Source organism: Rhinoderma darwinii, chromosome 2 (assembly GCF_050947455.1).
Source record: "Rhinoderma darwinii isolate aRhiDar2 chromosome 2, aRhiDar2.hap1, whole genome shotgun sequence".
NCBI lineage: Eukaryota > Metazoa > Chordata > Amphibia > Anura > Rhinodermatidae > Rhinoderma > Rhinoderma darwinii.
This window is the reverse complement of record NC_134688.1, coordinates 458748252-458892430: the sequence shown is the minus strand read 5'-3', so window position 1 is coordinate 458892430 and position 144179 is coordinate 458748252. Positions and strand designations below refer to the sequence as shown.

The 144179-nt window shown below is 44.8% G+C and overlaps 4 protein-coding genes and 1 pseudogene across 4 annotated transcripts; 2 read left to right on the top strand and 3 right to left on the bottom strand.

Annotated features, from left to right (window-relative positions):
* Positions 1 to 7856: 7856 nt before the first annotated feature.
* LOC142741594 (uncharacterized) lies at positions 7857 to 10547 on the bottom strand. Its single transcript, XM_075850958.1, has 6 exons — positions 10383 to 10547; positions 9971 to 10113; positions 9574 to 9736; positions 8941 to 8996; positions 8422 to 8508; positions 7857 to 8203 (listed from the first exon to the last, which is right to left on the bottom strand). The coding sequence occupies exons 1-6, from the start codon at positions 10411 to 10413 to the stop codon at positions 8081 to 8083; spliced, it is 603 nt and encodes a 200-aa protein (XP_075707073.1). The 5' UTR covers positions 10414 to 10547; the 3' UTR covers positions 7857 to 8080.
* A 31680-nt stretch (positions 10548 to 42227) lies between these two features.
* CCT8 (chaperonin containing TCP1 subunit 8) lies at positions 42228 to 56135 on the top strand. The gene is made up of 15 exons (XM_075854557.1): positions 42228 to 42408; positions 45004 to 45094; positions 45182 to 45261; positions 46789 to 46938; positions 47667 to 47847; positions 47949 to 48010; positions 48118 to 48255; positions 48635 to 48813; positions 48905 to 48971; positions 49765 to 49852; positions 49948 to 50063; positions 50391 to 50462; positions 50540 to 50704; positions 51062 to 51181; positions 55934 to 56135. Exons 1-15 carry the CDS (start codon positions 42349 to 42351, stop codon positions 56006 to 56008), a joined length of 1644 nt encoding a protein of 547 aa, XP_075710672.1. The 5' UTR covers positions 42228 to 42348; the 3' UTR covers positions 56009 to 56135.
* Positions 56136 to 65773: 9638 nt separating this feature from the next.
* USP16 (ubiquitin specific peptidase 16) lies at positions 65774 to 94423 on the bottom strand. Its single transcript, XM_075854556.1, has 18 exons — positions 94051 to 94423; positions 90190 to 90260; positions 89536 to 89708; positions 87777 to 87880; positions 84472 to 84581; positions 83557 to 83747; positions 83077 to 83169; positions 82030 to 82163; positions 81656 to 81743; positions 81180 to 81261; positions 78874 to 78965; positions 76077 to 76133; positions 75555 to 75716; positions 73281 to 74037; positions 72650 to 72744; positions 71891 to 71977; positions 69963 to 70119; positions 65774 to 66954 (listed from the first exon to the last, which is right to left on the bottom strand). The coding sequence occupies exons 2-18, from the start codon at positions 90239 to 90241 to the stop codon at positions 66830 to 66832; spliced, it is 2559 nt and encodes an 852-aa protein (XP_075710671.1). The 5' UTR covers positions 90242 to 90260; positions 94051 to 94423; the 3' UTR covers positions 65774 to 66829.
* A 492-nt stretch (positions 94424 to 94915) lies between these two features.
* Positions 94916 to 118314, top strand: RWDD2B (RWD domain containing 2B). Its single transcript, XM_075850957.1, has 5 exons — positions 94916 to 95072; positions 95748 to 95967; positions 106454 to 106521; positions 116336 to 116695; positions 117974 to 118314. The coding sequence occupies exons 2-5, from the start codon at positions 95761 to 95763 to the stop codon at positions 118215 to 118217; spliced, it is 879 nt and encodes a 292-aa protein (XP_075707072.1). The 5' UTR covers positions 94916 to 95072; positions 95748 to 95760; the 3' UTR covers positions 118218 to 118314.
* A 15488-nt stretch (positions 118315 to 133802) lies between these two features.
* On the bottom strand, positions 133803 to 133872 carry LOC142747572 (U2 spliceosomal RNA; annotated as a pseudogene).
* Positions 133873 to 144179: the final 10307 nt, after the last annotated feature.

Here is a 144179-nt window from a genome sequence, read left to right as displayed (position 1 = left end):
TGCAAAAACAGTGGAAACCCCTAAAAAGTGACCCTATTTTGGAATCTAGACACATTGAGGAATTCATTGTAGTTTTCATGGGGTGCATGCGGCTTTTTGATCAGTTTTTATTCTATTTTTAAGTGGCGTGGTGACTAAAAAACAGCAATTCTACTATTGTTTTTTTATTCTATTTTTTTTACAGCGTTCACCGTGCGCTATAAATGACATATTCACTTTATTCTGCGGGGCGATACGATTACGGCGATACCAGATGTTTATAATTTTTTTTATGTCTTATGGCCGTTTGCACAATAAAATAAGTTTTGTAAAAAATCATTTACGGTACTTTTTGTGTTATTTTATTCTAAGAGCCATAACTTTTTTATTTTTCCATCAATAAAGCCGTGCGAGGGATTGTTTTTTGCGTAACAAACTTTAGTTTCGATCAGGACCATTTTTAGGTATATTCGACATCTCTTTTTATTCCATTTTTTGGGAGGTGAAGAGACCAAACAATTGTGATTCTGCTACGGTTTACTATTATTTTCTTTTACGGCGTTCACCGCGCGGTATAAATAACGAAATAATTTTGTAGTTCAGGCCGTTAGGCACGCGGCGATACCAATTATGTATAGTTTACTTATTTGTTTATATATTTTTATTAATAATAAAGGACTGATAAGGGAAAAAGGGGGATTTTTACTTTTATCACTTTTAAAACTTTTATTTTCTTATTTTTACACATCTTTTTTTTTTACTTTATTACTTTGTCCCACTAGGGGACTTGAGGGCAGAAGGCCCTGATCGCAATTCTAACACACTGCACTACATGCGTAGTGCAGTGTATTAGAACTGTCAGCTACTCACTGACAGCAGGCACAGTGGGTCCTGACTTTGTACGACACAGGATTGATCTGCAGAAGAGTCTCGAAGGGTCCAAGGAACCTGGGAGCAAATTTGCAAGATGGCACCCTCAGCCGGATATTCCTGGAAGACAGACAGATCTTAATGCCTGGAAGAAACTGGGGAGGTTCTCGTCTTCTAGTGTCTGCCTTTCTCTTCATGCGGTCCACCGCCAGCAGAATAGAAGATCGTGTCTGCTGCCATATCTGCAGAAAGTCCCTGAAGGTAGAGTCGGCTGCAGGCACCTGGGACATAGTAGAGCCGGGCAGGGGTATTTGAGGATGTTGGCCGAAGACTATGAAGAATGGACTGGAGGTGGTGGACTCACTGGTATGGTTATGTTAGAGAACTCCGTCCACGGGAGCAGCTGCACCCAGTCATCATGTCGCCTGGAGACAAAGTGCCGATGGACAGAGTGTACCTATTGCAGATTGGGCCGAGAGGGTACGGGCAGCCGCCCGTTTGTTCCAGGTGCCATTAGCCCACCAAGCCGATTGAGCACTCAATTCCCTAGAGGGGGACGCAAGGAGAGCTGTACTGGTCCTACCAGCTGACCAGCGTGACACGCTAGAAGCTATTATCAATAGACTGGACTCATTATTCGGGGATGTCACTTCAGTCGCTGATCTACATGCGGGTGCAAAGGAATGGGGAGTCCCTCCAACAATTTGCAGTGGGGCTTCAAGGTATGTGGAGTCGGTTGGTGAAGAAAGACCCAGAGGGATGTGCGGCGCTACCCGAGCCCGACCAGATTGTGAGGGACCAGTTTATCTGCGGAATGGATAGCCGCACCTTGAGGAGGGAGCTGCGAGAGTTCATCAGAGCCACACCAACAGTGACGATGGGCGATGTGCTAAGAGAAGTCCTGGAACTCCATCGAGAGGAAGCTGGAGAAGCCAATGTAGCCTCACAATGTACCGGCCCTACAGAAGCGACGCCAGGTGGAGGGGAGCGACGGGGATCCGGGTTTCAAGATTTCACCCAGGATATCCGGGAAGCAATCCGGGAGTTGAAAACGGAGGTCGCGCAGTTGAGAGTGATGGCCGATAGACCGCCGCCGCGATCATCCAGAGGGCCGCCAGGTGGCCCTCGTCATTGTTGGCGCTGTGATCAACCAGGACATTTTGCCCGAGAGTACAAAGCGGAGCGGTTGCCCAGAAGGCAACAGCAGCCGTTAAATTAGGAACTACCGCCGCTGAGGGTCAAGCCGCGGGCAATTCACTGTTAAGCCCATGAGGGAACGGGGAACTGTTGACGGGCCGATGTCCAGTTGTGACGGCCGTCATTGGGGGAGTGGAGGTCCCCTGCCTTATTCATATGGGATCCGAGGTGACGACCATGACGTACCAGCTATTCCACGACAAGTTCCAGAGCCATCAGAGGTTAGAGGCACCCTGGATAGAGCTAACGGCAGCCAATAGCCTTCCAATTCCGATGGCGGGGGTGACCTGGCTACCGGTGGAGGTGTTTGGATGAGAGTTCCAGCGGGCCGGCATTGTGGTGGTCCATAACTGTGCTCAACCAGGTGTGCCCGTAATCATCGGCATGAATGTTCTGCAAGAGATACATGGGCTAATGTTCAACGAAGTCGGTGACAGTTATTTGGAGCGTCTGGCGTCTGATCAGAAGGTACAACGGACCCTATTTCATGTTCATCAGGTGTGTCAACGGCAAGGAAGCTGGAAGACTCTCGTGGGGCAAGTTGGAATGGTCCGCGCTCCAAGCAGAACGGGAATCCGGGTGCAACCCCGTCAAGAGGTCGCTGTTCCTTTGATGGTCGGGACATACCACCGGCTGAAGGGCACCCTGGTCGTAGTGGAACCCGTAAAGACTATGGAGAATCCTAGTGCGTGGGTGGTAGGAAGGACGATGTGTCGAATCGCAAGAGGCATGGTCACAGTCCGGTTGATGAATCCCACACAGAACGCCATTGTCATCTCAGCGGGCACACTACTGACGGGCATCGAGTCCAGCCGGAAGACGTGTCCTACTCCAGAACAGGATTCAAGCAATCGGCTGTGGCAACAGTTAGAGCTGGACGGAGTGGCCCAGACGACAGAGCCCGAGGAGCAGTTGAAGCTTTTGGTGCGATGGTTTGACTGGGTGTTCGCCCAACATGAAGAGGACTACGGGTGTACCCCCACTATCGAGCACGAAATCCACACCGGAATTAACCCACCTATCAGGGAACGGTATCGAAATATGCGACCGGCGTTTCATCGAGAGGTGAAGGACCTATTACAGAAGATGTTGGAAGGCCAAGTGATCAGGGAGAGTCAAAGTCCGTCGGCGGCTCCAATCGTTCTGGTACGTAAGAAGGATGGCACTCTCAAATTTTGCGTGGACTAACGGAACCTAAACGCATGCACTCATCGGGATGCCTATCCGCTACCACGGGTGGAGGAGTCGTTAACTGCCATGCAAGAAGAACGATTTTATAGGAAGGAGTTAAAATTAAAAAAATAACTTATACTTACCTCTCTCCTCCCAGCCAGTGGGTACTGGCAGGTGCCCGTGAAGGAAGAAGACAAGGAGAAGACGGCATTCATCACTCCCTCTGGACTATTTGAATTTAACTGAATGCCGTTTGGGCTCACCAACGCGCCCAGTACATTCCAGAGGTTAATGGAACATTGCTTAGGGGACTTGAATTACGAGTCGGTGCTGATCTACCTGGACGGCATCGTAATTTTCTCCAAGACCTTCACCGAACATCTCCGGCACCTACATGTGGTGTTGGAGCGGCTGGGCAAGTATGGTCTCAAATTAAAGCCTAGTAAGTGTAAGTTGGCCCGTCAACAGATCAAGTACCTCGGTCATCTCATGGATGGGGAGGGAATCGCCCCAGACCCTGGGAAGGTGAAGGCGGTACAAGAGTGGCCCGTGCCGAAAAACACAACGGAAGTAAGGGTCTACTTGGGATTAGTCGGATACTATCGACAATTTATTCAGGACTTCGCCAAGATAGCAGCCCCCCTGAATCAACTCCTGTGCTGACAACCCATGCAGAAGAAGGGAAGTCACAGTCAGAGTGTCGCCGAACAGTGGCAGGAACCTCAACAAAGGGCGTTCGAGGAGTTGAAGACCAGACTAGTGTCAGCCCCTATCTTAGCGTTCACTGACTTTAATCGAACATTCCGGTTATACACCGATGGTAGCTTAAAAGGACTGGGAGCCGTGCTGGCACAACAGCAAGGGGGAAAAGAACGGGTCATTGCGTATGGGAGCCGCAGCCTCCGACCAACGGAACGCAACCCCGCTAACAACAGCTCCTTCAGACTAGAGCTTCTAGCTACAGTGTGGGCCGTGACGGAACGCTTTGCCGAATATTTAGCCGGCAGCAAGGTGGACATTTACACTGATAACAACCCCCTGGCCTACCTAAATACTGCAAAATTGGGAGCGATGGAACAGAGGTGGGTGGCCCGGTTGGCTCGGTTCGACTACATTATCCATTACAAACCAGGCAAGGATCACACCAATGCGGATGCGCTGTCCCGACAGCCCTGTGAAGTCCCTTACGGAGAGGTGGATGAAGAACAAGAGGAAATCGAGATTCCCCCACTGCGAGTGGTCCCGACAGAGTTAAGGACCAAGAGGGTCACTACAGTGGTCCAAGCAACTGCCGCGATGGCTGAACTGTATGACCAAACCGAATGGGCGCGACGCCAACAGCTGGATGAGGACATCAGGGTAGCCGCAGCCTGGGAAATTCAAGGGAAAAGACCAACACCGGCGGAGAGGAGCAGACTGACGTTGTGAGCACGGATCCTGGGCCGCCAATTAGAGCGGTTGGAGCTGCGGAATGGAATCCTGTACCGCAGAGTGTGGGCTCCGCTAGAGTACCAAGAACTATGGCAGCTGGTGTTACCAAAGGCAGACGTGAAGTCAGTATGCAGGTGGATGCATGAGAAGGGAGGCCACTTTGCAGCGAACAAAACGGTTCAATTGATCCGTAATCACTTCTACTCTCCAGGATTAGAGGAAGTAACCAGGCACGTATGCGAAGAATGTGCGACCTGTGTGGTGCACAAGGCTACTGAACAGTGCGTAGAGCCGATGGTCATCAAGACGGGAGAACCGCTGGAGCTGTTGTCGGTCGACTTCCTGACCATACAGGAAGTCGCGTTGGGTCACAAGTATGCCTTAGTCTGTGTCGACCACTTCTCCAAATTTGCGGTAGTGATTCCAACCCGGGACAACAGCCACTGCATTGTGGAAACACGTTCTTCATCCTTACCGGTGTCTGAGACGACTATTATCCGACCAAGGGCCGAATTTCGAATCCAAACTTATCCAGGAGCTGTGTGCCCTAGATGGAATAAGAAAATCGAGGACGACGCCTTACCACCCGCAAGGCAATGCGGCCTGTGAAAGATTTAACTGCACATTACTTGGTCTGCTGAGAACCCTGGGGGAGGAGAAACAGGAACGATGGCCCGATTACATAGTCGAACTGGTGTGGGCTTACAACCACACGGTGCACCGCACAACGGGTTACACCGAATATCAGCTGATGTTCGGCCGTCCCAGTCGGTTGCCACTAGCGCTCCTTTGGGAGACCACAGAATCTCACGTGGACAAGTCTCCCGCTGAATGGGTAAAGGAACACCAGAGGCGTTTGAACATCGCGAAAGGCAGGGTGGAGAGAGTTGGAGTAAGAGAGAATACTCAGAACCGAGCTAAATGTCACGCAATCTTTCATCCTGGAGATCGAGTATTGGTCCTGAACCGCCGAGTGACACGCAGGGGTAAGCTAGAACCCCGATGGGAAAGAAGACCATATGTGGTAATTAAGCATGATCCTGAGCTCCCGGTGTATGAAGTACGGCCAGAAGGGGATCGGGGCCAGAGTAGAAACCTACACCGGAACCTGTTGCAGCCCTGCACCTTTCCCATGCCAGACGTGGTATACTCGCCAGGACCAGAAGAGCAGTGGGGTTCGTTGCCGACTGCTGCAGGAGAGGACTTGTGGCTGGTGATCCCGTCAGATAACCCCTCGGCGTCCCGGGAATGAGTGCCAAGGGAAGCAGCAGAGTTGACCGGGGCCTTGGAGTCATCAACACCCGAAGAGAATCGCGGATTATGGTATCCTCAGAGAAGTAGCCGTAACAGACGACCGGCTTATCTACAGGACTACGAAGTACAAGTGCAGAGGACTGCACTTCAGAACGAGGGGGGAAGTGTAAGAGTGGTCAACACCACAGAGGACTTACCTGTCCGGAGCGGAGCGGGATGGCGTCGGCTGCTGTCTTGCGCGCGTGCATGTGCCGGAAGTGAGGTAACGCGCTACCAGAAGTAGTCAGAAGGGCGCGAAGAGAAGGGAGGAGGTGAGAGGTGACGCGCGACCGGAAGTGGTGAGAAGGGTGCGGAGAGAGGAGGGGAGGTGACGCGCGACCGGAGGAGAGGAAGGAGGGCGGTAAGGAGAGAAGGAAGTGGGTGAGGTGAAGCTGCGGAGTGTGGCAGAAGGGAGAGAAGCGGCGGAAGAGAGAGAAGCGGCAGGGAGACCAGTGGAGCAGGAAACCAAGGCAGGCAGCCTTGGAGTGAGGGAAAAGCGAAAAAGAGCAGGACCAGAGAGAGACAGGCCGGACGAGTGTGAAGGAAAGGGCCGCAGTGAGTACCAAAGAACCCCCCAGCCCAGCAGCACTAGCCGCCCAGCAGAACGCAGCACTAGCCGCCCAGCAGCACTAGCCGCCCAGTAGCACTAGCCGCCCAGCAGCCAGCAGCACTAGCCGCCCAGCAGCACTAGCAGCACTAGCCGCCCAGCAGCACTAGCCGCCCAGCAGCCAGCAGCACTAGCCGCCCAGCAGCCAGCAGCACCAGCCGTCCAGAGGTCCAGCCGTCCAGAGGTCCAGCCTTCCAGAGGCCCAGCCGTCCAGAGGCCCAGCCGTCCACAGGTCCAGCCGTGCAGAGGTCCAGCCGTGCAGAGGTCCAGCCGTGCAGTGGTCCAGCCGTGCAGAGGTCTAGACGTGCAGAGGTTCAGCCGTGCAGTGGTCCAGCCGTGCAGAGGTGCTGCAGCCAGACCCTGGGACGCCACCCCAAAGCCGAGGGAGAAGACGCAGAGGAGCACAGGTACTGGACTTGTTTCTCCCTAAGCGAGGACGAGGAAGCATGACTCCCGTAGTCGCGACAGTGCACCAGAGACTTTCCCATACGGAGGAGGCTGAACAGCCATTGAGCCACGTCCTTCAACGCCCCAACCTTTTTCCCGTGGCTACCTCCTGGCTGTGTTCCGGCGTTCATTTCAGAGGACAATTGTTACCCGAAGTTAAATGTTTTAACCATGAAGAGGAGATCCGTTTCTGAATTTCTACAGTAAACAACCGTTAAACCAACCGCAGTGTCGTATCTATTGCCCACCACAGCAGCACCCACCTCCACATGGATGTCTCCAGTCTGCCAGAGTTGCTGTGTGTTAGCGGCTCTCTAGCCTGGCTCTTAGAGATGGGTGCTGAGAGGGGTCACCCCCTCTATGACGTCTATATGCCCTAATAAGACATATAAAAAGGGGTTATCTTCATGAGACAAACCCTTTAATCCTTTCTTTCTCCTCATTTTTTCAAACCCTTTTTAAGTAGTCAAATCTCAATACCCATATCCCTGCTCCACCCCTTGTCATCCCACTTTACCTCCCAACATTTTAATCTCCATTTGTGGAACATTTAGACCCTACCTCCGGTTCACCCAGCAGTGCCCATAAAACATACCAAATACGCCCATTTTGGATGCATAATGAATGTATAAGCTCCACCCCTTTGCGTTCCATTTCATGGTACAACCCTGTGTAATACGGGACTGTCGGGCGATATTCTTACACTACATGGTCGTCTTTCTATGTGCAGCGCAGCAGAATATATTGTTGTTTGGTAAAAAGGACAAAACAAGTAAAAAAGTAAATCTTTATATATAAAATTTTTATGAAAATAAAGTTTAATGTATAAAATATTATATACAAATATAATAAATCTTCAGCAGCGTAACTATAATGGATGCAGAGGTTGTGGTCGCACCAGGGCCCTGGAGCTTGAGGGGCCCAAATGTTCTCTGCCCCATATGAGGAGACCAGTGCTATAAATGCCACATGATAGTTTGGGGCCATGTTACTGGTTTTACATTGGGGTCCAGGAACCTCAGGTTACGTCTCTGTAAAGCTGCGCTGGAGTTCAGACGAAGGGTCCTAACACTGTAATACAGCCTAGGGCCCCATTTTCTCAGGGTCTGGCTCCTTTTCTTCATTGCTGGGTGATGTTTCCTCCAGGCCGTCCCTCAGGATTATCCAGTCCTCCTTTAGGCTCTTCCTGAATTTTATTGTTAGAACCTGAGAAGAGAAAGAAGAACAGGACACGTTATATCCATTCCTATTCCCTGAGATTCCACGACATATAACAGTCTCTGGAGAGGGGAGGACTGAGCGGACAACAGAAGAGAGAGGGTCCGACAGCTGAGAGCGCCACAGTCCCCTCCTCCGCCAAATGTGTAAGAAATAAGGAGGGAGAAGTGTGAATATGTAGAATAGATCTGATCACATATACTGACCTGGAAATCCCGATACAGCAGGATTTGACTTATACAGGAGCTGAATAACACCAGCCATTCCAGGATTGTTAGGGATGTTTTTGCAGACTGAAAAAAAGGGAAAGAAAATACATTTGACATTGTCTTTTCTGTTCTTCTTACCCTTCCACGTAGTGATAAATTATTACTGGGACCGGGGGCCCGGGATTGTATATATTACATTCTATACAGCCGCTTCTTAGTTGTATCTGTGTCTGGAAAAGCAGAGTAACAACCTATATGTCCGCCATCACAGCGCTAATAGTTGTCATCCAGGTTCTACATCCTCATGAATAGCAGTGATACGTCCTCCGCTTCCATATTACTGCAGAACTCAGCAGATCACCCAAAACTTCAAGAAAACTGGCGTCACCCCCCTGTTAAGGGCGTTTTCATGGCAGTCGTATTGTTGACACCCGGCTTTCCCAGAATAAGATATATATAAGAAATGGCTGTATAGAACTATGAAGAACTAGATCCTGAATGGTAAAACACACATACCTGTATACAGTGATCGCTGGTACAGAGGGCATACATAGCCATTTTACATGCCAACTCTGCAAGGAGGATGTATATAGGAAAATAACCGCACACCTGTAAGATGGACTTTATATGTGTCACATGTAAGTGGATAATCTAAGCTGTAAGGAGCGCGGCAGACGATGATGTAATGACATAGAGGAGGGGTCCTGCCACTAAACAGCCACTGAGGCATGAGCCACAAAGCCCCTCATTATACCTCAGTGCTGTTTATAGTCCCTTCTGTGATGCATAAGCTGAAATATAATAACTATTTCTTCCACATAATGGCGGCTCCATTAGAAGTTAGCAGGAGAGGTAGGGGTTAATATTATGGGTCACTTTATGGAGACAGAACTTCCCCAATGCCCACTTGTAATGTGCCCAGAAAAAGAATATTCAATATGTCCCTTTATTTGCTTCAGCTGTGGGTGCTGGTGGTCATGTCCCCAGGAGAAGCCCAGGGTTGGCAGCGCTGGTGACGTCATCTCTACTCATCACCCACATTGCTGTTATCTGTAGTGATGATGACGGGGCACAGGAATAAGGAGATCTATCATTACAATAAAGATGCTGCTCGCTATAAATGATAACGTGGTGACTTGGAAAGGATACTGCTCAGGAAGGCCAGAAACATCAGTACAGACAGGGCAGCTTTCGTACAGCGTACACAGCGGACGTTCCTGGATGCCGTGTACAGAGGTCCTGCCAGGCAGATACTGTAGAGTCCGGTACATAACATTGCTGCAAAGCCAATATAATTTCTCACACAGGATTCCTAGAAGGAAACACACAGAATATATTACACGTCCCATCATGGATTACATGTCATCATACAGCGCACATGTCCCCCATATTATTAGATTATCCTGGACACCTTCCATTGTCAGGTTATACACAGTCCCTGCAGTGCTCCTTGGTCAGGGGTCATAGATGAGCAGCTGAGGGTCCGGCACCCTGAGGGGCCCTTACTCCACAGTGTAGGATCCTGGTTAACACTATATACACCAACCTGTAAATATATGGCTATCAAGTTCCCCACACAGGCCGTCCATCCGAGCGCCAGCAGCAGTTTCCGGAAGATGACGCCACAGATTTGTCTCTCAGCCGCTCTGATCTCTATTAGTCTGTACATTACGTACATGATGGCGACTTCTGAAATACAGAACAAGACATCAGCCCATAGATGTTACATGTACTACACACAATAATGATATGTTATATAAATGTGAAGGTAATAACATGTACAGGGGTCGTATCACCCAATAACTAGGCAGATTCACCATTCAGGAGTCTGGGAAAGTTGGGTAACAACCTCTGTTGGAGCTGTCATAGCGGCCATGTTGGTTGTTACTCATCTTTCCCAGAGACGGATATAGGTCTTATATTGAGCTCTATCCCAGATATAAATATAAGGCACTTACTTAGTAGGTTAGAGACGGTGGTCACTATCATCAGCACTATGGACTCTGGGATCTTCGCTCCAGTGTCGCTGAGAAGAGATAAAATCCATATGTAACATTAGTAGAGCTCCGTGCAGGTGACTAGAGCTCTCAGTAACACAAGTGACTTCACTGCCGGAGTTCTAGCAATTCCTCCATGTTACTAAGTGACCAAGAAATGAATCTTAATTTGGCCACTGCTGGAATAAGTGCTGGATACATTATAGCGAAGCTCTGGTTATTCCATCATGATTCCGTAATATCAGGTTATTATCAGAATTGACCCTTTATGAGCTGGAATCACTTTCTACATCACTTTCCCCAGGACGATATCCCAGTCAGTGCTGTCAAATCATAAAAAGTGACGACTCAAGTCATGGAGAAGCTGGTACTGGACGGCAGCAGTGGTTATGTAGCCGGGGTCTCACTTTACCTCCCATATGGCACAGCTCCTCTCTGATTTGGCTGCCAACCAAATGCAAACAGAACGACCACCCTCTTTACACTGGGCAGATATCACCTACTATTATCCGGCTACAGAGACATGATCGGGATACACTTCTTTCACCAATCATGCCCCAGTAATGCCCACAGAACAACACACCCCCTTACATCAAATACACTGCAGCACATCCCTCCTCCTTGTCACATACACACATACAGTAAGTATACAGTATATACCTCCTTACACCTGAGTTGTTACTTAAAGAGTTTTTTCCACTAAAGTAAGAGATTCCATATTGCTGGGATATGTAATCACTTACTGACTCATGGGGGGGGGGGGGGGGCAACTGCCAGAACCCCTAACAATCCTTAGAATAAAGGGCCACATTACTAGATAAGCTTTTCCCTGCACAGCCGCGCTCCTCACCACCCGCTGTGCAGGGAACGCTAACACAGCCCCATTGTAATTCCCTGCACAGCGGGTGGCCGGGAGTGTCACTGTACAGGGGCAAGACCAAAGGGACCTTGGTTCCCTTCATTCTCTGGATTGACAGGGGTCCCAAAAGTCAGACCCCCACCAATCAGAATGTGATGGCATATCCTAGTTATATACTATAACCTTCTATGATGGGAATATCCCTTTAACATGAAATAATTTTTTTTATCCTAAGTTCCTTACATTAAACCCATTCCCATGAATTCTGTACAGTTATATACAAAAGGGTCTAAAATAAAGTTTTTCTAATCTAGAACCTCATGACCCAGAATTCTTGTTACTATTAACATTCCGTCTTTATTAAGTGTCTCTACATTGTCTATAAAGAGTCTCTTACCTGATGCTCATCAATGGTGTCTCATAATGACCTTCAGCCATAGTCATGGTGTAAGTGGTAATAATACCGATGAAGGTCCACGCTGCCCAGAGACATGGCAGAACAGCCAAGCCTGGGCTCAACATATTGGTGATATATATGTCGTTCAGAAAAGCAGTATATAAATATATTTCGCTAACAAAAGCAGTAGCCTTCTCCTCCTTCTATCCGAAATCAGAGAAAGTGATCAGTTTTCATTTTACCTGACCTTTGACAGGCATCCAGCTGATGATGTCACAACCCAGCTGATGATGTCACAATGACACAACCCAGCTGATGATGTCACAATGGGGCCTTGACATTGACCAGAGCTGGAAAAACTGTTAGATCAGAAAAAAGTTATCTCGTAGAAGTAAATTATAAATATCAGATAAATTGTTATTGATGTATTACGGCCAATAACGTTTCTCCATTTTGGTATTTCATGAGCCGCTGTAGATGACAGTTACAGTTGCAGCGTTGCTTCATCGTCACATCATAGGCGTTATATTATAATATAATGTATTAATTTTACCACTTACTATTATTCAGGAGGGAGATAACTCTATAGAACAATGCAAATTTATATATCAATGGGGCAGGATTTCTGCAAATTTGAATAAAAAGTGGCGTTTTGGGGGGTTTTCCAGGTGGAATACTTTTATATTTGAAAATATTCGGTGTAGATTGGGCATGGCGGCGTACAGAGGCGTAGCTAGGTTCTCCAGCACCTGGGCAAAGATTCAGTTTGGCGCCCCCCCCAACCTCTTTCCCGACATCTCCTTCCCCCTCGCCGTGTTTGTTTTCTCTACCAATCGACGTGTCATTTCTTTTCCACATTTCTTTTTATGTAACTCGAGCATAAAAACATTTGCACATTTTTCAAGCAATATAGTTCTATACACAACACCAGAATAGTGGTCAGTACATAAATACAGCCCCAAAACCAAGCTCAGTACATAAATACAGCCCCAGAACCAAGCTCAGTACATAAATACAGTCCCAGAACCAAGCTCAGTACATAAATACAGCCCCTGAACCAAGCTCAGTACATAAATACAGCCCCAGAACCAAGCTCAGTACATAAATACAGCCCCAGAACCAAGCTCAGTACATAAATACAGCCCCAGAACCAAGCTCAGTACATAAATACAGCCCCAGAACCAAGCTCAGTACATAAATACAGCCCCAGAACCAAGCTCAGTACATAAATACAGCCCCAGAACCAAGCTCAGTACATAAATACAGCCCCAGAACCAAGCTTAGTACATAAATACAGCACCAGCACAAACACAGCTCAATTTAGTGCAACCCCTGACGTATAGGTTCACACTAAATTGTTTCCAGCTCCCAGCATGGCCCGAACAATGGTGAGGAGGCTGGGTGTTGCTGTTTCACAAAAATAAATCATATCATAATCATACCACCCATTATCTCGCTGCAGATCATACAGTGACTACAGTGCTGATTAGAGGCAGAATGGTCATTTACATTAAGTGACTCACCGGTGACGTCAGATTCTAGTTCTTTTTCTCCATCCGGTCCAGACCTCTATGATGACTTCTCCCGGTCACAGCCCATTTCTGCAGTTTGTCTTCGTCTTCTCACTTTTACAACATTTCTACACCTATAAACAAAGATAAAGTTCTCATTATACCACACACTACGTCCCTAAATATAATAGCGCCATACACTGCACCTGTAATGCCCGGGGGGTAGGGAAACGGACAAGTGAGCCCTAATCTACCCGCCACTCTGTCCCTGCCTACTTGCAACGACCCGCCCTAGGCGACGGGGTACAACTGGGCGGCGGTCCCTGCACTCAGTAAGTGCACGACAAACACGACAAACATACAAGGGAATACAAGCAAGGGAAAGGGGCAGTTGCCCACAGCAACACCGTGAGCAACCAGAGTGGTGAACGAGCCGAGTCAAGCCAGGAGTGTGCGAGGTACCAAACGAAGAGCAGAAGAGTAGTCAGTAAGCCAGGGTCTGTATGGAGCAGGAACAAAATAGAAGGAGCTGTAGCTGGGCCAGGAAACCACACGAAAAAGAATAACAAGCAAGGAGGAACAGGAAATGCAGGTATAAATAGACAGAGGGCGGGAGCTAGCTGAGTCTGGCCAGGCTGCGATAGGCTCTCCCACTCCTAAGCCTGCCAGCCTGAGTGGTGGAAGCTGGAGTGAGTCTCAGGGATGTAGATTCAGGTGCTGACTGATTAATTAAGGGAGTTAACCCCGAAGCTGTGCCTGGCAGATCCTTTACAGTACCCCCCCTTTTATGAGGGGCCACCGGACCCTTTCTAAGTGGACCTGGCTTACTGGGGAAACGCAGGTGGAACCTCCTGACCAATACCCCAGCGTGAACATCCCGGGCGGCTACCCAAGTCCTCTCCTCGGGCCCGTAACCTCTCCAATGGACCAGGTACTGGAGGGAGCCTTGGACCATCTTGCTGTCCACAATCCTGGCCACCTCGAATTCCACCCCCTCAGGGGTGAGGACGGGAACAGGAGGTCTCCTCGAGGGAGCCAAGGACGGGGAGCAGCGTTTAAGGAGGGAGGCATGAAACACGTCGTGTATACGAAAAGACGGGGGTAACTCCAGCCGGAAGGAGACAGGATTGAGGACCTCAATGACCTTATACGGCCCAATAAACCGGGGAGCAAACTTCTTGGACGGAACCTTGAGACGCAAGTTCCTAGACGACAACCACACCAGATCCCCGACCATAAACAGGGGGTTAGCAGAACGTTTTCTATCAGCCTGAGTTTTTTGTACGCTCTGGGACGCCTCTAGGTTCTTCTGAACCTGGGCCCAGACAGTGCACAGTTCCCGATGAACGACCTCTACCTCGGGATTGTTGGAACTACCAGGTGAAACGGAGGAGAACCGTGGATTAAACCCAAAATTACAGAAAAAGGGAGAGACCCCTGACGAGTTACTGACCCGGTTATTAAGGGAAAATTCGGCGAGGGGAATGAATGAGACCCAATCATATTGACAGTCAGAGACAAAACACCTTAAGTATTGTTCTAGAGATTGATTAGTCCTCTCCGTTTGACCATTGGTTTCAGGATGGAAGGCAGAGGAGAAGGACCGATCAATCCCCAACTTCATACAGAAGGCTCTCCAAAACAATGAAACAAATTGTACCACTCTGTCCGAAACAATATTGACAGGGACCCCATGGAGACGCAGGATGTGTTTGACAAACAAGGTAGGCAACGTCTTGGCGTTGGGTAGTTTCTTGAGGGGCACAAAGTGGCACATCTTACTGAAGCGGTCTACCACCACCCACACCACCGACTTGCCTTGGGATGGAGGCAAATCGGTGATAAAATCCATGGAGATATGTGTCCAAGGTCTCTGGGGAATGGGCAACGAACGCAGTAAGCCCGCTGGTCGGGACCTGGGAGTCTTGGACCTAGCACAAACCTCACAAGCGGCGACGTAGGCCTTAACGTCTTTAGGCAACCCAGGCCACCAATAATTTCTGGTAATGAGGTGTTTGGTACCCAGGATGCCTGGATGACCAGATAGTGCGGAGTCATGATTTTCCCTAAGTACCCTTAGTCGGAATTGCAGGGGAACAAACAGCTTGTTCTCAGGAAGGTTCCCGGGAGCTGAACCTTGAGCAGCAGCAATTTCAGAGACTAAATCAGAATCGATCGAGGAAATGATTATACCTGGAGGCAAAATACAAGCAGGATCTTCCTCCGAAGGAGGGCTGGCCATGAAGCTACGCGACAGTGCATCAGCCTTAATATTTTTAGACCCAGCCCTATAGGTAACCAAAAAATTGAATCTGGTAAAAAATAATGCCCATCGAGCTTGTCTCGGGTTTAGCCTCCGGGCAGATTCTAGGAAAACCAGATTCTTGTGGTCGGTAAGGACCGTTACCTGGTGTCTAGCCCCCTCCAGGAAGTAGGCACAGGGGCGGAGATGGGTGAGGGACCTGGTACCCTGGGACAAGACAGCCCCCACTCCCACCTCAGATGCGTCAACTTCCACGATAAATGGCTCCATTTGGTTGGGCTGAACCAGCACCGGGGCCGAGATAAAGCACTTCTTAAGGACCTCAAAAGCCTGGACAGCCTCAGGAGGCCAGTGGAGGAGATCAGCACCTTTGCGAGTGAGGTCCGTAAGAGGCTTAGCGATGACCGAGAAGTTAGCAATAAATCTCCTGTAATAATTAGCGAACCCCAAAAAACACTGTAACGCCTTCAGGGAGGCAGGTTGGACCCATTCCGCCACAGCCTGAACCTTGGCGGAGTCCATGCGGAATTCATGAGGAGTGAGGATTTGACCCAAAAATGGTATCTCCTGTACCCCAAACACACATTTTTCAGTTTTGGCAAACAGTTTGTTTTCCCGAAGGACCTGGAGCACCTTCCTGACATGCTCAATGTGGGAGGACCAGTCCTTGGAAAACACCAGTATGTCATCAAGGTACACTACAAGAAATATCCCCAGGTAATTTCTCAAAATCTCATTTATGAAATTCTGGAAGACCGCAGGGGCATTACACAACCCAAAGGGCATGACGAGGTATTCGAAATGGCCTTCGGGCGTGTTAAACGCAGTCTTCCACTCATCCCCCTCTTTGATGCGAATAAGGTTATACGCCCCCCGTAGATCCAATTTAGAGAACCATTGGGCCCCCTGAACCTGATTAAAGAGATCAGGAATCAAAGGAAGGGGATACTGGTTCCTTACCGTGACCTTATTCAGGCTACGGTAGTCAATGCATGGCCTAAGACCACCATCCTTCTTCCCCACGAAGAAGAAGCCAGCACCTACCGGAGAAGAAGAGGGACGAATGTAACCCTTGGCCAGGGATTCCTGGATATACTCTCTCATGGCTTCACGTTCGGGACAAGAAAGATTAAATATTCTACCCTTAGGAAGCTTAGCTCCTGGTACCAATTCGATAGCGCAATCGTATTCTCTATGAGGAGGTAACACTTCGGAGGCCTCCCTAGAGAAAACATCAGCGAAGACCTGAACAAACTCGGGTAGCGTATTCGCCTCCTCAGGGGGAGAAATAGAATTAACAGAAAAACATGACGTACAACATTCATTACCCCATTTGGTTAGCTCCCCAGTATTCCAGTCAAACGTGGGATTATGCAACTGCAACCAGGGAAGGCCTAGAACCAAATCGTACGATAATCCCTGCATCAACAGTACAGAACATTGCTCCAAATGCATGGGGCCAACAAGGAGTTCAAAAAAAGGGGTATGCTGTGTAAAATAACCATTAGCAAGAGGAGTGGAGTCGATACCCACTACCGGGACAAGTTTAGGCAAATCAATCAGAGGCATAGCAAGAGACATAGCAAATTCCACAGACATAATATTAGTAGAGGACCCTGAATCCACGAAGGCACTGCCGGTAGCAGACCTACCACCAAAAGAGACCTATTTCCTATTTACTGGAAATACCTGTGCGCCCAAGTGACCTCCCCGATGATCACTTAGGCACGGAAGTTCTCCGGCTGCATTCTTACGCTTAGGACAGTTGTTCACTTGATGCTTGTCATCCCCACAGTAGAAGCAGAGACCATTCTTCCTGCGGAATTCTCTACGTTGTTGGGGGGACACTGAGGCCCCGAGTTGCATAGGTATCTCTGAGTCTTTCCTGGAGGAACGAAGCAACGGAACTTCGGGAGGCATCATGGGGGAGTCGGAGGAGAAAACACATAAACGTTCATGTTGTCGTTCCCTGAGACGTCGGTCAAGTCGTACCGATAAAGCCATAGCCTGGTCTAGGGAGTCAGAAGAGGGATAGCTAACTAGCAGGTCTTTCAGGGCATTCGACAGACCCAACCTAAACTGGCACCTTAAGGCAGGGTCATTCCACCGAGAAGCTACGCACCACTTCCTAAAGTCAGAGCAATACTCCTCAACAGGTCTCTTACCCTGACGTAAGGTCACCAGCTGACTCTCGGCAAAGGCAGTCCTGTCAGTCTCGTCATAAATAAGTCCGAGAGCAGAAAAGAAACAATCAACGGAGGAAAGTTCAGGGGCGTCAGGAGCCAAGGAGAAGGCCCACTCTTGGGGCCCTTCCTGGAGCCGGGACATAATTATACCCACCCGCTGGCTCTCAGAACCTGAGGAATGAGGCTTTAAAGGAAAGTAAAGCCTACAACTCTCCCGAAAGGAGAGAAAAGCCCTCCGGTCCCCTGAGAACCGGTCGGGCAACTTGAGGTGGGGTTCAAGAGGTGCGGTGAGGGGAACTACCAAGGTAGCATCAGGCTGGTTGACCCTCTGAGCCAGGGCCTGGACCTTTAGGGAGAGACCCTGCATTTGCTGAGCCAGGGTCTCACGGGGGTCCATAGTGGTGTCAGGGACCAGGGTAGACTAGGTATGGGCTTGTTATTATGTAGTGACCAGGGGGTAGGGAAACGGAGAAGTGAGCCCTAATCTACCCGCCACTCTGTCCCTGCCTACTTGCAACGACCCGCCCTAGGCGACAGGGTACAACTGGGCGGCGGTCCCTGCACTCAGTAAGTGCACGACAAACACGACAAACATACAAGGGAATACAAGCAAGGGAAAGGGGCAGTTGCCCACAGCAACACCGTGAGTGGTGAACGAGCCGAGTCAAGCCAGGAGTGTGCGAGGTACCAAACGAAGAGCAGAAGAGTAGTCAGTAAGCCAGGGTCTGTATGGAGCAGGAACAAAATAGAAGGAGCTGTAGCTGGGCCAGGAAACCACACGAAAAAGAATAACAAGCAAGGAGGAACAGGAAATGCAGGTATAAATAGACAGAGAGCGGGAGCTAGCTGAGTCTGGCCAGGCTGCGATAGGCTCTCCCACTCCTAAGCCTGCCAGCTTGAGTGGTGGAAGCTGGAGTCAGTCTCAGGGATCTAGATTCAGGTGCTGACTGATTAATTAAGGGAGTTAACCCCGAAGCTGTGCCTGGCAGATCCTTTACAGCACCTCTAATTATAATAGCACCATACACCATGTCCCACACACACACACACACACACACACACACACCGTGCCCCCTGTAGATAGTGCCTGCCATAGAGCCCCCTGTAGATAGTGCCTGCCATAGAGCCCCCTGTAGATAGTGCCCCCATATAGCCCACCCTGTATAGTGTCCCACATATAGCTCCCCCTATAGTGCTCTACAGATAGCCCACCCCTGTATATAGCCCCCCTGTAGATATAGCCGACCCCTGTATATAGTGCTCCACGTATAGCCCAACCCTGTATATAGCCCCCTGCAGATATAGCCCACCCCTGTATATAGTGCTCCACAGATAGCCCACCCCTGTATATAGCTCCCCTGTAGATATAGTTCACGCCTGTATATAGTGCTCCACATATAGCCCACCCCAGTATATAGCCCCCCCTGTAGATAGAGCCCCACCATAGAAAAAGCCCCCCTGGTAGATAAAGCCCCCCCCTGTAGATAATGCCACACACTTTTTTATTACGATAAAATAACAAACTATTCAAACTCCCCTTAATCCCGTTCCCACGCCGTCCAGCAGCAAAGGAGACCCGCTCTTTTCTGCGCAGGTCTCCTGGGGTTGAACGCTACCCTGTCAATCAGCGCCTTTCAACGACGCAAGCGGCACAAAGTATCGCGCCGCTTCACTCGTAGAAAGGAGCTGAATGGCTTGCAGTGGCGGATTAAGTAGACATAGGCCCAGGGCTGTTCCACAAACTTGGGCCTCCCTTCCCCACTGCCGCTCTGCCGTGTCTATAGTGAACACCACCTTTTTGTGTGAGCATTGACAATTGGGTGTTACGATTCCCCTTGTCAAAGGGTTGTGTCCCTACCATCGCTGACAGTATCACACTGTGTAAGGACACATCCTCCTCACAATGGGAATGGTAACACGCATTTGTCTATTAGATCTGGGTACACAGAGATATGTAGAATACAAGGATTACCTGCAACAGACATGTCAGGAGAGGAGATCCCCTATAGATCCAGTGACGTCTTCTCTGATGGGAGCCGTTTTCTTTTCTTCTCCATCTGACGCAGACCTTTATGGCGACTTCTCCTGATGAGACATCTTTGCCCATCGCTTCTGCAGCCATTTCCAGCCCTTATAGAAACACACAAATTTAGACACCAAGGCCCAGGACCATGCATTAAAGGGGTTGTCCGGGCACAGACCGTTTTTTATACTGATGACCTATCGATGTGCCCGGACAACCCCTTTTACTCAGGCTAATAAATTTGTACCCGAGACTAGATTATACAATACCTACAGACCCCAGACATTCTAAATTATTGCAGTCCCCAGACCAGACCCCCCTAAACAAATACAGACGCCCAGAACAATCACGCTGAATAAATACAGACCTCAGACCGGACCCCTAAATACAGACACCAGACCTGACCCCCTACACTAATAATGACCCCAGACCTGACTCCCTTAATACAGACCTCAGACCAGACCCCCTAAACTAATACAGACCCCTAAATAAAGACCCCAAAACTAATTCAGACCCCTAAATACAGACTCCAGAAACTAATACAGACCTCAGACCACACCCCCAAATACAGACCCCTAAATACAGACACCAGACCTCAAACTAATACAGACCCCCTAAATACAGACTCCAGACCAGACCCCCTATTCTAATAGAGACCCCAGACCAGACCCCTAAATACAGACCCCTAACCTAATACAGACCCTAGATCAGGCCCCCTAAATAGACCCTATAAACTAATACAGACCAAAGCAACCCCAGACCATCACATTACCTCCACCATGCTTGACAGATGGTGTCAGGCACTCTTCCAGCATCTTTTCAGTTGTTCTGCGTCTCACAAATATTCTTCTGTGTGATCCAAACACCTCAAACTTCGATTCGTCTGTCCATAACACTTTTTTTCCAATCTTCCTCTGTCCAATGTCTGTGTGCTTTTGCCCATATTAATCTTTTCCTTCTATTAGCCAGTCGCAGATATGGCTTTTTCTATGCCACTCTGCCCTGAAGGCCAGCATCCCGGAGTCGCCTCTTCACTGTAGACGTTGACACTGGTGTTTTGCGGGTACTATTTAATGAAGCTGCCAGTTGAGGACCTGTGAGGCGTCTATTTCTCAAACTAGAGACTCTAATGTACTTGTCTTGTTGCTCAGTTGTGCAGCGGGGCCTCCCACTTCTCTTTCTACTCTGGTTAGAGCCTGTTTGTGCTGTCCTCTGAAGGGAGTAGTATACACCATTGTAGGAAATCTTCAGTTTCTTGGCAATTTCTCTCACGGAATAGCCTTCATTTCTAAGAACAAGAATAGACTGTCGAGTTTCACATGAAAGTTCTCTTTTTCTAGCCACTTTGAGAGTTTAATCGAACCCACAAATGTAATGCTCCAGATTCTCAACTAGCTCAAAGGAAGGTCAGTTTTATAGCTTCTCTAAACAGCAAAACTGTTTACAGCGGTGCTAACATTATTGCACAAGAGTTTTCAAGTGTTTTCTAATCATCCATTAGCCTTCTAACACAGTTAGCAAACACAATGTACCATTAGAACACTGGAGTGATGGTTGCTGGAAATGGGCCGCTATACACCTATGTAGATATTGCATTAAAAACCAGACGTTTGCAGCTAGAATAGTCATTTAGCACATTAACAATGTATAGAGTGTATTTCTGATTAATTTAATGTTATCTTCATTGAAAAAAACTGTGCTTTTCTTTCAAAAATAAGGACATTTCTAAGTGACCCTAAACTTTTGAACGGTAGTGTATATATATATATATATATGCACACATATATATAGCTGAAATCTGCTTACCGAAATTTTCATTTCCTGGAGTCCGGAGGCAGCACACAAATGAGAGGTTATCTCCCTAGGTGGAATTATAAGAGAACAGGTTAACAAGAAATAACCAATTAACTAGTAATGCAAGGACCTCCTTTATAAGGCCCAGAGAAACCCCACCTCCTTGTATGGTATTTAGCAGTTAAAATAATTAATCAGTCCTCCGGACTCCAGGAAATTAAAATTTTGGTAGGCAAATTTCCGCTTTCCTGATCGTCCGTCGGCAGCACACAAAGGAGATTTGTAAAGCAATGTTTATAGGGTGGGAGATCCAGTCGCTTTATTTAACCCCTAAAGGGCGCAGCCTTGTTTTAGCCTTAAAGGGAATGTGTCGCATTTTTTTTTGTTACAGTTAGTATATACATGATTAGACATTGTTAGAATTTTTTAAATTTTTTCACAAGTCAGGAAATATTATAAATTAGATTCTAATTTATAACATTTCCCTGTGCTGGTCACTAGAGGGAGCAATTCCCAAAATTGCAGCAGTGGCATGTGGTAAAGCATTGCTTTGTGCTGCAAATTTGATGTAAACACACACGCTCTAGTGAGCTCACAGAATCCCCCCTCCCTTATCCTGGCTAGTGCCAGGAGAAAGGAGGGGATTGAATGTTCAAACCTCCTACACTGTGTGCCGCCATTTTTGAGCGAATACACAGTGTAGTAGGCTTACATACAGTGGTAATCACACACTAAAACACGAACATACACAGACATAACTTACCTGCTCCTGCCGCCGCCGCTCCCTCCGGTCCGTCCGCTCCGTCTGCTCCTTCTGCTCCTAGTGCTTGCTTCAGAACACATGTCCGGAAGCCGCGACCGGAAGTAGTCATCTTACTGTCCGGCCGCGGCTTCCGGTCCACAAGAAAATGGCGCCGGATGCCGAAGACCTTCCATTTGGACTGTGTGGGAGCGGCGCATGCAGTCTCTATGGGGATGTATGTGCCGTATTCCATCTCTGTATGTGTCGTTAATCGACACATACTGTAAAGGATCTGCCAGACACAGCTTCTGTGTCGACGCCCGTGGGTAAACAGTCTGCACCTGCTCCTAAGTCTGAGAGAGTGACACGATCTTCTACCAGTCAGGCTGGGAGGCTGAGGAGTGGGAGAGCCTATCACAGCCTGGCCAGACGGAGCTAGCTCCCGCCCTCTGTCTATTTATACCTGCATTTCCTGCTCCTCCTTTGCCTGTGATTCTTTTCCGTTTCCTGGCTCTGCTGCTCCTGCTATGATTATTGACCTTGCTTCATTTTTGACCCTGGCGTTACTGACTACGCTCCTGCTCTGTGATTTGTACCTCGTGCACTCCTGGTTTAACTCGGCTCGTTCACTACTCTTGTTGCTCACTGTGTTGCCGTGGGCAACTGCCCCATTTCCCTTAGCTTCTGTGTACCCTTGTCTGTTTGTCTGTCGTTCACTTATTGAGCGTAGGGACCGTCGCCCAGTTGTACGCCGTCGCCTAGGACGGGCCGTTGCAAGTAGGCAGGGACTGAGTGGCGGGTAGATTAGGGCTCACCTGTCTGTCCCTACCCCGTCATTACACATACAGAGATGGAAAAAAAATGGCAGCCCCCATAGTGAAGAAAAAGTTAGAAAAAAAAAAAGTAAAAGACAAACACACAAATAAATAATTTTTTTTTAATAAAACACTAAAAGCAAATTGATCTAAAAAGTATTTTTTTTCGCGACGCCCTTCCTTTAAGGCTCAGAGCCAATTTTTTCAATCTGACATATTTCACTACTTTATGTGGTAATAACGTCGGAATGCTTAAACCTATCCAAGCGATTCTGAGATTGTTTTCTCGTGACACTTTGAGCTTTATATTAGTGGTAAAATTTGTTCAATATAGTCAGTGTATATTTGTGAAAAATGTCAACATTTTGAGAAAATTTTGAAAAAATACCATTTTTCAGAATTTTAATGTATCGGCTTGTAAAACAGATGGTTATACCCCCCAAAATAGTTACTAGTTCACATTTCCCATATGTCTACTTTTAGATTGGCATCGTGTTTTGAATATTTTTTTTATTTTTCTTGGATGTTACAAGGCTTAGAACATAAACAGCAATTTCTCATATTTTTAAGAAAATTTCCAAAGCCTTTTTTTTAAGGTACCGGTTCAGTTCTGAAGTGGCTTTGAGGGGCCTATGTATTAGACACCCCCATAAAACACCACAACTAGACCTCTCAAAGTATTCAAAACAGCATTTAGAAAGTTTTTAAACCCTTTAGGAATTTCACAGGAATTAAAGCAAAGTGGAGGTGAAATTTTCAAATTTCATTTTTCTTGCTGAATTTCAATTTTATTCCATTTTTTCTGTAACACAGAAGGTTTTCCAAGAGAAACACTACTAAATATGTATTGTTCAGATTCTGCAGTTTTTAGAAATGTCCCACATGTGTCTCTAGTGCGCTCGTGGACTAAAACACAAGCCCTAGAAGCAAAGAAGCACCTAGTGCATTTTGGGGCCTCTTTTTTATTAGAATATATTTTAGGCAGCATGCCAGCTTTGAAGAGGTGTTGAGGTGCCAAAACAGTAGGAATCCCCAAAAAGTGACCCCATTTTGGAAACTACACCCCTCAAGGAATTAATGTATGGTTGTTGTTAACATTTTGACCCCACAGTTTTTTCACAGCACGTATTTGAATTGGGCTGTGAAATATAAAAAAAAAAAAAATTTCCAATAAGAAGACATTTTGGATAAAATTTCTTATTTTCACAAGAAATAAAATACCCAATTTTGTTGCCCAATTTGCCGTTTGGGCCCATGGGAGGGCTCAGAAGGAAAGGAGCGCTATGTGTTTGTTGGAGTCCAGATTTTGCTGGATTGGTTTTCGGGTGCCATGTCGCATTTGCAGAGCCCCAGAGATATCAAAGCAATGGAAACCCACCAGAAGTGACCCCATTTTGGAAACTACACCCCTCAAGGAGTTGATTTATGGCTGTTGTTACCATTTTGACAGCATAGTTTTTTCCCAGCACGTATTTGGATTGGGCTGTGAAATGTAAAAAATTTAATTTTTTCCAATAAGATGGCAAGGTATGGCATGAAGATGTCTAAGCTGTGCGAGAGTACATCAGGGTATACCTACAAATTTAGGATATAAGAAGGAAAGGCCACCCCCAAACCAGACTGCATCCTGGACTACAATAGGTACATGGGAGGGGTGGACTTGTCAGATCAAATCCTGAAGCCCTACAGCGCCATGCGGTGTGGTATAAGAAGCTGGCCGGGCATATCATACAGATGGCTTTGTACAATGCGTACGTGCTACGTCGATGTGCAGGCCAGACGGGAACTTTCCTGGAATTTCAAGAGGTGATTATCAAGAACCTAATCTTTAGGGACCAAGAAGGGGGGGCACCCAGTACTTCTGGAAGCGAGGCCACACGCATCGTACCAGGGTGGCAACACTTTCCAGGAGAAGTTCCCCAAACTGGCAAGAAGGGAAAAAGTCAAAAGAGGTGCAAAGTCTGCTATAGGGGATGACACAATATATCAATGTGACACGTGTCCCGAATAACCAGAGCTCTGTATGAAAGAGTGTTTTAAAATTTATCATACATCCCTTGGTTTATAATTTACCCCAATTTTACTTACCCTGATGCACTCTGCACAGCTTATCCCCCCTCGTCTTTCCCCTCTGAGCCCTGCTGTGTGCCCGGGCAGCTGATAACAGCCACATGTAGGGTATTGCCATACCCGGGAGAACCAACATTACAGTTTATGGGGTGTATGTCTCCGGTCAAAATGCTCACTACACCTCTAGATGAATGCCTTAAGGGTGTAGTTTTTAAAACGGGGTCACTTCTTGGCGGTTTCACCTGTTCTGGTACCTCAGGGACTTCTGCATACATGACTTCGCACTAGAAAATCCCCAGTAGGCCAAATGGTGGTCTTTTCCTTCTGAGCCCTCCCATGGGCCCAAACGGCAGTTTATCACCACAAATGGGGTATTGCCGCACTCAGGACAAATTGGGCAATAAAATGGAGTGTTTTATTTCTTGTGAAAATAAGAATTTTTGCGCTAAAATGACATATTATTGGAAAAAATAAATATTTTTTTCATTCCCAGCCCAATTCAAATAAGTTCTGTGAAGAAACTATGGGGTCTAAATGGTCACATTAAATGAATTCCTTGAGGGGTGTAGTTTCCAAAATGGGGTCACTTCTGGTGGGTTTCCATTGCTTTGATACCTCTGGGGCTCTGCAAATGCGACATGGCACCCGAAAACCAAACCAGCAAAATCTGCACTCCAAAGAACACACAGCGCTCCTTCCCTTCTGAGGCCTGCCATGAGCCCAAACGGCAGTTTATCACCACATATGGGGTATTGCTGCACTCAGGAGAAATTGGGCAACAAAATTGAGTATTTTGTTCCCTGTGAAAATAAGAAATTTCGATTAAAAATTACATCTTATTGGAAAAAATTTCATTTTTTTAAATGTCACAGCCCAATTGAAATAGGTGCTGTGAAAAAAGTGTGTGGTCAAAATGCCAACAACAACCATAAATTAATTCCTTGATGGGTGTAGTTTCCAAAATGGGGTCACTTCTGGCGGGTTTTCATTGCTTTGATACCTCTGAGGCTCTGCAAATGCGACATGGCACCCGAAAACCAATCCAGCAAAATCTGGACTCCAACAAACACATAGCGCTCCTTTCCTTCTGAGCCCTCCCATGAGCCCAAACGGCAGTTTACCACCACAAATGGGGTATTGCCGCACTAAGGGCAAATTGGGCAACAAAATGGGGTTTTTTGTTCCCTGTGAAAATAAGACATTTTGATCACAAATTACATTTAATTGGAAAAAATTTCATTTTTTTCATTTCACAGCCCAATTCAAATACGTGATGTGAAAAAACTGTGCGGTCAAAATGGTAACCACAACCATAAATGAATTCCTTGAGGGGTGTAGTTTCCAAAATGGGGTCACTTTTGGGGGATTCCCACTGTTTTGGCACCTCAACACCTTTTCAAACCTGGCATGCTGCCTAAAATATATTCTAATAAAAAAGAGGCCTCAAAATGCACTAGGTGCTTCTTTGCTTCTGGGGCTTGTGCTTTATTCCACGAGCGCAGTAGAGCCACATGTGGGACATTTCTAAAAACTGTAGAATCTGGACAATACATATTTAGTAGTGTTTCTCTGATAAAATCTTCTGTGTTACAGAAAAAAAAATGAATAAAATTGAAATTCAGCAAGAAAAATTAAATTTGCAAATTTCACCTCCACTTTGCTTTAATTCCTGTGAAATGCCTGAATGGTTAAAAAACTTTCTAAATGCTGTTTTGAATACTTTGAGGGGTCTAGTTTTTAAAATGGGGTGTTTTATCGGGGTTTCTTATACATAGGCCCCTCAAAGCCACTTCAGAACTCAAGAGGTACCATAAAAAAAAGACTTTTGAAATTTTCTTAAGAATATGAGAAATTGCTGTTTATGTTCTAAACCTTGTAACGTCCAAGAAAAATAAAAGAATGTTCAAAAAATGATGCCAATCCAAAGAAGACATATGGGAAATGTGAACTAGTAACTATTTTGGGTGGTATAACTGTCTGTTTTACAAGCAGATGCATTTCAATTCTGAAAAATGCTATTTTTTCAAAATTTTCTATAAATGTTGCAATTTTTCACCAATAAACACTGAATATATCGACCAAATTTTACCGCGAACATGAAGCCCAATGTGTCACAAGAAAACAATCTCAGAATCACTTGGGTAGGTTTAAGCATTCCAACGTTATTACCACATAAAGTGAAATATGTCAGATTTGAAAAATGGGCTCTGAGCCTTAAAGAGGCTCTGTCACCAGATTTTGCAACCCCTATCTGCTATTGCAGCAGATCGGTGCTGCAATGTAGATTACAGTAACGTTATTATTTTTAAAAAACGAGCATTTTTGGCCAAGTTATGACCATTTTTGTATTTATGCAAATGAGGCTTGCAAAAGTACAACTGGGCGTGTTGAAAAGTAAAAGTACAACTGGGCGTGTATTATGTGCGTACATCGGGGCGTGTTTACTACTTTTACTAGCTGGGCGTTCTGACGAGAAGTATCATCCACTTCTCTTCAGAACGCCCAGCTTCTGGCAGATCACACTGTGACGTCACTTCCCCAGGTCCTGCATCGTGTCAGACGAGCGAGGACACATCGGCACCAGAGGCTACAGATGATTCTGCAGCAGCATCGGCGTTTGCAGGTAAATCGATGTAGCTACTTACCTGCAAACGCTGATGCTGCTGCAGAATCAACTGTAGCCTCTGGTGCCGATGTGTCCTCGCTCGTCTGACACGATGCAGGACCTGTGAGTGACGTTACAGCGTGATCTCTCGAGAACACGCTGTCTGCACTGCCAGAAGCTGGGCGTTCTGAAGAGAAGTGGATGATACTTCTCGTCAGAACGCCCAGCTAGTAAAAGTAGTAAAAACGGGGGGGGCGTGGCTTGGCGCGCAACGGGAGCAGTCGCATGACTTGAGAGCTCCGCTGTGGTTCCGTGCTATATTGATCCTGTGAATATCCTGATCGTTCCTTACCTTCATCATTACGTCCCGGAGATCCAGGCAGCAGTCGGGTGGTAAGAGTGGAGTTATGGGACCCACGAGAGGTCAAACGGCCACGGAAAAGCTACAGAGCTATGCCCGGGAAGATATCAAAGATGGCGGCCGTGCTTCCCTACAGCAGCGCTCAAAGGGCAGTGAGACGCCTGGCGGGACGACATCTTCCTCAGCGGTGGTGGAGGAGACAGAGCCGGAACCTACCCCGACAGAGGTGATGAACAAACTCCTGGCAGCCATATCAGCATGCAAGACCTCGCTGACCGGTAAGATGGAGGAGGTGAAAATTGATATAGGCCTCATCAGGCAGGATATGCAGGCCTTGAGAGAACGAGTGACACATGTGGAGGATAGAGTGTCTCTGGTGTGGAAGACAGGATGGCGGCCATGCCACGTGCGATTACGGATCTGGAATCCATGACGGAGTTATTAAAACAAAAAAATGATGATCTGGAAAATAGGCTGCGCCGGAATAATATCCGGATAATAGGAATGCCTGAGAAATCGGAGGGCCAAGATCCGGGCGAATTCATATCTAAGTGGTTGAAAGAGATACTGCCAGATGCACCTTATTCACAGGCCTTTGCAGTAGAAAGGGCGCACAGAGTGCCGGCAAGACCACCTCCACCTGGGGCCCCTCCGAGGCCGATGCTGGCCCGGTTGCTTAATTGTAACGACAGGGACATGATCCTATGTCAAGCCCGCCGACTGCAAGGAATTAAGTATAATGGCGTTGCTATATCCATATTCCCGGATTTCTCGGCTGATCTACAAAAGCGCAGAGCTACGTTTATGGCGGTGAAAAGACGGCTGAGGGATCTCAATATCCCATATTCTATGGCGTATCCTGCAAGGCTGCGGGTAGTGGATAACGACCGGTCTATCTTTTTTAACTCTCCGCTGGAGGCCGACCATTGGGTGAGAGGGAGGAGATCGCCCCGCCGCGTGTGATCCCTTTGGAGGGTGAGGATGGAAAGTGCTGGAATTTAAAGATGATGCTGGAGTTTCTCATGCGCCTGATGCAGGCTAAAAGGTTTCTTTTTGCTGGTTGATCTCCTGTGTTTAAGGAGGGATTCCAATGTTATGGTACACCCAATTTGAAGTCTTATCCGGCGGGTGGATAGATCCGGAGGCCCTGAAAAGGGTCATTCTTATCCTCCCCATTTCATTTGAATGGACTGTCGGGACTATCAATCTGTTACCATTCTGTTCATGGAGCTTGGCCTATAGTGGGAAGGAGTGATCCGGCCGAAGTGAAGAAGGGGTCCCAGTTGAGAGACTGCAGGAGAGATCCGGGTATATGCGCAGGAAGCATATTACGGTTAAATATTACTGATATATTGTGTACACTGCTGATTGATTTATAGTCCTCCTGTACGAATTTATGGAAAGGGCTTAAGATGTAATATGGTGTTTGAAGATGTAGATAGGGAAGGATACGTTAACACTGCCTAATAGCACGGGGCCTTCCCCGTTACTCTTTGGTGCCACGAGGAGGGCATGATTCGGCAATGGCCTATGTGTCATCTCGCATTGCCGATACAATTTACTGTTTATATGTTAGTTCTGTCGTTTATGTTTTTAACGCCGTATTTAGGCGAAATTATACTCATTTATGAATGCAAATGTCTAAAAAGTCATACAGTGCAAAGAAGGTGGGGAAAGGTCACTAGGGAAAGTATATTGATATTATGCAGGAGTCGGGAGCCATCTTCCCTCCGAGGCAGACATAGTTTCCGGCCCCACTAATGGCGTCTATACCGATCGTGTCTTGGAATGTACGGGGGCTGGGTACCCCGAGGAAAAGGGCAGGCATTTTTGCATGTATCCGTAAATTTAATCCCTCTATAATATGTCTGCAAGAGACGCATTTAATCCCAGACAAAGCGAGATTATTGCGTAGACCTTGGATCCAATGGTCTTCACACTCTTTCCATACGTACTACTCCCGGGGGGGTATCGGTATTAATCCACAAATCTCTGAGGTGGGAAGCGATCAAACTTAAAGTGGATAAGGAAGGTAGATATGTGTTTATACATGCTTACATCAACACTATACCATTTGTATTACTGGGCCTATATGTTCCTCCTCCGGCGAATATACAGATTTTACATGAGGCTGCCGCATTTGCTGCCGCTTACCCACAAGCTACGGTACTGGGCATGGGGGACCTTAACATGGTCATGGATCCCAAATGTGATAGATTTAGAGGGGAAGTGGATTGTGGGGTTGCATCGGTGGCTCCAACAGAGTTGAATTTGCTATTTCAAGAAATGGGTTGGATAGATATATTTAGGTGCAAACATCCGAATGTAAAGGTATACTCATGTCATTCTATCGGTAGGAATTCCCTGTCCCGTATAGATTATATCTTTGGGAACGCTCTAAGGCTGGGTTCACACGTGGCAGAATTTCACTTGAATTCCGCTGCGGACACTCCGCAGCGTTAATCCGCAGCGGAGCCGTTTCTCCATTGACTTCCACTTAAATTTAGAAGTGTTCGTTTAGACGATGCGTAAAATTCCGCTGCAGAGCATAGGCTGCGGAGCGGAATTTGGTGTCCACAGCATGCTCTGTCTGTTGCGGAGCAGTGGCGGACTAGTTGCGGACTCATGGCGGAATTTCTCCATTGACTTCAATGGAGATTCTAAATTCCGCAATGAAGTCCGCAGCTGTCATGCACATGTTATGTGTGCTGCGGATGCGTCTTGCTTTTTTAACATGACATTTCTTCATTCTGGCTGGACCTATGTATTTCTAGGTCTACAGCCAGACTGAGGAAGTCAATGGGGCTCCCGGAATTACGGGAGCGTTGCTAGGAGACGTCAGTAAATAGTCACTGTCCAGGGTGCTGAAAGAGTTAAGCGATCGGCAGTAACTGTTTCTGCACCCTGGACAGTGACTACCGATCCCAATATACAGCAACCTGTAAAAAAATAGAAGTTCATACTTACCGAGAACTCCCTGCTTCTGTCTCCAGTCCAGCTTCCCAGGATGACGTTTCAGTTTAAGTGACGGCTGCAGCCAATCACAGGCTGCAGCGGTCACATGGACTGCCGCGTCATCCAGGGAGGTCGGGCTGGATGCCGAAAGAGGGACGCGTCACCAAGACAACGGCCGGTAAGTATGAAATTCGTTTACTTTCACTAGGGAAAGTGCTGTCCCTTCTCTCTATCCTGCACTGATAGAGAGAAGGGAAGCACTTTTTCCGCAGTCCGCAGCAGCTAGTCCGCATCAATTTACTGCACATTTTGGGCAGATCCGCAGCCGTAATCCGCAACCCGGATTAGGTGCGGCATTGATGCGGACAGTTGCGGAGGAAATCCGCCACGTGGGGGCATGCCCTAATGGTTCCGATGGTAACGGATGTTTCTTATGAAGTAAGGGGAGTGTCAGATCACTCTCCGATGGTAGCGCGTTTCAATCACCCAGGGCCTGTGAGGATTGGTAGCTGGAAAATTGATCCATTCTGGCTCACCCTGATAGGGCCGCAAGATCGCATACCAGATCAACTGGAGGTTTTTCAAGATACCAATAACTCGTGTGATAATCTTAATATTTTATGGGATACCCTGAAGGCCTACCTTAGAGGCTGCTTGCGATCTACAATCTCCTACATAAAAAGGGAAGCGGCAAAGGAAGAGGGTCAGTTGGCACAGCAATGTAAAACATTGGAGGGCGAGTATATAGAAAACCCATCTGAAGCAAATAAACATGCATGGCTGACGATGGGCCGTAAATACTTATTATTACTACAAGAAAAAGCTGATAGGAAACAGTTTTTTGCTCGGCAGACCTATTTTGAATTGGGAAACCAATCAAGTAAATTGCTGGCTCATCTAATTCACCACAGCTCTCAGAGCTCAGCAATACTAAAGATTAAAGGGGTTGTCCCAAGTTGACTCAATTTTTTTTTTTTATACATTCTAAGCAGGAAATGAATTTTAAAACATTTGGTGTTAAAAAAAAATTAAAATTAATTTCCTAAGTGCCTTTTTTTTACACTTGATAACTCAGCAAGTGCTGGTTATGTTTTCTAAAAAGGGGCGTGAGCGGCTCGATGTCAATCAAGCCGCTCCGCTCTGCAGTGTGCGCGCTCCCGACGTTGCTAGATACTGTAGTTCTAGCAACATCGGGAGAATGTTCGTCTCAAGCGGGCATGGTAAGCCCGATTGAGACGAACTTACCGTGAATGTCATCAACACTACACTACACTACATTCACCCCGTTTCGGCAAGCCACTTTTCCCTCCCCCACCCTGTCACTACATTTTTGTATCCGCCGCATCGGTGCTGCATCAGCACCCGGCGAACAACTAAAAATATATAAAATAAAATAAACTCACCTAAGACGTTCTAACGGCGCTCTGAACGGTCCCGTCACTTGCCATCATCCTTCTTCTTGGCGCCGCTCGCATTCATAGTAACAATGCGTTGTGGCGCAGATGACGTAATCATATCAGGCACACGTGATTACTTCATCTGCGCCCACCGCTCTGTTATTGTGAATGGGAGAAGAAAAGTGACGGGACCGTTCAGCTCTTCGTGGGAACGTCTTAGGTGAGTTTATTTTTGTATGTATGTTGTCATGTATGTGTGTGAATGTATGTATGTGTGTGTATGTATGTATGTATGTATGTATGTATGTATGTATGTATGTATGTATATGTTTTCTTGTATGTATGTTGTCATGTTTGTATGTGTATATGTGCATGTATGTGTATATGTGCATGTATGTTTGCATGTATGTATGTTTTCATGTATGTATGTTTGCATGTATGTATGTTTGCATGTATGTATGTTTGCATGTATGTATGTATGTTGTCATGTTTGTATGTGTGTATGTTTGCATGTATGTGTTTTCATGTAGGTATGTTTGCATGTATGTGTGTTTGTATGTATGTTTTCATGTATGTTGTCATGTTTGTATGTGTATACGTGCATGTATGTTTGCATGTATGTATGTATGTTTGTTTGTATATATGTCTGTATGGCCATGTATGATACTGTCTGCTGGCGTCCTCTATCTAAGGCAACTTTGCCGCAGGCTTCTATACATGGTATAACAGTCAGTATCACACATGAAAGTGAAAGTAAGCCTACGACATGTTTTATTTCATTTTGTTTTTATATTTTTGATTTTTTACAGGTTTGGTGTTTGGACTACGTCGGTTTCGAGGACTACTTAGATGACGCTTTTTTTTTCATCAATAAAATGGTTAATGAGGGTTGTGTTGGGGGTGCTTTATTTCAATAAAATATTTTATCTATATCTTTGTCTTTTCTTTTCAAGTTTTATTACTATCACTTTAGTAATGGCCGCTGTCTGAGTGACAAGGTCCATTACTAAGGGGAGGCTTAGTGTTAGCCGGTACAGAGGCTAACACTAACCACCATTATTACCCCGGTACCCACCACCACCAGGGGTGCCGGGAAGAGCTGGGTATGATCCAGTACCCGACCATCTGTTGTGATGGTCGGGCCCTGGGGCGGCCGCAGGCTGGTATTATGAGGCTGGGAAGGGCCAAAAACAGTGGACCTTCCCACCCTTGTAATGCTAGGCTGCTGCTGCTGTGTTGTATCTGGCTGGTTATAAAAATGGGGGGGACCACGCGTCATTTTTTTTAATTATTTATTTATTATTTTTATTAAAAAGACATGGGGTTCCACCCAATTTATCATAACCAGCCACAAACAACACAGTGTTATTAGCCTGGGAATGTACTAAACCAGTGGCCCCTCCCACCCGTGTAATGCCAGGCTGCTGCGGCCTTGTATATGGCTGGTTATTAAAAATGTGGGGGACCCAACGTCTATTGTTAAATTTTACAAAAAAACGACATGGGGGTCCCCCCCATTTTTATAACCAGCCCGATACAACACAGCAGCAGCAGCCTAGCATTACAAGGGTGGGAAGGTCCACTGTTTTTGGCCCTTCCCAGCCTCATAATACCAGCCTACGGCCGCCCCAGTACCCGACCATCACAACAGATGGTCGGGTACTGGATCGTACCAAGCTCTTCCCGGCACCCCTGGTGGTGGTGGGTACCGGGGTAATAATGGGTGGTTAGTGCTAGCCTCTGCACCGGCTAACACTAAGTACCGCCTTAATAATGGACGCTGTCAATCAGCCAACTACCATTATCTAGGCACTAATAAAGTTTGAAAAAAAACCACAAAGACAATTTTTTTTTATTGAAATAAGAAATCCCCAACAAAACCCTCGTTAACCATTTTATTAAAATTTTCAAAAAACGTAGATCTACGCAGTAGTCCAACGAATCGAAGACGTAGTCCAATTGGTACATCAAAATCTGCAACAACATAAAAAAAGAGTTATCAATGTGAACAATACCGATACTTATACTCACCTACACACACACAAACAACCACACAGAAACATATACACAAACACATATAAACACACACCCATATATTACACAAACACACACATAAACACACAAACACATACACACATATACACACAAACACATGTACACAAACACACCCATATATACACAAACATATACACAAACATATATACACAAACACACACACACACACATATATACACAAACACACACACATATACACAAACACACACGTATACAAAAACACACACAAACATATACACACAAACCTATACACATGCACAAACACACCCATATATACACAAACACACACACACACACACACACACACATATACACACACACATATACATATACAAAAACACACAAACATATGCACAAACACACCCATATATACACAAACACACACATATACACACACACACACACACACACACACACATATACAAAAACACACAAACATATACACACAAACATATACACACAAACACACACACAAACACACACACACATAAACACACAAACACACACACAAACATATACACAAACACACATATACACACAAACATATACACAAACACATGTACACAAACAAACCCACATATACACAAACGTATACATATATACACAAACACACCCATATATACACACACACACACATATACACAAACACACCCATATATACACAAACACACACACATAAACACACCAAAAAAGCACACACACATATACACACAAACATATACACACAAACATATGTACACAAACACACCCATATATACACAAACACATACACAAACCCACACATATACAAAACACACACACACACAAACATATACACACAAACATATACACAAACACACCCATATATACACACACACACAAACACACACACATATACACAAACACAAAAATATACACAAACATATACACACAAATACACCCATATATACACTCACACATAAACACACACACATATACACAGACTAACACACACACACACACACACTTACCTTTAGCGGAGCGCAGACTTCTCGCGACAGGTGCCTTCCACTTCATCTCCTTGCATCTCCTGTGCATGCGCCGAGATGCGCGTTCATGAGTAAATGACATCCTCTGCTCCGGACGCAGAGGATGTCATTACGCATGCGCGGCCACCGCTAAAGGTAAATAGCGGTGGCCGGGAACCTAGGCAACGAGCAGGATACAAAGAGGGACCGACCGCAACTTCAATCAACGATATCAAGAAAACGACATCGCTGGACGACGGACAGGTAATTAGAATTCTTCTTATTTTTACATGGGGGAGCTTTATAGCTCCATTTATCAACTTGGGACAACCCCTTTAAGGACAGCCAGGGCCGTGAGTTGACTGATACCCCTAGTATAGCGGCCCGATTCACCCAATTCTATAGGGACTTATACTCCTCGCAGTCTACGTATGATTGGTCCGAGTGTGTATCATACTTGGAGGACTTGAAATTTCCACAGTTAGATGTGGCAGGCAGGGATATGTTAGAATTCGATATCACGGAAGACGAGGTTACGCAGGCATTGAGGGATATGTCGAAGGGTAAGGCATCGGGCCCAGACGGGGTTCCATTGGAGGTATATCTTCGTTACTCTGACCAGCTCATTCCCCCATTATGCTCTATGTATTCTTATGCCCGGAGGGAGGGGAAACTACCGGACAGTTTCTATGATGCCACAATTGTAGTGTTACTAAAACCTGACAAAGACCCTAGGGACTGTAGTTCTTACCGCCCTATTTCATTACTGAATCTAGACTACAAGATACTTGCAAAGGTACTGGCAAATAGACTGAATAAGGTGATATTACAACTCATTCATCCGGATCAGGCAGGCTTTATGCCGGGGAGGTCCACATCTGACAATATACGCAAGGTTCAAATTTTGGCTCAAATAGGAGAGGCACTGAAGGAGGACTGGGCAATGGCATCTCTTGATGCGGCCAAGGCCTTCGATTCCGTTGAGTGGGCATATTTGTTTGAAGCATTACAGAGGTTTGGTTTTGGCCCGATTTTCATTAAATGGATAAAAATCTTGTATAAGGACCCGAGGGCACAAATTTTGATTAATGGTATAATGTACCCTTATTTTCAACTCCTTAGAGGTACCAGGCAGGGGTGCCCTCTCTCCCCGCTATTGTTTGCAATAGCTATTGAGCCTTTGGCGATACGTGTAAGAACGCACCCAGAATATAGGGGAATAGTAGTGGGAGGACGAGAGGAGAGGATTAGTTTGTACGCCGATGATGTGATATTGTATATGTCATACCCGAAAGACAACTTGGGGCTAGCTATTGAAATCCTGAACCAATTCGGTAGATTTTCTGGCCTACATGTTAATTGGAACAAATCATTTTTCATGCCTTTGAAGGAAGTGGGGTGGGCGGAAGCTGAGCACGGCCTGCAGGTAGTGTCGTCCTTTAAATATCTGGGTATTATCATAAACAGAGACCATAGGCAAGATCAAATCACCAACATACTGCCTCTGTTAGACTATATCAAGCTCAAATTCAAGGTGTGGGGGGCACTCCCACTGGCAGTGACGGGTCGTGTAAATTTAATTAAAATGGTTATTCTGCCAAAATGTCTGTATGTTCTGGAGCACGCAGCCATACCAGTATATAAGGCCTTTTTTAAATCCCTACATGCATTATTCCCGGCTTTTATATGGGGATCCAACAGATCCAAACTTAGCTTGGCTACTCTGCAGAGACCTAAACAGGAGGGGGGAATGGCACTACCGGATTTGTTTATGTACTATCTAGCTGGGCAGTTGAGATATCTACAGCTATGGACAGGGTCGGACCCGTTACCAATGAGGGAACAGCACCTCACTGCATATTTGCATCTAACGCACCTTTGGCCAGTGCTAGAAAGCTCCCCGGGAACTTATAAAAGAATGCTCCCAATCCACAAGGTGGCAGTGCAGGCATGGACGGCGGCCAAACAAATTTATGCATATGCAGATATACAGGTGGACATGCCACTATGGGATAATCCCCTTCTTTCACATCTAATGGAGGGGCAGGCCCCCTCTTTCTGGGATGGATTTGAGGTACGTAGAGTCGGGGATGTGTATACGGATAATGCCATTAAATCCTTTGCGCAAATGCAAGAGGACTTCCAAATTCCTAGGAAAAGCTTTTATAGATATCTGCAGCTGCGACATGCTCTCGCAAGTCAATACCCTAGGTCAGACCACGAATTCTCACGATTCCCTTTGATTGGAGTTTTTAAATCACAGGGCCCCCGGGGGCTGATCTCTGCGGTCTACACGGCCCTTATACATGCTAAATTGGCTAATGTCAAATTACCGGTAAAAGATAAATGGGAGAGCCTGATACCAGATCTGACAGGGGAGGAATGGGAGGATGTACTTTCATCTCCTATGTCTGTATCGCCGGCGGCAAATAACAAAATGATTCAATTAGCTATAGTTCATCAGAGTTACCTCACGCCGGTGAGACTGCATAGAATGGGCAGATATCCTAGCACTGAATGCCACAGGTGCCGTTTTCCCAGATCTGATTTCTGGCATATGATCTGGGATTGTCCAGGGGTGGCTGCCTTTTGGGGGGAGGTGTTGAAAGTGGTTGAGGAAGTGGTGAAGCAGCCGATCCTCTTTTCACCCAAGATTTGTCTATTTGGGGTGCTGCTTGAAGATCAGTGGCCATTCCACATGCGTATTTTATTGCAAGAAGTATTGTTCATGGCAAGGAAAACCATCGCACTTCGGTGGATGGATCAGAGACCTCCTAGGGTGACGAAATGAAAATCGTTGATCAATTCCATTATTCCATATGAGCGAGTATTATATAAGAAAAGAGGGTGTATTGGTAAATTTTATAAAATATGGCAGATTTGATGTGATTCATCGTGTACCCTGTATACTCCGCATAGATTTACAGACCTGAGGGACCAGTTGCTGCAACCTTGAGGAGGACGGATGTTGCATGATTGGTTACTTATAGGATTTCTATATTTTGTATGGAATAACTCAAATTGGCCTGGGAAAGTATTTTGCCCGCTGGGATGTTATTACTGAGGGTTAACTATGTGATCTATTAGGTTATGACATGTTAGATACCACCATAGCCAATATGCATCTGTGTTCAAAATGTGTATGACTACATAAATGTGTTTATTTTCTGTTATGTACTATGGACATTTGTATTCTACAATTCTTTCAATAAAACGAGTTTAAAAAAAAAAGTAGTAAAAACGCCCCGATGTACGCACATAATACACGCCCAGTTGTACTTTTACTTTTCAACACGCCCAGTTGTACTTTTGCAAGCCTCATTTGCATAAATACAAAAATGGTCATAACTTGGCCAAAAATGCTCGTTTTTTAAAAATAAAAACGTTACTGTAATCTACATTGCAGCGCCGATCTGCTGCAATAGCAGATAGGGGTTGCAAAATCTGGTGACAGAGCCTCTTTAAGGCCAAAACTAGGCTGCGTCCTTAAGGGGTTAAACAGTTGAGACATCAGAAAATATATGTGAAGAGTTCTACTCGCAGGTAGACACAAATTGTTAAAGTCTCAAATAATAATTAAATAGTTAATTCCTATGAGTTTTAACATCTTTAGAGAATGGGATTCAAAATAATATGGATAATAAAAGAAAGATGAATACAATAAATGTTGTGGAGTCAGAGGCTGAAACCCAGTGTGAAAGAACATAACGCTTATTTTTCCGGCTAGAAGCCACCGCAGAAAAAAGGCTTCCTTTCAGATGTTTTTTGACGCTGATTCCGACGCAGTTTCCACATGAAAATCAGCGTAATATAACTCATAAATAAAATAAGTGTGAACTGGGCCTAAAGGTGCACACTGCTCTTTGAAAAAAGGCAGGTCTGGCTCCGACTCCCAGTATCCTCTTCCCTCTCTATACACTCGGTTCCATAGTGTATATAGAGGGGGAGGAGGGTGAAGGGAATTGGCGCTGCACGAAGGCTTATTCTATAGTGCCTCTGTGCACATTATGGAAACGGCAGTAGCAGAGCGCAAACATCTGCCCATTGAATTCAATGGGTCTTACAGCGTTCTGTGCAGACGGGCTTTTTTTTACGCGCCGCTGTCAAAAGACGGCGCGTAAAAAGACGGCCGCCTCAAAGAAGTGCATGTCACTTCTTGGGACGTAATTGGAGCCGTTTTTCATTGACTCCATTGAAAAGCAGCGCACATTACGTCCGTAATGGACGCCGCGAAAAACGCCTGCACTTGCAAAAACTTCTGAAATTCAGGAGCTGTTTTCGCCTGAAAACAGCGCCGTAATTTCAGACGTATTTTACGTTTGCGTGTGAACATACCCTTATTGTAACCATATAATGTAGCGGGAAACTGGCAAAGAAATTCTTTGCGGGGTGGAAGAGAAAAAAAACTATGATTCCTCCATCTTTTGGGGGTTTCGTTTCTACGGTGTTCACCGTGCGTTAAAAACGGAATGTTTACTTTATTCTACGGGTCAATATGATTACGGAGATACCAAATTTCTATGTTTTTTTTTATGTTTTACCACTTTTACAAGGAAGAAACTAATTGTTAAAAATAAAATTTGTGTTTTGCCGCCATTTTCTGAGAGCCAGAACTTTTTATTTTTTGCGGGGTGAGCTGTAGTTACTATTGGTATAATTTTGGGCTACATGAGACTTTTTGATCACTTTTTATTAATTTTTTTGTGGAAGAAGTGACTAAAAAACAGTGATTCTGGCGGTTTCATTTGTTACGGCGTTCACCACGGGTGAAATAATATTATAATGTAATAGGACTTTTACGGATGTGGAGATACCAGTTATGTTCATTTTTTCTTTTTAATTGTGCTTGGGGCAATATATTCTATATTTTTTTACTGTAACTTTTTTTACTATCCCCCTAGGGGACTTGAATCAGTGATTGTTGGATCGTACGCATGATATACTGACCGTCTCCTGTGAAATCCTGAGGCAGGGCTTTATAGGAGTACATAAATGGCAGACTTGCCTCCAGGCTGCCATGCCAACCAATGGCATCCCGTTGCAATGTTACCTGTGGGGCCGACCCCATTTCTAACCACTCATTACACTGAGGTCTCGGCTGTAAGATTCGCCCTCACGGGCTCGGCCTGTGAGCTTGTTCCATACTCCCCCATCAGACCTGCGCCGTATAGGTGAAATATCGGCAATTCTCAAAAATGATTCGCAGCGTTGAGACAACTCCAAACCATGGAGAGCTGTGAACACAAGACGTGCAGCTACTCTTCATCCAGAGGAGTTATACACCAGCTTTACTACCCTGCCCGATTACCCGCCATCAATAACATCTCCAGCAATGATAACGTCTTTCAATATGTGATTGTTCCATATACAAGGACCTCTGTGTGTGACCTGTTTAAAGGGACATCCCCTTCTTATAATAAAACCGCCCCAGTAATCCGATGATCACGCAAGTCCAGTTTTCTAACCCCGGCGATCATCTGTAACCACAAGGGGGAGCTCTGTATCACAGCGTTGGCATCAGTTCAACTTAACAGACGACCATGGAATATATAGTCTCACCGAGGCCACAAGAGTGAGAGCTCCTTCCTGGCAGATCAGCTCATATGGAAGGGGGTTATCTATCTGGGACAACCTATTTGGTGAAGTTTTATGTTTTATGGTTTCAGTGAATAAAGAATATTCTTTGTATTATAGAAAGTTATGTAGAGAAAATTATAATGAAAATGTAGACAATCTTCCAAAATACTTTTTGCACCAGTTCCTCAAGGTTTTCTAGATCTCTGCTTGCAGTCATTCAATAGGAACCTTCATTGGTTTCTTTCAACGCATAAAAATCTGTTCTGGTCATGTGACGGACACACAGCTGCCGGGTTCGTTACAAGACCGAGCTCTGATGTATTGTAGACCTGAAGGCCAAAAATGGGCTGTACCATTGAGGGGTTCATTTATTTTTTTCTAATGCTTTTCTTTGTATAGTTTTTGTATTATTTTGGGGTTAGATTGGCCCAACAGAGGAACCTCCGGAGGGCCCAGGCTCGGACACAATAAGGTCCAGCAGAAGACGACCCCAATTAGAGGTGACTTTGAAGCAATGACTTGTTTCTGGGGGTGATTTCTTATTCATGTATTATTTATGGGCTCGAATCCGGACAAGGTGCAACTTTCTAATATACAGTCTATGCCAAGTGCTGAATGCGGGGTTGGGATAGTCACTTTCGTCCCAATGATTGTTGTCTTTCGGCCAACCTCTCGGGTATAGTCAGCTTATTGGTAAATTGCGTTCGTCACGGGTACAGGCCGGGCGCATGTTGTTGGCGTATGTTGCCTCGGTGACACACCGCATTCGTACACGCGTAAGGTGACATGTGATGGAGCAGACCACCCTATTACACGTGGACATGCTTCCATATAAAATTGGTATAAGCCACCAGCAGAATACGGGTGCCGTGTAATATGGCGTAGAATTTTAAGAAATATAATTTATTGCACATATCTTATGGAAAGTGACACATTGATACAAGTGGCCCACAAGCCGAGCAGAAAACTATTCTTGGAAATTATTAGAAAATGTTGCTAATGATATTCCTATTGTCGCAGCGACACCGCCAGCGCCTCCGTCTTTGTGGCGAGCTCACGCCCTGACCACGCCGCCGGTCTGCACCAGTAACTAGGACACGTAGTGGAACCCCGATCACATCGATCAGCGCGCTGACTGTAACGCGTCCATTCCCTCCATTCCTCCCGCCGCCTGCTCTGATCCATCGCTCGGCGCATCAGCTGCTCAGGTCTGATTCGCAGGGCGTTGTGGGTAGCCGTCTCCTCCTTCTTCTTCTCCTCCTCCTCCTGTCTTCTTGCCGGTTGTGTGCGCATCGTTTGTCTCTGTATCCCCGGACACCGGAGTCGCGCACATGGCGCTACACGTTCCCAAGGCCCCGGGCTTTGCCCAAATGCTCAAAGAAGGCGCTAAGGTAACGAGAGCTCGGGTGGAGGGGAGTGAGCACTGACATGTGCGGCGCATGGAAACTTCCAGAACAGGCCGGGGGATGACAGGCACAATACCGGGGGCCTCCTGTATCGCTCACATACGCCTGTCACAATATATTACATCAGCCCCACCCTATTATATCCTATCTGCTATATCCAGTGGACATAATCTAAATGTTTATTGGGCCTATCCCTTTAAGAGACTGGGGCACTCGGTTTAGTGTAGCGGACCTTTAATGATTCCTTTTATCCTGACGGCCTATTGGTTAGTTCTGACTACGGAGGCTGCCACCGACCAATCAATATGTCGTCAGTGCTGGCGATGGGGAGACCCATTTATAACCCCCCCCCCCCCCCCCCCAAAGAACAAAAACCAATAAACACTTTTTTTTTTAAATGTTCCATTAGGGAATATCGAGTTTATAAAGAAACCTCATTCGATGAACACTGTGATACTTCATTTCACCTGTGGTGGCGCTGCAGGGAGCCCTTGCACATTATAGTTGATCTCTGGGGGGGGGGGGGCTTTTAGTTAGTGGATACTTTTAACAATCTGGAATAGTCCAAATCGGGTCACCCCTTTTAGGTGTCAGTATACTGTAATGTGGGAGCAATGATATTGACAGGAAGAGCTGCAGAGTGCAGTTATATAGGAGGACTTTGGGCTGCACAGTGGGGTGACGTTATGCCTCTGTGTGTAAATGAGGGATTACAATAAATGATAGGGTGGTGATGCCCAGTCTGTCCTGTGCCCACATTAACCGTCTTATATAAGGGGAAGACCATATTCCCCGCTCCAGCATCCATCGTCCCATGATAAATGTTCCCTACGAAGTGGACCATATACACGGGGTCGTTTTGGCCCATTTCACTGATTGGTCTATGTCTGGTACTTTGTCTAGGTGACCACCTCTTCTCGGTTGTTACCTGCGGAGCTCGAAATCCTAATGAAAAACGCTAAATATTTGTTTTTATTGGGGCAGCTTCCCAACAAACCCCCCGGATGGCTAGGGTGTCGGGCGCTCTGGTTGGTTGTTTTACCATAAAAACCCCAGATCCACAACTTGTATAGATCTATCGGCTCTGGCTGCAATAATGTCATCAATAATAGAATTGATCAAAAATATTAAATGATCTTTGCAGCAGTGTAGATCTATACAATTATTTTTATTTTATTGTAGTTTTCATTTAATGACATATATTTTATGTTGGGTCGGTGTCAGGCTCCGCGTCACAACATTTCCATTGTTTTCTATGGCGACTATCTGCGTAACGTGTGGTTGGTCCCCCGTGGTCCCCTGTGGTTGGTCCCCCGTGGTCCCCTGTGGTAGGTCCCCCGTGGTCACCTGTGGTAGGTCCCCCGTGGTCCCCTGTAGTAGATCTGCCTTGTGGGTGCTGCGGTCATCTGCATTTTGTTCAGAAGAACCACATGGGGGTACTGGGTGTTGCGGCTCTTTTATATAGACTAAAATGTCGCATTAATGCGGTTGTCTGAAATTAATGCGGCTTCCGAATTGCAAGAAAATGGATGGGGTGTCTGCACCCGAATAGAGTGCGTTTCAGAACCTTGCCCAGCCCTGTGATTTGTGTCCTGATGTATTATTTGTTTATATATTGCTCTGAAACGATTAGATATCCCCTGTAATACTCAGTCCCACTGTATTGACGACGGTGGTCATGTGATAATGGACGCCGCAGCCGGGTACAGTCGCCTGCACATACGTTTCTCTGAATTTATTATTCTCCTGAATGCTCCTTTATAACACATAATGTTCCACGCCGGCAGCAGGTAATGTGAGTGATTTTATTTCCCTGCAGCGGTGACCACTACTTCCCTTCTGCCTTTTCTCTTTTGGTTGTATGTCTAAGGTTTTTCTGGCTTATTTTTTGCTTTTTACGGACCGTGCTCCCATAATTTATATGTGAGCACAGCCCGTATATGTAAGTGGCTGTCCGCGGCCGGCCGTGCCCGTAATGACGGACCTTTATTATGGCCACGGTTGTGTGCAAGGGGCCTTAGGGCATGTTAAAGTAGCCCCACACCCCACTTGGGATCCCCTTCTGTTATTTGCGGGGGGGGGGGGGGGGGCTTCTGGTGTCCATAGAAAACAATGAACACCCTATTTATATTTTTGGGGTACCCAGGATTGTTTATTACTTTTTCATTGGTGCTTCTGTGGTAAACTGTGATCTAATGATCTAGTTCTGTCGTGATGCGCCGTGTCTTACCGGGATAGGCACCTTTGGGATGGGGCATTTATAACCAAAGGGGCATTACCAGCCCAAAGTTTTGTGGCAAAGCCATGTGATATGCCCCAAGTACTTTTATATGTGCATGACCTGCCTCTGAGACCCTCATCTATTGGAGGAACGGGGATCCCATGACCTTCTGTTTGATGATCTAGTCCAGCTGCTCTTCCCATAGGAGTAAATGGAGCTGTAGTGGTGGTGGTATTTACACCCCCATCGATACGCATACTCCTCTGGGTGGACTTGAGTTCAGTTCCTGTAGTCACCCTGTATTTGAGACGGTAAATAAATATTTTCTCTGATTTTCCGGATTGTGGTGTTATTTGCAGCACTATTCTGGCTTAGAAGAAGCCGTGTACCGGAATATCCAGGCCTGTAAAGAACTCGCCCAGACGACCCGCACCGCATACGGACCAAATGGTACGTGGTCCCCGCAGCCGCCTCCTCATTGTCCATACTGTTCACTGTTTGATTATTAATCTCTATCTTGGCCTTTACTTCTCGCAGGGATGAACAAAATGGTTATTAATCACTTGGAAAAGCTGTTTGTCACGAACGACGCGGCCACCATCATCCGAGAGCTGGAGGTGTGTAATGGTATACGGGGATAGTGGTTCTGTGGTGTAAATAATGAGGGGGAGTATCAGTAACTCACATATGGCTGGTTTTTATCCGGGAGAAACTTGTGTTCTTACAATTATTTATAGGGGTCGTCTCGAGTGCATAAGGGGCATCATAGAAAGAGGGTCCATGTTCAGGCCCGGCATCTAGTAGCCAGAGAGTACAATCACTAAGAGAGCGTCTCCTGCTCTGGCCAACACAGCTCGGCCATTTCATTTAAATGGCCGCCATGTAATACTATCTTTCCCCTGCAGTGGTCGGCCGCAGCTTCCTCCAGAATATCAGCCGAATAATTTGGCGGCTTCTTTTTTAAGAAGGGGTTGTCGTGTTGAGAAGCCGCCTTTTTAAGAATGTTGTATCAACATTGGGTTCATCACCGGTTCATTAATTTTCTGTAATCGTCTGCTCTGGCTTTGTAGTTTATAGAGCAGTTACATTTGGGGCTACTGATACCAGCTGCATGTTACCCCAAAAGTACGTCCTGGGAAGCGTGAGTCTGCCCGAACATCCAAGACCTGGGGCTACAATTTGATTTCTGAGGACTACCCCCAGGTTCTATTTGTACTGTTTATTGCTTGTTTGTTTTTTTGAAAACCTTCAATACAAATTATTGAAACACAAGACCTGGGGGCTACGAAGGGACAATCCCTTAGGCCCTGTTCACACTGAGTTTTTTTTGGCGCGGAAACCGCTCCGCAAAACTCGTCAAAACGCCCGAAAATGGCTCCCATTAATTCCAATGGGAGTTGGACAAGTTTTTTTTTTTTTTGTTTTTTTTACCGCGAGTAAAAAAAACACATCGTGGTAATAAGAAGCGACATGACCCATCTTGAGGCGGTTTCCGTCTCCAAAACCCCATTTCAATCAGTCAGATAGAGGAAAAAAACGCCTCGACGAGTTTTTGTCAAACCGCTGTGCAAAAAACGTCTGGAGCAGTTTTTGCAGGAGGAATTTTCCTCTTGCGAAAAACTCTGTGTGAACACAGCCTTATGTGTCACCAATTGCCACCCATAGGTGTATTTAGTCGTCCCCTCCACCACCCAAGAGCTCTGCTTTCCCACAGACGTGCAGCCCCTCCCAATCTGTGGTTTCCCAGTCGTCTAGGTTTATTTTTAGAGGGAAAACTATAGGTTTTTCTGTACAGTGTATGGAAAATACACCAACGCAGCACCTGCCTGGTCCCCCCCCCCCCTCTATGTAACAATGTAGCGATTCAGTCCCTGATCAAAACATTTCTGATCGGCTTTCCTAGGAGCGGTGCACGGGCTCAATAGAAAGTCTATCAGCCCATACTCTGAGCAAAGCCCATCAGAAACGAAGCGGCATCTCTCACCCGAGTGCTTCCGCCGCTTCGTTTTAGTGATCGGTGGGGGGGGGGGGCCCACAGTGCTCGGGTCCACAACGATCAAAACTTCTGACGTCACTTTTTTTTTTCTATTATGTTTAGTTGCACTTTAATAAAGTGCATTTTTTTGTTCTTTATATGTAATTAGGTCCAGCACCCGGCTGCGAGGATGGTTGTAATGGCGTCACACATGCAGGAGCAGGAAATCGGAGACGGGACTAACTTTGTGCTGGTGTTTGCCGGGGCTCTCATGGAGCTCGCTGAGGAACTGCTGAGGATGGGGCTCTCTGTGTCTGAGGTAACGCTGTCCTGCTTGAAATTGTAAAGGTGATGAAAGACGTTAGTCGTATCCATAATATGTTATTAATGTCTGATATGCGGTGCCCCGACTGCCGTTACGCTCGCCAATTATAATAATGGGGATCTGTGCCACGAGGTTATAAAGCCATAGGAGACTAAAAGCTCTTTTACACTGGGCGATTATTGGGAAAATGCTCGTTCATCTGCTGATCGTATCGTTTTAAAAAAAGTCAAATATTATCGTTGCCGGCAGTTAGACGCTCTGCCGACATGATGATCACTTATGGGGACGAGCGATCCGAGTAACGACCGCTCGTCCCCATACGTAGCTCCGTGTGACAGGAGCAAACGAGCGCCGATCAATGATGTCTTGTTGATCGGCGCTCGCTGCACCGGCCGAATATCGACAGATGTAAAAGGCCCTTTAGTCTGCTGTTCCCTTTCCATTGTAGTCAATGGGGGATACAACACAGCCGAGCGCATCAGACTCTCCTGTCTGTATACTCGTTGTCCGCCAAACAATGGGAGTTGTCGTTTCATAACGGCCGGAGAGCCACATATGGCAGAGCACTGATCTCCGATGCCTGACGGATTGTGCAGCCTGCGGGTATACAGACTCCTTTCACCAGCTCATGTTAGCGGTCTGTTTTGGCTTGTGCTTGTACATGGACTAGATCTAAATGGATACACCAGTGGTTTTATTCGGGTTACCTTCTGTATTTCTAGGTTATTGAAGGCTATGAAAAGGCCTGTAAGAAAGCTCTGGAGATCCTCCCTGACCTGGTGTGCAGCTCCGCCAAGAACCTCCGTGATATTGATGAAGCTTCCTCCCTCCTACAGACCGCCATCATGAGCAAGCAATATGGCAACGAGGTCTTCCTGTCCAATCTTATAGCCCAGGCCTGTGGTAAGACATGGGGGGGGGGGGCAATGCCAACATCATGACGGCATAATCTCTTTTTAAAATTCTCTTGCAAGTTTATTTGATTTTTTTTTTTTTTCTTCTAGTCTCTATCCTGCCTGAATCTGGACATTTCAATGTGGATAACATCAGAGTCTGCAAAATCCTGGTAAGTCCGTCTCATGGTTTTCCGCATTATCCTTTAATTTCTTTAAGATGAGCGGCAAGTGGCTATTTTATGTATCGTGTGCATTAAGCTGGTAACGTTCTTCCCAGGGATCTGGTATCTGCGCGTCGTCGGTCTTGCATGGTATGGTGTTCAAGAAGGAAACTGAAGGGGATGTCACATCAGTGAAAGATGCCAAAATTGCAGTCTATTCCTGTCCTTTTGATGGCACGATCACCGAAACAAAGGTATGTTAGTGGTTGTAGTTCTAGACTGTCCGTAGAAAGTTATTAGTCGGCATCTTGCGTGACACATAATTTGGGGTCCAAGAAGGACTATGCTCCGAAACAAAGTTCTTACTTGGCACAGAAGTCCAGTTCCGAGTTGGCCTCTACCAGTCTCACTTCCGGTTGTCCTCTTGAGAAAATAAGTATTATGGGCCAATCTGGTCAGACCTCGCCCCAGGGTGGACTCGTGTCATGCGTCAACGCTCCACATGCTCCGTATGGTGTGTAATACCGAGCAGGCCCTGTGGATGACCCAAAGTACCTATGTAAAAAGTGCAGCTTATATAAAGGGCGCGCTTCTACGTGGCAGGGAGATCGCTGTGTAATCCTATATTTACAGGGCACAGTACTTATAAACAACGCACAGGAACTGATGAACTTCAGCAAAGGAGAAGAGGACCTCATGGAAGTGCAAGTCAAGGCGATTTCTGACACCGGGGCCAACATCGTGGTGACTGGTGGGAAAATAGCAGACATGGCTCTGCACTATGCGAACAAATACAACCTCATGGTGGTCAGGTGAGCCCCGCAATCATCAAATCTGATACTGTGTAAGTCGTCATCCCACTTCATGTGCCCTAATGCTCTTGTTTTTCTGGTGTCTTTTTAGGTTAAATTCTAAGTGGGATCTGAGGAGACTGTGTAAAACGGTCTGTGCTACAGCTCTGCCGAGGCTGGTAAGAGGTTTTCCTTCACTATATTAAGTCCCTAAAGGAACACTCCGAGGAAAGTCATGTCTTGTCCTGAGTGCATAATACAGACGTAATCTCTCCAAAGGTCTTTTAATCCCGTGTCATACTACACCCCCCCCCCCCCCCTAGACTCTGCACTTGGCAAAGCAGTGTGTCGATTTTGCTCACTTTTTGTTTTTACTCTTCTAATACTGGGACTGATTTTCTATACAAAAGGCACAAAAAATTGGGGTTTAAATTGCGACATGTTTACGGTTTCAGACCCTTTTTGAGCTTTGCTCAACAAAGGGGTTTGGCTTAAAATGTGCCATGTTGCACCTTCATTTTGGTGAAATTTTTTTTTTTCTAAAGTCAGCCAACCAAGAGGTGGCATAAAATTGGACCAGTGTCTAATGATGAGCCAAATTCTCATGCAGCCTGAGCCACTGTGATGAAGTTCAATCCACAGATAAAATATAGGCCGCGGGTAGAAATCTATTCATATCACACTGCGGATTGTCAACCAGGCAACATATATCTTTATCCTACACTACTAGTAAAAGATCCCTCCAAGCACAAATCTGACACCATGACCGCAGCCAGGACATAGTTAGAGAATGTATACTTGCCTCAACGGTCCACTACGCCTCCTTCCTCCGGGTCCCCTCGGCATGCTGCGGCTCACACAAGGTCCCGACGCCAATACTCAGTGCTGCGTCACATACACCGTCCTAACGCAGACCGGCGGAAATGTCTTTCAGTGTGATGGGACCTTATGTGTCTTATGTGTCTTCTATAGACTTCACCCACACCAGAAGAAATGGGACATTGCGACAGCGTTTACCTGTCTGAAGTCGGAGACACACAAGTGGTTGTATTTAAACATGGTATGTATAACAGGCAGGCGTCCCTCTGATTCCACGTTCTCTGTAGTAGACCTGTAAAAAAAGGATTTTCGGTAATTGGATTGTCTATTTCTTAGAAAAAGAAGATGGTGCTATTGCCACCATAGTCATACGAGGCTCCACGGACAACCTGATGGATGACGTGGAGCGTGCAGTGGACGATGGAGTCAACACCTTCAAAGTCCTCACGAGGGTGAGTAAAAGCAACGTAGACAAATAGCAACTAACCGACTTAGAACCTGTGTTTTGCAATAAATTGTTTCAAATATGTTAGTTTATTGTGCACATAGCAATATATTTAGGTGAATTGCCCCCTTCACATGCCGAAGTGTTCACCACCATTGCCCTAAATTCGGCCTGACTAAGTAGAGGTGGGCGGGTTGCTGCTGGGCGTTTGAATCCCTTTTTATACTGGGGCATTGATGGGACTGATCATTTATACAACGCTCCAAGGCTACGCAGTGGTTGAGCACAGACGTCACGCCCTTAACATTAATGTTCCTATTTCTTCTTCATAAAGGATAAGCGTCTTGTCCCAGGTGGTGGCGCCACTGAAATTGAATTGGCGAAGCAAATCACATCCTATGGAGAGGTAAAGTTCTGCTCTTCCTGAATTGTGATCTCTGATCTGTGCGTGTAATATCTATTCACTATGTTGTTCGGTTCTAGACGTGTCCAGGACTTGACCAGTACGCAATAAAGAAGTTTGCAGAAGCTTTTGAATCTGTTCCAAGAGCCCTGGCAGAAAATTCGGGAGTGAAGGCAAATGAAGTGATCTCGAAGTTGTACGCGATGCATCAAGAGGGAAACAAGAACGTGGGCTTTGACATAGAGGTAAGTGCGGACATCTTTAATGCTATGACTAGAGTTGTATCCGTTATACTGAGGACGGCGCTGGCTTTAGGGTGTCGACACACATTTGATGAAAGTCGGCCGAACCCAATGATTTTGTTGCAACATCTGCAATTGGGAGGTAAGCCGCTGCTAGAGGTGCCTGACGGCGGTTTATTCCCCTCACCTAAAACACATGCACGCTGAGGCCAAACGTGCACGTGTATTGGAGAAGCGGGTGTAATGGTTGGCCAAACGGGTGTTCTGCCGACACTTATTGGAAGTGTATGGGCAGCTTATCCCCTATATTACTATGTATTTACGGATTAGCATCTGATCGTTCCTTCCATCTCCCTCCAGGCTGAGAGCGCTGCAGTAAAAGACATGCTGGAGAGTAAAGTTTTGGATACCTACCTTGTGAAACACTGGGGTATCAAGCTGGCTACGAATGCTGCGGTCACTGTCCTGCGAGTAGATCAGGTGAGTGGTACCAGGGTGGCATGCAGGAATAGAACCATTGGGCCAGCCCCGTTATGTCGTTGCTTGAGCTGTAGACAAGCATTGGTCGTCATGGTCACTGATGTCATTACAACTACAGCCACTGATAATGATTATGGAAAAACCCCTTTAATGATGTTTGACTATCCACAGGAGGTGATAAATATCTGATTTGGTGGGGGTCCGTCTACTGGCAACCCCGCAAATCACGAACGGGCTTATCGTTCCGATCCTAGGAGCCCTATAGGAATGGAGCGGTAGTGCTCACGCTCTTCGGCAGCCCCATTGAAATTAATGGTGCGGTGGCCAAGCATGCGCACTACCGCTTCATTCATATGTGACTCCAAGGAATGGCAAGGTAAGGCTATGTTTACATCTGCGTCGGAGGCTATGTTAGAGGCCTCCGTCGCAGGTCCGGCAGGGTTTACCGGAGACTATAGCGCAGCATGCTGTGCTATTCTGTACGGTAAAATCACTGATCCCCCGACGGAACACATTAAAGTCATCGGGTTCCGTCGGCAACAGACTGTCCGTTGTGCAATGGAAATGTTGGTTCCGTTATTCCCTTGTTCTGCTCCTCTGAGCACAACAACGGAATTGCACAACTCTGATCTGAACCTAGTCCAATGGTTGGACCCCCAGCAGTCAGATATTTATCACCTATCCTGTGGTTAGGTGACCAATAAGGATTATGGGAAAAACTCCTTTTAAAGGGGCTCTGTCACCAGATTATAAATGCCCCATCTCCTACAAAGTCTGATCGGTGCTGTAATGTGGATAAGTGGTTTTTATTTTGACAAACCTTTTTTAGCAAGTTATGAGAATTTTTTTTTTTTTTTTTACTTTTTACCAACTGTGTGTTGTACAGAGGAGTGTATGACGCTGACCAATCAGTGACCAATCGGCGTCATACACTTCTCATTGTTCCAGCCCAGTGTGATTGTGCAGTGAAAGAAGCTGGGCTGGAACAATGAAAAGTGTATGACGCTGATTGGTCACTGATTGGTCAGCGTCATACACTTCTCTGTACAACGCCCAGTTGGTAAAAAGTAAAAAAAAAAATTCTCATAACTTGCTAAAGAATGATAGTTTGTCAAAATAAAAACCACTTATCCATATTACAGCGCCGATCAGATTATGTAGGAGATGGGGCATTTATAATCTGGTGACAGAGCCTCTTTTGTCACTGGTTACCCAACTAATAACTTGTCTGGTCAGGAAGCCGGTGTGTAGTATTCCATTAAAGAGGAACCCACTCCATATCCATAAACCTTAAAGGGGCTGTCCAGGATTACACAAAATGATCGGGATCTGCTGCAATACTATTCACAGCAATGAACAGGCTGTTAAGCAGACTTATTTTATTTATTTATTTTTCCCCTAAACTTGGTGAAAAAATAAAACTAGGGCTACTTCCGCTCAAACATCGCCACTTTTGTCTTGTGGCAGTGTCTGGTATTGCAATTTAGCTCTATTCGCTTGTATACAGTTTTTTTTTTTGTTTTTTTTTCCTCTTGGTTACATTTATTCCTGTACTGGGGTAAGACCTAATTTTGTAAATTATTTATTTCATTGTGGTATTAAGAATGATCTGTATTAGGTCTCGTACCTGTGTTGTAAGACGCTGACACTTCATAGAAGCCTGTTCAGACTGAAGAGTAGTGTGGTTATAATGTTTTTCCTACTGAACTGTGTGAAACCTTATAGATTATTATGGCAAAAGCAGCAGGTGGACCAAGAGCCCCAAAGCAGCAAGGACACTGGGATAAAGATGACTGGCAGGATGAGCCGGAAAAATTCTAGGTCTCTTTGTAAAAGAGCAGGTGCCTTATTGTGTGATTGCACGGACTAGACACTGCATGACGTCACTCACATTTACTAACAGCCTGGCTTGTCCTTTAATGTGTGATAACCAAAATGTTAAGAACTTAAGGCTGGTAAAGGGGTTGTATGAGATAAAAATGGAAATGGCGCCACTCTTGTCCATTGGTAGTGTCTGGTAGTGCAGCTCAGCCCTGTTCACTTGAAAGGGGTTGAGCTGTAATGCCACACGTGGCCTGTGGAGAAGAGTGCCGTGGTTTCTGGAAGATAGCAGCCTTATTTATTTTTAATCTCCATAAACCCTTCTATAGTTTATCTCCTTTCTCTCCACTTCAAGTCCTCTGCTGGGAGTTGTAGTGCATCTGCAGCTGGACACTTACACCTTGTACACTGCATGAAGGATAGATTCTTCTGTACGTTAGACTTTTTATATTTCAATAATCTATGAGAATATTAGTGTTTGACAACCTCTTGAAGAAAAGATCAACCATTAACCCCTTCCCATATCCTGACGTACATGTTGGTGAAAATGTGGTAAGGGGTTAAGGATTGATCTTTCATTGATCATGGTGATCGCTGTGACGGACTACCAGATTCCCACTGCAACAGCTACGATTGGGGAAAGCTCTAATTCCAGCTGTTTCAGCCCTAAAATTGTGCAGTTAATAGCGACACTTTGTTAATTCTCTATCTCCTCACTAATCTAATAGGCGCTTTGTTGCTGATAACTGCAGTGTAATTGGTTTTCAAAAACGTTTCTTATTTGCAAAGTTATGAGCATTTTCCTAAATATGGTAATGAGGCTCTAATAGCCAAATGGGAGGTGACTCTTTCTTTTCACTCTGGGCGGTGTAATGTCTTCATTGTCCAATCAGCATACAGCTTCTCCCCCTTCTCTGCCAGCAACACAGCGTGATCATATAGTATACAGATCCATTCCTGACTGTATTCAACTGGTGATATCTCTGGTTGTTTTACAGCTAGAACTGCGATTAGAACAATCATCAACCACCGCTGTTCTAGGTGGTCCACAGCCGGAGATATGGCTGTTTGAAGTGATCCCCCCTTCCCTCCAGCCTCAGTCTCTCACACTGTGTGAAGCAGCTTCATGCTGATTGGACAGCGTCAGAGGCTGTGAGGAGGCTCCACCTCTGGAGAATCTCTGCTGTTACCTCCCACTTGTGTAGTATAAGCTCATTTGCATATTTAACATCTAAAATAATAAACGTTTTGGGACACAATTTTTACTATCAGTGTGACCGCCTATTAGATTAGCCAGGAGATGGGGCATTACTAAACTAGTGACAGATTCTTTAAGTGGTTTGGCAGAGGTCCTGAAGACCAAAGCATTATATAAGCGATCAAAAGATCGCATTGTGAAGTCTCCTAGTGGGATTAAAATTGACTACAGTTATTTTATTAAAAAATTAAGTGCACAGTAATGAGAGAAAAAAAAAATTCCAAGTTATTTCATAGAAGCGTAAAAAAAAAAAAATTAGATATGTAATGGTAATGCCGTGATCGTAAGGACCCGAACAATAAAGTTAAAGGGGGTCTCCTCACTTTTTCGCCTCCCTAACTGCTAATACCGCTGTATAGGACGGGATGATAGTTGTTGATGATAGCTATTCAAATATACCCATGTTACCCAAGTCAGCCCATCATGAACCATAGAAGCGGATTGTAGGACACTAAAGGGCTTTTTTTGCATATGGCACCCGGAGTTTTTTTTTTTATGGTCTACGATGTGCTGTGTGAATGAGGCTATAAAAAGTAACTAAACTTTAAAAAAAAAAAAAACTTCTGACATGTCAGACGTTTTGATCGGTCAGGGTCTGAGCACAGAGACCCCACCGATCGTTAACCTGAAGTGGCAGAAGCGCTGTGCCACTTAGTTTCTGATCGGCTTTTATCAGAACGGTGTACAAACGCTAAGTCTGAGTCCGTTCACCGCTCGCTCAGCTTCTCAAGGAAAGTCAATCGGAAACAAAGCGGCACGGCGCTCACCTGAGCTCTTCTGCTGCTTCGATTTAACTATTGGGGGTCTCACATTATTTACCCCACATGGTAAGCGGCATAAATGAGATGCAAAAAACAAATGGCGGAATATTTTTTTTCCCCCCAATTCCCCACCCGTCCTTTCGTCCAAAAAAGTTAATAAATAAATATAGATTTACCCAAACAGGGTGCCGATGAAAAATACTATTCGTTCTGTAAAAAACATGCGGCTGTGTTGACAGGAAAAAAAAATGTTGACTCTTGTAATGTGACAAGAGTTCTTGGTAATTAAGGGGTTAAGGACGCTATAGCGCTAAAATAAGTCGCCAATGCCTGATCCATGGGGGTCCGGCAGCTGTGACCCCTGCAGACCACTAAAACAAAGTATTTTCCCTGTCATTTACCTTTTTTGAAGGCCATTGATTATCAGCTGGGCATGTGGCACCTGAGGAGAGCTGAGGGGGTACAATGTTTTCCTGGTGCCACTGCCATTTTAGTTCTAGCGCTCCGTGGTGGTCATAGCGGTCTTATCATATCCACGTACGTCCTAGAAAATCTCCTGTCTGTTAACGCGCACACTCTGGTACAGCAGGTTGGCATCTTATGGAGCCCTCGGGGTCATGTTGTCAGGCCTGGTCCAGCCTGTTCCCTTTTACCAGCCTTGTAAAGAATGTAAAACTTTCCTGGGATCTGTTCCTGGTAGAACAAGGGACATCTGCAGCAGTGATTGCTTGATGTTCCACCATAAATACGGCCGCGGGCCCTCACCTTGTATATTCCCAGGGTTCCGTAGGTTCTCCTGGAGTTACAGGTCAGGGTGGTGTTATGTACAGGAGGATAGGTAAGCTTTGTGTAGTGTTGCATAGAGGGAACAACCGAACATTATTAACCTAATTTAAATTTTTTTCCCCTCAGATAATCATGGCAAAACCAGCAGGCGGCCCCAAGGCACCGACAGGCAAAAAGGACTGGGATGAAGACCAAGACTGAACCCCGCGTTATTTATCTATACTTTTCCACTATGGACTGTCTTATGTCGTATACAGCATGAGCTGCCCCTTGAGATTTTTGTTCACCTAAATTAAGAATACTGTACAATAAAGTCCCAAGTTCATAAGTCTTTTTTTTCATGTATATAATTTTCCAGGGGGGGTCAAAGTTGTTATTTCCAGTAAAAGATGCCGCTGCCCCTCCAGCCAGAAAGCCAAGTACATCCGCGCTTCATTCACGCCTAGAATGTGTACACATCGCTATTTAAAGGGTAACTAGTCTTTAGAAAATTGTGACATGTCCGAAGTTTTGATCAGTGGGGGTCCGAGCGCTGATGTGTCATTGCTCAGACCCCCCCACCACCACCAATCCAAACATCTAACATGTCACTATGACTTGTCAATTGCTTTTTAAAAGTTTAGTTGCACTTTAAAGGTTATTTCCTCCACCAAAACTCCTTTACAAATTTAACCAAACCCCTGGCCCTGTCTGTGCCCATTATCATCCTTTTTATTTCTCTCAACTTAGCCCAGAACTCGGTGCCATCATCCATAACTATTTCCGGTTTCTTGGGTGGAGCCTTTGCCCAGTTTTCTCCCAGGTCCCCATGTCCATTCTGGTCTGTGATCGCTACGTTTCGGCTAGAGCTACATGGCGACTCCGGTCACGTGACATCAGGTCACATAGCAAAAAACTTTTGCACCTCTTCTGCGACCTTGAATTAAGGCATTGCGAGACTCAAGACACCCATAGAGAGAAGTTGTGTTACACATTAGTCGCTTGCGACTTACATTAAAGTCTCTGCAGGCACAATTGCGTGTGATCTGTGACCAAACAGATTTAGATATTTTTTTTGCAATTGCCGTGTGTCGTAACGTGACCATGTTCACTATCATTACTTGCGATGTTGCACGACCGGCCGCCGTGTAGCCATGGGTCTGGTTGAAGACACGGCTGTCATTGACAAAGTGATGTCATTTGAGTGATGCAGGCAGGATGATTTGGAGCAGAAGCAGCATTGCACAGGAAAATGACGGCAAACATGTTCGATGGCGTGTCGTATCTGTCACATCAATCACGTGTTTTCTTATTGAACTTGAAGGGGTTGTTCGGTGACCTGAGATTGATGGTCTAAGCCTCAGCGTAAGCATCAATATCTGATCCGTGGGGGTGGAGAGCTGTTGGAAGGAGTTGCAGGGCTCCGGCGAGCGCGGCTTCCCCTTCATTCTTTCTACTGCTCTGAAAAAAAAAAAAGTTGTAGTTTGTGTGCCATATTACCGTTACCTCCCATTCAAGTGAAAAAGAGGAAGGTGTAATACGAATGTGATGGCGCTGCATACACGATGAAGGGGAAGCGGCGCTCATTGGGGCACTGCGACCCATTTAGCTGATTGGCAGGGGTGTCCTGAGTTGGACCCCAACACTCATAGATTAGACATTGGTGGCCTAGCCTGAGGATAAGGCATCAATTTTAAATTGCTGAATAACCCCTTTAAAAGGTATGGCGGTTGTAAAAAGTAATAACCAGTTTTCACATGTCCACTGGATGTGATCACTGCTAGATCGGTGAGGGGCTCTGACTCTTGGGAACCCCATTGATCACCAGAATGGGGGTACAGTTTAGATAGAGTGCTGTATCCAGCTGCGTCAGTCAGTCCTATAGATTTTTAATGGAGTGGCAGCACGCATGCACGACATTTAACCCCTTAATGACCGCCAATACGTCTTTTTACGGCGGTCATTAGTGGGCTTTATTCTAGAGCGCCACCAAACTACGTCGGCGCTTTAGAATGAGATCGCGCTGCAATCAGCGCGTATATCTCCAAGCCTCCGCTGTTAGCTGACAGCGGAGGCTTGCAGACAATGTTAGGGGAACCTCTGATAGGCTGTTCACAGCGGTCACCTCCTCCTATCACAGCGATCACCACCCGCTGTTAGTGTAAACAGCGGGCTCTCTCCTCTGCTCTCCGTCTCTCCTCTCAGTTGTGGTTTTGTGACAGGAGAGACAGAGACCTGTGAAATCGAAACGAACAAATCGTTAGTCAAGAAACATCACATTATATTGTAACAACTCCCCCCCTGTTTTTTTAGTTACTTTTATTTAAATTTTTATAGTAAAACTCCTAAAAAGCAAAAAAAAATAAATTTCTAATTATAGAAACAAAAAAAATATTTTGTTACAAAAAAACTGTTACTATTAGAAAGGAAACCTATTAGAATGGCGCGCAAACTTTATAGCGCAGAGCAAGCTTATGCTATTTTGTGCCCTGATTCAGGCAGTGACACAGGAACCGCATCAGAAGGGGAAATATGCTATGATGAAACTACAAGTACTGCTTCGGACGCTTCCGCAACAACTCCCCCTATGGAAGATGCCGCTGTTGCCGAATCCACAGGTGCAACTGCGGGAACTAGTAATCCAATAGTACCGCAAATTTTTTGGGATCCTGCAGCAAACTTTATCCCTCAGGTGCCCCAATTTATGTCAACTCCGGGCATAAACCTTGACACCACGAATTTTGCCCCACACAATTTTTTTCATATTTTTTTTATGGATGAGCTGTTACAATTAATTGTGGACCAGACTAACCTTTTTGCAAGGCAGTTTTTGACGGAAAAGCCTGTATGTGGTTATGCAAGGGTCTGGGTTCCTACCAATGTCCGCGAGATAAAAAAAATTTTAGGGCTCATTCTGAATATGGGCATTGTAAAAAAACCGTCCACCTGTTCTTACTGGGCAGCAAGTCCTATTCATGTAACCCCAGTTTTTTCATCAATAATGTCCCGGAGCAGGTATGAGGTATTAATGCGTTTCCTGCATTTTAGTAACAATTTAGAAAGCCTCCCAAGAAGTGATCCCGGGCACGATCACCTTCACAAGCTGAGGCCCTTTATTACTGCGCTAAAAGACTCATTCCTAAAATCCTACACTCCTGACATGAACTTGAGTGTGGATGAATCCCTAGTAAATTTTAAGGGGAGATTGTGTTTCAGGCAATACATACCATCAAAGAGAGCGAGATATGGCGTAAAGCTATATAAAATATGTGAGAGTATGACCGGTTACACATGCGGCTTCAATATATATGAGGGCAGAGACCGTGAAATAAATCCCCCAGGATGCCCACAAAACCTTGGTGTCAGTGGAAAAATCGTCTATGACCTTATGCAGCCGTTCCTTCAAAAAGGCTACAGAGTATACACGGACAATTTTTATTCTAGTGTGCCACTTTTCAAAAGTCTTCACGCTGACAAAACACGGGCCTGTGGGACGGATCGCAGAAACCGCAAAGGATTGCCACCACAACTTCTCTCAATGCGCCTGGCAAAGGGGGAATCCATTGCTTTCGCAAGTGATGAACTTCTTGCACTTAAGTGCAATGATCGGAGAGGTTTTTATGCTGAGCACTATACACACTGACACCAAGGTCACTATCAGAGAGAGAGGCGCTACTGCGAACAGACAGAAACCGCTCTGTATTACAGAGTACAACAGGTTCAAGGGTGGCGTCGACCTTTCAGACCAGGCTCTCCAACCTTATTTGATCAAAAGGAAAACTAGAGCCTGGTACAAGAAAGTGGCAATTTATCTGATGCAGGTTTCTACGTTCAATTCCTATATAATATTCAAAAAGGCCCAGGGAACCATGACCTATCTGGAATTCCAAGAAAAAATTATTGAACATCTTTTATTTGAAGGAGGGGAAGTAGGACGCCATGAATCAGAAGATGTCAAGAGACTCACGGAGCGTCACTTCTTACATCCTATCCCTGCCACTGAGACGCAAAAGTATCGGCAGAAGAGATGCAAAGTTTGCCGAAAACATGGCCGAAGAAGAGATTCACGTTTTTATTGCCCCTTTTGCCCTTCAAAACCAGGACTGTGTAATTACCCATGCTTTGAGACCTACCATACAGTAGCACATTACTGAATTACCAAAAGCCAAAATAGGGAGGGATTCCTTATGCGAAAGTGAAACTGTCAATGATAATTCTGGGTGGGGGGGGGTCTTTATATCTGTGGGGTCTTCTTTCCCAGATTGGGTAATTTTTAAGTGTATTTTTATTTTCCGACACCACAGGGCCTCTGCAAAGACTCTCTGGTGCCTAAAAATCAGCTTTGGAAACAGTCATCCTTAGGCCAAATTGGACACCTTTAGTTTGAGGCCTTGCCAAGTGCCCGTGAGATAACAAACACCAACATATTTGGTATCCAAGCAATCAGAACAAACTCAGAAATAAATCTAGAGGCATGCAAAAGTAAAAACATTATTTATTGAAAAAATTTTACACAATAAATTGAAGAAAACATATTTTTTGTCTACATTTTTTTGCATTTTTGTAAAATTTTAAAAAAAAAACAAAGAAGAAAACCTATAGTATAAACCACCAAAAGAAAGCCCTGTTTCTGCTGAAAAAAACCATACCAAATTTGTAGGGATACATTTGATTCCTACAACGTTATAACCAATTAAATAAAGACCTAGTGAAACTGCTAATTTTGCTTTGGTCATTAAGGCCCAGAATGCATGCAGGGGGAAGGGGTTAAACGGGACTTCTGTCATCCGTGATTGGCTGCAGCAGGCCAATGAACGCTCCAGTAAAAAAAGACTGGTGGGGACCGCCAGCACTGTAGTAGTTGTAGTAATCTTTAGATAGCGCCAACATATTACGCAGCACTTTACAATGTGGAGGGAGCAGGAAACAAACAATATCAGACATTACATAGTGACAAAGTTCATTTACAATTCAAACCAGAGGAGTGAGGACCCTGCTCGCAAGAGCTTACAATCTATGAGGAAATAAGGGAGACGCAAAGAGTGAGGGTATGTTCACACGCACTATTTACGGACGTAATTCAGGCGTTTTATGCATGGAATTACGGCCGAAAATACTGCTTGAAAGCGTCGGCAAACATCTGCCCATTCATTTGTATGGGTTTTACGATGTTCTGTGCAGACTGTCATTTTTTTTTTTACGCGCCGCTGTCAAAAGACGGCGTGTAAAAAAGACGCCCGCGTCAAAGAAATGCATGTCACTTCTTGGGATGTAATTGGAGCAGTTTTCCATTGACACCATAGAAAAACAGCTCCAATTACGTCCGTAATGGACGCTACGAAAAATGGCTGCACTTGCCTTTACATCAGAAATTCAGGAGCTGTTTTCTCCTGAAAACAGCTCCATAATTTCAGTTGTAACGGACGTACACGTGTGAACATACCCTTACAGTGTTTGTTCTGTACAATAGTCCAGCCATTTTTTTTATACACATGGGGTGGTACACAAGTGTGTGTTCACACGGCTTAGCAAAATACGTCTGAAAATACGGAGCTGTTTTCAGACGAAAATCGCTCCTGATTTTCAGACGTATTTGTAGCAACTCGTGTTTTCCGCGGCGTATTTTACGGACGTTATTGGAGCTGTTTTTCAATGGAGTTAATGGAAAACGGCTCCAAAAACGTCCCAAGATGCACTTCCTTTTACGCGCCATCTTTTGACAGCAATGCGTAAACTTACACCTCGTGGGAACAGAACATCGTAAAACCCATTGAAAGCAATGGGCAGATGTTTGTAGGCGTAATGGAGACATTTTTTCAGGCTTAATTCGAGGCGTAAAACGCCCGAATTACATCTGAAAACACTGTGTGTGAACATACCATAAAGCTGCATGATCCGGTCACCAGCCAGTATCCGTGTATGACGGACATGAAGAGAAGGAGTGTGAGGGAATCTTATTCTGATGATTAATCTAAACGGAGGGCCATGGAAAGGAGTCCGATCAGGGAATGTCAGGGTATGTTCACACGGCCTATTTACGGACGTAAATCGGGCGTTTTTGCCCCGAATTACGCCCGAAAATAGCGCCTCAATAGCGCTGACAAACATCTGCCCATTGAAAGCAATGGGCAGACGTTTGTCTGTTCACACGAGGCGTATATTTACGCGCCGCTGTCAAATGACGGCGCGTAGACGCCCGCGTAGAAGAAGTGACCTGTCACTTCTTTGGCCGTAATTGGAGCCGCTATTCATTGACTCCAATGAATAGCAGCGCTAATTACGGCCGTAATTGACGCGGCGTTCATGCGCCTGCACATGCCGGTACGGCTGAAATTACGGGGATGTTTTCAGGCTGAAACATCCCCGTAATTTCAGCCGTTACGGACCCCCGCCGTGTGAACATACCCTTATAGGCCTGTCTCAATAGATGTGTTTTCAGGGCAATTGGGAATTAATCTGATTGTCTGGGGTAGTTGTGAGGGTGTGTTCACACTGCTTATTTTCTGCAGTTTTTGGGCTGTAAACACCCTGAAAAACGGCTGAAAAAACGGAAGCTGAATGCCTCCAAGCATCTGCCCATTAATTTCAATGGGAAAAAAGGTGTTTCGGTCAGACGGGGCATTTCTTTACACGGCCATTTGAAAAAACGGCGTGTAAAAAAACACCCTGTAAAAGAAGCGCGTGTCACTTCTTGAGCCATTTTTCATTGTCTCAATAGAAAAAAATGCTCCAAAAACGTCCGTAAAACTACACGATGCTTTAAAAACGCCTGAAAATCAGAGACTTTTACTTAAAACAGCTCTGTATTTTACAGCCGTCTTTCGTTTAGTGTGTGAACATACCCTAAGGGTATGTTCACACAGCTTATTTTCGGGCCGTAAACAGACAAAAAACGGCCGGAAAATCGGAAGCCGAACGCTTCCAAACATCTGCCCATTGATTTCAACGTTTTTTTTACGCAGACGTTTTTAAAAACGGGCACGAAACAGAAGTGCATGTCACTTCTTGAGCCGTTTTTTATTGACTATAGAAAAACGCTAGTTTGCTTAAAAAACGGCTGAAAATTAGACTGTTTTCCCTTGAGTACACCTCTGTATTTTCAGACGTTTTTGTTAAGCGTGCGAACATACCCTAACAGGTAAGGCATGGGTTTTTTTTTACGCCATTTCCTACAGTTATTTTTCTTAAGTTCTCAGACAACACATCTTAAAGGAGTTTTCCCATGACGGACATTTGTCATATCCACAGGATATGTCATAAATGTCAGATAGATGTGGGTCCCACCTATCTCTAGAACGGGGCCTCTAAACCCTGTTTCTACCTTTTTGTGTTACGGCTGATTTGCGACAAAGGAGAAAACAGCGTAACTCGCTGAGCTGCGCTGTTTCCGTAAGTCCCATAGAACCGAATGGTAGTTACAGAAACCACGTAGATCGCATGCTACGCTGCTTCCGTCACTGCCATTCTCTGCTATGGGAGTTACGGAAACAGCGTAGATCGCATGCTATGCTGTTTATGTTGCTGCCATTCTCTGCTATGGGAGTTACGGAAACTGCGTAGCTCAGCGAGATACGCTGTTTCTGTAACGCCCGACCATGTAATCAATAAGTGGCCGGGAGTCAGCGTGAGCACAAAAAGGTAGAATGGGGTTTAGGGGACCCTGCACCTATCTTACAATTATGACATCCTGTGGATATGTCATAAATGTCCCTCATAAGGGGGAAAGTCCCTTACGTTATCAGCCATGTAATAACATTTCTGTGTATTATGCGGCTCAGCTAGGAGGAGATGACTGATTGTAAAGGGTTCACTTGGATTGGAGAAGGTTGTGGTACTGTGAACCGCCGCTACAAGTGTGTCAGGGATACAGAGTATGAGCGGGTGAGGAATGAAGGGGAAGCAGAACTCGTACAAGCTCTGCGCTCCTTCAAAACAGGTGATTGGCGGGAGTCAGATGTTGATGCCGATCTGAGGAAAGGCTAATCATTTCTTATGACTGAACAACTCCTTTAATCACTGTCTGTAGGTGTGCATTAGGCGAAAACAATTTTATCTCGCTATAAAAAATTTGCTGTGATAAATCGCCGGCTCTAGGAAATGCATTGAGCAGCCTGGAAATCTCAAGCAATTTGCTAGCGTTTTATTTTTTTGGTAGTTAGATAACTAGCTCTAGTCTAGCGCCTTCCTGTGGACAACGATTAAATCACAGGTTAAAAGAAGTCTAGCCCCTGCCTGAGGCCCCAGGCACACGACCGCATATTTCGTCCGTAATTACAGACCCATTCATTTCTATTGGCCACGGTCACCTTTCAGTATTTTTACTGAATGTTGTCCGTGCTGAAAAAAAATTATAGAACTGGTCTGTAATTACGGCACGGACTCTCCCTTAGAAGTCTATGGACGCTTCCTTAAATAAGGACGGCTACGGATGTGCATCTGTAAACCATCCGTAATTTGGTGACGTCATTTGCAGCCTCCTTTTTTTTTTTTTTTACGGATAATATTTACAGATAGATGAAAGTACAGTCGTGTGCAAACCCAAGTCATGATTTACCAGAGTGAGAAGCCGGTGGCTTCAAAGTTCTTCACCTGCACAAGCCATGCGGGAAAAAACTGCATTGGGAAAACCACGTGCAGTTTTTGGAGTGTGGCATGCAGCCACTACGTAAATATTCACCCTTAGGGAGCCCCACACACAACGTGTTCAGTCCGTGACATACAGTCCGCATGTCGGCCGCATTTCCTGGACCGAACACAATGCAGGGAGCCGGGCTCCTAGTATTATAGTTATCTAGGACGCTAGGAGTCCCTGCCTCGCTACGGGACAACCGTCCCATACTGAAAACATGATTACAGTCGTGTGACTCCGGCCTTAGTCTAGGTTCCCACGGGTTTGATATGTTGCGTAAAAATCATGCAGCGTGTCCCACCTGGAACCCGCAGTACATTCCGTCTGAAAAATCGCATCTGACTGACCGAACTGATTTTCCACTGCTGAAGAAAGCCGTTCATACTTACCCACTCTGTCTTCTCTGCGCATAGTCCAGCCACCTATGTTGCAGGCCATGTGACGCTGCAGCCTGTGATTCCAGAAGGCGGGACTGCAGGAAGGAGGAGGGCGTTCTGGGTAAGTATGACTTTTTGGTTTTCCGTAGTTGCAATGCTTGGCTCTCTGTTGCGTGTTTTGAATCCCTGTCGAATTCAATGGGGAAAACCCGCAACGGAAAATTAGCTAAAACGCAGCGTAATTGGCATGCTGCGGAGTTAAATTCCGCACTGCAGCTCAATTTATTAACATTTACACTGCAGCTTTTTTCCGCAGCGCGGGCATGAGATTTTCTAAACCTCATCCACTTTGCTGCTACTGTAAATACTGCGAAATTTCCACACAGAATTTTTATAACTTTATAATCCTTTTATATAACATTACCATTTTATATTTTCACTATTCCCTCCCTTAACCTCCACACTGGATAAAAAAAACAAAAACCCACAATGGGCACCTGAGCTTTAGCGTTGTACCACGGACCATTGAAGGTCTGGTCTGATAAATCACATTTTCTTTCACGTCATATGGACGGCCGGGTGCGAGTGCATCGTTCCCCCGAATAGCAGGATAATGCCCGCGCCACACTGCAAAACTTGTTCAGGAATGGTTTGAGGAACATAAGAGTTGAAGGGGACGACTTGGTCTCCCAACTTTCCTAGATGTCACTCCGATCGAGCATCTTTGGATGTGCAGGAAAACGAGTCCAATCCAGAGATCCGACCTCACAACTTACAGGACTTCCGGGATCTGCCGCTGACTTCTTGGTGCCAGACACCACAGGACACGGGTGGAGTCCATGCCAGGGCGGGTCAGAGATGTTTTGGCGGCAGGATGGAGCTACACAATATTAGGCAGGTGGTTGTAATGTTATGGCTGATCAGTGTATATGTGAAAGTCCACAAAGTCCGATTTAGAAACATAAAACCAACAAGGAAATACAAAGTGAAAAGCTGATAACACTTTATTTTGGGAGCACCTTTATCAACATTTTATATACTTTCTTTGACCATCCAATAATCCAAAATATCAAATAATTCATCACTTATCTAACCCAATAGATGCTGGATTAAAAATGCTGACACGATTATTTTAGTAAATACTTGTATTACTCATAAAACACCAATTGGAGGATCTAGAACTGTGTGGTCTGCTGTTCCTCTATTATTCCTCCTGGAAATGTATGAATAAGCTGAATTGACAACTGGACATTACTATTCCCCTAGTCAATGGGGCGGGTCTCTGACGCGTCAGTACCGATTGGATAGTGCCAGATTGTGCAGGGACACGCCCCACCGACAAGGGGAATGGTAACGCCCAGTTTCTTATGACCGTTGGGCCTCTCCCCAATCTTCTTGGGCTTCTTCGTGTAACCGCACACAAACAAATATAGTTACATTGATTGTATGCTTTTTCTTTTTTTATAAAAGGATTCAAGATGGCAATAGGAGGCAGAGCCGGTAACGCTGCCATGTTATTTCTTACATACAAAATGGTTTATAGTAACAGCTGCATATCATTTATTGCATAAGTATTGACGCCCGTACCGCAGACCCCCTGTAAGTCTGTCAAAATAAAACTGCTATGGTTGTGCTCTTATATACATATTTAACACGTTCTGCAAAAACTAATGTCTGATCAGAAAGCAGCCGTCACCTAGGAACCAGCAGCCGTCACCTAGGAACCAGCAGCCGTCACCTAGGAACCAGCAGCCGTCACCTAGGAACCAGCAGCCGTCACCTAGGAACCAGCAGCCGTCACCTAGGAACCAGCAGCCGTCACCTAGGAACCAGCAGCCGTCACCTAGGAACCAGCAGCCGTCACCTAGGAACCAGCAGCCGTCACCTAGGAACGAGGGAAGCAGCAGCCGTTTTGTGCTCTTGGTCCATGATGAGCCGCGTTCTTGTGCAGCGCTGGCTTCCTTGTACGTAGGCGACAGTTACCCCTCTAGAGTTCAATTAAAATAAATATTCCTTGGCAACCGACTAGATGAGATGTCACAGTATCCTCTCATAAAACAGGAGGTAGGCCTGGGAGGTCAGCACTTTGGTTAGGGGCACGGCTTGCACTTGGCTGTCGCTGATGTGGTACCAGTGGCCTCTACTGGGTTCCCAGTTAGATGCTGCAATAATAATAAAAAAAAAGTAATTAGAAGAAAAACTCTTCTCAAGACAAACCCATGTGACCACTCTTTTAGAGCTCGATTGACAGTCCCACTCCTGGCTAAGTTTGCAGGTATAACCTTTAGGGCCAGTTCACACTGAGTTTTTTTGACGTGGAAACCGTGCCGCAGAACGTGCCAAAAAACGGCCGAAAATGCCTCCCATTGATTTCAATGGGAGACGGAGGCGATTTTTTCCCGCGAGCGGAAAAACCGTCTCGCGGGAAAAAGAATGGACATGCATTATCTTCGGGCGTTTACGCCTCTGACCTCCCATTGACATCAATGGGAGGCAGAGAGCGCATATTTCGCTGTGTTTTTTGCCCGCGGCGCTCAATGGTTGTGGGTGAAAAACGCCATGAAAAACGGCGTGCAGGCAGAGGAAAATCTGCCTCAAAATTCCAAACTGAATTTTGAGGAAGTATTTCCTCCTGCAAAAAACTGTGTGTGTGAACCCGGCCTTAGGGTATGTGCACACGGAAACTCAAAAACGTCTGAAAATACGGAGCCGATTTCAGAGCCTCTGATTTTCAGGCGGTTTTGAAGCTTCTTTTAATTTGGAGCTTCTTTTGAGGCGTTTTTCATGATCAATGGAAAATCAGCTCAAAAAAACACCTCAAGAAGCGACATGCTACTTCTTTTTACGGAGCATCTTTTTACGCTCCGTTTTTTTAAAACAGCGGCATAAAAAGACGCCAGGCATGAACTAAATGCTGGTTTTCCCATTGATTTAAATGGGCAGATGTTTTTAGGAGTTCAGCTTCCGTTTTTCGAGGCGTAAACGCTCCAAATACGCCTGAAAACACCGTGATCAATACCCATCTCGACAAACAGAGGGCTACCTTTGATGCCAAACTCTGGACCAATGTTTTCCTTGCTATACAGGTCGCCCAGGATATCCCAGGAAGAATGCCTGTACTTTACTTACTCCCAAACAGAGGCCCATGCATGTCCTGGCATATAGAGATATATCAGTACACAACAGTTTAAAAGAAAAGGTCAAAACTAGAATAGTCACTGCCCCCCCCCCCCCCCCTCCAGGGGTATACAAGACATTGGGAGGAGGGGAATAAAAAAAAAAACACCTCACATCTCCTCTGTGCCCCTGTGAGCCACAGAGGAGATGTGAAGTTTTTTTCCGGTCTCAGAATGAAGCAGGTGGGCAGATCCTGGCAAGTGACGTCACCAGCTGTGCCCGCCTCCTCCATTCACCATTGTTTGGGTGTCAGCACAGGGTATGGAGCCTTTCAGACTACAGCTTCCTCCAAATTGCCACTGCAGGGAAGTGGTAGTCTGAAGTCAAGGCGACAAAGCCGCTACACCGATGAGGAAGAGATGGCACAGATAAATATACAGTAACTATGAAGCCCTGACATCACATGGAAACCAACGTCACACAAATGCGCTGCTTTAGTAGAGTTTATAAAAAAAAAAAACTAAATTTAAAGTGTAAATAAACTTTCATAAAACTTCTGACAAGTCATAGTGAAATGTCAGAAGTTTTGATCGATCAGGGTCCAAGCACTGAGACCCCCCACCAATCGCTCAAACAAAGCGGCAGAAGCGCTAGAGTGAGCGCTGTGCCGCTTGTTTTCTGATCTGCTTTTCTCGGGAAGCCAAGCGAGCGGTGTACGGGCTCAATAGAAAGTCTTTAGGTCAGTACACCAATTGCTCGGCTGTCCGCGAAGAGCCGATCAGAAACCAAGTACTCACCCGAGCATCTGCCACTTTGTTTTAGTGATTGGTGGGGGGTCTCAGTGCTCGGACCCCCACCGGTCACTATGACACGTCAGCAGTTTTCTGAAAGTTTAGTTACCCTTTAAACTAGTGCGGCCTAAAAATATATATATTTTTATTTATTTTTTGTTATACAAAAGCGAATTTATGACATTATATGCACTTTTAATTTTTTTTATATATTTTTACGTTTTAGAGTAACAATTTACATAAACAGGAACAGAATATATATATCCTATACCCCTTAACCACCCACGGTGAAGTAGGCTCAGGTGCCACGAGCATGAACGCCCATCAGACAGGAAGGAGAGGGGAGAGGGAAAAAAAAAAAAAAAAAGTTATTCTATTTTAAATTGCTTTCTTATACAAAGTTTCTATCGCTGGGCTCAAGAGTATCAATCCACCGCTTCCATTTTCCAGGGAACACGGGCAGACCTCCGTACATAGTCAAATACCACTTTTTAAGTAAAAGGGTCTTGTACATTTGGCCTTACCGCAGTGGGAACCCACGTGATATCCTAGACATGTTATACACATATTTGGTATCCTCTCACCTCCAGCACAATAAAGGCAACGTTATTTATGATAATCGCCGAATGACTTATATCATGAGGGAAATGCAGAATAAAAATTGAAACACTAATTTATACGTATTCCAGAGCGGCACCTAAAAAACGGCATAATGGGCATAACAATGTTATGTAGAAATAAGAGGCATAAAATAAAATAAAAAAACTTTTCTTCAGGTCATTAAAGGGATTTGCCCATCAGGGACATCTACAGAATATGCCATAAATGTCAGATAGCCGCGGGTCCCACCTCTGGGACCACTGCCGCAGCCTCCCGGGCCACTTCCTGATTACATGGTCGGAAATGACAAAAACTGCATAGCACGCTAAGCTACGCTGTTTTCGTAACTCCCATAGAAGTGAATAGCAGTTACGGAAACCGTGTAGCGCGCATGCTACGTTGCTTCCGTAACTGCCATTCATGTCTATGGGAGTTACGGAAACAGCGTAGCCCAGCGAGCTACGCTGTCAGCCCTGATTACATGATCGGAAATTACGAAGTGGCCGGGAGGCAGCGGGAACCGGGAAAGGCAGGACGGGGTTTAGGGGGCCCCGTTCTAGAGATCGGTGCGGGTCCCAGAGGTGGGGAATTGATCTGAAATGTATGGCATATGCTGTGGATGTCGCTGATGGGCAAACCCCTTTAAGAAGTAAATCTCTTACCTTCAGGAAGTGCTCCCTGAACTACCAGCTCAGACAGGTTAGGATTTGGCGTTCGAGATTTGACGTAAGCCGTGTAGTGTCCGGAGCGCATGGTGCCGCTGTGCTCAATCACCCCATACAAAGCGTACAGTAATCTACAGTCCCCATCACGAATATTCTAAGAAACAAAACATCAATACAACTTGTAAACCATGAATCGGAATTAGAGCTTCCTAGAATCATGGACCAGCATTACCTGCAACAGACAACTTGTGGGATTTCTTGGTTTTGTGTTGCGGTCCCCTTAAAAAGGTTATTCCCATCTCAGACATTTATGGTATATCCACATGAGAGAGGTGGCCGCTTCTTGCCTGTTTTTTTTGTAACTACCACAGAACAAACTGGAGAGCGCGGCGGGCATGCGAGGTCTCCTCTACCACTCAGTCCCCATCCGGTGAGGGTCCCATTACTGGGATCTGTATCTATTAGACATTTATGTTTTAAATGTCTGAGAGGAGCATAACCCTTTAACCCATTAATGACGGGCCCAAAAAGACCTTAATGACCAGCTCAATTTTTCTGTTTTTGCCTCTCTGCGTTTCAGCAGCCATAACTTTTTTATGTTTTCATTGACGTGGCTGTATGAGGCCTTTTTTTAAGCAAGAGAAATAGTATTTTTTTTCCTCCACAGTTTGGGGGTAAAAAAAAAAAAATTTTTTACGCCGTGAATATAGGAATATAAGCGATTCTCGGCATAGTTTTTCTGGTTTATTTTTTATCCCGTTCACGTTTCACGCTAAATAACCCATTAGATTAATTCTTCAGTTTATTACGGTCGTGTAGATACCTAATATGCGTAGGTTTTTTGTTTTTATTTAGTGTAGGGGCAATAAAATTTATTTTATTCAAAATAAAGGGACTTTTTTTTAAATTTATTTATTTTTGTTACTTTTTTTTTTTTTTTAATCCCATCAAGGGATAACTTTATTTGTAACTTTTTTTTATTTTTTACTTGTAATGTATTAGCATACTTCTGTACGCTAATACTTTACACTGTGTCACTATGACACAGGCTGCTGATTGGGCAGCACATAGTGTGCCCGAACAGCAGGCACACGGAACAGACAGCCCTGGGGTCCTTTGTAGGTCGCCAGGACTGACTGCAGAGGGATTCCCCGGTGTTTGATCGCATCACCGGAATCCCGGCGATGCAATCAAAGAGGGGAATTCCCTTTGATCATGCCGCGGTCACGGACCGCGGTAAACAAAGGGTTACACAGCTGGGGTCCGAATATTTGCCGACCCCAGCTGTGTTCAGGAGGCTGCTCTAAGATCAGGAGCTGTTAGTTACAGTTCACACGAGCGCTCATCAGTCTTATCTGCAGCGACGCAAAAATACGTCTCTGTAGACTAAGCACCTGCACCGCCTGACGTCAAAAGACAGTGGGCGGTCAGGAAGGAGTTAAAAGGGGGTTTCCCACCTAAAACATTTATCACCCATCCACAGGATCAGTGGGCTCTGACTGCTGGGTCGTTTCCATATCTCCCATAGAGTAGTATGCAGAGGAGCCATGTGTATGCTCAGCCACAGATCAAAACTAACTGGATGGGTGGCCAATGTTTTCTTGGGAAACCCCTTTAACCTCAAAAATGTAAAAAATAAATAAAAAATTATCTAAAAAAAAAAAAAACTTTCCAAATAATCTGGATTCAAATATCCTATTGTACAGTTTATACAGCTCCTGTGCAGTCCTATGTGTCTCCATGGTTACAGACTGCCAACAAAACCTGCGTAGTCAGATCTTGCAGTCATGTGTTACTCCACTACCTCTGCCCGCTCTCGTTACTAACCTACTATAGAAGAGGGGCAACATTTTTTGGAGGATGGGGGCAGTAGTATTGGCACACTGTAGCTTGAATGACCACATTACATTTAGAGCGTCTCTTACCTTACACTTGACAGTACAGAAGGGAGCAAGATCAATCACCTCAGGGAATTTGATATGTTTATTCAGTTTATGGAGATTAAAACCATTCTAGGGAAAGAAAAAACAACACGTATAAATTTTAGCAATCACGCCAAATGTAGCTTCATGTTTTACTAAGGGATTTCACACAATGTTATTGTATTAGGTTTAGGACACAGCCTGTGTGATTAAGACATGATCAGGACAGGTAATCAGCCTTTGAAAGTAAACATTCACTTCAATTCACTTTGAGCAAGCAGAGATCTTGAAAATTGTGAAGATTTTTATTTATTATAATTTTTATTTGTAAATCTTTTCGTGTTATAACAAGTTAAGGCTTCGTTCACATCTGCGCTAGGGCTCCATTCAGACGGAACGGAGCCCTGACAGACACAAATGGAAACCACCATAGGTTTCCGTTTCAATCACCATTGATTTCAATGGTGACGGATCCGGTTCTAATGGTTTCCGTTTGTCTCCGTTGTGCAAGGGTCACGTCATTTTGACGGAATCAATAGCGTAGTCGACTACGGTATTGATTCCGTCGAAATGACGGAACCCTTGCACAACGGAGACAAACGGAAACCATTGGAACCGGATCCGTCCCCATTGAAATCAATGGTGATTGAAACGGAAACCTATGGTTTCCGTTTGCGTCAGTCAGGGCTCCGTTCCGACAGAAAGCTCAGACGGAACGGAGCCCTAGCGCAGATGTGAACGAAGCCTTAGAAGGGAGATTACCTGCTGAAATCGCTTCAGGTGTAGAGTCAGAATAGGAGGAGGAACCGACACCAGCATCTGTTTCTTGGCATTGGTGTATACAAACTTTTTAGCACCTGAAAATAAAATAAAAAAAGCCATAAACTCATGTGAACTCCATTGAAATAAATGAATGAAAAAAATAGTGGCAGTGTGAAAGTGGCGTAAACCCTGTATCTCCAGCGATGCAAGACAACACAGCGTGCTCTGCACAGACACTGAACCAATAGTAGGTTTACTTGTAGATGTGGTGCCAAAGCAAACAGGATGCCAATGAATCCCAGAATGCAACTGAACTAGGATTGTAACTCAAGATTGATATGTGATAAATAAAACAAAGTGTTTACAGTAAACATTCTCTAATCCGGCATTAATGGGACCGGTCAGGTGCCGGATTATCAGACTTTCTGGCGTATCGGAAGTCGGATTAAAAGGAATTTTGCTGTTAACATTTCCAGAGCAATATATGTAGATGTAAACCGTAAAATAGGGTTCATGGGTGAATCGGTCTTAGAATATGGGAAAGCTATAGCTCAGTCTATATCGCGGATAGAGCCGCCATCTTTGTCTTGTTTTAAAGACCAGTAAAGTGAAGCCAAGTGCCATTTCTTACCTTTAGTATTATTCTTCATTGCCTTGGCCTGTCTCTGAGTACAAGTGTTACAAAGCAGCTGGTTACTACCCACCAAGCTCTCCTTGCGGGTGAACTGATCGAGGCATCCGAGGACAGACCAGTCATCCAGCTGCAGCTCCTTTCTGTCCGAGAGGGTGCAAAACGCCGTTTTGGGGTCCTCGTTCACCACTTTGTAGACTTGTGGACTCTGAGGTTCATCTATTATTTCAATCTCTATGTCATTCGGTTCAAGGCCTGAGCTCAGGTTTAGCCTGTTTATGCTTTCTGTTAGTTGGTTGGTGTCTTCTTCTGCTTGGGCGCTCTGGGTCACATCTAGGTTCTCACGCTGGACTTCGCCGTTATCCACATTCCCTTGATCTATATCCCCATTTTCTCGGATCTCGGTGGTTTCACTGCTCGACTCCCAATTATCTGCTGGACTTCCAGAACTTGACCGAGTGTCATCTAGATTTCTTGACCTCCAATCACGGTCATCCTTCTGATCCTCCACACCTTCATTCAGGTCCTCTGAATTTACATCCACATTATTTTTAGCCGTGTCATTGTTTCCTTCTGAATGTTCCTCAGTCTTCTCCACACCAGTTTCATCATCAACTGAGGGTCCCACCTGAGACTCCGCGTTATTATCCAATGTACTGGTATGGTCAGAGATGGAGTCCTCTTCGTCCTGCTGGCCGGCATTGAGATCACTGAACACCACAGTCTTTCCCTGTATTTTTTGTTGTCGCCGTTGATTCTGCAGGATTGTAATAAAATTCTATGGTCAACTTGAGAAAATAGTAATAACACAACACAGGGTAACCTAGTGCAAGAACCAGATTGTATGTACAGGTGGGCTGCATGCACCAGTGTGACACCATTCACTTAGGGGTGGGGTGTCGCCACAGACATTTATGGCATTGCCACAGGATTTGCCATACATGTCTGATAGATGCGGGACCCACACCTATCTCCCAAACGGTGGTCCCCCGACCTGCCTGGTGAGGCTCCTGGCCGCTGCATCCAGGTGGAGAATAGGTGCGCAGCAGTACGGGAATCCAGAAGCAGCCGAGCTAAACGGTTTCCATGACTCCCACAGAAGCGTATGGTAGTTATGGAAGCAGCGCAGCACAGCGAGCTATGCTGGATCTGTAGATACTGGTTACGTAACAGTGTAGCTCGCTGCATAACTTCCATTCTCTGCTCTAAGTGTTACGGCAAATAGCGTAGCTCAGCTGTTTCCGGATTCCCGTCCTGTCGCGCACCTTTTCTTCACCTGGATGCAGTGGCCTGTGGCCGCCTCAGCAGTTACTAGGGTCAGAGGACCCCTGTTCAGGAGATTTGCCAAAACGTCCAGAATTAGAAAAACATGGCTGATTTCTTCCAGAAACAGCGCCACACCTGTCTACCTGTTGTGTGTGGTGTTGCAGCTGAGCGCCATTCACTTCAATAAAGCCGAGCTGCAATACCAGACGGACAATCTATGGACAGATGTGATGCGGTTTCTGTATTTAAAAGAAGCCTTTTTTTTTTTCAAACATGGACAACCCCTTTAAAAAGGACCCTGCACCCTCTGTATGAAGCGGCCATGGCCATTAGCCCCAGTCAGGCGGACGTTCAGATAAGTAGGGCATATGGACGCATAGTTAGAGCTGCTGCAAAGAGCAGCTATTGATCTGACGGACTTGATGATTTGATCCTCTGCAGCAGCCCGCATTGATAACAGGTGTTCAGCAGGTAGACCCACTAAAAGGAGGTTTGCTTTACAGTACATAAGAGATTGTCCACTTGAGACAAACCCTTTAGGCTACATTCACACGAACGTGGCCAACTCTGGACGTGAAAAACTACCATGTCCTATTTTTTTACGGACCCTTCACACACTCGTGTGAACGGCCCCATTGAAATACATGAGTCTGTCTGACGGCACGTTGTTGTAACGGCCGTCACACGGACTACGTTTACGCTCGTCTGAATGAGCCCTTACAGGGATTACAGCCCTTACAGCAGGAGGAGGAGGGTATTGTAAACGGACCTTTTGTCTCAGTCATGCAAATTGAATAACCGAGAGAACAATGTTTAATTTCCCTGGCAGCGGTTTATTCCATTCTCCCCAGTGAGAAAACATGCGAGCGGAGTTTCATCATGAGGTCTATCTGAAGATTTTGGGACCATTCTGGGCACGTCCCCACCATACAGGATTTTCACACCCCTTAGTGAGGGGCTATGCACATTCTATCACACATACGCGCATCATTGTGGGGGATCACTCACTTTTGCTTGTTTCTTTGCTTGCTTTTTTGCCTTCTTTTGTAGGTGTTTGCTTGTTCCAGAGGCGGTGTCATTTTTTTCTTTTACATAACTATCGTCATCATCGTCCTCATTCTTCTGTTCACAGTTATTCTTGAATATTTTGGAGTTATTTTTCTTTGCGGGCTAAAATGCATATTGGAAATAATTAAAAAGGTATTGTCCGGGCAGAACAAAAAACAAAAAAAAAAAAGCTCTGTTGCACCATTCTTCATTGGCAGCCCATGCTAGTAATAGTGACCTATAGGGCAGTGTGTGTCACGTCCACGGCTCTTGCCCTGGTCTACTGGTCATACTCCTGCCCCCCGGGGGCAAGAACTGTACAGAACATTTAAGTCCCTGTCTCTGTACAGACTCCTACCCGCTCCCGCGTCACTCATGTTGTATGTATTATCTAATCAGAATACAGCATGAGTGACGTTCCCGTTACAGGACCTACAAGGTTTTAGTATTACAGCGTAAAACAACATTTTCTCTATATCATACCATATCATCCAGGACCGGAAGAGAGAGGTCAAGAAAAGGCTCATGGACCAAGGACACCTTAAAAATGAAAAAAAATAAAAATCTTGTTTTATCATGAGGTTTAAATATCCCGATATTTTTAAAATTTACTGAGTAGAAGTCAAATAATTCCCTAGGAGGTCGAGATAAAACTGTTCCTCTAAAACCAATTTGATGCGGCGGTCAATAGCCGCGGCATCTATTGACCGCGGCATCTAAGGGATTAAACGGGCGGGATGTATGCGGATTTCGATCTCACCCTCTAGAGCAAGTGCCCGGCTGTCTTTAGACATCCCGACACCCACTCTATCCGGCACAAGACAGCGCTGTGGCATAAGCACGCTTAATGACCGCCGTGAAAAAACGTATTGGCGGTAATTAAGGGGTTAAATTAGAACTTAAAGCCGCATTTCACATACAACATGCACCGTTTCTTATAACTTTACCATCTCGTCATATTTTTCTCCATTCACATACGGAGCGGTTTTCGATTTCTGCGGTTTGTCCTTGGAGCCTGACAGCAGTTTATCTCTACTTTGCTGTCAGACATGTGACCAAACAGCTTAGATCCAAATACCGTGCCAGGTCTTCACGTCGTCCTCTCCATGTTCCATTGTGGAACAAGAAGGAGCAGAGCAGAGCCGTTTGCCAGGTCTCCATTGCAGACAGAGCAGAGCAGCCTCCCAGCCAGAGAACACTATCCCTTTGTTGTTTTCAAAGGGGAGACACAGATTCTGATAGGACAGAAGATTATCCATTGCTGTCTTATATTGCAACAGAAACTATGCAAATTGTTCCAGGAGATCCAAGCCCCCCCCCCCCCCCACAAACATCAGATCAGAACTGCTGGTTGTAGGTCAGCTTGCAGCAGCAGCAGGAGCCCTCCCCTAATCCTCTGTCTGAAATAGAATTATTAAACCTCTCCCTGCCATGGACATAGCCCTCACACGCCCTGGCATTGAAGCACTTCAGTAGCCAAGAACCTATCGGATACGTCCTTGCTACTAAAGGGTCTAGCTCGGGCTAGATTGCAGCTAAAACCGTGATCTTGGACTTCTTTTAAAGCCAAGAATCTTCACGTAAAAACAAGACAAATGGCTCTATAGCTTGAGTAGGATGAAGTGGAATCTGCACATACTTGCAGCTCTCGCTTCAGCCCGTGAATATAGAAGTCAAGGCGGAGGGGGGGGGCATGGGATGCTCTGGCAGCAAGCAGGGAGAGGAGAAGAATCTGGTTTGTAGATTTTGGTAGCATAGTAGCTGCTTGCGGTGTGCAGTATATATGTGTATCACTTTTGTGGGTAACAGCCAAATATTGCATGACCTCCGTTGCATCGTTTTGGAGAACATAAGCTCATGTTGATGTGGTATATATGAACTCTGCACATCTTGGTCTATCGTTTTTACATTGCGTTTGTGTGTAAACCTCGGCTTGTATGTGAGTTGTCGGCGAAAATTCATGATTTAATGCCCTCTTATTTTTTTTAATTCCTATTTGTCAAAGTCATATGAAAGTTATACACTAGGTCAAGAAATCTGCAATATTCAGGTTGTCTGCTTTTAGAGATATATATATATATTTGGTACTATTTGGTATATATATTATTTGGTACTATTTTTTACATTTCCAACATAAAGGAGTTTTCCAGTCCCAAAACATTTATGGCTTATCCTTAGGATAGGCCATTAATATCAGATCGGTCGGGTCCGACTCCCGGCACTCCCTGCCGATCAGCTGCTTTGAAGGGTCCGCAGTGCTTCCCTTCATTTCCCACACTACTCCCACCGTGGCTCACCAACACACGTGTAGCGGCCGTTCACAGCATTACAGCCTTCTTCCATTGAAGTGAATGGGAGAAGGCTGTAATACTGTGAATTGCCGCTACACGTGTGTTGGTGATTCATTGTGACCAGCAAAGGAAATGAAGGGGAAGCAGCGCTAAAAAAAAAAATCATATCGTGGGAAAAAAACAAAAAAAATCGAGCAGCCTTAAGATTTCCCAGCCTGATAGAAGTTGATGCATTTTCCATTGTATTGTATGATGTGTAGCTGAATGCAAACTATTTCCAAGCTTTATTTGTAATTAGTCTGGGAAAGAGATCGATAAACGTCGCCCAAACAAATTAATTTCTTATCTATGGGGGAACGAAGGATTTCAACATTCCCAATCCTTTGTTTCTCCCCGAGAGAGAAACACCGTCCAAGGTGCCTTGCAGCCGCTTATCCTCCTCTCCTCAGAGAGGAACATGAACACTTGGCCCACCTGAGCGTGTATGTTTGTGGGGAAGGTGGTCATGTGTATGGCCAGCATTAGATAGCCGTCAGCTGCCTGAGCCCTATAGAAAAATCACCCCTTCTTACTACACATCGTTCACAATCCTCATTTTAATCTGACTGCAAATCAGATTTTTGCAAACTCATAATATGTAATCCGAGTCACGGTCATCAAAATAAATCGGGGTTATTACTGATACACGAGGCACAGGAGGAATCTTACAGATCGCTAATAAATACATTTCCGGCGCGCGCTCCTGTAAGGGGAATGTCCAGGACTAGAAAAAAAAAAAAAGGGCTTGTTTTCTTTTCCCGGAAACAGCGCCACATCTGTCCACGGGCTGTGCATGGAATTGCAGTTCAGCCTCATTCACTTGAATGCTGCAATACCAGACAGTCCATGGACAGATGTGGCGCGGTTTCTGGAAAAAATAAATAAAAATCTCTTTTTCTTGTCCGGGACAACCCAAACAAATGAAATACAAGGCAGCACAATGAACATACCGTGCAACACGTCTCACACATTATCGTACTTGTAAGCTCGCCTCCAAATAAGCGGTCCACAAAGTTGGGGATGGTTCTTCGTTTCTCACATTCTAAATTAGCAAACAGATAAAAGAATCAAATCAGTAGAATTAGTGACAAACCCGTGTTCAGATTGAATGTGTGTGCACAACTACTACATTCAGTCATTTCATAGATACCGTATATAACTTTTAGACATCTGAACGGTATATCTGCCTAGTTCTAGTGTCATGAGAGCAGTGGGATGTATTAATGCATAACTGGGCAGATGTGCCATTCAGGAATCTAGAAAAGCTGGGTGACATCAAACTTTCCCAGAAATAGCTGCAACGAAATGGCTGCAAAAACTTGTTAGAGGTGTTATCCCAAAATCATAAATTATAACCTATCCACAGACAACATTGTCCGGTATCCAAAGAGGTCCATGGACAGGTGGCATACAAGTGTGTATCTAGTGTTGGAAAATGACCTGACATCCTGCAGGGCGGTCATCATCGTCCCTGATGCGATTATAACTACATGGAGGCTAGGACTTAGGTTCTCAGCTTGTGCTACGTGGATCCCAGGGATGTACACGCCATGTCTCTAGGGGTACTGGGACTGTGTATGATCATAGCATTGGGGGCACTTTGATATAATTTTTTTTTTGAGTAGAGGGCATTTGGCTTAGAAACATTGAGAAACACTGGGTCAAAAGGTACAAAGCCACATGAATTAGATTACACTTAAATATATTTTCTTAGAACTCTCCATTGTGCCATTCCTCTGTTATTCCTCCTAGAAATGTATGAATAAATTGATAACAGAGTGTTACCAGTTGGGGATGTGTCCCTACAGAGACCGACACTGTCCAATCAGGGCTGTCAGAGTGAGACTTTACAGGGACACACCCCTTTGACAAGTGGAATGGTAACACCCAGTTGTCAATGTATTCGGAAATTTCCATGAGCAATAACAGAGGTACGGCACAACGCAGATGTCTGAGAAAATATGTTCAAGAATTGTTGTTATTTCATGGAGAATACAAGTATTTGTATTCCCCATGTCAGAATAGGTGACAGGTCCTAGTTATAAACCACGGTCTTCATGTGACTTCGATTTTTCACTTTAGGGAGAAAACATTGAGATTACGGCAAAACTTCCGACACAGTTGGATTCTTTTCTGATAGTCGCAATGTCGCTTGCAGTCACAGATATAGTGATGATGATGATGACTGTGCCGCAGCTTGTGTGGATTTATCTCCCAACACCGTGGCAGAACCTGAGAGCAGAGCGGCTATTCACAGTCACACTGCAACAGCTGCTCAGCTTCTAAACACCGCAGAAGCCAGTGTAGAGTTAAAGGGCAGCTGTGGTTTCAAAACTTCTGACAGGTCATAGTGACAGATCAGATGTTTTGTTGATTGCCGAAACGAAGGGGCTGAACGGAACGCAGTGCCCCATGGCAGAGCGGTGAATGGACTCTAAGAAAGTATATGTCTGTACACTGCTCTGCTTATGTCTTGTAGAAGAGCCAGGCAAAGCCAAGCTGCAGGGGCACAGCGCTCAGACCCCCACCAATGGAAACTTCTGTCACTTTGACATGTCAGAAGTCTTCAAATGACACTTAAAAGGGGTGTTCAAATCAAAAACAGTTATGGCACATCCACAGGTCTTGTCATAATTGTCTGATATATGGGGGTTCCAGAGCCCCCAAAATCTGTCCTGCCTGGTGACGTGGCTGCCACATCCAGGTAGAGAATGAATGAATGGAAAGGTGGCCGCGCGGCTCTCTACATGTCCTGTGGAAGTTCTGGAAACCGCTGAGCAAGTGAGGGATCTGGGACCTGCATCAGATATGCCATAAATGTCTGTGATAAGAACACCCCTTTAAAAGCGTTTTTACAAACACATGTATCCTGTATCCACAGGTCAGGGGATACAAGTGTGATTGCTGGGGGTCCAACCGCTGGGATTCCCAGCGATGAGAACAGGGGACCGAATGTTCACTGTAGTGCTCCATGAGAATGGAGTGCTGGTGCGCAGTCTCGACATAGAAAGTCCCATAGAAATGAATGGAGCGCTGGCTGAGCATGCGCACCAACGCTCCATTGTCATGGAGCACTTCGGGGTACTTTCGGTCCCTCGTTCTCTTCATCGCTCCAGGAGTCGGACCCCCCAGCGATCACACATGTATCTCCTATAAAGACACAGCTGTCCTCCTCCTTTGATTCAATCGTGGGGCTATATTATGCATGCGGAGCCACAAAACTCAACGCTATACTGCATGCACATATCAGCTGTACCTTTAACAATCTTTTTAACTTCCTCCTCATCGATCTTATCGGAATCATCCTGTAATGTTTTAGAAAGTGCCAAAGAGACTCTCTGTAAATACAAAAAAATTAAATAGGTGAGAACACACATAAAAAAAGTACCCGCCAAGCCCCCCCTCTGTACACCCACATTACTAACAAACCTGTTTTTTCACCGGAAAGTACGCAATTTTCTGTTATTTATTGCTACCTAGTACGAAGGCCCTAAAACAAGTCTGTTACATGGAGAGGCAGTCCACTGTACAGCAGATCAAACTTGTTCTCAAATGGTGATCCCCAAGACAAGTCGCCAACTGGTGGCAAATTACCCTGAAGTATCGGAGCCTACAAAATACACTTCTACTAAGGGTATAGAATACTCTGGTTACTATAGACAGGACAGGCTTTACTAGACTCTCTGAACCAATGTCAATCTAGTAACAGAAACCTGAGAAATAACTCAATACCTGGATCTCCTCCCCCCTCATTCCATCGAGGAGATAGCGGAGCAGCTCCTGGCTGTCCTGCTGCTGGTATCCTTTGAACCGCACTGCCCTAGGAGGAAACACAATGCACACCCCACTGATCATTCAAGGGAACATATAAAGAAAGCAAAAATACCATAAAATGCATAGTGTAAACTGGGCCTAATGCAGATTTCTATGCCCACTCAGGGTCTCTGGAAAGTCTGCATAGAATTTCTTTAGGCACTGTATGTCGTGGTTGTCATCCAGCAACCTTTTGGACCAAAATAACTCAGAAACCGCTGAATAGACAAAAAAATTCAAAGACTTCAAGTTTTAATTTTTGACTTTAGATAACATTCCTGGTACATACTCACTTTTTACAGACCTGAGAGAAGAGCTCTTTAGGGGTCACAACCCCCTTTTTAGCCTCCTGCATCTCAGTCAGAAACTGCCACATGGCCAGAGTCAGGGGTCCCGGCGGCTGCTCCAGCGTCATTTCCCGGTATGTCTGAAAACACAAGACCCAAATACATAACCGCATATGAACTTAGCAAATATACTCAAGGTGGAGCTAAAGCAATGATTTGTTCTCCCGGTGACCCCCTCATCCATTCTATTGGGGCATATAAGGCATCAGCTTTCCCAGTCTAACCTCCAGATTCAGAATATTATTTTTTTTGCAATGACTGCAAATGAGAAATAAAAGAAGCTGTACTTACCCATCTATCCAGATGCTCTGGCGGCACTCTCGGAGATTGTTTACATGCACGTAGCATGTGACGGCTGCAGCCAATCAGGGGTCTCAGCATTCACGTGTGGTCTTTCGGGTATTATGCCAGACAATATGATTCGTCAGCGTTTAGCCCTTTGATTGGCTGCCGCGTTTGCATGCTATATGCATGTAAACAATCACCCGGAGTGCTGCCGGAGCGTCAGCGCTGGATCGCCGGAGGAAACTATAGACAAGTATTGCTTCTTTTCTTAACTTCTCATTTGAAGCCAATTGGAAAATAAAAAATAAAAATAAAAATTCAGATTTCGGATAACCCCTTAAAAATGTCATCCAACCCCAGCCCACAGGAGTGAATGAGACTTTCGAGCCAAACTGCACTCTGGTCCACGGTACTGCGTCCGGGCTGGATGTTTGAATGACTTGACATTTCTGACGCAGCGATTCTTGATAGCATTGGCGCACGTGAGGAAGAGGTCACTAAAATAAACAGGGCTCTAGATAAAGTATTGTTGTCACATATTCTAAAGTTACTGCAATCTCCAACCAACACCATTGTGCATCACCAACCGCAATGGCCCGTTTAGCATTGGGAATCATTGAAAGTCCAAGCTCACAAGATCAATGACATGTCAGGAGAGAGGACAAGGCGTAAAAACCATGAATGGGGGAGACCCGCTGATCTACTTACCGGCTGACGATCAGGCACTTGTACGGTTACAGCTCTTCCTGATTGTTTCACTTCATTTAGAAGCTCTGATAATGTAGGCGTCTGGGACAAGCTCTTCAATAAGACAAATAAAAGATGAAGTCATTCTCATTCCTTCTAGTTTTATTATTAAGAGGAACATTCTGGGGAAACCTGATGCAATGTGTTATGGCTAGTGTAGGGCCGAAGGGTAGGAGTGTAGCATATTACATACTGGCTTATTATTGAGTTCAATGTATGCAGTAAGCTCCTCAGCTCCCACTAGTGGTGGCTGCAGGTAGACATAACGTTATCTTTTAAATCCCTCTCTCTCTCTGCAGGGGATTTGGAGCTCTGTATCAGAAAAACAGGGCTCGGCAGAATTTTTAACCTTTTTAGATTTAAAAAAAAACAAAAACGGTGTTCCAGCGTGGACATTTACTTTAAGGATACTAGATATGTTAAATCCCAATAGATTCCTACCTGCAACACAGAATTAAAGAAGCAGGTGTTTCCCAAGTTACTGAGCCCTTTTACAGTGACCTCTTTGCTGTCATTAAGCGTGCTGATGTTTTTTTCCACTTTAGTCGTCGACTTTTTGGAGTCTTCGCCTGTTTGATGTGTTACCTTGTCCAGGGTATTTTCAGTATTGCACAGATTGTGATCTGCTTGACCTTTCATTAAAAAAAAACATTTATTTATTTTTAAAAATTGCAGAAAGAAACTATTCCAATAAAACTCTTTTCAGAATTTTTTCTTTCAAGTTCTAGGAGTGGTCCACGACACTTGCCTACAAATGGACAAATAGCAGATACTTAGGGGTTTGTCATACGGTGGGTCTATACGCACCACGTTTGGGGTGCTCGCTGAGAATATGCGATAATACTCCAGGCGAATGTATAGACCAGACGGATTCCAAAAGAGCATCCCCATAAAGTGTAACTAAACTTTAAAAAAAACTTTGACGTGTCGGTGGGGGCCCCAAGTACGGAGACCAGCACCGATTGTAAAACGAAGCGGCAGGTATGAGTGCTGTGCCTTATCGTTTCTAACCGGCTCTGCTCAGCTCTCTAAATAAAAAGTCTATGAGCCCGTACACCGCTCACTTGGCTTCCCGAGGAAAGTCGATCAGAAACGAATTGGCACAGCGCTCACCCGATCGCTTCTGCCGCTTCGTTTTAGTGATTGGTGGGGGTGTCAGTGCTCAGTTTGATTTCCCTGCAGCGCCACCACAGGAGAAATTAAGCATTACACAATGTCCATTGATATCAATACGTGATCACTGGATGGAGCCATAAAACAGAACTGTGCATGCTAATGTATCGCATATCCGATCCTGCCAATGATCATTTCCATGGGATCATACAATGACCCTGGGGCAGTCACAGAAAGACTTACCTTTGTCACTAGCGCGGAGATTTGACTTGGACTTTTTTTGGATGTATTCCACTAACTGTCTGAGCCGCCCAGAACTGTTGTGGTCAACTTGGTTATCGCACAGGTAGCACCTTCCAGCAAAAACACAAAACACAGAATGATCAGGAATACGCAGCTACAAACATGTCACTCCAACTGCAGCGGGTAGCGATATAAGTATACAAAAACACGGGCACGCACCATTCTGCAATATGGCTTTATGTCCAGTAGTGGGCATCATATGATATAGCGTATTTATGTTGATTTTACTTCTGCTACATTAGGGCATGGCTATGGTCAGTAATGTCAGTGTACGGTCTAATAAAAGTCTAAGATCTGAAATCCTCCTCATCTAAAGCGCGGGTGATTCTCTCTCCCACCTCCATGCTTTACACTGCAGCTCTGCTTGTTCACGTTGACTATTATGATCAGGTAGTTGTCACATATCAGCATACTTTATATGTATTATTTGACAATAAAACACAGACAACACCTTATTGCAAGTCAGTAGTCATAGAAGATGCTGCAGAATTTAAAGGTTCTAAAACTACCAATTACTAGTCTTTCCCAAGCGAACAGTTAAAGGGGTTTTCAAAGACAAATATTAATAGCCTATCCTTAGGCTAGGGCATCAATGCTTAAAAATAAAAATCTCTAACCCAAATTTGCCAACTTTTGAGAAGGGATGTCAGGAAGATTCTGTAAGGAAACCGCGTGTCGCACAAAATTTCTGGCCTCACGCCACGCCCATTTATATAGGACACGCCCCTAACCGAGAGCATTTGCATACCAAATAGTGCATATGACCTGCTTCATCACACCCCAAAATGAATACAGACCGACTAAACTATTACAGATACCAGACCCCCTCAACAAATATAGCTCCGAGACCCACTAAACACATAGACTGCAGACCAGACTCCCCCTAATAAAGCCCCCCCTGAGAAGACTACCCTCTTAATACAGACCCCAGACGTCCTTACACTAGAGCCAGCGCCAGGACAGTGTTTGGTGGTCCCCGAAAGTGCAAGAACTGGGAAAGCCAAAAATATTTGGCGCCCTGGAGATCTCCCCCTTATCCCGAGAGTTGGAAAGTATCCTTTATTCCCATTAAACCTTTGAATGGCTATTTTTTTTTTTTTAAATAAAAAGGTGTGAAGGTGTAAGTTGGTTTTATTAAAATGTATTTTTACTTTTTGACATACAGCTGCTCTGTATCAGCTATACAGAGCAGCTGTAACGTCCGCTAAAGCCTGTTACCGTCAGGTCCGCGGGACTGACTGGTTCAGTGCACGGTCTAAGTTCATAAGATGCGATAGATTACAGGTGGAACCTGCGTGTCAGAGACACACAGGCCCTGCTGACACTCAACCCGTCAGATCCTCGGGACTGACGGATTTAGGTCATAGCGAAAGATACAGCTGCTCTGTATACAGGACACAAAGCAGCTGTATAGACAAATCAAGGGTAGGAGCAGCACTGTGATTCCTTGCCTGTTAAGGCTGATGCTCAGCTTTCAAACAGGGAGTGACCTCTCCCTGCACAAACGTGTATCCAAAAAAGAGAAGCTGAAGTGGTGGGATACTTAGACCGACATCTCCTCAAGGTCCGCCATGACTATGTTGGCATATGTGGGTGCCACATTCGAGCCCATGGCGGTACCTCTCAACTGCAGAAAAAACTCATCATTGAACAGGAAATAATTACACGTAAGGACAATCTCAAGTAGTCCCAAGAGAAAACTCTTGCACTCCGTAGAAAAGTCAGTCCGATCAAGTACCGTCTTAACACTGTTCAAGCCTCGTTCATGATTGATGGACGTATAGAGACTCGTCACATCGAACAAGACTAACAGTGCTCCCGTAGGAATAGAGACCTCCCTGATCTTAAGCAAAAAAAATCAGGTGTCCCTCACATATGATCTGGCTGACGTTGCAAATCTCCTAAGGACCTTATCTGAGAAGATCACCATAGGGCTTAGTAAGGAATCCCTACCCGAGACTATTGGTCTACCAGGGGGTGTAGTCAGATTTTTATGTACCTTAGGCAAGCAATACAGCATAGGCGTAATTGGATATTTTGGAATCAGAAATGAGTGTAAATCAGTCAATTAGGTGTATTCGCCTCTTGGCTAGTACCCACTATAAAACCTCTTGGGGATGATATATCCGCTGGAGGTCTATGTGGTGACTGGAGACAGGTTACTCTCTTATGGATAATGAGAGATGTAATCTGTACCGGGATGTTGAATACCTTGTAAGTGCCTGAACGAAAATTGCCTAAATGACGTTGTTTGCGTAAATGCGAACGGACCGTTTTCCCTCTTGTTGGAATGACATGTTGGATCTTATAAATTCCCCTTTTGAGATAACTATCCTCTTTTATGTAACAAAAATGGGTTATGGTTAAACAATGGATTTACCTGGCTGGGATTGCGATATTCCCTCTTTAAAGATGGCGGTTTTGAATACCAAACAAGGGATGACGTCTCTATAGTTGAATCTCGCGAGACATACTTGAGGTTCTGCTTCTCCATGTTGCCCTGACGTTATTTGATTTGACGTTCAGTTTATCCAATCTATGCGCTCCCTGCGGGCATGCGCAGTATGGTGTGTTTAACGCCGGTTTGGTAGACTATGGACGATTACGTGCGTTACATATGAGTCTCATGATTACCTTTTTTCCTTTCATAGATCGGTGAGTGCCAGCTGATCTCATTTTTAATCAATTACACGGTGTTGGTTTAATCAATCATAAAGATCAATTTTTATATGTTAGCCATGTTGCATCATCTGTTTGCATTATTGCATCATGTCATAACTCATGTTCACTATCTGAATTTTGTTTCACTTGTCACTTTATATTTATAATATTTATGTATTTTTATATTTTTTATTAATTATGTACTGATTTGTAACACTGATTGTCTGGGCTTTGCCCCCTATATATACACACACGTGTATGCTTTAACACACCTGACTTGAAAAAGCCTTCATAGAGAAGGTGAAACGTTGCAGTGGATGCTGGATGAATAAACCAGAGTTTTTTTGAGTGCTGCTTCTATCTTTTTTTGGACACAAAGCAGCTGTATCTCAAAGAGTAAAAATAATTTTTAATAAAATGTAGTTAGGAAGTTTCACTACTCGCACAAATTTTATGTAAAAAAAAAAAAAAAAAAAAAAAAAAAAAAAAAGATTTAAAAAAGGTGTACATAGCCTTTAAAAGAATCTCAAAGTAGTCCCTGGAATTAACCCCTTATGGAGGTCAGAAGAGTTTTGGGTTCCTACCATACATTCCAGTCGCCAACGCTGAGCACCAGACAGTGCGGCTCCGATCTTGGAGTGTTATAATGGTTTAGTGAATGCTGCTGCTCCGAATATCTGCCACAACCCTGCAAGAAAAAGGAAACAAATGCAAAACCAATTGTGGCGACTATACAAGTAATAGGGACAGTACAGCGCAGCGCCAATCATCCCGCGTGACACGTCATAACCACAGCACACATCAGCGGAGCTGTGATAAAGATATTGTAAATGGAAATTGGAAAAACCGAGCGCTAGAGTTTGATCTGTTTCAATAAGCAACTGTTCAGTTTTATCTTCGTATTCGTTTTACATACACTATATGGCCAAAAGTATGCGGACGCCTCTCCTAAACACAAAGTTCTGCTGTTTCAGTCACACCCATTGCAAACAGGTACAAAAATCAGGCACACCGCCGTGTAATGTGAATAGAAAAACAGAACTCTGCCCCAAAACTCATACATTTAAAATTCTGAGCGAGAATTCGTTTTTTTTCAATGCGATAAGGAGGGTAGAGACAGGTAGGAGTGGAATAATGTATCATTTGTGATTTATTTGCTATGTAATACTTTGAAAAATAAAAATTCTAGGACATTTAAAGTGACTCATTCATGAGCCAGAGAGGAGAACGGCCGAGCAAGGTAAGAGCGGCTCTAAAGGGTGTTTTACACTGGGCGATTATCGGGCAGACAAGGGTTCATATAACGCTCGTTGCCAATAATTGCCCTAACAGGGCAGCGATCAGCAGATGAACGTGGAAACGCTCCATCATCTGCCGATCTTATCTTTTTTAAAAATTGAAATATTATCGTAGTCGGCAGCACATCTCCTGTGTAAACAGGGAGACGCACTGCCGACATGATAATAATGTATGGGGACGAGCGATCAGAGTAACGACCTCTCGTCCCCATCCATAGCTCCGTGTGACAGGAGCAAACGAGCCCCGATCACCGAATCTCATTGATCGGCACTCGCTGCAACGGCCGCTTATTGGCCAGTGTAAAAGGGCATTTAGACTGTATTCACACACAGTGTTTTGCGTTGCGTATTTTTAATGCGTTTCTCGTATTGCCAGATGTGTTGATGTGTTATTAAAGTCTATAGTGAAATATAAAATGAACTACATACACTGCGTTTTGGTTCGTGGTGTTTTTAAGGCAATTTTATGGTCAGTAGCGTCCACCCCCCCCCTAGCGCATCATGCTCTGGATATGCTGTTTTTGCAGGGGTTTCTCCCATAGGCTTCTCTATAGGACTTCAAAAACGCCATTAAAAAAAAGAAAGAAAAAAAAGTACAAAATGAAACTAAACAAAAACGCCACTGAAAACGGCATAAAAAAATACATATTACATTTTAATAACACTAGCATTTTTAGCAGCATTTTTTTTTTTTAATACAGCTCAAATTGCCAGGCAAATTCTGCGTGTGACGGAGGACGAACGGCAAACTCAGCCATCCACATATTACAGGGTAGCCCTTTCATTTGATTGGCCGGCATGTAATACTTAATTTCCCCTGTAAGGTTGCACTGATCGTAGCATTTCCAGGAACCGGCAGCAATCCGCTTTAGAGAAAGTGTTCCATTAATTCACTGGCGCATGCTTAGACACCTCTCCTGGCAGATATGGGGGATCCCTCATTATCAGGATTGAAGCCCCCCGATCACGCTGACTTAATGACAGGCCATACAAGTAAAATACACAAAGCTGAAAGACTCCTGTAGTGACCACAGCACAGCCGTACCCGGTGACCACACTTTAGACAGATCCAGACCACGTCGGCTTCCTCTTCCTCGGAGCTCGCCTTTTCCTTGCCGTCCGTCTGACAGCCCTGGCACACGTTCCACTCCACATTCACCAGCGCCCGCTTCACCACTCCTTCATCCACTCCCTTCCGGATGTGTTTGCATGTTGGTTCTGAAAGACAAATCTTTATTGAGCACTCGTCATCCACAGAGCCCGGTTATTCCAATATTACGGCTGCAGTAAAATACATCTAAGGCCAAATAAATATGCAAGTGCCCCTTTAAGTGCCAATCAAAACAGAATATAATGTAAACCAAAAGGTCAAAGAGAAGCATAAAAACATAGAATTCAATAGAATCCTCTTCCCCCTGAACTAGGGGCATGGACGTGTAAGTATTAGGCCTCTGCTCCCCCTCTGAGAAGTTGTTTCATACATTGGGCCTAACAGAAAAGCCGGCCTTGTTGCCCTGAGCCACCAATCAGAGCTCATCTACCATTCCTTAAACTGCTCCGGAAAAATTAAAGCTGCGCTGTGATTGGTTGCTCTGGGAACTGCGGGCCTCATGTGTGAAAACTGCCTCAGAGGGCACTTGTTCTTGTTGCTCTTAGCAACCACTCACAGTCCACATTACATTTGTGAGGTTAATCCTACCTGTCTCCACAGACTCCTGTACGGGCAGGTTCTTTCCTCTCTTCTTTGCCATTCTCCCACTTTAATATTTCCTAAAAAAAATATTTACCAGAAAGTAAAAAAGGAAAATTCTTCAGCGCAATTGTTACTGAAAAACAGCATGGCGGGAGATAGCCGCTGCCAGACATCTCTAGCGACTGTGCATAGGGAGGAAGCTGCCGATCAGCGGCGGCCGGGCAGGGTTAACCGCAGCTCATGAATATCGAGGAGTAGATTTGAAATAGTTTCAAAACCCAGAAAACAATGGTGGTACCGCACTTTTATTTTCTATTCCACCACACAAAGTATTTTCTTTTTCCGTTTTTCAATATATTATACGGTACAATAAACGGTGCAATTAAAACTAGAACTCGTTTTGAAAAAAAAGGCCTTTATACGGCTGCGTTGATGGAAAAATAAAAAAATGTTTTGGACGGCAAGGAGCGAAAAACAAAAATAAAACACACGGAAGGGGTTAATGATGCCAGGACTCCTGGAGAAGGCCTGTGAGTTCTGCTCCCCCTCCCCCGCTGATTGACAGCTCTCACTGTGAGAGTTTATATGCAAGGAAAGCTGCGTGAGCGCGGCAGCCGGACTCACCGACTATCTATGGCCCTGTTCACACAGTTGTTTGCAGGCAGAAAAAAAATCTGCCTCAGAATTCCTTCAGGAATCTTGAGGCATATTTTGAACTGCCTGGACATATTTTTCTGCGCTTTTCGCCTGCGGCCGTTAAAGTTACGGCAAGTACCGTGGGCAAAAAATAAATACGCTCAGAATGTAGCGCCGCAGGTTTTTTCTGCCTCCCATTGATTTCAATGTGAGGTTAGGGGCGGAAACCGCGGCGAGAAAGAACATTTTTTTTTTTTCCGTGAGCAGGAAAAAAAAAACCTTTGCCTCCCGTTGAAATCATTGGGGGGCAATTTCTCCTGCTTTTTGGCACGGATTCAGATACAGTTTCCCGCGCCATAAAACACGGTGTGAACTGACCCTACGGGTGGATGGGGGACGATGAGTGGACAGGGGCCAGCGGGACTCACCGGCTCTATGAGTGGACAGGGGCCAGCGGGACTCACCGGCTCTATGAGTGGACAGGGGCCAGCGGGACTCACCGGCTCTATGAGTGGACAGGGGCCAGCGGGACTCACCGGCTCGCTCCACGAGGGGCCGGCGGGACTCACCGGCTCTGTGAGTGGACAGGGGCCAGCGGGACTCACCGGCTCTGTGAGTGGACAGGGGCCAGCGGGACTCACCGGCTCTGTGAGTGGACAGGGGCCAGCGGGACTCACCGGCTCTGTGAGTGGACAGGGGCCAGCGGGACTCACCGGCTCTGTGAGTGGACAGGGGCCAGCGGGACTCACCGGCTCTGTGAGTGGACAGGGGCCAGCGGGACTCACCGGCTCTGTGAGTGGACAGGGGCCAGCGGGACTCACCGGCTCTGTGAGTGGACAGGGGCCAGCGGGACTCACCGGCTCTGTGAGTGGACAGGGGCCAGCGGGACTCACCGGCTCTGTGAGTGGACAGGGGCCAGCGGGACTCACCGGCTCTGTGAGTGGACAGGGGCCAGCGGGACTCACCGGCTCTGTGAGTGGACAGGGGCCAGCGGGACTCACCGGCTCTGTGAGTGGACAGGGGCCAGCGGGACTCACCGGCTCTGTGAGTGGACAGGGGCCAGCGGGACTCACCGGCTCTGTGAGTGGACAGGGGCCAGCGGGACTCACCGGCTCTATGAGTGGACAGGGGCCAGCGGGACTCACCGGCTCTATGAGTGGACAGGGGCCAGCGGGACTCACCGGCTCTATGAGTGGACAGGGGCCAGCGGGACTCACCGGCTCTATGAGTGGACAGGGGCCAGCGGGACTCACCGGCTCTGAGTGGACACGGGCCAGCGGGACTCACCGGCTCGCTCCACGAGGGGCCGGCAGGACTCACCGGCTCTATGAGTGGACAGGGGCCAGCGGGACTCACCGGCTCAATGAGTGGACAGGGGCCAGCGGGACTCACCGGCTCTATGAGTGGACAGGGGCCAGCGGGACTCACCGGCTCTATGAGTGGACAGGGGCCAGCGGGACTCACCGGCTCTATGAGTGGACAGGGGCCAGCGGGACTCACCGGCTCGCTCCACGAGGGGCCGGCGGGACTCACCGGCTCTATGAGTGGACAGGGGCCAGCGGGACTCACCGGCTCTATGAGTGGACAGGGGCCAGCGGGACTCACCGGCTCTATGAGTGGACAAGGGCCAGCGGGACTCACCGGCTCTATGAGTGGACAGGGGCCAGCGGGACTCACCGGCTCTATGAGTGGACAGGGGCCAGCGGGACTCGCCGGCTCGCTCCACGAGGGGCCAGCGGGACTCACCGGCTCTATGAGTGGACAGGGGCCAACGGGACTCACCGGCCCTCTATGAGTGGACAGGGGCCAGCGGGACTCACCGGCCCTCTATGAGTGGACAGGGGCCAGCGGGACTCACCGGCCCTCTATGAGTGGACAGGGGCCAGCGGGACTCACCGGCTCTATGAGTGGACAGGGGCCAGCGGGACTCACCGGCTCTATGAGTGGACAGGGGCCAGCGGGACTCACCGGCTCTATGAGTGGACAGGGGCCAGCGGGACTCACCGGCTCTATGAGTGGACAGGGGCCAGCGGGACTCACCGGCTCTATGAGTGGACAAGGGCCAGCGGGACTCACCGGCTCTATGAGTGGACAGGGGCCAGCGGGACTCACCGGCTCTATGAGTGGACAGGGGCCAGCGGGACTCACCGGCTCTATGAGTGGACAGGGGCCAGCGGGACTCACCGGCTCGCTCCACGAGGGGCCGGCGGGACTCACCGGCTCTATGAGTGGACAGGGGCCAGCGGGACTCACCGGCTCTATGAGTGGACAGGGGCCAGCGGGACTCACCGGCTCTATGAGTGGACAGGGGCCAGCGGGACTCACCGGCTCGCTCCACGAGGGGCCGGCGGGACTCACCGGCTCTATGAGTGGACAGGGGCCAGCGGGACTCACCGGCTCTATGAGTGGACAGGGGCCAGCGGGACTCACCGGCTCTATGAGTGGACAGGGGCCAGCGGGACTCGCCGGCTCGCTCCACGAGGGGCCAGCGGGACTCACCGGCTCTATGAGTGGACAGGGGCCAACGGGACTCACCGGCTCTATGAGTGGACAGGGGCCAGCGGGACTCACCGGCTCTATGAGTGGACAGGGGCCAGCGGGACTCACCGGCTCTATGAGTGGACAGGGGCCAGCGGGACTCACCGGCTCTATGAGTGGACAGGGGCCAGCGGGACTCACCGGCTCTATGAGTGGACAGGGGCCAGCGGGACTCACCGGCTCTATGAGTGGACAGGGGCCAGCGGGACTCACCGGCTCTATGAGTGGACAGGGGCCAGCGGGACTCACCGGCTCTATGAGTGGACAGGGGCCAGCGGGACTCACCGGCTCGCTCTACGTTGCGATCAATGTTTATTTTTAGCACCTAGATCTCCAGACATACAACATCTTATAGATGTCCTTACAAAGAGGAGCAAGTTGGTGTGTGTTGTCCTCTAAGAGGCTCCGTCCTCCAACAGGAGAGAAAGATTTTAGACATCGTAAGCAAACTGGGGAGTCGGAGTCCCTTGGGTTACTAAGAGCGCTGAGAAGGCGGACATGTTGGCTCCTTCTGGCTATACAGTCATCCCCTTTTGATGGACTACACAACTAGAAGGAATGCGTGAATATTCGCCCCCTCCCCTCTTTTAGCACCTATCACTGCCATTACTCTTTCTATATTATTATACTATATATATATTTTTTTCTTGCTATATTGATAACATATATATATTGATGATTGTGACCACCTACCTCAGCAGCTATGTCCGAACATATGGCAGTCCAGGGGCCACAAATCACGTAAAGAACATCTGGCGCTTCTACTATAAACTACAAGAACATTACATCTGGGACATGCGCAGTTAGGAAGCGCCCTGTCAGCTGTCCCCACGTGTCGTCGTTGTGTTAGCTCCTATCGCCCCTGCTACACGTTACCGGCTTTCTCTCCCAGCCCAGATTACCAGAACTGCATGAAATCCAGAGGAAAACGAAAGTAGTTTCAGTGATCACTTATGTCTTCATTTGTGAAGGTGAGAAATAAGTGGTTCGGCCATTAACTCGAAGACCAACATAATATAATATATAGGAAATGATCTACAACTATATGGCAACATGGCAAGACTCTTTTTTTAAACAGTTCGCTCTCTTTGGAGGAAAAATGTAGACGCGTCAATTGACATAAATGTATAAACTACTTAATGATTGGTCAGAAATTTGACTGGCAGGTGAAAGCACCAATTGGAATAAAGAACCCCGAACCGAGGACTTTTCTTCTAAGTGTCAAAGTACCGTGTACGTATAATTGTCAGCTACAGTTGTAATTGTGGCCTCGTTAATAGAGTCAAATCACCGCTAAACTCATAGCAAACCTTCGCATACTGCAGACATTTCGCTGACATTCTAATTTCTATGTACTTTTGTGTGGTCTCAGAAAGGACGTAAAATCACACTGAACCCCAAACGCCATTTTGGATTAGGTCAATTCTGCAGGGTTACGTCATGAATTCCGTTCGTACCTGTTAATTCACTATGCGGTTTGCCCATAGCAAAAATGGCTACTGCGTCGCCTGTAATGTACGTAAAGTAAGGTTTCTTACAATAACTTTATTAGTGCTGCTGTGTATGCAATTCTATTGATAATTGCTGAACGAAACTATGCTGAACCCCGCCCTTGCCAGTGCCTGATCATGTGATCATCTGAAGCCCTTTAGTCCAATGGGATGTAGCGCTTACAGATATATGGCTCTCTGGACCCTAGAAGTATTGCTGTGTTGGTAAGTTTACCCATAAGTCAGTGACAGCTGTCTATGTTGTCACTATAGTCTGAATGCATTCCAGCTGGGACTTGTAGTACTATCACTATAATAAACTTCAGATTGCCCTGGAATTTATACAGTTAACAGCTGAGACAGGCAAAGCTATTCGCCATCTTCGCGATTCGCCGTTACATATATTCAGGCATTACTATATTAGGACAAATGACTGACTAAGGTGTGTTTGCCAACTGAAATGCCACAACACATACGCGATGTGTGAACCCGACCTTATCTTTGGAGATAAGCGTCGTCGTATGTGTCCTAGATGAGATAAGTGGCACCATAAGTGTCTGGCAGCAGCCTATCCACGTCTCCCTTTCGTAATAAATAATTCAAGCTCAGATCCGAGCATGTGTATAGGCGAATCTATAGTGCAGATGTCCGCCATTGCCGAAGCGCCCATGGACTTCTATGGGCGAGTCCGTGACGCAATTGCGGACAGGAATAGGACACGTTTTATATTTTGCGGATCATTTCTACCGCCCGGACACACAGCCGTAAATATACAGAAAGGTTTTTGTGCCATATAGAAATGAATGGGTCCGCAATTTCATCCGTAATTACCCGATCCGTAACTACGGTCGTGTGCATGAGGCCTGACTTTTTATCATCCATCTTTTTATTTTCCTTCAGACTGTCTCTGAGAATGACGAGTTATGAGGAGGCAGAGGCGCAGATTTCGGAGCTGGATCTTCTATGCAGCATGTTCCCCAATGAAGACGAGTTCAGCGTCACTGATCAGCTGGCGCTGGCTGAGCTGAGGGATTACACCGAGAAGCGCGCCGCCATCACCCCAACTTTCCAGATTCAGTTCACTCTGACCATGAAGCTGGGTGATACTGATAATGTCCAGGTGAGGTTGCCTCAAACACGGACTAGACTGCCAGGGACCCTGGAGAGAAGACAGAAGAGCTTTTCACCGCCGCTGTCTTCTCTGTATGCAATAAGCGCTATGTATAGAAGGAGAGGCAGCTTCTATTGGTTCCGGTGGTCACATGACTGATCACGTGATCGCCGGGATACCAGTAGCAGGAGGCTGCTCCTGGGTCTAACTACACCCAGCACAGTTAACAGCGACAATATCCACTATTACACAGCTGTTTCCCCTGTAACTGGGCCAAGTGGAAAAGTATAGTGACAAAAAAAATCCAAAAGAAAACTACCCAAAGGTCTTTTCTGACCATAATAATAATAAAAATTAAAAGTAAAGAAAACCTGGCACATAAAATACCCTCCTAAAAAAATAATCCCCCTGCCAATCATTGTCGTAATACGAGCCCCCTGACCCAATTACCCTAATATTGATGTAATATATCAAAATTCACGTTCGACAATAACAAATCACAAATAAAAGCTCTATTTTAGGGTAACACTTTATTATTACCAGACACAATGAGGTCAGAATCTAAAAAAAGCATCTATTATTACCATTTTTCCAAACTAATAAGGCTGAAAAATGCTAAAAATTCCAAAATGATGTGTTTTAAAATGATAAGAAAAGATAAATGTGTATTAAAATAAGAAAAAACAAAAATCACGTCGCTAGCCCAACAAATACAAATGTTCTGACGTGCTAAAAATGACTAAACGGTGCCTGGTCCTGAACCGGTTAAGGTTAAACCAGTATGGGCCCTGAACAGGAGTTTTCTTTTTGGGTGGGGTTTTATAGGGGGACGCCTGATATCCCGCTAACTTACACGGCTGGGCAGTGCAGCAGGAGGGAAGCCCTATATACTGTATAATCACCTCTCCTCCAATCAGCATTGCTGACCATGCTCTTAAGGTGGCCGTACCTATTCAATAGTTGTCGGCCGAATGCTTGTCCAGCCGACAACTTTTAGTAACAAACTCCCCATAAACGTACAGACTCAGATTGGCCGAGCGGGCATGTGTTCTGAATGGCAAGGGAAGTTAGCCGCTGCCAAACACCTCTAGTGGTGGCTGATCTCTCCTTAGAACAGAGAAACGGGCATGATGAAATTCAACATGCCCGATCCTTTTTTTACCTCACATAGGACAAACAAACGACCTTTGGCACCCGCTGGTTTAAAGGGGTTTCTGAACATAAAAAGTATGATCAACTAGCCTAAAATATACCAACAATAATCTTCTCCATGTACCTACGCCTTCAGACCCTTCACCATCCCTCCGTTGCTCCTTTGTTTACTGGGCTGCGTAATGATGTGTCATCTGTAGGCACCATACATCACATGACTGCAGCGGACAATCACCGATCGCTGTGGTGACACGTCGTCCATAGTGATGTCCATAAACAAATCATTTCAAAGATTGGTTTTCCAGGTATATAAAGTGTACATACTTTATAGGGGCACTCCACTTTGGACAATTCCTATTTGTTATTAACCCCTTCCCGACATGCGCCATACATGTACGGCGCAGTGATTGTGCGGGCTCAGAAGCAGAGCCGGCACCATCACCGCGGGGTGACAGCTGTATTATACAGCTGGCACCCTCCTGTAACTGCCAGGACCGGAGCTACTCTCCGATCCGGCAGATTAACCCCTCAGATGCTGCGCTCAATAGATCGGCAACCCAGTAATGCAATCGCTGGGTTGCTGTGGCAATCGGACGCCAGAAAATGGCGTCCGAGTCTGCCTTTTACGGGAGCCGATGAGGACCCGCCTTCGGCGTGTCCTCATAGGCTTGCTGTCAGTGAATAACTGACAGCGCTAATACACTGCACTACGTATGTAGTGCAGTGTATTAGAGTAGCGATCGGGGCATCAGGCCCTCATGTCCCCTAGTGGGACAAGTCAGAAAAGTTAAAAAAAGTTAATAAAAATGTGGTAAAACAATAAAAACACACACATTTCAAATAAAAATAAAGCTAAACTGACTTTTTTCCCATAGTAAGTCTTTTATTATGGGAAAAACCGTAAAAATTAAAAAAACTATACATAATTGGTATCGCCGCGTCCGTAACGACCCAAACTACAAAACTATTATGTAATTTATCCCGCACGGTAAACGCCGTAAAAAAAAACCATGAAAAACAACGCCAGAATCTTTGTTTTTAGGTCACATCTCCTTCCAAAAAATGCTATAAAAAGTGATCAAAAAGTCACATTTACTCCAAAATAGTACCAATAAAAACGGCAATCCGTCCCGCAAAAAATAATCCCTGACAACGCTTTGTGCACGCAAAAATAATAAAGTTATGGGTCTTAGAATGTCGACACAGAAAACAAATGATTTTATAAAAAAAGTGATTTTATTGTGCAAAAGCCGCAATACATAAAAAAAACTATATAAATTTGGTATTGCCGTAATCGTATCGACCCGCAGAATAAAGCGAACATGTAATTTAGGGCGCACTGTGGATGCCGATAAAAAAAGCAATAAAAAACGATTCCAGAATTGCTTGTTTTTGGTAATTTCCTTTACCAAAAAATGAAATAAAAAGTGATCAAAAAGTCGTATGTGTTCCAAAATGGTACCAATGAAATCTACAGCCCGTCTCGCAAAAAACAAGCCCGCACACCGCTCAATCAACTGAAAAACAAAAAAGTTACGGCACTAGTAATGCGGTGATGAAAAACATCTCAATGCGCAGGTCGGAGGGGAACATTCCTGCAGTTTCAGGGCCCTAGTATTTAGGAACTAGGAAAGGGAAAGGACATAGCACATCCGCTGGAAGCGAGGGCGCCCGTATTATACCAGCGCAAAACTTTCCCAGCAATATTTCCCAAACTACGAAGGAGAAAAAGTCCCCAAAAGGTGCAGAGCGTTACAAAAGGGGGGATAAGAAAGAAAACCGTTTATCAGTGTGACGCCGGCCTGCGCATAACGGATCGCTTCACAGCGTAACACACATCTATGGATAATTGTATTATTTACCCCATTATTATACCCTCTTATTATGCCATGATGTACTCCGCACATATTACATATACCCTGATGTACTCCGCACAGCCTACATATACCCTGATGTACTCCGCACAGATTACATATACCCTGATGTACTCCGCACAGCCTACATATACTCTGATGTTCTCCGCACAGTTTACATATACCCTGATGTACTCCGCCCAGCTTACATATACCCTGATGTACTCCGCACAGATTACATATACCCTGATGTACTCCTCACAGCTTATATATACCCTGATGTACTCCGCCCAGCTTACATATACCCTGATGTACTCCGCACAGCTTACATATACCCTGATGTACTCCGCACAGATTACATATACCCTGATGTACTCCGCACAGATTACATATACCCTGATGTACTCCGCACAGCTTACATATACCCTGATGTACTCCGCCCAGCTTACATATACCCTGATGTACTCCGCACAGCCTACATATACTCTGATGTACTCCGCACAGATTACATATACCCTGATGTACTCCGCACAGCCTACATATACCCTGATGTACTCCGCACAGATTACATATACCCTGATGTACTCCGCACAGCCTACATATACCCTGATGTACTCCGCACAGCTCACATATACCCTGATGTACTCCTCACAGCTCACATATACCCTGATGTACTCCTCACAGCTTACATATACCCTGATGTACTCCGCACAGATTACATATACCCTGATGTACTCCGCACAGTTTACATATACCCTGATGTACTCCGCACAGATTACATATACCCTGATGTACTCCGCACAGCTTACATATACCCTGATGTACTCCACACAGATTACATATACCCTGATGTACTCCGCCCAGCTTACATATACCCTTATGTACTCCGCACAGATTACATATACCCTGATGTACTCCTCACAGCTTACATATACCCTGATGTACTACTCACAGATTACATATACCCTGATGTACTCCGCACAACTTACATATACCCTGATGTACTCCGCACAGATTACATATACCCTGATGTACTCCGCACAGCTTACATATACCCTGATGTTCTCCGCACAGATTACATATACCCCTGATGTACTCCGCCCAGCTTACATATACCCTGATGTACTCCGCACAGATTACATATACCCCGATGTACTCCGCACAGATTACATATACCCTGATGTACTCCGCACAACTTACATATACCGTGATGTACTCCGCACATATTACATATACCCCGATGTACTCCGCACAGATTACATATACCCTGATGTACTCCGCACAGCTTACATATACCCTGATGTTCTCCGCACAGATTACATATACCCTGATGTACTCCGCACAGCTTACATATACCCTGATGTACTCCGCACATATTACATATACCCTGATGTACTCCGCCCAGCTTACATATACCCTGATATACTCCGCACAGCTTACATATACCCTTGATGTACTCCGCACAGATTACATATACCCTGATGTACTCCGCCCAGCTTACATATACCCTGATGTACTCCTCACATATTACATATACCCTGATGTACTCCGCACAGCTTACATATACCCTGATATACTCCGCACACATTACATATACCCTGATGTACTCCTCACAGATTACATATACCCTGATGTACTCCGCACAGATTACATATACCCTGATGTACTCAGCACAGCTTACATATACCCTGATGTACTCCTCACAGATTACATATACCCTGATGTACTCCGCACAGATTACATATACCCTGATATACTCTGCACACATTACATATACCCTGATGTACTCCTCACAGATTACATATACCCTGATGTACTCCGCACAGATTACATATGCCACCACATTATAAACTGAATACCAGCAAAACTCAAACAAAACTACCAAGCAAAATCCATGCTCAAAATGGCGGTCTTTCCCTTCTTAGCCCTACAGTGTGCCCAAACAGCAATTTATGGCCACAAGTAAGGCATTACCATACCCGGGAGAACCCGCTTAACAATTTATGGGGTAAGATTCTCCAGGGGCACAACATCTTGTGCGGTGAATGGGCAGATCAGTGGAAAAATTGCAATTTTCACTTTGCACCATCCACTGCGTGTTCATTTCTGAAAAACACCTGTGGAGTCTAAATTCTCACTACATCCCTTGATAAATGCCTTTAGGGGTGTAGTTTCTAAAACGGGGTCACTTTTGTTTGGTACATCAGGGGTTTTGCAAATGCAACATGGCGTCCGTAAACCATTCCAGCAAAATCTACGCTCCAAAAGATAAATACCGCTCCTTTTCTTCTGAATGCTCCCATATATGTCAACAGCTGATTATAACCACATATGGGGCGTTACCGTACTCGGGAGAAATTACTTTACAAATGTTGGGGTGCTTTTTCTTCTCTATTCCTTGTAAAAATGAAAAATGTTGATCTAAAACGACATCTTGTTGGAAAAAAAAATTATTTTTCATTTTCATGGCTTAATTCTAATTAATTCAGCAAAAAAACTTTGGGATCAAAATTTTCACTATACCCCTAGATGATTCCTCAGGGGGTGCAGTTTCCCAAATGGAGTCAATTTTGGGGTGTTTCCACTGTACTAGTACTACAGGGGCTCAGCAAATGTGACATGGCGCCCAGACACTTTCCAAAATCCAAATGGTGCTAGTTCCATTCTGAGCCCTACCGTGTGTCCAAACAGCCGTTTATGACCACATGTGGGGTATTGTTTTACTCGGGAGAAGTTGCTTTACTAATTTTATGGTGCTTTTTCTCCTTCAGTCCTTGTGGAAATGAAAAAAAAAACCTAAACCTACATTTTATTTAAAAAAAAAGAAGATTTTCATTTTTACGGCCTACTTCCAATAAGTTCTGTAAAACACCTGTGGGGTCAAACTGCTCACTGTACTCCTAGATAATTTCCTCATGGGGTGTAGTTTCCAAAATGGGGTCACTTGTTGGGGGTTTCCACTGTTTTGGTCCCTTAGGGGCTTTGCCAATGTGACATGGCCTCCGCAAACCATTCCTGCTAAATTTGAGTTCCAAAAGCCAAATGGCGCTCTTTCCCTTCTCAGCCTCGCCGTGTGTCCAAACAGCCTTTTATTACCACATGTGGGGTATTGTTTTACTCGGGAGAAATTTCTTTACAAATTTTATGGTGCTTTTTCTCCTTTAGTCCTTGTGGAAATGAAAAAAAATTTGCTAAACCTACATTTTATTTGAAAAAATGTAGATTTTCATTTTCACAGCCTACCTCCAAAAATTTCTGCAAAAAACCTGTGGGGTCAAAATGCTCACTATACCCCTAGATAATTTCCTCAAGGGGTATAGTTTCCAAAATGGGGTCACTTGTTGGGGGTTTCCACTGTTTTGTCCCCTCAGGGGCTTTGCAAATGTGACATGGCCTCCGCAAACCATTCCTGCTAAATTTGAGCTCCAAGAGCCAAATGGCGCTCTTTCCCTTCTAAGCCCTGCCATGTGTCCAAACAACCGTTTATTACCACATGTGGGGTATTGTTTTACTCGGGAGAAATTTCTTTACAAATTTTATGGTGCTTTTTCTCCTTTAGTCATTGTGGAAATGAAAAAAAATTAGCTAAACCTACATTTTATTTGAAAAAATGTAGATTTTCATTTTCATGGCCTAGTTCCAAAAATTTTTGAAAAAAAACTGGCCGGTCAAAATGCTTGCTACACCCCTAGATAAATTCCTCGAGGGGTATAGTTTCCAAAATGGGGTAACTTGTTGGGGGTTTCCACTGTTTTGTCCCCTAGGGGGCTTTGCAAATGCGACATGGCCTCCGCAAACCATTTCTGCTAAATTTGAGCTCCAAGAGCCAAATGGCGCTCTTTCCATTCTAAGCCCTGCTGTGTGTCCAAATAACCGTTTATTACGACATGTGGGGTATTGTTTTACTCGGGAGAAATTGCTCTACAAATGTTGTGGTGCTTTTTCTACTTTAGTTCTTTTGGAAATGAAAAAAAATTAGCTAAACCTACATTTTATTTGAAAAAATTTAGATTTTCATTTTCATGGCCTAGTTCCAAACATTTTTGCAAAAAAACTGGCCGGTCAAAATGCTTGCTACACCCCTATATAAATTCCTCGAGGGGTGTAGTTTCCCAAATGGGGTCACTTTTGGGGGGTTTCCACTGTTTTAGTTCCACAAGACCTGTTCAAAGCGGATATGGTGCCTAAAATATATTCTAATAAAAAGGAGACCCAAAATCCACCAGGTGCTCCTTTGCTTCTGAGGTCGGTGTTTCAGTCCAGTAGCACACTAGAGCCACATGTGGGATATTTCCTAAAACTGCAGAACCTGGGCAATAAATATTGAGTTGCATTTCTTGGGTAAAACATTCTGTGTTACAAAAAAAATGGATTCAAAATGAATTTCTGGAAAAAAATAATTAACTTTGTAAATTTCACCTCTACTTTGCCTTAATTCCTGCGCAATGTCTAAAGGGTTAAGAAACTTTCTAAATGCTGTTTTGAATACTTTGAGGGGTGCATTTTTTAAAATGGGGTGACTTATTGGGGGTTTCTAATATCTAAGGACCTCAAACCCACTTCACAACTGAACTGGCCCCTGTAAAAATAGCATTTTGAAATTTTCTTGAAAATGTGAGAAATTGCTGCTAAAGTTCTAAGCCTTGTAACGTCCTAGAAAAATAAAATGATGTTCAAAAAATGATGGCAATCTAAAGTAGACATATGGGAGATGTTAGTTAGCAACATTTTTGTGTGGTATAACTGCCTGTCTTACAAGCAGATACATTTAAATTGAGAAAAATGCAAATTTTTGCAATTTTTCGCTACATTTTGGTGTTTTTCACAATTAAATACTGAATGTATCGGGCAAATTTTGCCAGTAACATAAAGTCTAATGTGTCACGAGAAAACAGTCTCAGAATCACTTGGATAGGTAAAAGCATTCCGGAGTTATTACCATATAAAGTGAAACATGTCAGATTTGAAAAATGAGGCTCGGTCAGGAAGATCAAAAGTGGCTAAAGAGGGAAGGGGTTAAGGTCCCTTGACAATAAAATGTTTACAAAGTGTCCCCCTGTTGAGACACCCAGAGATCATCTGTAATCGGTGGTGAAACCTGACAATAAGTTTTCAGTTTCCCTGCAGCGCCACCACAGGGGAAATTAAGCATTACAAAATGCCCATTCAAGTTAGCGGGTTGTCTGTGTAATGCGGGACAGGACAGGTCCTCCAGAGCCAGAGACATTCCTTGTAACCACTCTCCGCTCTGGCCAAGACATGAGGATCTGGAACATTAACTCACAATTTCCTAATAGGGTGTATGACAATGGGTTTTCTAAACTAGTCATTCCCGTACCCACTCTATTTTGGCCCTTGATGACCAAAACATTTTCAATGATTTTTTGTATTGGTCAAATGCCTATAAATTGTTTCATTTTTATGTTATTAAAGCAAACAGGGCTTTACTTTTTGCTATTTTAGAAATATTATTTTTTTATTTTTTAGCACATCATAAGACCCCTAAAATAGAGGCAGTTTTTTTGCCATTATTTGCCAGTTTTTTTTTTTTTTTTATTACATATAGTTAGGGTCGCTGCATTAGGTTCAGGGTAGGGCTGGGCAATTATGACCTAAATCAAAGTCAGGATTAATTGAACATGTAACCTCGATTATGATTAATGAAAGATTATTTAAGCCACACCCCTTTTGCATACCATGCCCCCTATTTGCATGCTGCACTAATGAATTAATATTCCTTGAGCCTGCTGTATACTACTGTATATAATAAACTCCCTGACACTGTCTCCACACAGTATAATGCCCCCATAGTGTTCCCCACACAGTATAATGCCCCATAGCTGCCCCACACAGTATAATGCCCCCATAGCTGCCCCACACAGTATAATGCCCCCATAGCTGCCCCCACACAGTATAATGCCCCTATAGCTGCCCCACACAGTATAATGCCCCTATAGCTGCCCCACACAGTATAATGCCCCTATAGCTGCCCCACACAGTATAATGCCCCTATAACTGATCTCCACACAGTATAATGCCCATATAGTGCCTCCACACAGTATAATGCCCCTATAACTGCCCTCCAAACAGTATAATGCCCCCATAGCTGCTCCACACAGTATAATGCCCTTATAACTGCCCTCCACACAGTATAATGGCCCTATAGCTGCCCTCCACACCTTATTATGCACTCCCATAGCTGCCCGACAAAATAATAGCCCCCGCACAGTATAATACCCCCATAACTGCCCCATAGCTGCCCTCCACTCAATATAAAGTCACCCATAGCTACCCCCAAACAGTATAATGCCCCCATAGCTGTTCCCTGCACAGCCCCAATAGTGCCTCATAAAATACATACTCACCTAACCCCGTTCCAATGACGAGTGGAGGAGATCCTCTGCTCTTCCGGTCTGTGTGGCTCGGCGCAGAAAGGTGCGATGACATCACTGCCACACGCCTGTCTGCGTCGAGCCGTGAGCATCTGGCTATATATAGTGAATGGTAGAGCAGGGACCTTATGGCTTCCTGCTCCACCATTGGGTTCAACCGTATCTGCCCCCTTTGGATGCAGATACAGTTGAAACCGGGGGAAAAAATTAAGAAAACCAAAATGTGCAAGATGATGTAGGTTCATTGTGCTGAATTTTGCTTTTGGGTTTTCTTCAATTAATTGCCCAGCCTTAGTTCAGAGCATTGGATGTGGAGGATTTTTTAATATGACTATTATTGTTGTTGTTCATTAGGATTTTTTTTTTAAATTAAATTTTTATAATGAGAAGCTTAAAAGGTCTGAAAATGTAGATTTTTTTTTTCTCCTATAAATTGTGTGTCCGTAGTCGCCCCAGTTACCGGAGAAACACTGATCACGTGACACCCGTTGCTGTCCGGGCTGTGCCGCTGCCTACGTTGCATACTCGTTGCTCATTTGATCTCTCTGTATGAAGCGGCTGTAAAGATAGAAACCGTAACATACCGTTTCTGCTTTCTCTTGCGGGTGCCCGGCTGTCCCTCACACACCGGTACCCAACCCACGGCTACATGAAAGCTTTTGTGGCCGTTATAATAAAGAACATTTATTGACCACCATACAAAAAAGACTTAAGTCGGTCATTAAGGGGTTAATGAAGTCCATCACATTATATACGATATACGTGTATTAAAACGTTTGTATTGTTGTGCCCGCTGTTCACCAACATGAACTCCAACACTATACCCATTGGCTGTAGCAAAGGTATTGGTACGCTGGGAGAACCCTTGTAAAACGGATTGATCCCACCATTACTTTACATAGGGGCAGGCAGGGGAGATGTGCCCTACAGCGCCACTTATCTCAGGGGATAGAATCAGATCGGAATCATTTGCCCTGTTCGTTCTTCTTCCTCTGGCATCAACCCTCGAGCACGTGACTGCCGGCTCCTATAGACATCAGATTGTTTATTATCTTATTGATTACTTATCCATTACCAACGCTCTTCCCTTTCTTGCAGCACGTGCTGTCGTTACATTGTTCATACCCTTCACACTATCCAAATGTGCCACCAGAAATAGTCGTCAGGTAAAGTTTACAAATGAAGATTTCCCCTTTTTTCTTTTAAGAATTGAAAATGTTTCCTTATCCTAGTGTGGTGGGGTCTAATACAACAGGTGGAAGCTCTAAACTAAGTTATGAGGTGTCTTATGCAAATTGTAATAAGTTGTTACATGTGGTGGCTGTAAAGAGGGTCTGTCATGTCTTTAAATTAGGGCGTTTATTAAATGCTCAATGGAAACATTAGCCCAGCATCTAGATAGATAGTGTACACTGTATGTACAAGGTCCAGATAGGTAGTACATACAGCGTCCTGATAAATAGTATCATGCACGATTCAGATAAATACTGTATGCTGTGTGTACAACGTCCAGATAGATAGTACATAGCGTGTTCAGATAAATAGCGTCATACAGCATCCAGATAAATAGCGTCATACAGCATCCAGATAAATAGTATCATACAGCATCCAGATAAATAGTGTCATACAGCATCCAGATAAGTAGTGTCATACAGCATCCAGATAAATAGTGTCATACAGCATACAGATATGTAGTGTCATACAGCATCCAGATAAATAGTGTCATACAGCATCCAGATAAATAGTGTCACACAGCATACAGATAAATAGTGTCATACAGCATCCAGATAAATAGTATCATACAGCATCCAGATAAATAGTGTCATACAGCATCCAGATAAATAGTATCATACAGCATCCAGATAAATAGTGTCATACAGCATCCAGATAAATAGTGTCATACAGCATCCAGATAAATAGTGTCATACAGCATCCAGATAAATAGTGTCATACAGCATCCAGATAAATAGTATCATACAGCATCCAGATAAATAGTGTCATACAGCATCCAGATAAATAGTGTCATACAGCATCCAGATAAATAGTGTCATACAGCATCCATATAAATAGTGTCATACAGCATCCAGATAAATAGTGTCATGCAGCATCCAGATAAATCATTCCATTCAGAATCCAGATAAATAGTGTCATACAGCATCCAGGTAAATAGTAGCATACAGCATCCAGATAAATAGTAGCATACAGCATCCAGATAAATATTATCATACAGCATCCAGATAAATAGTATCATGCAGCATCCAGATAAGTAGTGTCATACAGCATCCAGATAAATATTATCATACAGCATCCAGATAAATAGTGTCATACAGCATCCAGATAAATAGTGTCATACAGCATCCAGATAAATAGTGTCATACAGCATCCAGATAAATAGTGTCATACAGCATCCAGATAAATAGTGTCATACAGCATCCAGATAAGTAGTGTCATACAGCATCCAGATAAATAGTGTCATACAGCATCCAGATAAATAGTATCATACAGCATACAGATAAATAGTGTCATACAGCATCCAGATAAATAGTGTCATACAGCATCCAGATAAATAGTATCATACAGCATCCAGATAAATAGTGTCAGGCAGCATCCAGATAAATAGTGTCATACAGCATCCAGATAAATAGTATCATACAGCATCCAGATAAATAGTGTCATACAGCATCCAGATAAATAGTATCATACAGCATCCAGATAAATAGTGTCATACAGCATCCAGATAAATAGTGTCATACAGCATCCAGATAAATAGTGTCATACAGCATCCAGATAAATAGTGTCATACAGCATCCAGATAAATAGTGTCATACAGCATCCAGATAAATAGTGTCATACAGCATCCAGATAAATAGTGTCATACAGCATCCAGATAAATAGTGTCATACAGCATCCAGATAAATAGTGTCATACAGCATCCAGATAAATAGTGTCATACAGCATCCAGATAAATAGTGTCATGCAGCATCCAGATAAATAGTGTCATACAGCATCCAGATAAATAATGTCATACAGCATCCAGATAAATAGTATCATACAGCATCCAGATAAATAGTATCATACAGCATCCAGATAAATAGTGTCATACAGCATCCAGATAAATAGTGTCATACAGCATCCAGATAAATAGTATCATACAGCATCCAGATAAATAGTGTCATACAGCATCCAGATAAATAGTGTCATACAGCATCCAGATAAAGTGTCATACAGCATCCAGATAAATAGTGTCATACAGCATCCAGATAAATAGTGTCATACAGCATACAGATATGTAGTGTCATACAGCATCCAGATAAATAGTGTCATCCAGCATCCAGATAAATAGTGTCATACAGCATCCAGATAAATCATTCCATTCAGAATCCAGATAAATAGTGTCATACAGCATCCAGATAAATAGTGTCATACAGCATCCAGATAAATATTATCATACAGCATCCAGATAAATAGTGTCATACAGCATCCAGATAAATAGTGTCATACAGCATCCAGATAAATAGTGTCATACAGCATACAGATATGTAGTGTCATACAGCATACAGATATGTAGTGTCATACAGCATCCAGATAAATAGTGTCATACAGCATCCATATAAATAGTGTCATACAGCATCCAGATAAATCATTCCATTCAGAATCCAGATAAATAGTGTCATACAGCATCCAGATAAATAGTGTCATACAGCATCCAGATAAATATTATCATACAGCATCCAGATAAATAGTGTCATACAGCATCCAGATAAATAGTGTCATACAGCATCCAGATATGTAGTGTCATACAGCATACAGATATGTAGTGTCATACAGCATCCAGATAAATAGTGTCATACAGCATACAGATATGTAGTGTCATACAGCATCCAGATAAATAGTGTCATACAGCATCCAGATAAATAGTGTCATACAGCATCCAGATAAATCATTCCATTCAGAATCCAGATAAATAGTGTCATACAACATCCAGATAAATAGTGTCATACAGCATCCAGATAAATATTATCATACAGCATCCAGATAAATAGTGTCATACAGCATCCAGATAAATAGTGTCATACAGCATACAGATATGTAGTGTCATACAGCATACAGATATGTAGTGTCATACAGCATACAGATAAATAGTGTCATACAGCATCCATATAAATAGTGTCATACAGCATCCAGATAAATAGTAGCATACAGCATCCAGATAAATATTATCATACAGCATCCAGATAAATAGTATCATACAGCATCCAGATAAATATTATCATATAGCATCTAGATAAATAGTATCATACAGCATCCAGATAAGTAGTGTCATACAGCATCCAGATAAATAGTGTCATACAGCATCCAGATAAATAGTGTTATACAGCATCCCGATAAATAGTGTCATACAGCATCCAGATAGTGTCATACAGCATCCAGATAAATAGTGTCATACAGCATCCAGATAAGTAGTGTCATACAGCATCCAGATAAATAGTGTCATACAGCATCCAGATAAGTAGTGTCATACAGCATCCAGATAGTGTCATACAGCATCCAGATAAATAGTATCATACAGCATACAGATAAATAGTGTCATACAGCATCCGGATAAATAGTGTCATACAGCATCCAGATAAGTAGTGTCATACAGCATCCAGATAAATAGTGTCATACAGCATCCAGATAAATAGTGTCATACAGCATCCAGATAAATAGTGTCATACAGCATCCAGATAAATAGTGTCATGCAGCATCCAGATAAATAGTGTCACACAGCATCCAGATAAATAGTGTCATACAGCATCCAGATAAATAGTATCATACAGCATCCAGATAAATAGTGTCATACAGCATCCAGATAAATAGTGTCATAGAGCATCCAGATAAATAGTGTCATACAGCATCCAGATAAATAGTGTCATACAGCATCCAGATAAATAGTGTCATACAGCATCCAGATAAATAGTGTCATACAGCATCCAGATAAATAGTGTCATACAGCATCCAGATAACTAGTCATACAGCATCCAGATAAATAGTATCATACAGCATCCAGATAAATAGTGTCATACAGTATCCAGATAAATTGTGTCATAGAGCATCCAGATAAATAGTGTCATACAGCATCCAGATAAATAGTGTCATACAGCATCCAGATAAATAGTGTCATACAGCATCCAGATAAATAGTGTCATACAGCATCCAGATAAATAGTGTCATACAGCATCCAGATAACTAGTCATACAGCATCCAGATAAATAGTATCATACAGCATCCAGATAAATAGTGTCATACAGCATCCAGATAAATAGTGTAATAGAGCATCCAGATAAATAGTGTCATGCAGCATCCAGATAAATAGTGTCATAGAGCATCCAGATAAATAGTGTCATACAGCATCTAGATAAATAGTGTCATACAGCATCCAGATAAATAGTATCATACAGCATCCAGATAAATAGTGTCATACAGCATCCAGATAAATAGTGTCATGCAGCATCCAGATAAATAGTGTCATACAGCATCCAGATAAATAATGTCATACAGCATTCAGATAAATAGTATCATACAGCATACAGATAAATAGTATCATACAGCATCCAGATAAATAGTGTCATACAGCATCCAGATAAATAGTATAATACAGCATCCAGATAAATAGTATAATACAGCATCCAGATAAATAGTGTCATACAGCATCCAGATAAATAGTGTCATACAGCATCCAGATAAATAGTGTCATACAGCATACAGATATGTAGTGTCATACAGCATACAGATATGTAGTGTCATACAGCATACAGATATGTAGTGTCATACAACATACAGATATGTAGTGTCATACAGCATCCAGATAAAGTGTCATACAGCATCCAGATAAATCATTCCATTCAGAATCCAGATAAATAGTGTCATACAGCATCCAGATAAATAGTGTCATACAGCATCCAGATAAATATTATCATACAGCATCCAGATAAATAGTGTCATACAGCATCCAGATAAATAGTGTCATACAGCATACAGATATGTAGTGTCATACAGCATCCAGATAAATAGTGTCATACAGCATCCAGATAAATAGTGTCATACATCATCCAGATAAATAGTGTCATACAGCATCCATATAAATAGTGTCATACAGCATCCAGATAAATCATTCCATTCAGAATCCAGATAAATAGTGTCATACAGCATCCAGATAAATAGTAGCATACAGCATCCAGATAAATATTATCATACAGCCTCCAGATAAATAGTATCATACAGCATCCAGATAAATATTATCATATAGCATCCAGATAAATAGTATCATACAGCATCCAGATAAGTAGTGTCATACAGCATCCAGATAAATAGTGTCATACAGCATCCAGATAAATAGTGTAATACAGCATCCCGATAAATAGTGTCATACAGCATCCAGATAAATAGTGTCATACAGCATCCAGATAAATAGTGTCATACAGCATCCAGATAAATAGTGTCATGCAGCATCCAGATAAATAGTGTCATACAGCATCCAGATAAATAGTGTCATACAGCATCCAGATAAATAGTGTCATACAGCATCAAGATAAATAGTGTCATACAGCATACAGATAAATAGTGTCATACAGCATCCAGATAAATATTATCATACAGCATCCAGATAAATAGTGTCATGCAGCATCCAGATAAATAGTGTCATACAGCATCCAGATAAATAGTGTCATACAGCATCCAGATAAATAGTATCATACAGCATCCAGATAAATAGTGTCATACAGCATCCAGATAAATAGTGTAATAGAGCATCCAGATAAATAGTGTCATGCAGCATCCAGATAAATAGTGTCATACAGCATCCAGATAAGTAGTGTCCTACAGCATCCAGATAAATAGTGTCATACAGCATCCAGATAAATAGTATCATACAGCATCCAGATAAATAGTGTCAGGCAGCATCCAGATAAATAGTGTCATACAGCATCCAGATAAATAGTATCATACAGCATCCAGATAAATAGTGTCATACAGCATCCAGATAAACAGTATCATACAGCATCCAGATAAATAGTGTCATACAGCATCCAGATAAATAGTGTCATACAGCATCCAGATAAATATTATCATACAGCATCCAGATAAATAGTGTCATGCAGCATCCAGATAAATAGTGTCATACAGCATCCAGATAAATAGTGTCATACAGCATCCAGATAAATAGTGTCATGCAGCATCCAGATAAATAGTGTCATAGAGCATCCAGATAAATAGTGTCATGCAGCATCCAGATAAATAGTATCATACAGCATCCAGATAAGTAGTATCATACAGCATCCAGATAAATAGTATCATACAGCATCCAGATAAATAGTGTCATACAGCATCCAGATAAATAGTGTCATACAGCATCCAGATAAATAGTATCATACAGCATCCAGATAAATAGTGTCATACAGCATCCAGATAAATAGTGTCATACAGCATCCAGATAAATAGTATCATACAGCATCCAGATAAGTAGTGTCATACAGCATCCAGATAAATAGTGTCATACAGCATCCAGATAAGTAGTGTCATACAGCATCCAGATAAGTAGTGTCATACAGCATCCAGATAAGTAGTGTCATACAGCATCCAGATAGTGTCATACAGCATCCAGATAAATAGTGTCATACAGCATCCAGATAAGTAGTGTCATACAGCATCCAGATAAATAGTATCATACAGCATCCAGATAAATAGTGTCATACAGCATCCAGATAAATAGTATCATACAGCATCCAGATAAATAGTGTCATACAGCATCCATATCAATAGTGTCATACAGCATCCAGATAAATAGTGTCATACAGCATCCAGATAAATAGTGTCATACAGCATCCAGATAAATAGTGTCATACAGCATCCAGATAAATAGTGTCATACAGCATCCAGATAAATAGTGTCATACAGCATCCAGATAAGTAGTATCATACAGCATCCAGATAAATAGTATCATACAGCATCCAGATAAATAGTATCATACAGCATCCAGATAAATAGTGTCATACAGCATCCAGATAAATAGTGTCATACAGCATCCAGATAAATATTATCATACAGCATCCAGATAAATAGTGTCATACAGCATCCAGATAAATAGTGTCATACAGCATACAAATATGTAGTGTCATACAGCATCCAGATAAATAGTGTCATACAGCATCCATATAAATAGTGTCATACAGCATCCAGATAAATCATTCCATTCAGAATCCAGATAAATAGTGTCATACAGCATCCAGATAAATAGTAGCATACAGCATCCAGATAAATAGTATCATACAGCCTCCAGATAAATAGTATCATACAGCATCCAGATAAATATTATATAGCATCCAGATAAATAGTATCATACAGCATCCAGATAAGTAGTGTCATACAGCATCCAGATAAATAGTGTAATACAGCATCCCGATAAATAGTGTCATACAGCATCCAGATAAATAGTGTCATACAGCATCCAGATAAGTAGTGTCATACAGCATCCAGATAAATAGTGTCATACAGCATCCAGATAAATAGTGTCATACAGCATCCAGATAAATAGTGTCATACAGCATCCAGATAAGTAGTGTCATAGAGCATCCAGATAAATAGTGTCATACAGCATCCAGATAAATAGTGTCATACAGCATCCAGATAAGTAGTGTCATACAGCATCCAGATAAATAGTGTCATACAGCATCCAGATAAATAGTATCATACAGCATCCAGATAAATAGTGTCATACAGCATCCAGATAAATAGTGTCATACAGCATCCAGATAAATAGTGTCATACAGCATCCAGATAAATAGTATAATACAGCATCCAGATAAATAGTATAATACAGCATCCAGATAAATAGTGTCAGGCAGCATCCAGATAAATATTGTCATACAGAATCCAGATAAATAGTATCATACAGCATCCAGATAAATAGTGTCATACAGCATCCAGATAAACAGTATCATACAGCATCCAGATAAATAGTGTCATACAGCATCCAGATAAATAGTGTCATACAGCATCCAGATAAATAGTGTCATACAGCATCCAGATAAATAGTGTCATACAGCATCCAGATAAATAGTGTCATACAGCATCCAGATAAATATTATCATACAGCATCCAGATAAATAGTGTCATGCAGCATCCAGATAAATAGTGTCATACAGCATCCAGATAAATAGTGTCATACAGCATCCAGATAAGTAGTATCATACAGCATCCAGATAAATAGTATCATACAGCATCCAGATAAATAGTGTCATACAGCATCCAGATAAGTAGTGTCATACAGCATCCAGATAAGTAGTGTCATACAGCATCCAGATAAATAGTGTCATACAGCATACAGATATGTAGTGTCATACAGCATCCAGATAAATAGTGTCATACAGCATCCAGATAAATATTATCATACAGCATCCAGATAAATAGTGTCATACAGCATCCAGATAAATAGTGTCATACAGCATCCAGATATGTAGTGTCATACAGCATACAGATATGTAGTGTCATACAGCATCCAGATAAATAGTGTCATACAGCATCCAGATAAACAGTATCATACAGCATCCAGATAAATAGTGTCATACAGCATCCAGATAAATAGTGTCATACAGCATCCAGATATGTAGTGTCATACAGCATCCAGATAAATAGTGTCATACAGCATCCAGATAAATAGTGTCATACAGCATCCAGGTATGTAGTGTCATACAGCATCCAGATAAATAGTGTCATACAGCATCCAGATAAATATTATCATACAGCATCCAGATAAATAGTGTCATACAGCATCCAGATAAATAGTGTCATACAGCATCCAGATAAATAGTGTCATACAGCATCCAGATAAATAGTGTCATACAGCATCCAGATAAATATTATCATACAGCATCCAGATAAATAGTGTCATGCAGCATCCAGATAAATAGTGTCATACAGCATCCAGATAAATAGTGTCATACAGCATCCAGATAACTAGTCATACAGCATCCAGATAAATAGTATCATACAGCATCCAGATAAATAGTGTCATACAGCATCCAGATAAGTAGTGTCATACAGCATCCAGATAAGTAGTATCATACAGCATCCAGATAAATAGTATCATACAGCATCCAGATAAATAGTGTCATACAGCATCCAGATAAATAGTGTCATACAGCATCCAGATAAATAGTGTCATACAGCATCCAGATAAGTAGTGTCATACAGCATCCAGATAAGTAGTGTCATACAGCATCCAGATAAATAGTGTCATACAGCATACAGATATGTAGTGTCATACAGCATCCAGATAAATAGTGTCATACAGCATCCAGATAAATATTATCATACAGCATCCAGATAAATAGTGTCATACAGCATCCAGATAAATAGTGTCATACAGCATCCAGATATGTAGTGTCATACAGCATACAGATATGTAGTGTCATACAGCATCCAGATAAATAGTGTCATACAGCATCCAGATAAACAGTATCATACAGCATCCAGATAAATAGTGTCATACAGCATCCAGATAAATAGTGTCATACAGCATCCAGATATGTAGTGTCATACAGCATACAGATATGTAGTATCATGCAGCATCCAGATAAATAGTGTCATACAGCATCCAGATAAATAGTGTCATACAGCATCCAGGTATGTAGTGTCATACAGCATACAGATATGTAGTATCATACAGCATCCAGATAAATAGTGTCATACAGTATCCAGATATGTAGTGTCATACAGCATCCAGATAAATAGTTTGTACAGGATTCAAATAACAGATCTATAATTTAATGAAACATTAGGGGTGGCGGTAGGGACATTTTTAATGTGGTGTCTGCCTGTCTGCATTGCCAGCATCTTCCGCTCCGACTAATGCTGCCGACTCTATTCCAAGCTCCTCCTCACATAATGCTGCTTTCGCAGAGCTCTGGTAAACACTCTAAAAAATCTCTTCCTGTCAAATAGGTCGCCATCCCTTGTCCGGTCGCAACAGGCACAACTTAATTCAGACCTAAATACGTACTTGATAAGCAACTGTAGTGGAGATGTCTGCATGTTAAGTGTCACTGAGTGGGTGCAAGACAATGCTGAAACCTACCTGAACACAGTGACTCCTACAGATAACCAGCAAGGAGAAGCAACATCCGAAGACGCCATCTTTACTAGATTGTGGATTTACAGTCACCATATATACAATAAGTACAAAAGGAAGTATATATTAGACTGGTCGAAGGAGTTGGGACTGTCTGGCTTCAGCATGCCTGGTAAACCCGGTATTGTGTGTGTGGAAGGAGCACAGGAGTCATGCGAAGAGTTTTGGTCCAGGTACGTGTGTGAGGGCTCTTGAAGACGAGCTTGCTCCTCGCCCGTGTGCGGTCTGTTGAAATAACGGACAGCACACGGACCCATGCAAGTCAATAGGGCTATTCAGACATGCGTGATTTTTCACGCAGCGAGTGTCAGTTGCGTAAAACTCACTGCATGTCTTATATCGATTAATTTTTGCGCCCGTTGAAGTCTTTGGGTGCGTGAAAAACATGGACAGCAGACGGACAACATCTGTGTGCTGTCTGTGTTTCACGCATAAGTTGGTAAAAAAATGCAGAGAAGTAAAAAAAAATAACAAATGTAAGTGCTTACCGAGGATAATCACGGACGTGGAAAACTGACGCCACACGCAAAGCACACTGATGTGACACGGAACGCACACTGATGTGACACGGAACGCACACTGATGTGACACGGACATGACATGCAGGAAATACGGACGTGTTTTGCGCACGTAAATCGGACCTGCTCGTGTGAATGAAGCCTAGGAGTCCTTTCTGATAAATAGCTGGAACGCTAATTTCCACTTTTTTGTAATGTTCACGGTCATCTCTATACAATGTAATGTTTCTGGCGTCTGCATGTATTTACCTGCATCGGTGTCTGCCAACAGATGCGGGAGGGGTACACAGCGCTGTCATTTTATGGGCTGGAAGCAGGAGCAGTCTATGACTTCTTCTCCTGGAGGTGAAGGATCTGGTTGCTTTCAGTCACAGTATTCAGCTCCATACATCCATTCCCATATGGAAGCACCTGGAAGATCAATGTATAAGGGGTACGGCGCAAAACCCAATTTCCAGCACTGATCCTCTAGTCGACAAGGTGACTGGCGTGTGCCCAGTCCTGGCATTAACCCTATATGTATATTCACATTCTGTTTCCCACTACACAGCCAGATTCTTGGCATGATCATCATATTCGTCCATGAAATTGATCCATGTATGGCCAACTTCACCATGTCTGTATCCAACCTAAATTGGATGTGACTGAAAGGAGGCGACAGTCCTACTGACCAGAGATATTAGACCAAAAATTATTATTCACAGGCACATTCTGATCAGCTGAACGTGACACATCTGGCGCCGTTTATCTCCAGGGAAAACAATAGGTCTGACAGGTACAAGTCCAACCTGTCACAACATTGGAGACAGCCTGGGGGCGCTGATAGATATTTTTAGCGGATCCTGTATAGATCGCCTGGATCTGCCAACTGAACTCTAGAATCTATGGTCCTCTCTATACAGTGTAATGTTTATTACCTCTCTTATTTTTCAGAATAAGAAAACTGACATGGAAGCGCATTTTAATTAGACATAGGGAAGACGTCCAGTTGTCCTCCTCGGCCTCAGAGACTCAAGAAATACAGAAACTGAGAAAATTCCCAGGTCTGGAGGAGAAGGCATTTGATGTACATGGAGCACGAGGAAATCACATGGACTTAGGCCAGCTCTACCAGTTCCTCCAGGAAAAAGGATGTGCGGACATCTTTCCTATGTACTTTGGGATAGAGGGACGATAGAAGAGGCAGATCCTGGGACGTTCTCTGGATGTGGAGACCGTGCAGGCCCGGCTGACGTAACGGACATTGTCTAGAATAAATTGTTCTTCTCTTTTTATTTGCCTTGTTCAGTGTGAACCATTCCTTTAGGTCATCCATTCATTATAACAGGAACATATATAAGGTCGGGTTTAGACGTGGCGTAAATACTGCGCGTTTTCCGCAACGCATTTTGTTGCGGAAACTCTGCAGCATAATACGGAAGCACAAAGCGGATGAGATTTGAACAGACCTCAATCCACACGCTGCGTAAATGCGGAGCAGAAAAAACGCTAAAAAATTTACCTGCGGTGCGTTTTTTTTAATCCGATGTATGTCAATTGTATTTTCGTAAACGCTACTTTTTTGTTGCGGGTATTCCCCATTGTATTAAATGGGGAGGTAAAACCTGCAACAAATAGCAGATGTAACGTATTTTTGCTGCGGAAAAGCTGCGACTGTGCCGCCAAAAAATGCAACTCAGAAAAAAAATAATCTTATACCTACCCAAAATTCTGTGCTTCTTTGTCCAGGGCGGCCTCCGGCGATGATGTTTCATCCCATGTGACCGCTGCCGCCAATCACAGGCTGCATCAGTCACACTGGATGAAACGCCATCCCAGGAGGCCGGTTTGCAGGACGTCAGAGGGTAAGTATGTGGTTTTTATTTTTTTACGCGCTGTTTTCCGTAGCGGACATTCTGTCCGAAAAACTGCACCACAATTTGGTGCGGGTTTTTCTGCTGGAATTCCCTGCGGGCCCAGAGCAGATACACAGCGTATCCGCCCTGCGTAAACATAGCCCTAGGGTCAATGACCTGAAATATAGCCGTAGGCCGCCTGTGTATGGGAAGCGAGTGTGTTATCCACATGTTTAGCCTTACACCCTACATTACTCTATTCATAAATAACACTCCCTGCCCTTATTGTCAGGCAGCTCAGTATTATCTTAGGGACATTGGACTATTATATAATGGCGGCTAATGCCAGCCGTCAGGTCAGGACATTGGGAAATCGTTTTAGAACAGAGCAATCTGTCTGGAATCACAACTGAAGAGAGATTTGCGCTTCTGTATTTACACTAGCTCACTGAGCAATTGCTATGATACGTTGTAGCAAACCCTCAGCTCTGCAAAAAAATAAATAAAAAAATGGCAGTATGGGTTTTCAAAAAGAAAATAAATAAAAATCACATTCCCATTCACTGATGGAAAGAATAGATCTTGGAAAAGGTGAGAAATTAAAAGTAAATCAGAAGGTTGTCGATCTTTTACAGAATAATTAAAGGGGTAGTCTGCTTCATTCTTTGTCTAATAAAAAGTTATACAAGTTTCCAATTTAATTTCTGTATCAATTCCTACTGGATTTCAAGATCTCTGCTTGCTGTCATTCATTACAAACGTTAGTGTTTACCTCTAGTGGATAAAAGCCTGTCCTGGTCATGTGATGGATATACAGGTGCGCGGCTCGTTACTAAATATCGGACATGTCACTATGACATGTCAAAAATGTTATGAAACGACAGTTACTCTTTAAAAATAATAAATCATAAAAAATACATATGGCGGATTTGCAATTTTTGTGTCCCCCCACTAAAATTAACTTAATCTCTAAATTATTTGTACCCCAAAATGGCACCAATAAAATCTAGAAATTGTCCTGCAAAAGAATTAGCCCTCATATGCCTACGTTGGCAGGAAAATAAAAAAGTTATGGCGACACAAAAATTACTATTTGCATAAAACATGTTTTCATTGTGAAAAAATACTAAAACATAAAAAACCGATATATGTATATATGGTATCGCAGCAGTTGTGTCAACGTGTGGAATAAAGTTATGTTTTATATATATATATCGCACAGTAAACAACGTAAAAAAAAATCACAAAAAACAACAGTGGAATTGCACTTGTTTTCCACTTCCTGAACAAAAATGTTATAAAAGTTTATCAATATACCCAAAATGGTGCTAATAAAAATGACAACTCATCCTATAAAAAAAAATATATATATAGCCATCGTGCAGCTATAACCAGGGTAAAAAAGGAACTTCTCTATTAGCTCTTGGATTGCGGTGATGAAAAACTTAAAAATTTGCACTACCCTGAAGGTCAAAAATAGGCATGTGATCTTTTATAAAAACTAGAAATAGGTCCCCAATTTAGGCCAAAGTGAAGAGTTGCTATAAAGTGTCTCTCACTCTGGAGGACCCCGCATATGTGTGCATTACGTGGACAGCCCACTGAGCTTAACTGTGTAATGCTTAATTCCTCCTGGGATGGCGCTGCAGGTGAAGGGACCACTTTCTGTCAGCAGGATGATCGGCGATCAGCTTCTCATCAGGGGACCCTTCTAACAGACAACCTTTTTAAACAAGATATACAAGGTATTTATTGATGCTAGTAAAAGGGGGCAGGGCTGTGACAACCTCATTAATTTGCATAAATCAGAAAAAAATTGTTACTTCGCCTGGTTTGTCAGTGACTGTGGTGCGTTACCTTAAACAACATGTAAACAAGTTTTTTTTTTCTTTTACCACCTCAATATTCCCTGTAGAGGAAGAGATACTTTTATATGATGTATCCTAGTGTCCGGGGCGCCCAATTATTTACATCAGTGGTCTAGAACCTGGGAATCTGCAAAACTACAACTCTTAGGCCGGGTACCCACGGTACGGATACGCTTCGTAAATACGCAGCGTATCCGACCTGGAACCCGCAGTGCATTCCGTCTGAAAACCGCACCGCATTGTGGTGTGTTTGACAGGACGTAATTTCCGCTGCGGAAAGCAGCGGTAAATAACGCTCATACTTACGTAGGTCGTTTTTATGGCGACGCGTCCCTACATCGCAGTCAGTTCCGGCCTCCCTGGATGATACTGCAGCCCATGTGACCACTGCAGCCTGTGATTGGCTGTAGTGGTCACATGGAATGCAAATTCATCCCAGGAGGCCGGACTGCAGGAAGTAAGAGGGCATTCTCGGTAAGTGAGAGTGATTTTATTTTCTATAGTTGTGATCTCTGCGGCATAATCGCTGCGAATACGTCACAACACTTGGCTTTCTGTTGCGGGATTTGCATCTTCATTGAATTCAATGGGCAAAACCCGCAACAGAAAATCAACAAAAACGCAGCATAAATTGACATGTTGCGGAATTAAATTCCGCACCGCAGGTCACTTTATTAACGTTTATGCTGCATTTTTTTTTCTGTAACGGGGGCATGAGATTTTCTAAATCTCATCCACTTTGCTGCTACTGTATTCTGCGTATTTTCCGTCCGCAATTCCGGATGGAAAATACGCAGCAATTCTGTTACGTGAGGACAAGCCCTTAGCATGTTTTGGCATGTTCAACATATTGGGAGTTGTAGTTTCCTAACTGCTGGAGAGTCGCAGGTTGCACTTCACTGATTTTCATCACCTGGCACAGCTGGAACTGGCAGCAGTGAAGAACCTCTGTAAACTGGACAGTTCATATGTAATCCACTAGGTGGCACTCTTGCACTGTAACAAGTCTTTTTTATTATTATTCTTTTTAATGTTTTTTTTATTGAGAATTTTTTTTCTTCCCATTTCATAAAAGTCAATAAACTGCTGAAATAAAAAGTACAAGTCAGAGAAGTTGATTTCTTCATAAAATGATGTTTTACACTAGCAATACCTGCTGAAATAATGCAGCCAAAAACCAAATTAAAGAATGACATTGTGTTCTCTTGTTATTGCTGTAGTTTTCCATCGTCCTAACACCATTGCTGCCTATCTGCATAACCTAAATGCCGAGACATCAGTCCATGTTTGTCAAAGGTCCAGTTATATAAGAAAATTCCCCTACATATGGTCATATTCCTGTCTATAGGGGCAGTAGTATCATGGGCTTAAAGGGTTTCATAGGGACGTCAATGGTCTGACCTATAAAACCCATCTCAATCAGCACAATGAAGGGACTGCGGTGTTCCTCGAGCTTCGCTTCCTCTTCATTCTTTGCACAAGCACAGCGCCTCGTCCGTATGACGGGCCGTGCCTGGTACTGCAACTCGTCCCACTCAAGCTTCCTTCAGTGATAATAGCTGATTGCTAGGAATACCAGCAGCCAGAAACCCAGCGATCAGGTCATTGTCATGGAATCTGGTAAATGAAATGGGAGTAGTCCACTTCGGGCAACCACTGAAGCCAATATTGACATGGTTGTCCACTTTGGACAATCCCTTTTTGCTTAGAAAGGTCCCTTGACAAGAAGGTTATCATAGAGATCCCTCAGTGATCAGCTATAATCTAGGCGGGAGCCCAGCAGCAAGTGTACAATGTCCCTGCAGCGCCACCACAGGGGAAATCATGCAGTACACAATTTCCATTGAAATCAATTTGCCATTTTCGTAATGCACATCTGCTGGGTCCTCCAGAGTGAGAGACGATCCTTTGAAGCTGCTCAGGCTAATAGATGAGGGTTCTGAATGGGTCCTGTATTAACTTTTTGGATTGGGTTTTGTACACCAAACAACCCAGTGAATTGTTTTATTTTTGCCTTTTACATTCCCTCATAACTATTTTAGTCTTTAAGAAAAGGTGGTCTTTTGAAGAGATTTGATTGTGTAAATATATACAGTATATCCATGTCATACGGGTGTGCCTAAAAATAATGAAGTTTCATGCGCCATGTACCGTACTTAAAAGGACAATCTCTTTGTTCGAAGGGTCCACTGAAAATAAACTAATCACAGAGTGCCCACTACTGAAACCTTGCTGATAAGCTACCTGGCAGCAAGTGTTGAATTTCCCTGCAGCACCTCCACAGGCGAAATGAAGCATTACACAGTTCTCCTTGACATCAGTTGGCTGTCTATGGATATGGAGGGTCCTTTAGAGTGAGAGACGAACCTTGTAGACATGCTCCGGCTAATGGATGAGGGTCCTGAATGGGGGACACCCTCTATTAATTCAGAATTGGGTTTTATAACTTGGGTTTTCCGAATCAGACATCCCGTTTATAAATGTTTAACCTGTCGGATGTATGATGTCTGATATCTGTCGTAAGCGGTCTTGCGTGACTCCTCCTACAAAATTAGATACTGTATTTCGGGTAAAGTTTGACTAGGAGTCATCTATTTTTAATGCCCCTTTTTACACCCGGCTGCTTCTTTCTCCCGCCATGTGCGATGGTTGCTGCTGTACTACCGCTAATTCCTTCCATTTGGCTGCATAATATCAGAATTCCTGTCATTCACTGAAATGTGAATGTAAGCAGATTTTATTTGTTGCCACACATACTGTAATGACTCAGAACGCCGTATAAATTTGGCAGTGGGCGAGGACAGCACTAAATTAGTCATCAGAAGCGAGGTTATTGATTTTATAATCATGCCGTTCACTGTAGTTTTGCACTTACTTTCCCATGACAGCAAATATTTTAAATGGGATATTAATAATAAATGGATTAAGATCCTGGGGAATGTCTGGTTAAATCATTTGCTGTTTTATGTAACATCCTATATATTGTGCTATCTTATATTTGATGATTTGAGATATGGGATTTTGGTTGAAAGGTGTCCACTCAGTGACAGCAATACGTGGTAGGCTTTAAAGGGCCACTAACCTAAAGTTATCAGCTTATAAATGTGGAGTGTTATAATATGAGCAAAAAATATCAGTCACATATACAGTGTATATATATTTCTAGAGGTGCTCAGAGCTGGAGATCCCGTTAACATAAAGGTCTAGCGATCTTGTTTTTATTTGAAATGACTGATAACAGGGAGCAATAAATCACATCCGACCATGCAGAAAATGGAGATGAGATATAATTGATATTTAGTCCTTTTTTAGTACTCATCGAATTTCAAACATCTCATAGCCTTGATATATTGCTGTAGACCACTGACCACGCAGCAGCAGTTGTTTCTCTTGGGAAGACATAGACTTTTATCAGTATATCACCCCTAGAAACAAGCATTTTGGCGGCACAAAATTTAAATACATGAACTAGGACATATTGAGCGGCTCTGTCAGGTTTCCTATCTGAAAGCAGCATAGAATAGAGGGGGAGATGCTAAGGGCGCAAATATATAGATTTCCATAATTTGTTTTAGTATTTTCATATAAAAAGCTAATTAAATGCTACCATGATACATAGAGAAAGCCTGTGAGTCCTGCTGCACCACCCACTCATAGAGAAAGCATGTGAGTCCTAATTCCCTGCCCATGGGAGTGTCACAGTTTGTGGGTATGTGGACCTACTAGGCCGCACCGCCGTAGCGGCGACGCAGCTGGCTAAACAAGAGAGCACCCCAGTAATACAAAGTCCCGCACTAGGGTACCTGGATAGTCCAGACAGTGGCCACAGCTGTGGCATGGATGGAGGTGGGTGCAGCAGGTTACGCCAGATGTGGCGGATGACAGCAGGTGTGCCAGACATGGCAAATCACGCTGGACGTGGCAGATGACACAGGACCTGGCGGATGACACAGGACATGGCAAACGACAGCAGGTGCAGTAGACACGAATCCAACACTAGTAGGCACAGGAACAAGAACACAGCACGGGGAACAGGAACAGGTAACAGGGCACGGGTAATAAACTGGAACGAGAAAACACTAAGGGACCATTTGCAAGAGAGACTTGGGAAACACTAACAAGGATCAGAAGGGCTGGGGCCTTCTTATAGACCAGGAAATCATGTGAGTTGATGATGATTGTTTTCATGTGAGTGTGCTGGCCCTTTAAGACCGGGCACAAGCATGTGCGCGCACCCTGCGGACCGGAGCGGAAGTGAGCGCTGGCGTTTCCTAGGAAGGAAATGGGGGCAAGTGCTCACTGATCCATGGCTGCGGGCGTCGGGAGGAGAGTAAACCCGACAGCTCACGGCCATGGACGCTACAGGGAGAAACAGGGCCCACAGGCTTTATCTGTGAGTGGGTGGGAAGCAGGGCACACAGGCTTTATCTATAAGTGGGTGGGAAGCAGGGCACACAGGCTTTATCTATGAGTGGTAGGGGGAAGCAGGACTCACAGGTTTTCTCCATGAATGAATGGGGGAAGCAGAACTCACAGGCTTTCTCTATAAGTGGGCAGGGGCAGTGTAGCATCCATGGCTGCGGGCCGTCGGGTTTACTCACCTCCCGACGCCCGCAGCCATGGATCGCTGGTCCCCATCTTCTTCCTAGGAGACACCAGCGCTCACTTCCGCTCTGGTCCGCTGTGTCCCGTAGGGTACGCGCGCACGCTCTTAAAGGGCCAGTGCGCGCACATGATAACAATCATCATCATCATCAACTCACATGATTTCCTGGTCTATAATGAGGCCCCAGCCCTTCTAATCCTTGCATGAGCGTTGTTAGTCTATCCCAAGTCTGTCTTGCAAATGGTCCCTTAGTGTTTCCAGTTGTTACCCGTGCCCTGTTACCTGTTCCTGTATCCCATGCTGTGTTCTTGTTCCTGTGCCTACTAGTGTTGGAGTCGTGTCCTACTGCACCTGCTGTCGTTTGCCACATCCAGTGTCTTCTGCTACGTCCAGTGTCTTCTGCCACATCTTGTACTGTCCGCCAGGTGTGGCGCAACCTGCTGCACCGACCTCCATCCGTGCTGAGGCCACAGCCACTGTCTGGACTAGTTCAGGTACCCGAGTGTTACGAACTGCTGTAGACTTTTGTATAGACTGAGACCTGGTCAGCTGCCTCTGCGCTACGGCGGAGCGGCCTAGTGGGTCCACATACCCTGTGACCGTGACAGTCAGCAGGACTTACAGGCTTTCTCTATAAGTGGGCGGGGGCAGCAGGACTCACAGGCTTTCTCTATAAGTGGGCGGGGGCAGCAGGACTCACAGGCTTTCTCTATAAGTGGGCGGGGGCAGCGGGACTTTCTGTTTGATTTCTGTCAACATTTAAACAGGTTTTTACATGTAAATACTGAAATAAATAATATAACATTTTATATATCTCCCAGCTCAGCGTTTCCCCCTCTATGCTATGCTACCCTCAAAAAGGTGACCTGACATAGCTGCTTTAAGTGACTCATGTGGGTCTATTTTCCAAAATAAACTTTTTGTCTGGCCTTTTTAAATGATTTTCCTTATTCAATGATGGTAGTAACAGGGGTGGTGCTGTGACAACCTGTCAGTAATTGAATGGATAGTTGTCAGAATGAATAGATAGAATAGTATAATTGTTGTATGAGTATAATAGTGATTTATTTAATATACAGAATGGCCCATAGGTCTCGCATGTTGCGTTGGTGTTGAATTTTTACGTGATGTAACTAAACATTTTGTCTGTAGGGAAAACTTCACACATCTTTGTTGTCAACTTTTCTTACGCATTTCTTACAAGCCGAGCAAACAGAGCGAACATGAATGGCAGCTGGGCTGTCTGGCGTCTCTCGGGCACAATCTTTACGCACCACTCAACAGTGAAACATATAACAGCGCTCCGGTGTCAGTCTACACTGTTATATGGGAGCTGGGTTGTGTTAGTTGTTGTCTCATATGAAGGTTACAGCTGTCAATAGATTGTACGTTCTGGAAGAATGGAGATCAGCACAGCGAGGATGATGGGAATAATGGTCTTTGAAGATTCTTTTATATTGGCCCTTCAAAGAACGGTTTTATGAGCTAAAGCATCTCAACTAATTCATCAGACCCAACAGATTCATGAATACTGATCACCTATTAAACAGAACCTGTCTACCCTCCGATTTTAGAAAATTCTTCCCCAACAATTTTGAAGCATTGTTTAATTGACTTCTGCATTGTGCCGTTCCCATGTTATTCCTCCTGGAAATGTATGAATAAATTTACAGCTGTGCGTTTGTCCAATCAGTGCTGACAGTGTCAGACCGTATGGGACACACCCTATAGATAAGGGGAATGGTAACGCCCAGTTGTCAATTTATTCATACATTTCCAGGTGGAATAACAGAGGAATGGCACAATGCCAAGTTCTAGGAAAAGGTGCTTTATCAGTGTTATTTAATGGGGATATCTGTCTAAAGTCTGTTGTCCTCTTATGTCAAGTTGTAAAACACGCTATTTGGACGTTTCTTGGGGGAAGGATGGAAGAGCAAGAGTCCCAAGGGTCATGGAAAGGGGTTGGAGGGTTTAAAAACACTTACCCTTCTGTTCTGGGTGGCAAAACACAGCACCATAATAGGCCCAGTTTTATCTTTGCTATTGGACCCCTTCTCTTCTGTGTACACCCATGTCCCCTAGTTTAGATTTAGCTACATAGTTAGGCAGATTTGCAGGTCAGGACTTTAGGAAAGCTGGATGACAACTTTTGTGGGAGCTGTAATTTCAGCAGGGCGTATGTCCTATAGAGGCAGACAATGTGGCTGCAATGGGGCCCCTGGTGAAGAGGAAGCCCATTGCAGATTGATCTTGACCCCATTGGGTGGTGACAAAGTGCACGAGGATGTGGTCCGCACAGATGCTACAAGGTCGGCAAATATGGAAGTGGAAATATCCTTGAGGCATGAAAAAGAGATAGGGGCCGATTGTTAGGGGGGTGGTGGTGTCAAGCAGCTCCTGAAAGGGATTTCATTTTTATCTTTGCTTTGAGGCCACTATGTATGCCACTGAATGGCAACCATATTGGTTATCACCCAAATGATATACTGTGTGTAAGGGCCCTTTTACACCGTTCACAAAACACTGGTTCCCGATAATTGCCCTCATTCAGCCGATGAATGAGCAAATGGGGATGAGCGATCAGAGTAACGAGCGCTCGTCCTCATACACAGCTCCTTGTGAAAGGAGCTATCGAGTGCTGATCGGCGGATAGCCGTGGTAGATAGCCGTAGGACCGTGTAATAGGACCTTAAAGGGGTTATCCAACTTCTGACAACTGATGACCTTTCCCCTGGATAGGTCATCAGTATGTCATCGGTGCGGGTCCGACACCCGGACCCCGCACCGATAAGCCTCTCCAGTGGTCTGCGTGCACCGGATGTTGTGGCACATAATGCTATGTACGGAGCCCGGAAGCAGTTGGTTCCGTACATAGCATAGCGGACGCGCTACAGTACTGCAGCTCTGCTCCTATTCACTTGAATGCAGTACTGCAGCTCGGCCGCTATTCCGTGACCAGAGCTGACTGCTTCCAGCTTGTACATCCGGTGCGCAGAGGTGTCGGACCCCCACAGATCATGTACTGATGACCTATCCGCTGGATAGGTCATCAGTTGCCAGAAGCCGGAAAAACCCTTTAATGGAATTTTGCAGAAGTGTTGGGTGAGATACAGACAAAGATCTTTAAACCAACCAAATAACGTAAAGAGATGCTGTATACCTTGCTGGAAGCAGAATCATAGCTGCTATATACTGGATAATAATTATTTTTATAGCATGTGCCCAGAGCTTCTCTTTAAACTTTTGCAGAATCATCAAATATTCAAACAGATTTTAGCAGAAACAATTCACACGTGACTCCCAATTCCACAAAGGGGAGGAGCTTATGTAAATCTACCTTTAACCCTTTCCCGCCACAGGAATTTCTAGGATTTCCGTTTTCATTTTGTCCTCCCCACATTCCAAAAGCCATAACTTTTTTATTTTTCCGTCCATAAAGCCATATGAGGGCTTGTTGTGGGACGAGTTGTAGTTTTTCACGGCACCATTTATTGTGCCATATAATGCATTGGGAAACTGGAAAAAATTATTTGTGTGGTGGAATAGAAAAAAACCAGCGATTTCTCAATTTTTTGAGGGGTTTCGTTTGTAAAAATTGGATGTTAACACTATTCTACCGGTCAATACGATTATAGTGATACCAAATTTATATATTTTTTATTATGTTTTACCACTATTACAAGGAAGAAACTAATTGTTAAAAATAAAATTTGTGTTTTGTCGCCATATTCCGATATTTTTTGCGGGGCGAGCTGTAGTTTCTATTGGTACCATCTTGGGCTCCATAAGACTTTTTGATCACTTTTTATTTCATTTTTTTAGGATATGAAATGACCAAGAAACAGTAATTCTGGCGTTTTAATTTTTCCGGCATTCAATTCAACGTGTGGGTTAAATAATGGTATTTTGTAATGGTTCAGACTTTTACGGACGCGGCGCTACAATTTTTTTTATTTTTTAATAACTTTAGAGGAAAAATGTGAAAAGTTTTTTTTTTACTTTTAATATATATATATATATATATATATATATATATATATATATATATATATATATAATTTTTACACTACTAAAATCTTTATTAAACTTTTAAGACACATTCGTTGGACTTGAAACAGCGATCGTTAGATTGCTGGTACAATACACTGCAATACTAATGTATTGTAGTATATTGTAATTTTTACATGCACCTGTTAAGCCCTGCCAGAGGGCTTAACAGAAGATGAAAAAAAGCAGTCCTGGGGGCCTTCTTTAGGCCACTGGGCTGCCATGACAACCATCGGCACCCTATGATCACCTTTTTCTAACATCTTAGATGCTGTGATTGTGATTGATCGCAGCATTTAAGGGGTTAAATGACCAAGAACAGCGCCGTTAGTCCCGGTTGTCAGCTGAAATACACATAGTTGTAAGATATCTACTTCCATTTTTCGCTCCAGGGGAAATGTATTATTAAATGAATGGATCACCATGTAATACACGAACGAGCCAGGTCCATACGAGTTAAAGCTGCTTTTCATGAGTGGCTTATTGCTATGGCTGATAAGAGGGTCATTAATACGAGACCTGCGTCTATGATGTTCATAGCAGGGCCGATTCTAGCTTTTCTGCTGCCTGAGGCAAAGATTGAAATGGCGCCCCCCAGATCTTGCATGACATCACTACCTGCCTCCACGAACTCTTGCAGATTCGCCATTGCCTTGTACTCCCTTGGCATGCGCGGTGCAGCAATGAAGCCAGGCAGAGTACACCTCGCTGCATGGTGCGTGCCCATGGAGTACAAGGAAATGGCGCATCCAAGAAAGTTGGAGGAGACTGGTAGTGATGTAGAACAGCCAGGGGGATGTCAATCAAGTATGGAACGGTGGGTTTAAAGTCAGGACTGTGTGACTCTTCAGGATAGCAGCACCGCCACTTGACCCTTTATAGAGTAATTCGCATACAGCGTGCACCATTTTAAATGTTAATTTTATCGATTTTGCTGCATCTGAATAAACATACCGGGGCATGTTCGGCATGTCCCAAAATAAATTATACCGCCCATCATCTCGCTGCAGATCATACAGTGACTACAGTACTGATTGGAGGCAGAATATTTACATTGAGTGACTCACAGGTGACGTCCTCTTAGATTCTAGTCGTTCTTTCTCTTTTCTTCTCCATCCGTTCCAGACCTCTATGATGACTTCTCCCGGCCACGGCCCATTTCTGCAGTTTGCCGCTCAGATGTGTTCAGCTTCCTACTTTTCAAACATTTCTGCACCTATAAACGAAGATACCACACACTACGCCTCTAAATATAATTGCACAATACACTGTGTCTCACACACACACACACACACACACACACACACACACACACACACACACACACACACACACACAGTGCCCCCTGTAGACAGTGCCCCCATAGAGCCCCCTGTAGATAGTGACCATCATAGAGCACCCTGTAGATAGTGTCCAGCATAGAGCCCCCTGTAGATAATGCTCCTCATAGAGCCCCCTTTAGATAGTGCCCCTCATAGAGCTTCCTGTACATAGTGCCCCTCATAGAGCCCTTGTAAATAGTGCCTGCTCCTAATAGAGCCCCCTGTAGACAGTGCCCCTCAAAGAGCCCCCTGTAGATAGTGCCCCATACATAGTGCCCCCTATAGAGCTTCCTGTAGATAGTGCCCCCATAGATCCCCCTGTAGATATTCCCCCTCATAGAGCCCCCTGTAGATGGTGCCCCATACATAGTGCCCCCCATAGAGCCTTCAGTAGATACTGCTCCCTATGGAGCCTCCTGTAGATAGTGCCCCCATAGAGCTCCCCTGTAGATTGTGCCCTACAAAGATCCCCTTTAGGTAGTGGCCCCCATAGACCCCCCTGTAGATAGTGCCCCACATACAGCTCCCTGTAGTTAGTGCCCCACAAACAGCCACCAATAAATAGTGCCCCCTATAGTGCCTCCTGTAGATACTGCCCCTTCAGAGTCCCCTGTATATAAGACCCCCTGTAGGTAATGCCCCCGATAGAGCCCCCTGTAGATAGAACAGGGTGTTAGAACAGGTAGACAGAGCCCATTGTAGATAGAGCCCCCTGTAGATAATACCACTCACAGTAAACTTTACATATTTACCCTATCCCGATCCCACGTCATCTCTCTTCTGAGCAGCTCTGACGAGAGTGGCGCGATTACATCTTCGCTCCGCCTGCATCATTGAAAGGCGCTGGTGATCTGTTTAATTGCATCTGCGTCCTATAGATGTAGATACAATCATAGTGCAGGAGGGGGGGGGGAGCGACGGTTGGTTTCAGTGACGCAGCCTGAGGCGAGAGGCTCACCTCGCCTCATGAATTGCGCAGCCCTGGTTTAAAGGCCCGTATAAGGCATATGGAAAGGGGTTATCTTCATGAGACGCCTCCTATAAGGCACAGGATTTAAGAGAACAGTCAATTTTTAATGTGGTGACATTTCCCAGTTTCCATGAATAAAGATAACGTATGCGGTTTTTAGGACTGGCTCCTTTTATATGACTGTTACTATGGAGGATCAAAGGCTTTGCCTTCACTTTTAAGAAACACATCTGACTGTTCACCTGAATGTACCTGTGTCACGGAGCAGAACATGAGATTAATGACCGTGCTCTGATCTCTCTGTTCTGAGTCATGCACCATAGCACTGCTCTGTGATAAGTTCACCGATTTTCTGCTGTAAAGCAACTTTCACAATATGAGGAGTCTTAAACTTTGTTCAGATCACTTGCGAGCTGTTCTCCCCGACTCTTGACATTTGGGGTGGGATGAAAAATGATGTTTTAATTCTACTATTCTACATGCACTGTGAATATTAGGAATATGGGAATATGATAATACACGTATCAGCCGTATGATTGCTCCTGATGTCTAGTAGACACCTCAATCCCTCATCCATTATGGATTAAGTGTGGTCTCTGATCATGGACCAGGGTCCGCAGTGTCAGTATAACTGTAAACCTGCCACCTCGGCACTATAGATATCTAGTAGTGACATCTCCCATAGGTGTTGCTTATTTAAAAAATTCCAGATCAGTTCCTATCTTTGAAGTTTCGAATTTTGCTGTCAATCTGTAAGACATGGGCACTGACCACTGTAAATAGGGCAATTTCAATACCTTGCCGTATCATTAAAAATTACATTTTGACTTTTTTTTCTTAATATCTTTATCTGCGAAAGCTGGGTGACAACCATTGTGGCCGCTACTAAAGCTCCACAGGAATTGGCAACATCCCGGATTAGTATATTCTTTGAACTTGACAGGAGACGAGTCAAAACCTTTTATTCACAGGTCAATTTTTCTTTTTTTTTGTTGAGAATTACTGTTTAACCCTCTAGAGCAGTGGTCCCCAATCTTTTTATGCACCAAAAAACAGTTTCAGGCAGGAAAATTTTGGGAGGCCGGGGGGGGGTTTGGGGATTAGGGTCAGTTCACACGTTGCGTAAATACCGCAGATATTACACAACGGAATTCGTTGCGGAAAATACGCAGCATAATACAGTGGCTGCAAAGTGGATGAGATAGAACAAATCTCATCCACACGCTGCGTAAATAGTGAGCGGAAGAACCGCTCAGAAATTGACACGCGGTGCAGAGTTTTATTTCGCAACATGTCAATTGTATTTTTTCTTTTTATTGAAAGCCCGAGTCGTGCTTTCTATCACCCAAGTGCAAAAAAAAGTGCAGGGGTGCCACACAAAAAGTGCACAAGGATGCGGTCTATCGCAGCCCTTCTCTTAAAAGAGAGAGGCCCCGCATAACCATTCCCCGACCCTCCAAGCCTTAGGCCAAGAGGATCGAGGATCGATGATCCCCCCTTGCCGAAGCTTAGGGAGACCCAACAACACTCCAAGGCTTCTACCTGGGCTGCCACCCCAGTGTCCACCTTGGAGCCTGCTTCTACTTGCACCTCCCTTCCGAAGAAGGGAGGCCGGGTTGCAGGGGAAAAAGGAACCAGAAGGCCACACATTTTCCCCCTAGACCTTGGAAGGGTCCCAAAAGGGCACCGCATCCGAAATCCTGTGACAAACGTGACAAACACACAGTGAAAAACAAAATTAAATAAGTGGATGTGCGCTGTGATACAGCCTGGACATCCACCAGGTATAAAAAATTCCTCATCTCCCAGCCAGAAGGCCGGGAGAATAAAGGTGTGTGCTCATATAGCGTGAAAGAGAGTGCGTGCAAGTGTGCCTTCACTCAGTGGGATCCCACCCCCAGTGAGTTAGGGCACCCCAGGGTCACCAGCCCTGGGGCACATAGCAACTCGGGCTTCCAAACTACCCGACCTAATGACCTCGATCCGGCGGTCGCCTGGTCACCTACAAATGGTACCTTTAAACCAAATGTGTACACCAGAGCGATGACCGTTGTGGTTCCCTGCCCTCACCTCGGCGTTCTGTCATCCCCCTACGATGGCCCATCAACCACCGGCAGGGATGATTACTAACCTCAGCTTGAGCAGGTACTACACTTGATCTTAGCCAAAAGGCCGAGAAGTGATAACATGTCAATTGTATTTGCGTAAGCGATGCTTATTTGTTGCAGGATTTTCCCATTGAATTCAAAGGGAAGGCAAAACCCCCAACAAATAGCAGTTATTGCATTTATTGCGGTGGAATCGCAGCGATTCCGATGCAAATACGCAACTCAAAAAAAACAACAAAAAGCAAACCTTATACTTACCCAGAAGTCTGTGTTCTTCCTACAGCCCGGCCTCCTAGAATGACGTTTCTTCCCATGTGACTGCTGCAGCCAATCACAGGCTGTAGCGGCCTCCTGGAATGAAACATGATCCCAGTAGGCCGGCCTGCTAAATGATCAGTAGTTTTCTGCAGCGTACATTCAGGGCAAAAAACTACAACATAGGGACGTTGATGGTCATACAGAAGGAGCCCCCTCGCTCTGTAAAACCATTTATGTACCACGGTCGCTATTGACTAGGCATCTGTGGTTAAGTGGTTAAACAGCCAGTAGTTATCTCCAGTCCCGCGTTTGTGGCAGTGCTTGGGGTTGGAGAAACCGCTGATCTCAGTCCATTAACTCTTGTACTACCACAACCATTAGCCATTGATTGTCAGCCCCAGCAATAGCAATCACCGTAGCTGTTGGTTTTACGGGAAAGCCATGGGCCTGACAAAAGCCCCCAAGGCTGTCCTGTTTGAATCCCTGGGGCGTTTGGCCTGTGAATAACTGAGTTACCTGCAGTATAATATAGATGAAAGAAATGAAAATGCGGCACTCACCCGTTTTCAAATCTTCTTAACTTTATTGTGTCACCTTGGCGAGGGTAAAAGCATTACAGGGAGGACAACTAGTTGTAGGTTACAGCCTGTTTCGCGCACTGTCAGTAATTGGAATAAATAGGTATTCAATGCATTCTGATAAAGAAATACATTTTGAAAGTAAAAGTCCCTTTGGAGGACGAAAAAATAATTACCGTATTTTTCGGACTATAAGACACCGTTTTTAGCAAGAATAAATCTTGCTAAAAAGTCCCTGCGTCTTTGTCGCAAATGGTCTGTGTACCCACTGGGCCGTACCGCCTTGGCGGTAAGGCAGCTGGCCAACAGGGCGCAGGTGAATGTCTATAGTTCGTATAGGTACCTGTGGCAGCTCAGACAGCAGCAGGGCAGGCTCGGCTTGGACTAGGCAGCAGGTAGACGTCAGGCGAGGTGAAGCAGGTCAGACGAGGAATACAGCACAGTGCTCGACCAGGATGGTATAGAATGCAAGGAACAGGAACTGGAACAGGTAACAGGAAACAGGAACACACTAGGAGGCCATCACATAGACAAACTAGGAAACATCAACAATGCTCAGGCATAGAAGCAGGGGGCGGGACCCCTCTTATAGTCCAGGATACTCACGGGTCAAAGTTCATCAAAAGCACCCTACAGAATCCGGCTGAGGTGATTGTAAGCGGGCGCTGGCGTCGCCTAAGGGGGAGGCTGGGCCCAGCGCTTGCCGAGTCGTGGCTGTGACTGTCAGGAGGGGATTGGAGCTGACAGCCCACAGCCACGGACATTACAGTATCCCCCCTCTTACGCCCCCTCTTCTTGGGACCAGAGCGAGAGAGAAACTTCTTCAGAAGAGTAGGAGCATTGAGGTTATCCTCTGGCTCCCAAGACCTTTCTTCAGGACCAAACCCCCTCCAATCCACCAAATAAAAGGTCTTTCCTCTCACTTTTTTGGTGTCCAGGATCTCCTGAACCTCAAAGGTTTCTGAAGGGCCACTGGAGGCAACCACAGGGCTAGGAGTCTAGGTGTAGCGGTTTAGAACCCCCGGCTTCAGGAGGGAGACATGGAAGGAGTTGGGGATCTTGAGGGTAGGAGGCAGTCGAAGCTTGTAGGTGACAGGGTTGATCTGCTGTAGGATCTCGAAGGGTCCGAGGAACCTGGGAGCAAATTTACATGATGGCACCCTTAGGCCGGATATTCCTGGAAGACAGCCAGACCCTCGTGCGAGGAAGAAACTGAGGAGGTTCTCTTCTCCTTGTTCCAGTCTTCCATTTCATGCGGCTGCCATTAGGATGGAGGATCGAGTCTGCTGCCAGATCTATAGGAAGTCTCTAAAAGCGGAGATAGCCGCTGGAACCTCGGAAGTATTGGGCACCGCGAGAGGAATTTGTGGGTGCTGGCCGTAAACAATGAAAAACGGTGTATTCCTTGTGGACTCGCTGGTGTGATTATTGTAGGAGAATTCAGCCCATGGGAGCAACTGCACCCAGTCATCATGCTGCTTGGAAATGAAGTGGCGTAGGCAGTTCTCCAAGATCTGATTGATCCTCTCGACCTGACCATTGGACTGAGGATGGTAGGCTGATGAAAAGTCCAACTTCACACCGAGGAGTCCGCAGAGGGCTCTCCAGAACTTCGAGGTAAACTGAACCCCCCCCCCCCTGATCAGACACAATATGCTGCGGCAAGTCGTGCAGGCGAAAGATGTGTTGGATGAACAGCTTGGCCAGCTGAGGAGCAGAAGGAAGACCGGTCAGAGGAACGAAGTGGGCCATCTTCGAAAATCGATCCACCACCACCCAGACAGCACTGCATCCAGCAGAGAGAGAGAGAGATCCGTAATAAAGTCCATAGCTGTATGCGGACAGGGAGCATTGGGCACAGGCAATGGCTGGAGCAGACCAGCAGGTCTGGAGTGAGCGGCCTTGTTGGCTGCACATACAGAACAGGAAGAAACTAAGTCCATAATGTCTTTGGGCAGCGTGGGCCACCAGAAATGACGAGCAATCAGATCCCGAGTCTTACGGACCCCCGCGTGACCTGCCAGTCTAGAGGAGTGTCCCCAGCGGAGGATTCTTCCCCGATCAGCCAGGCGCACAAAAGTCCTCCCTGGCGGAATATCCCCAACTTGCAGGGGATTGACAGAGATAATGCAAGATGGATCAATAATATTCTGTGTACTCACCAAGGTGTCTTCCGTCTCTAAAGACCTGGACAAGGCATCGGCCCTCACATTCTTGTCGGCCGAGCGATAATGGAGCTCAAACTGGAAACTTGTAAAGAACAGTGACCACCTGGCCTGACGAGGGTTCAGCCGTTAGGCCGTCTGGAAGTAGGTCAGATTCTTGTGGTCTGTAAAAATTAGGATCGGATGAGCTGCGCCCTCTAGTAGATGTCTCCACTCTTCCTGGGCCAATTTGATGGCCAGTAACTCCCGATCCCCAATCGAGTAGTTGCGTTCTGCAGAAGAGAAAAGCGTAGAGAAATATCCACATACCCTTGATTTGCCCTTGGGACCTCTCTGGAACAGGAGTGCACCAGCACTGACAGAGGATGCGTCCACCTCCAACGAGAACTGCAGAGAGACATCCGGATGATGGAGGATAGAGGCTGACGTGAAGGCACTCTTCAGGCTATTTAATGCGGACTCTGCCTCGGGAGAAGTCAGTAAGGAGAAGTTTGGAATAAACTGCCTGTAAAAATTACTGAATCCCAAAAAGCGCTGTATGGCCCTCAAGCCTTGAGGACGTGGCCATTACAGAACAGACTTTACCTTCTCAGGAACCATCTTGAGACCTCGACTCGAGACGATGTAGCCCAGGAAGGGTAGAGCATCTCTGTCAAACACGCATTTCTCCAACTTGGCGTACAGACGATTCTCCCTTAACCGTAGCAGAAATTGACGGACATGTCTCTGGTGCGTCATAGGATCTGGAGAAAAAATCAAGATGTCATCCATGTAGACTACTACACAAACATAGAGGAGGTCACGGAAAATGTCATTTACAAACTCCTGGAATACCGCAGGAGCATTACACAGGCCGAAGGGCATTACTAGATACTCATAGTGTCGATCACGGGTGTTAAATGCAGTCTTCCATTCATCACCCTGGCGAATCCGGACTAGGTTGTAAACCCCACGCAGGTCCAGCTTAGAAAAAATCTTGGCACCACGTATATGATGAAACAGTTCAAAGATCAGTGGCAACGGATATTTATTCTTCACCGTGATCTGGTTGAGACCTCGGTAGTCGATACAAGGACGAAGAGAGCCATCTTTCTCTTTGACAAAGAAGAACCCGGCTCCTGCCGGGGAGGAAGACTTTCATATGAAGCCCCTCTCCAAGTTCTCTTTCACATAGGCGGACATTGACATAGACTCTGGCAAGGAGAGAGGATATACCCTACCACGGGGAAGGGATGCATCAGGAATCTGCTCGATAGGGCAGTCATATGCCCGATGTGGAGGTAAAGTCTCCGCCTCCCTCTTGCAGAAGATGTCTGAAAATGCAGCATAATGACTTGGCGATCCTGCCAATTACCGAGGCAGTGAAGGCTGAGCCGAACGAATCTGCACCAGGCAATGGTCTTGACACTCAGGGCCCCACTGGAGAACCTCTCCAGAATTCCAGTCCAGGACTGAGGCATGCAGTCAGAGCCAAGGCAGGCCCAGCAACACAGGGTTAACAGCTTTGGATAGCACATAGAAAGGCAGAAGTTCGGAGTGAAGGGCTCCCACTTGGAGCCTCAGCGGCTTGGTCACAGCTATAACTGGATCTGGCAGAGGTAGTCCATTTACTGAAGCAACTGTCAACGGGTTCTCCAGAGGGGTGGTGGGTAATTGCAGAAGATCCACCAGGTCTCTACGGATTAAATTAGCAGCGGACCCAGAGTCCAGATACGCAGAGACCTGATGCGTTCTTTCACCGGACACTATGGTCACAACACAAGTATGGACAATCTAGACGGAAGTCTATTCTTACTCAAGGTTATCACTCCTATCAACCCTAGGTTTTGGGATCTTTGGGGACACAGGCGCACAAGATGGCCACTGAGGCCACAATAACGACAGAGTCCAGACGTGTGACTGCGTTGTCTCTCCTGGGTGGATAACTTACACTGGTCCATTATCACCGACTCCTTAGGAGGATCGACATCTGAGGACAGCAGGGTTTGCTGCAACGTAGACAAACTAGGAAACATCAACAACGCTCAGGCATAGAAGCAGGGGGCTGGACCCCTCTTATAGTCCAGGGTACTCACGGGTCAAAGTTTATCAAAAGTCCGGTATGCGTGGTGCCCTTTAAGAGCAGGCATGAGCGTGCGCACGCACCCTACGGGATCCGAGTGAGGTGAGTGGAAGCGGGCGCTGGCGTCTCCTGAGGAGGAGGTTGGGGACAGCGCTTGACGACTCGTGGCTGCGGCTGTCAGGAGGGGATTGGAGCCTGCAGCCACGGACATTACAGTCTTATAGTCGGCAGTCAAGGGACCCGGCAGCGGCCCCCTGACCGCTTCTTACTTAACCCCTTCCCAACCCATGATGTGCCGGCACATCATTAAGTGGGGAGGGGATGATGTTTAGAGCGGAGCGGGCTTACACGCTGAGCCCACTCCATACACTGCAGGTGTCAGCTGGTGTTAGCTGCTCTAATGGCCAGGAACAGCGATGACGCTGTTCCTGGCAGTTTAACTAGATAAATGCCGCGGTCAATAACGACTGTGGCATTTATAGGGTTTTCCCATGAAGGACATGTTTGACATATCCACAGGTGCGTCATATAGTCTGAAAAATACGGTATATAATAATTAATAAAATAATTAGTTTAATTAAAAAAATATGCACATGAAAAATAAAGAATAAACACGACTGTCTTTTAATAAAAACAATTGAATAAAAGTAATAAATATATAAATAATAAGAATTATATTAAACTTAAAAAAATACAAATTATGCACACATGTTTCTGTACCGAAAAATTATACAAAAAATGTACTCCTGAAACACAAAAAAACAAGACCTTACAGAGCAACAAAAAAATTACACAAGAAATCTGTGACATATAGGCATTTGAGCATACCTTCAGACATCATGTCTTTAGTCCAGATTCTGACTCTGTAACGTGTCTGAGTCTCCTCTGCAACTCCTTCTGCCGAAGAGTATGTTGGATTCCTGGTTCATGGTGTTCTTCTTCACCAGAGATATTAGGTATCTACCGTTAAACCACTCTAGACCACCAGGAGTATGACAGGAATACTATCACTAACTCCAAAACCACTCTATGTAAAAATCTATGATGTCATTAATATAGAAAGTTGGCAAAACCCATATAATCGTGCCATTTTGATGTCTCCACTGTGGGCATCAATACACTTAGAAACCTCCCTTAAAAAATCCTGACGCATCTCAAGAAGCTTCCAGCAGTTTGGTTTTCCAGCATTGTCGAGCCAAGTCCACCTCCCTCAGGTGGTGGGGCAAGTAGTGTCAGGTGGGTCTCTAGTTGGAATTAAACCCATTGATCCAACAATGGAAGGTGGCATAGTAAACATAAAAAAACATAACCATAAACCCCCAGACTATGAAACCTTTCATACCCCTGACCAGTCTTACACCAGCAACACAGGTCAAACCAGGAGACAAAGAATAAATTCATAGGATGTCGATGAAGAACATGGCATGGGTTATCTTACTGCTTGGCAGCAGCACTGGCTGGACAGCATAGGTGAAATAAAGGACTAATGCCAGAATGGTTTCAACAGGTGACTGGCGGTGTGACAGATATCACTAGACTGACAGCTAATTATATAAAGACTATCAGGAGTGGTTTACAGCATCTGCTCCAATCTTCTGTCTCGAAAATCTTTAATGCTCTAAGTTGGGAACTATAATGTTTCAGATAAGCTCCAGCTAAGGCCTGGGCATGTCTCCCATCGTAGGTGGTAGTCTACAACTTACTAAATAATTACTGTAACTTTACAGTACCAGTAGGACGTGTTCACACAGGCACACTTGATCATTGTGAGGTCAGCTTAAGGACCGTTAGTGTGAAAATCAATTACATCAAGAAAAAGTTACACGAAGTCTGTAAGAAAAGTGAAGATGTTTAAAAAAAAATTTACTTTTTTATTTGGTCATAGATTTATGTCTTCTATATTTTTCACCACAATAGTCCATTTTGACCTTTATATAACCTTCATACAATATTTAGGACATAAAAGAACTGAATTGTCATGTAGTCCACATGTGCCTGGGGGTCAGACAGCTGAGGGGGTTCACAGACCTTCATTCCATCCAAGCAGATGTTGTCAGCACTTTTTGGATTCCTTTCTTTGACACTCAGTTTCCTTATATTATTGAGGCTCAGGTTATTGTTAGTCCACCCTTGATATGAGGCACAAAATTTTACTTTATATTGTAGACTAGTCTCTATGACAGATGCTGATAAACGGGGCAAAATTTTATTGTTGAAATAGTTAGGCCTCATGTACACTACTGTGCTTTTGCGGACGCAATTTATAGATATTTTTGTGGATAAATTGGGGACCCATTCATTTCTATAGCCCCATACACACGACCGTGCTATTGCGGACGCAATTAATTGTCTTTTTTGCGGATAAATTGCGGACCCTTTAATTTCTACGGCCCCATGCACACGACCATGGTTTTCACGTATCCGTTCTGGGGCTGCAATTCCGGACCACAAAATCTCAGGACAAGTAATTTTACGGTCTGGATTTGCGGATTTACCAATACTGGTGAATTGTTGTGGATTCGTGAGTCCTGATTACACATGGATGCACAACAAAGATTTTTTGTGGTCCTATGGACCACAAAGGACCCGTAGTTTTTGCAGACTGCAAAAACAATACGGTCGTGTGCATAAAGCCTTAATTTTGCCTGTGCAACCAATAATCTTACCATCATCCTGGTGACGTTCAAAGTTGGTCAAAGACAGGAAGACTGGTTGGTTGAAAATGTAAAATGTCAGTATCAATCGGCTGCATTATTCAAAAAGCGTAAAAAGTTGCAGGTGGCTATTTTTTTTCTAGAAAAAAAACAATTGTTATATACAAAGGAAAAGCAGAAAAAACAAAAATGGATTCCCTTTGCTAGTGCTAGTTGTCAAATCTATTCCCCATCTGGAGCAGGAGAGCACCTGATAAGCTTGTTTGACAACCAAACCTCTTTCCATCCATTGTGGGAGTGAAGGGCAGCATAAGCCTTTACTTACTTTTTCCTTTTATTTGCGAGCATTGCAGCGCCTATGTTATGGGTAAACCTTGTTTAAATTGAATGCCCAACTTTGAATACCATTTAAAAAAAAAATCTAAATAGTTTCAAAATTCTGTGCCCATTAGGGACCCACAGCTATGTAGAGAACGGGGGTCCACCACATAGACAGAGAATAAATGGAGAGGTGGTTATCTCTCTTCACTTCCTTGGGAGATACTGAAACAGCCAAGGACGCCACCGCTACATTCATTCTCCACCATGATGCGGTGGCCACATCACCCTCGTTCTCAACATAAACGAGGGTCCCACAGGTGGGACTTGCATATATCAGACATTTATGGCATATCCGGTGGATATGGCATCAATTTCAGAGTTTCAATACCCCTTTCATTTCTTTATATAGCTTTATAGTGGTTGCCTTGTTTATCTAAGAACTCATATATTCTATCACTGTTTGTTGTGCTTTTTTCCACTGTCAGACAATTATGCCCCTGATTTTTTGATCCAGGAAGTAGCTAAGATACAGCAACCATTTTTATCAGCTGCTATAAGCTATCATTTAGTGATGACTCCAGGATGCCACATCACTTAACGCTAACAAATAGTCACGCGACACATCAGTTTCTTTTATGTGGATGGGTTTCGGCCCCAGCTTTTATTTATTTATTTTTCCTCCACTTGTTGCTGTAAAAACATGACAACTTACCGGCGGAGTCGTAACGCCCAAGCCGGTCTCCCAACAGCATGAGACGCCCGTAGGCCCATATCCCACAATTTAACTAAACAACTGACACAAGGAGAGCATGTACTCCTACACTGCGCTCCGACCCCCACCAAGCAGAAACAAAGCCTGCTCAATACCATTTTGTAACCCTGATAGGAAAATGTCAAGGCCAATTTAGTTAAAGTGAACCCCTTCCGGCCTCATCAGATGGCTATTGTCCCCTTCCAGCTGCCTATGGCGAATTGCAACCCCACCCCGATAACGTATAAAATTTGCCATCCTAGTGTTCACCACCTGACAGGCCCTTTCCACTGTGCCTGCATCCCTAGCCCCCTGCCAAACCACCTCTAGGGACCACCTCCGACCACACGATTATCACTTCTGGAAAGAAACCACCCAATCTTTCAACATCAGTCCTCATCAAAGTCAGCAATTCAGCCATTCGAACAAAACAAAAGTCATTCCCCCCCACATGCAAAACTAGCACCTCAGGCACTCGAACATCCCTGCTAAGTGAAACAATCTCCGGGAGGACCTGACACCAGCGTAAGCCACGCATACCCTTCCAGTGCACGTCTGCTGCTTGAAAACCCAAACTTAGTCCTCCAGGCCGACATTCAGCATGCTGGCCAGCCCAAAAGACGTACGAGTGGCAAACTATCCACACAGCAGGTCGTCCTGAAACAAAAAGGAAAAAGTGACATAACAATTCAAGGCAAACATACCCCGCATAGCACCGAGAACGCCAACATCCTATGTGCATAACGTCACCCTCAGAAAGCCCAGTTCACCAGTAGGGATGCCCACTGCGCCGAATCTTCTCTTAAGAATTGTAGCAAATTGTAACCTAGTAAGCGGGGAGTTACAGTATAAGCTTTCTGGGTGCTGTTGACCCATAATACAACCCAGGACAGAAAAGGCTTGCAGCCAATTGCTCATTGTCTTTGCAACTTTGAGCCGTTTATCTAAGGGCCGTTCCATACGCCTGAAGTCTAACGTGAGCACCCAGTGGGCTAACCCCGCAAAAGAAACCCACCTTATAAACTCCAGCCGGTACTAACGGTGGATCAGAAGAAGGGGTAGGGACCAGTTTATAAACTAAACTTTTCAAAACCCCCAACACATCATTACCCTCCCCCCAAGCACCAGCAAAGGGGTACTCACCAGTCAAAGGCACCACTACCCCGATGGCAGAATAGGAGGGGACGGTTGAACCTCCAATAATCTGGAAACCGATGGACGCCGCGGATCCGCTTCACACAGCGTCTGCGGATCGGATTACCGGAACTTGAGGAGCTGTAGGAAGAGCGTTCTGCGGAAGAACACTCGAACGGTGTCAGGACCGGTGATGAGGATACTGGGCAGAACCACGGTGGTGATGACGCCTGGAACCCCAGGAAACGGAAAGTGATGACCAGTCATCAACCCGCCATGAGCAACACCAACTGCCACTACTGGTGACAGAGGTGGTACCGCGGCAGGCTGATGCGCCGCTGGCATTATCTGAACTGGGGGGGGGGGTGTATCTATCGCTCCAGTCGGCATAATGCATACGGAGGAGCCAGACTCATGGTTGCTAGTAGCCTGCTGACCCATGTTTAACGCTGTCTGCAGA

What these genes read in the sequence shown, in the direction of transcription:
- LOC142741594 (XM_075850958.1), bottom strand. Translation starts at nt 10,413, where the DNA reads ATGATAGTGACCACCGTCTCTAACCTACTAA. An exon ending in CACCGTCTCTAACCTACTAA is followed by an intron (nt 10,114 to 10,382) that starts GTAAGTGCCTTA and finishes TCTGTATTTCAG; the next exon opens with AAGTCGCCATCATGTACGTA. An exon ending in TGCTGTATCGGGATTTCCAG is followed by an intron (nt 8,204 to 8,421) that starts GTCAGTATATGT and finishes TTCTCTTCTCAG; the next exon opens with GTTCTAACAATAAAATTCAG.
- CCT8 (XM_075854557.1), top strand. Translation starts at nt 42,349, where the DNA reads ATGGCGCTACACGTTCCCAAGGCCCCGGGCTTTGCCCAAATGCTCAAA. An exon ending in TGGGGCTCTCTGTGTCTGAG is followed by an intron (nt 46,939 to 47,666) that starts GTAACGCTGTCC and finishes CTGTATTTCTAG; the next exon opens with GTTATTGAAGGCTATGAAAA. An exon ending in TACAACCTCATGGTGGTCAG is followed by an intron (nt 48,814 to 48,904) that starts GTGAGCCCCGCA and finishes GTGTCTTTTTAG; the next exon opens with GTTAAATTCTAAGTGGGATC.
- USP16 (XM_075854556.1), bottom strand. Translation starts at nt 90,241, where the DNA reads ATGGCAAAGAAGAGAGGAAAGAACCTGCCCGTACAGGAGTCTGTGGAG. An exon ending in GTTGGCGACTGGAATGTATG is followed by an intron (nt 84,582 to 87,776) that starts GTAGGAACCCAA and finishes TTTTGCTGGAAG; the next exon opens with GTGCTACCTGTGCGATAACC. An exon ending in ACCTGAAGCGATTTCAGCAG is followed by an intron (nt 71,978 to 72,649) that starts GTAATCTCCCTT and finishes TTCTTTCCCTAG; the next exon opens with AATGGTTTTAATCTCCATAA.
- RWDD2B (XM_075850957.1), top strand. Translation starts at nt 95,761, where the DNA reads ATGACGAGTTATGAGGAGGCAGAGGCGCAGATTTCGGAGCTGGATCTT. An exon ending in CCACCAGAAATAGTCGTCAG is followed by an intron (nt 106,522 to 116,335) that starts GTAAAGTTTACA and finishes CCTGTCAAATAG; the next exon opens with GTCGCCATCCCTTGTCCGGT. An exon ending in TGCGAAGAGTTTTGGTCCAG is followed by an intron (nt 116,696 to 117,973) that starts GTACGTGTGTGA and finishes CTTATTTTTCAG; the next exon opens with AATAAGAAAACTGACATGGA.